Source organism: Macaca nemestrina, chromosome 10 (assembly GCF_043159975.1).
Source record: "Macaca nemestrina isolate mMacNem1 chromosome 10, mMacNem.hap1, whole genome shotgun sequence".
In the NCBI taxonomy this organism is placed as follows: domain Eukaryota; kingdom Metazoa; phylum Chordata; class Mammalia; order Primates; family Cercopithecidae; genus Macaca; species Macaca nemestrina.
In genome coordinates, this window is record NC_092134.1 from 134,132,175 (window position 1) to 134,263,834 (window position 131,660).

The 131,660-nt window shown below is 38.0% G+C and overlaps 3 protein-coding genes and 1 long non-coding RNA gene across 9 annotated transcripts; all 4 read right to left on the bottom strand.

Annotated features, from left to right (window-relative positions):
• Positions 1 to 1,325: 1,325 nt before the first annotated feature.
• Positions 1,326 to 32,968, bottom strand: LOC139355282 (killer cell lectin-like receptor 2). 2 transcript variants are annotated; one of them, XM_071072262.1, is made up of 7 exons: positions 32,886 to 32,968; positions 31,402 to 31,568; positions 30,263 to 30,352; positions 29,067 to 29,306; positions 27,226 to 27,368; positions 25,672 to 25,778; positions 1,326 to 23,084 (listed from the first exon to the last, which is right to left on the bottom strand). In XM_071072262.1, the coding sequence occupies exons 2-7, from the start codon at positions 31,514 to 31,516 to the stop codon at positions 22,922 to 22,924; spliced, it is 858 nt and encodes a 285-aa protein (XP_070928363.1). In that variant the 5' UTR covers positions 31,517 to 31,568; positions 32,886 to 32,968; the 3' UTR covers positions 1,326 to 22,921. The 2 variants fall into 2 exon arrangements, with proteins under 2 accessions (XP_070928363.1, XP_070928364.1); XM_071072263.1 differs by lacking the exon at positions 30,263 to 30,352.
• A 6,433-nt stretch (positions 32,969 to 39,401) lies between these two features.
• On the bottom strand, positions 39,402 to 49,866 carry LOC139356892 (mago homolog B, exon junction complex subunit). Of its 2 annotated transcripts, none has more exons than XM_071072265.1 (5): positions 49,689 to 49,866; positions 43,977 to 44,035; positions 43,187 to 43,297; positions 41,217 to 41,299; positions 39,402 to 39,764 (listed from the first exon to the last, which is right to left on the bottom strand). In XM_071072265.1, exons 2-5 carry the CDS (start codon positions 43,989 to 43,991, stop codon positions 39,665 to 39,667), a joined length of 309 nt encoding a protein of 102 aa, XP_070928366.1. In that variant the 5' UTR covers positions 43,992 to 44,035; positions 49,689 to 49,866; the 3' UTR covers positions 39,402 to 39,664. The 2 variants fall into 2 exon arrangements, with proteins under 2 accessions (XP_070928366.1, XP_070928365.1); XM_071072264.1 differs by lacking the exon at positions 49,689 to 49,866 and adding an exon at positions 46,990 to 47,161.
• Positions 49,867 to 52,795: 2,929 nt separating this feature from the next.
• On the bottom strand, positions 52,796 to 109,583 carry LOC105499938 (serine/threonine/tyrosine kinase 1). Of its 4 annotated transcripts, XM_071072266.1 has the most exons (11): positions 109,313 to 109,583; positions 88,101 to 88,216; positions 68,220 to 68,339; positions 67,639 to 67,773; positions 64,782 to 65,045; positions 63,016 to 63,197; positions 61,212 to 61,295; positions 58,536 to 58,744; positions 56,515 to 56,555; positions 55,755 to 55,851; positions 52,796 to 54,243 (listed from the first exon to the last, which is right to left on the bottom strand). In XM_071072266.1, exons 3-11 carry the CDS (start codon positions 68,269 to 68,271, stop codon positions 54,039 to 54,041), a joined length of 1,269 nt encoding a protein of 422 aa, XP_070928367.1. In that variant the 5' UTR covers positions 68,272 to 68,339; positions 88,101 to 88,216; positions 109,313 to 109,583; the 3' UTR covers positions 52,796 to 54,038. The 4 variants fall into 4 exon arrangements, with proteins under 4 accessions (XP_070928367.1, XP_070928370.1, XP_070928369.1 ...); XM_071072269.1 differs by lacking the exon at positions 88,101 to 88,216 and having other exon boundaries at positions 68,220 to 68,293; XM_071072268.1 differs by lacking the exon at positions 88,101 to 88,216 and having other exon boundaries at positions 68,220 to 68,296.
• A 3,143-nt stretch (positions 109,584 to 112,726) lies between these two features.
• LOC105499939 (uncharacterized) lies at positions 112,727 to 115,735 on the bottom strand. Its single transcript, XR_011608600.1, has 3 exons — positions 115,565 to 115,735; positions 113,509 to 113,584; positions 112,727 to 112,932 (listed from the first exon to the last, which is right to left on the bottom strand). It is a non-coding gene; the product is annotated as an uncharacterized lncRNA (long non-coding RNA).
• Positions 115,736 to 131,660: the final 15,925 nt, after the last annotated feature.

Sequence of the window (131,660 nt, forward strand, 5' to 3'; positions counted from 1 at the left end):
TTGAGTTAATTTTTGTATAAGGTATAAGGGGGTGTCCAGTTTCAGTTTTCTGCCTTTGGCTAGCCAGTTTTCCCAACACCGTTTGTTAAATAGGGAATCCTTTCCCCATTGCTTGTTTTTGTCGGGTTTGTCAAAGATCAGATGGTTGCAGATGTGTGGCATTGTTTCTGAGGCCTCTGTTCTGTTCCATTGGTCTATGTACCTGTTTTGGTACCAGTACTGTGCTATTTTGGTTACTGCAGCCTTGTAGTATAGTTCGAAGTGAGGTAGCGTGATGCCTCTAGCTTTTTTCTTTTTGCTTAGGATTGTCTTGGCTATATAGGCTCTTTTTGGTTCCGTATGAAATTTAAACTTTTTTTTTTTTTCCCAATTCTGTAAAGAAAGAGAATGGTAGATTGATGGGGATAGCATTGAATCTATAAATTACTTTGGGCAGTATGGCCATTTTCACGATATTGATTCTTCCTATCCATGAACATGGAATGTTTTTCCATTTGTTTGTGTCCTCTCTTATTTCCTTGAGCAGTGGTTTGTTGTTCTCCTTGAAGAGGTCCTTCAAGTCCCTTGGAAGCTGTATTCCTAGGTATTTCATTTTCTTTGTAGCAACTGTGAATGGGGGTTCACTCAGGATTTCGCTGTTTGTCTATTGCTGGTGTTTAGGAATGTTTGTGATTTTTGCACATTGATTTTGTATCCTGAGACTTTGCTGAAGTTGCTTATCAGCTTAAGGAGATTTTGGGCTGAGATGATGGGGTTTTCTAAACATGCAATCATGTCATCTGCAAAGAGAGACAAGTTGACTTCCTCTCTTCCTATTTGAATACCCTTTATTTCTTTCTCTTGCCTGATTGCTCTGGCCAGAACTTCCAATACTATGTTGAATAGGAATGGTGAGAGAGGCATCCTTGTCTCGTGCCAGTTTTCAAAGGGGATGCTTCCAGCTTTTGTCCATTCAGTATGATATTGGCTGTGGGTTTGTCATAAACAGCTCTTACTACTTTGAGATACGTTCCATCGATGCAGAAAAGGCCTTTGATAAAATTCGACACCCCTCCATGCTAAAAACTCTCAATAAAGTAAGCTCCCTTTTTAAGACATTTGGCTAAGTCATCAATTTATAACAAAATATTCAACTCCCCTTTCTCTCTCCTTTCTTATTGTACATGATCATCCTGTGTCTAGTTCTGCTTTTTCTAGACTGCTTGACTCACAATTCCCAATATTTTTTATCCTTTACTTATACAGTTTTAAAAAATGCTCCTGTATAAACACATATATTTAAAAGAGGAAATAGAATGATTTAGATATATTAACATACAACTTACTAAAATTTTTATTACTTTATTGAAATACAGTTTTAAAATATAATCTATTATATTCCTTCTCTTAGATTACAACTACCAATAGTAAAACACAATATCTTTTTAGTATCACTGGCAGCTAGCACAGCACTTGGACAGGTGACCTGCAAGTAAACAATTCATGATTATATTGCAGCAAGAACATATTGGCATGATAAATCAGATGAAAGAAATTAACATATAAATTAAAAGTATTATTGCAACAGTGTTTGAAACAAAATAAATATTAATTATCCAGATCAAAACAAAATTACAGAAGCATAAAATTATTGAGGAGGTAACAGCATAATGTGGAACACTGCCCAGTGAAAGACATCAAAAAAGATGAATGTAAGAAAATCTTTTCGGCCAGGCGCGGTGGCTCATGCCTGTAATCCCAGCACTTTGGGAGGCCGAGAAGGGCGAGGTCAGGAGATGGAGACCATCCTGGCTAACACGGTGAAACCCCGTCTCTACTAAAAATACAAAAAATTAGCTGGGCGTGGTAGTGGGCGCCTGTAGTCCCAGCTACTCAGGAGCCTGAGGCAGGAGAATGGTGTGAACCCTGGAGGCGGAGCTTGCAGGGAGTCGAGATTGTGTCACTGCACTCCAGCCTCAGCGACAGAGCAAGACTCTGTCTCAATAAATAAATAAATAAATAAATAAATAAATAAAACATTTTCATCAAAACATGCTATGCACATGCTGCAGTCTCTGCCTCAAGTTGATTAATGGGTGTGTCTATGTGTATGCAAACACACATTTACACATACAAATAATGACTTTCTACATTGAGAATAAAAGGTTAATGTGTAGAATTTTAACATTTAATAAATTACTAGAGTGGATTGATAGGACTCACATTTGTCCTAAACCCACCTTCCTAAGGTCACTCACAACAAATTATAGCATGTGCTTTTATTTTCTTTGATTTTTTTTTTACAACTGCTATAACTACAAGAGCAAGGATAATTGCAAATCAGACTTTTATATGCCAGGCATGTTCTGAAGTTTTCTAAAGCCATTAAAGACGAGATAGTTTCCTTCAGTTCTTCCGCTGGCATGACTATCTGTTGATGGAGAAAACAAGGCCCAGCATTAAATATTCACTTGGACTACTGAGAAGGATAGTCAAAAAAGAACTAATAGAGAATTAGAAGAATGGTGATAAGGGCCTAAACTTTACTGTATAATGCATCGTACACATTTGCCTGACATTCATGTTATTTCCTTAAATAACAAGAGAGTCTTACATTGCAAACATACATTGACTCTATTAGAAATAAAACAAAACAATGTCTCCTGCATTTTCTGCACTGTAATTAATTCATAGATCCAGGAAGAGATGATGAAGTATTGCTCTGAGCTCTTGGGCTCAGCCTCAGAAGCCATTAGGGATGTTATTTCAAAGAGATTACTTTTTCTTTGCTATTAAAAGGCTTATAAACAGGTCTTTTATTATTTATATACAAGTTTATAAATAAAAGGCTTATAAACTTGTGTATATCAAATGCAGAAAGAAATATTTTGATTTAGAATAAAGAAAAATAGTCTAGGAGCAGGTAAAATCTAGGAGCAGGTAAAGTCCATGACTGCTACCTTGGGAAGAAATGAGTTACATTTCCCTGGAGGTGTTCAACCAGAAAGACAAGTACTTGGCAGAGAAATTGTAAAAAGAAATTCACAAACTCATTGAATCGTTGGATATAAGATCCTACTCAAAATGTAAGATTATGTGAGAATAGGTGTTTACCATAACTATATTGACTGCCAGTAGTTCTGGATAGTACTTTTTCTTTTGTCATGAGATTTCACCTCTGTGTAAATATTCTCCTCAGTCATTTCTGAAGAGTAGAGAAACATAACGAGATAAAATATGGGGAAAGAAGAACTTTCTCCATAATCATTCAAGATGTAAACCAAAAACAAAATTCTAAGCCCCCCAACCATCTGAATGGACTCTGCCTCTCAGTCAAGAGCATTTAAAAGTCAACCTGAAAAACGAGTTGAGGCCATGATGGGAAGGAGGAGTCAGACATGCCTCATTATACCCTCCTCCCTTTTGGAATTACTGATGGAACAGACGCTTTCAGTTCCCTAAGAGACATTTACAGCCTATTCTCTCTGAGGCCTGCTACCTGGAGACTTCATCTGCATGATAAAACCTTGGTCTCCACAACCCCTTATCATAACCCAAACATTTCTTTTTATTGACTCCAGGTCTTTAGACAATAACTCTTTCAACCAATTGCCAATCAGAAAATCTCTGAATCAGCCTATAACCTGGAAGCCCCTGCTTCCATTTGTCCCACCTTTCTGGACCAAACTAATGTACATCTTTCATGTATTGATTGATGTCTTATGTCTCCCTGAAATGTATAAAACCAAATTGTAACCCAACCACCTTGGGCACATGTTCTCAGGTTCTCTTGAGGGCTGTGTCATGGGCCATCAGTCATTCAAATTTGGCTCAGAATAAATATCTTCAAATATTTTACAGAGTTTGACTCTTCAGCAACAAAGAAAACAATCATTATAATTCATACATCTCATGCAACATATTGGAAGTAGTTGCTAATAAAAATTATAATTGAGTAGGTTTTCTTCATTTACAAGAATTTCTTTACAGGCCTTCTTGAGTAAAGTGTATATTGGAGTTCTCCACCATTTGTGGTCTTCCGTAGGGTTGAGGATGCTGTTGCATCAGTGATAGGCGGAAAAAGAGTTGATTGGAAAGAGACAAAACTGTAAGATGTTATCATTTCAAAGAGGCTCTCCTCCTACTCTAATCAGAAGAAAAAATAACAAGTCAGAATACATAAACACAGAGCTGTCAGGAAAAGGGCAAGCTGAGAAGCTGCAGCTTTGGCTTCCTGAGAGATTTAAGACCCTGTTAATTTTTAAACCACAAACCATAAGGGTTTCCTGTTTTGTTTGGTCTTGTTTTGTTTGTGTTTCATCTGAAACCAACTTGTTTTGTAGTATGGCACCAATTGTACACGGTAATGCCAAATTGTAAGAACATAATTTATAGCTACAGCAATAATAAATCCAGAATTCTGATTTATTCATTCTGCTTATCCTACAAGTCCATTTCTACTTGTCAGATAATCTGCCTCTGCATGGACTTCTAATTCAGTGTGAGACCTCTTTTTTGTGTGACAAGGAGCCCGTTGAAATCTATAACAGTCGCAGGTAGGTAGATCTTATAAATTTGGACATGTCTAATAAAAAGTCTAGAGGTCAAGAGACAGAGGGCTGTTAGCAGCTCAACAGCATCATCAATGCCATTTGCTTTCTAAATCCTTCTAATCTTCTGCGCTTGGACATGTGGACAACTTTGTGGCCACACATAGCTGCCATAGCCCCAGATTAGTATTCATGGCAAGAAGAGAATAGAGGCAAAGCAGGACTCTCCAGAAGTCCTCTAGCCAGCTTTGTCTTTAGTTTGATGGCCAGAGGTGGGTCATAAATGGACACTCTATAGCTGCAAGTGTGCTGGGAAAGGGAGTCACTTGTGAGAATGGCAGGAGATTTGGAATGATTCATGGCTTGGCCAACAGTCTCTGCTACTTGATTCTAGCGGTTACACAAGACTTAACCTTTAACCAGATATCAACAAATTTTTTAGGGCCTATTATTCATACTCCAAAATAAATACAAAAGTTAGGGATCCGAGAAGGCTCTTTCAGTTCCCAGAAAGGGGATAACATATATGCTATATTCCATAGTACATAGTGGATCAAGAAAACAATATACTATGTTTTTGGTGGTATTTTGATCCTCTGATCGGTTACCTGCAGCAATTATCAGTAAAAAAAAAAAATAAATATAAAAATACTTTTAAGAAAAGGAACTTGAGCAAATGCCTTTGAGGAAATAAAAACAGTAGAGTCAGAAAAAGTTCACCTGAGGTGTGTGTCAGGGTTAATGGTGATTCCAAAGATGCCGTAGGCAGTAATGACTTTAAATGGAAAAGGAAAGAGGGGTGAATTTCTGGAATCTACACCAAAGAAGAAAGGAAGAATAGTTCGGCCCTGAACAGAAATATTTGGATGTTTTTAATTCCTATACAGTATTCATTCTTACATCTATTATGGAAACCTTTTTTTTTTTTTTTTTTTGCCTACCCCAGCTAAACACTGTGCTGGTTATCTCCATCCATAACTCCTCCCAAAGGGCCCAATAGCCTACCTTCCAGCAGAACTAATAGTCCATGGTTTAAGTTATGCATTCGGACTATAATAAATCTGAATAAAATGTCATTCTCCCTTTTATCCAACTGGCAAAATACATACTCTTCCTCTAAACTCAATTGAATGGAGTTCTTTGAGAAGACTTCCCTGATAACGTGCTGTGAGTTCTTTGAACACCTTAATTAGGGCCCAATGACTTATGTCTTGACATTGCATTTCAATTACCTGTATTTCTGTTCTCTGAAGTCTGAGCTTCCTGAGGGAAAGATCTAATTTATTTACCTTTACAATTTCAGTACTAAGTATAATATCTTGCACATAGAGTTGAATAAACAACTGTTGGACAAATGAGTAAAGGAACAAATAAATGTTCTGTTAAGGGAAATAATTATAAGCAGAGGAGTCTTAAAAAAGGAGCAATTAATTCTGTATCAAGGCATCTAAAAAGATCAATTTGATTTACTTGAATGCTTTGTTTCTAAACTAAAATACAAAGTTTATGTTTTGAAAGTTTTCAACTTATAAAGAAAAAAGTCATATAATATTCTGTATAACTCCAGATAATAAAAAATCCCTGTCTAGATGATTATAGTTTATAAGCTAAGAATAAAGGCTAACTAAAAAGGCTGATACAAAATGTTCAACGAAAAATATTATCATTTCTAAAGAAAGGGAAAGATAAACTTACCTCTTCTCTACTTTCTTAGTCTGTTTAATTCACATTATTCAGTTCCAAAAGAAAGAAGTTTTGGAAGACCCAGAATTATTCCATTATCAGAACAGAAATTCTTTCACTCAATTACCTGCTTTTTTTTTTTTTTTTTTTTTTTTTTGAGACAGAGTGTTGCTCTGTCACCCAGGCTGGAGTGCAGTGGCATAATCTTGGCTCACTGCAACCTCTGCCTTCCAGGTTCAAGCAATTCTCCTGCCTCAGCTTCCTGAGTAGCTAGGACTACAGGCTCATGCCACCACGCCTGGCTAATTTTTGTATTTTTAGTAGAGACAGGGTTCACCACATGTTGTCCAGGCTGGTCTTGAACTTCTAACTTCAGGTTATCCATCTGCCTGGGCCTCCCAAAGTGCTGGGATGACAGGTGTGAGCCATCAATTAACTGCTTTTAACTCACTTCAACTTGGCAATATGCTAATCCAGGGAATTCACTCCCCTTTCCTAATGTTTTAATGTTCTGAATTCACTCTCTCTGAATTTCAAATATCAATCACCATCAGATAGAATTAAAGGTATTAACAAAATCTTTAGAAACAATAGCTGATGACACTTTTGTCCTTTACCTGAAAACTCCACAAACAATTTGGTCAGAAATAGAGTTGAGAGTCTCTCACTTTCCCTGATAAATGCTGAACAGGAAGAAAATATGACATGTGCAGAACAACTGCAAATATTGTCAGCAGCACAATAGGAGATGCTGACATTTCAGCGGCATTCTGACAGTTTCTGTTCTGGTCAGAATTCTCATAGATGCTTACATTGACACTTTTCACTTAGGGAATAGAGCTAAAAACAAGTGCCTATGAAATAAATATCTTTAACTGGTAAATGGAGAGAAAAAAATACCACAGATAACTAGACAAGGAAGGATGGAAAAAACAAAGGAGAGAAGAAAAAAGGGAAACGAGGAAAGAGAAAGGGAGTGAAATGAGAAATAATCTAGTCAAAACTGTAAATGAATTAGATAATCTCTGTAATCACTTTACATGTGGTTTCCATATTGAGATCTTGTCTTTCCTTGATTTTTGTATGATGGCAGAGGAAATTCAAGCCAAAAACTCCAAAAAGCTCCTTTTGGAGACGAGAATGTTCTGACAGCACCTCCTACGATATGACAGAGTCAAAGAAGAAAATAAACAAGAGAACTCTGGTATAGAAAATTACAAATTCAAACCATGGGAAAATGGGGTATAGAAAAATTATCTCTTAATTTAGACAGAGAAAGGATTATAAATACTGAAAATTGTCATTTCTATAAATGTCACTGCTCTTATGTTTTACATTGTGTAAATATTTGGAAGAAAATGGCACAATTTTCTTTCAAAAAAAGGAAAACATTCAAAATATTTAAATTATATATATTATATATGCAACATGATCCGCAAGTCTGGAAACATAACGAAGTTTTATAGTAGTGATTTATTCCTATCACTCTGAGATATGGTGACATTACATGATATGTTCAACGTGTTGTTCCTCATTAGCAATGTGTTATGCATAATGGGGACCAACATGGGACATTAATGCAACATTTTTATCAAGGCCTGCACATGTTTCTGTGATATGTTGCCTCCAATGATTTTTGTCTCTAATTTTCAGAATATAAACCTGCTCCATTAGCATTTTCTGGAAGAAGCGATCAAATGGGTTAATCTGTGAAAGTAAATGTTACCTACATCTCCCAACATTATGGCCATCCTGTATTAATGTATATTATGTATATTCTGAACTGCTCCATAATTGGAATAGTCATTCCTTATCAATAATTTACTTGCTATCATGGATATGTGTCTTTTAGTTAATGATCCCTTTGCCAACTAGCCTGGGTTATAGGCAGTGAGTATATCATACTCATTTTGAATTCCCAGTACTTACCACAGCTTCCTATACATGGTAGTTGTTTAGTAAATAATTCTTGAATAAAAATAAACTTTAAATATTTCCTTTTTATTTAGCTTTGGAGTACATCTTGGATATATGACACTTAAGCACATACCACCCAGATCCTTATTTCCTCTGACGGTTTTATCATAATAATTGCTCTGAGAGACTTTTCCAATGAAGTCTTAGAGTTACCACATCTCCGCTTATACTTTTCACCACTGAAAGATAGCTTTCTCCATATTCAATTTAAAAAACTCTTCTTTTTTTTAAATGCTCACTTCGCTTCTAAGAGATCTGGACCTAATGGCTTTCATTTTGTATTGCTTTAATGACAAAAGCCAAACTTCTAAGTGAGGAAATAACCTGTTTAAAGTTTATACAAATTGTGAACAAGTGTATGAAAAAAAAATCTTTCAGTGGAATTCGAATGACAGACATTTACTAAATGCAATCCAAAGTGACATGATAAAAGACAAAGAGTTTCATAGAGCAGGAAAATGGGCAGTTAATTCTGGCTGGGATGAAACGTGAGAAATTAACATGCCGCTTCAGCTGATTCTTGATAGAAAAATTTTAGCTGTAGAAATGGGAGGGATACAGCACTTCAGGTCAAATGAAACACAACTAGAACACATAACAGGTGAAACAAGCAGCGTCTAGCATAGAGACTTCAAAGCACATAACAATCACTTCTAAAATAGAATTATGGAATTTTGTGTAAAAAAACTGGATTCTACTTTGAGACTTTGACAAAGATAGGCAGATAAAAGCAAAGAAAAAAACTGAAAACCCTATTCCACATTATTGATTCCCAATATTCTTCTCTTTGCATCATGAGTCAGAATCTACCATTAAGGATAAACTCATTTTCAGGCTCAACCTTTTTTCTTTTATTTAGTTTAATTTGTATCACCATTTGGTCTTCTTACTGCTGTAACAGACCAAAAGACCTCTTTTACATAACTGCCATAATAACTTGCATGAAAATATGGCACCTGCCATTTTCAAATGCCTATGATAACATATATATCTGCCTTCATACCTGGGAAAATGTCCATTATTCTCAGCCTAGTAAGATAATGGAAGATATCATAAAAAAGCCTCAGATGGATTTGAATATTCCCAACATCATGGCAGAAAAACACTATGTGAAATTTAATATGATTTTAATGTCCAAATAAGGAAAATCCCACTTTGTATACATTAGGTAAATTATAAGAAATTTTATTTGCCAAGTAGATTATGGCAAAAATTCTAAATAAATTAACAGAATGTAAAAGACAAGCCACTGACTGGGAGAAAATATTTGCAAAACCATATTTTTAATCAGCAAAAGATTACCTATTGAGGAATACTTTGGTTGTTTCTGGATTTTTTTTCTCTTATAAAGCTAGTATAAACAGGTATAGAGAGACACCTCACAGATAGCAAATAAGCATATGAAAAGATATTAAGCATCATATACCATTAGGATATTGCAAATTGAAAGAATGAGATACCACTACACACCCATTAGCATAGTAAACACTTAAAATACTGACAACCCAAATTCTGACAAAGACGTAGAGCAACAGCTCCATTCTCATTCATGACTGGTGGGAATGCAAAATAGTACAACATCTGAAAGATAGTATGGCAGATGCTAAAAAAAAAAAAAAACTAAACATACACTATGAGCCAGCAATCATACTCTTTGGTATTTATTTAAATGAGCTGATAGCTTAAATCCACAAAACAACCTGCACATGAATGTTTATAGAAGCTTCATTCGTAATTGCCAAAACTTGGAAGCAACCAAGAGTCCTTGTCCAGGTGCAATCACCTGTGGTGGTACTTCCTGACAATGAAATATTATTCAGTAAAAAAACGAATGAGGTATCAAGTTATAGAGTCATGGAAGAAACTTAAGTGCATGCTGCTAAGTAAAAGAAGCCAATCTGAAAATTCTGTATAAGGTATGATTCCAACTATATGACATTCTGGAAAAGGTAAAACGATGGAGATGGTTAAAAAAAAAAAATCAGTGTTTGCCAGGGCCTGAGAGAGAGGAAGGAGGAGAGGAATAGATGAAGCATAGGATTTTTAGAGCAATGAACCTATTCTTTATAACACTGTAATGGTAGATATATGTCATGCATTTGTCAAAACCCATAGAATGTAAAATACAAAGAGTGAAACTAATATAAACCATGAACTTTACTTAGTAATATATCAATATTAGCTCATCAATTATAACAAATATACCACACTAATGCTAGATATTAATAGGAGAAACTGGGAGGAGGGTGAGTATATGGAAACTCTCTGTACTTTCCACTCAATTTTTCTGTAAAACTAAAACTCAAAATTGTAGTCTATTATTTAAAAAAATTCTAATGACATCACTACATACATATCAGGAGGGATAAAATTTAAAAATAAAGACATCACCAAATGATTGCCAGTATGCAAAGAAAATGAATCACTCATGGGTATATGAAATGTTACAGCCTCTTTGGAAAACAGTTTGGCAGTGTTTTATAAATCTAAACATGAACTACCATAGGACTCAGTAACTGCATTCTTGGGCATTTATCTCAGAGAAATTAAACATGTTATGTTCACACAAAAATGTCTATCCCTGTTCATAGCAGCTTTATTTGCAATAGCAAAAAACAAAAACAAAAAACCTTATTTCCTCAAATATTCCTCAACAGGTAAATGGTTAATCAAATTGTGATACATCCATACCTACTTGGCAATAAAAGGAACAAACTATTGATACCTACAAAAACTTGTATAAATTTTCAGGAAATTACGTTTAGGTCACAGACTATATGATTTCATTTACTTAACAGTCTTGAAATGATAAAATTACAGAAACAGAAGGAGTCAGGAACAAGGAATGGAGAAAAGGAAGCAGGTGTGGCTATAAAAGGGCAATAATAGGGAGCCTTGTAATAGAATCACTCTGTATCTGTATCAATGTCAATAACTAAGTTGTGATATTATACTATGATTTTACAAGATGTTACCGTTAGAGGTGCTTTGGTTTGAATGTTCCTTCCAAAACTCAGTGTTGAAATTTAATAGTCACTGTGACAGTATTGGGAGGTAAGACCTTGAAGAGTTGATTAAAGTCATAAGGACCCCACTCTTAAGAATAGATTAATCTCCTCATGAGAGTAAGATCATTATCCCAGGAGTGGCTCTGTTGTAAAAACAGGCTCTCTCTCTCTCTCTCTCTCTGTCTCTCTCTCTCTCTCTCTCTCTGTCTCTCTCTCTCTCTTGCTGTCTCTCCATGTAATGCCTTCACCATGGGATGACCCTTGCCAGATGCCAGCGCCATGCTCTTGTACTGTCTTGGTTTATAGATGCATACCTAGCCTTTCCTCTGTCTTCACATGGCATTCCCCTCTGTGTCTCTGTGTCTTTTCTTATCTCTTAAAAGAACATCCATCATTAGATTTAAGGCCACCTTAAGGCCCACCATAATCTAGCATGATCTCAAGATCTTTACCTTAATTACATATGCAAATATGCTTTTCCCAAATAAGGTCATAAATAAGGTCATGTTCACATTCTTCAAGGGGAGGACTGGAGCCTACCTTTTGGGGGACACAATTTAACATGCTGTACTACTGAATTAGAAACTCTGGAAGTGAGACTCATCAGGCTGTGTTTTCCAGGTGAATCAAATATCAGATTTTGATTTTGAGAAACTAGAAACTAGTAGTAAGATCCACTGACACTGACCAGTACATACCCTTCAACTCTTCACTGGCTTGCCTGATTACACACCAGAACCAGCTTTGGCCACAGGCCAGCATCCCAACAGCATTTCACACTACTGTATAAGTTTTTTCAGTTTTATTTTATTTTTTTATGGACACATAATAATTGTACATATTTATGGGATACAGTGTGATGTTTCAATACATGTATACATTGTGTAATTATCAAATCAGGAATCAGGGTAATCAGCTGATTGATATCCTCAAACATTTATCATTGCTTTGTGGCGAGGACATTCAAAATTCTCTCTTCTACTTATTTTAAAATAGACTCTACAATATCATCAATGATAGTCATCCTACTTTGCAATAGAACACCAGAACTTATTCCTTCTATCTGTGATTTTGTACCTGTTGACAAATCTCTCTCCATTCCTTCCTCCCTCTACCCTCCCCAGACTCTGATAACCACTATTATACTCTCTACTCCCATGATACCAGCTTTTAAAAATTCCACAAAACAGTGAAACCATGTAGTATTTGTTTCTGTGCCTGGTTCATTTCACTTAACATAATATTCTCCAGGTTCATCTAAATTAATGCAAATGAAAGGATTTTTTTTTTTTAATGAATGAATGCTATTTCATTGTCTATATAGACTAAGTTTTCTTTTTCTTTTTTTTAAAGGCGGAGTTTCACTCTGTCACCCAGGCTAGAGTGCAGTGATGCAATCTCAGCTCACTGCAACCTCTGCCTCCCAGGTTCAAGTGATTCTCCAGCCTCAGTCTCCTAAGTAGCTGGGATGACAGGCATGCACCACCGTGTCCAGCTAATTTTTGTATTTTTAGTAGAGATGGGGTTTTGCTATATTGGTCAGGTTGGTCTTGAACTCCTGACCTCAAATTATCTGCCTACCTCGGCATCCCAAAGTGCTGGGATTCCAGGCGTGAGCCACCGCACCAGGCCTATATACCACATTTTTTAATCCATTAATTCATTGATGAGCACTTAGGTTAATCCCATATTTTGGCTATTGTTAATAGTGCTGCAGATATCTCTTCGACATACTGATTTTATTTCCTTTGGATAAATACCCAGTAGTGGGATTGTTGGATCATTTTTAATTTTTTGAGGCACCTCCATATTGTTTTTCATAGTGACTGAACTAATTTACATCTCCACCAACAGTGTTTAAGTGTTTCCACTTTCCTACATCCATGCCAAGGCAGCATTTTTTTTCTCTTTTTCATAATAATCATTCTAATAGGCATGAAGTGATAACTCATTGTGGTTTTGATTTGCACTTCCCTGATGATTAGTGATGTTGAGCATTTATGCATATATCTATTCCCATTTGTATGTCTTCTTTTGAGAGATGCCTATTCAGATCTTTTGTCCATTTTTTAATTGAGTTGAGTTTCTTATGTATTTTGGATATTAACCCCTTCTCAGTTGCATAGTTTGTAAGTATTTTCTCCCATTCTGCATGTTGTCTCTTCACTCTTGATTATTTGATTTGCTGTGCAAAAGCTTTTCTGATGTATTCCCATTTGTCTACTTTTGCTTTCGTTGCCTGTGCTTTCAAAGTCTTAACCAAAAAATCATTGCCCAGACCAATATTATGATGCATTTCCACTATGTTTTCTTCTAATAGTTTTGGTCTTCCTTTTAGACTTTAATCCTTTTAGAGATGATTTAAGTATATGGTGAAAGATGAGGATCTAGTTTCATTGTGCATGTGGATATCAAATTTTCCCAGCACCATTTATTGAGGAGACAGTCCCTTTTCCAATGTGTGTTCTCAGTGCCTTTGTTGAATATCAGTTGGCTGTAAGTTTGTGGATTTATTTCTGTGTTCTTCATTCTGTTCCATTGGTCTGTGTGTCTATTTTTATGCTACCATGCTGTTTTGGTTACTATAACTTTGTGGTATACTTTGAAGTTAGGTAATGTCTTTTTGCTTAAGATGTCTACTATGAGCAGGTGGCCAATGGGCACATAGAGGGAGGCTCAGCATCACTGATAATTAGGGAGACGGGAATCAGAGTCACCACAGAAAACTGTCTAATCACAAGGTGAACAAGAGACAAAGAAAGGACCAAATAATCTATAAAACAACCAGAAAGGAATAACAGAATGCCAATGCATGGTGGGCTTAATATCTAGGTCATGAGTAGATAGGTGCAGCAAACCACCATGGCACACGTTTACCTATGTAACAAAGCTGCACATCCTGCACATGTACCCCAGAACTTAGAAAATAAAATAAAATAAAAAGAATAATAGAATGTCAGGACTAAATCCTCATCTATCAATAATAACCCTGAATGTAAATATATTAAGTTCTCCAATTAAAAGATGTAGAGTGCTAAATTGATTTTTTAAAGAATGATCTAACTTTATGCTTCCTGCAAGAGAAGTACTTCACCTGTAAGAGAAGCACTTCACCTGTAGGGACATAATAGGCTGAAAGTAAAAGGATGAAAATGATATCCCAAATGGAGACCAAATGAAGACAGGAGCAGCTATATTTATATCCGTTAACTAGGCTATAATTGAAAAACTATAAAAAGAGACAAAAATGGTCGTTATGTAATTATAAAGAGGTCAATTCAGCAAGAAGATATAACAATTATATAAATACAGCTGGCCCTCTGTATTCACGAGTTCTACATCCATAGACTCAACCAACTACAGAACGAAAATATTTTTTTAAAAAATCCAATCTGTACTATATATAGTTTTTATTTTTGTCATTATTCCCTAAACAATAAAGTAAACCAAATATTTTACATTGTATTATGTTTATAAGTAATCTAGAGATGATTTAATGCATACAGAAGGATGTACAAAAGTTTATACAAATTCTATGCCATTTTATATCAGGTACTTGAGCATCAATGAATTTTGGTAGATGCAAGTGAGAAGTGAAGCCAGCTGGACTTCCTGGGTCTAGTGGGGACTTGGAGAACTTTTCTGTGTAGCTAAAGGTTTGTAAACACACAAATCAGTCCTCTGTGTCTAGCTAAAGGTTTGTAAACGCACCAATCAGCACTCTGTAAAAACGCACCAATCAGCACTCTGTAGAATGGGCCAATCGGCACTCTGTAAAATAGACCAGTCAGCAGGAGGTGGGCAGGGCCAAATAAGGGAATAAAAGCTGGCCACCTGAGCCAGCAGCAGCAACCCTTTAGGGTCCTCTACCATGCTGTGGGAACTTTGTTCTATCGCTCTTCACAATAAATCTTGCTGCTGCTCCCTCTTTGGGTCTGCACTACCTTTATGAGCTGTTAACACTCACTGTGAAGGTCTGCAGCTTCACTGCTGAAGTCAGTGAGACCACAAACCCACAGGGAGGAACAAACAACTCCAGATGGGCCACCTTTAAAGGCTGCAACACTCACTGCGAAGGTCTGAGGCTTTACTCCTGAAGTCAAGTGAGACTGGAAGGAAGAAACTCCAGACACATCTGAACATCTGAAGGAATAAACTCCAGACACACTATCTTTAAGAACTGTTACACGCATCGTGAGGGTATGTGGCTTCATTCTTGAAGTCAGCCAGACCAAGAACCCACTGGAAAGAACCAATTCTGGACACACAAGGATTTCTGGAAACAATTCCCCAGGGATACTGAGAAACTACTATGCATATGCACTCAACAATGGAACACCTAAATATACAAAGCAAATATTATGAGATCTAAAAGGACAGACTGCAATACAATAATAGTACCAGACTTCAACATCCCAGTTCCTAAAACAGACAGATTATCCATGTGGAAAATCAACCAAAAAAACCCCATCAGGTTTAAACTGTACTCTAGATCAAATGGACCTAACTGATATTTACAAAACAGTCCAACCAACAGCTGCAGAATACACATGCTTCTCATTAGCACTTGGAACTTTCTCCAGGATGTATTATATGTTAGAACACAAAACAGGTCTCAACAATTTCTTTTAAATATCAAAATCATATCAAATGTCTTTTCTGACCACAATGGAATAAAAGTAGAAATTAATAACAGGAGGAACTTGAAGAATAAATGGGTCAATAAATATATTTAAAAGGAATTAAAAATATCTTGGGACAAACAAAAATGGAAACACAATATATCAAAACCTATGGGATACAACAAAAGGAGTTCTAAGAAGGAAATTTGTAGCCTACATCAAAAAATTAGATCTCAAATAAACAACCAAACATTGCACTTCAAGGAATCAGAAAAAACAAGAACTAAATCCGAAATTAAAAGGAAAGACATATAAAGATTTTTAAAAAGTGGCAAATACACACCATGGAATACTATACAGTTGTAAAATAGAATGAGTTCATGTCCTTCACGGGCTCATGATGAAGCTGGAAACCATCATTCTCAGCAAACTAACATAGAAACAGAAAACCAAACATTCCATGTTCTCACTTATAAGTGGGAGTTGAACAATGAGAATACATGGACACAGGGAGGGGAACATCACACACTGGGGCCTGTCAGGGGGTGGAGGGTAAGGGGAGGGAGAGCATTAGGACAAATACCTAATGCACACAGGGCTTAAAACCTAGATGATGGGTTGATGGGTGCAGCAAACCACCATGGCACATGTATACCTACATAACAAACCTGCACGTTCTGTACATGTATCCCAGAACTTAATAATTTTTTTTAAAAAAAAGAAATAAAAACATTAAAGCAGAAATGAAAAAACAGAGACTAAAACAATACAAAAGATCAACAAAACAAAGTGTTAGTTTTCTGAAAAGATAAAATGAACAAACCTTTTGCTAGACTAAGAAAAAAGAGAAGATTGAAATGAATAAAATCAGAAAGATGAAAATGAAACATTACCACTGTGTATTTTTTAATCATTTTTGATGCTTCAACCTTTCCTGTTTCATGCTGAGATGAGATCATCACCACATCCTACTCACTCTATTCAAATAAGAAAATCTAATCTTGAGTTATAAATTTATTAAAATTCTTTAATGATAGAATTTCATTTCTATGGACACTGAAAAACTCTTCTCTACTGCTATATACCGAATATTTATGCCCCCCAAAAATTCATTTGTTGAAACTTTATCCACAGTGTGATGCTATTTGGAGATAGAGACTTTGGGAGGTGATTAGGTCATGAGGGTCGTGCCCTCATGAATGGGATTAATGTCCTTATAAAAGATATCCTAGAGAGCTTCCTTGCCTCTTCCTCCACTAGAAAACACAGCAAAGATGGCCATATGTGAAGCACGAAGCAGGCCTTCACCAAGTACTGAATTTGTTAGCACTTTGGTCTTGGAATTCCCAGTCTCCAGAACTGTAAGAAATAAATTTCTGTTGTTCATAAGCTATCCAGTTTATGGTATTTTGTTATAGCATCCCAAACAGACTAAAACAACGAGGTACCAAGAAATTGATATTTTAGTTCCCAGGACCATGCCATGGGTATAATTCATTAATTCATCAAATATTTATTTAGTAACTACTGAAGAGAAGAACCTTTAATGCACTGTGGATACAACTATAAAAAACAAAGATTAATTTTAAGGTAGAACATATAGACTAGTGGATGAGACAGAACAAAACTTTAAAATATGTGAAGCAAAACATAACAGATAAGTAGACAAGTAAAAATCATATTTAAACATTTAAAAACCATTCTTTCAATAATTGATAATTAGACCAAAAAATCATTAGGACAATAGAAGATCTGAACAAAGCTACCAATCACCTTCACCCAATTGATATTTATAGAACACTCCATTTCAATAGAGCAAAATGCACATTGTTTTCAAGTATACATGGAACATTTATCATGATGGACCATATACTAGGACATATAACAAGTATTGACATATTTTAAAGTATTAAAATCATATAGTATATTTTCTGGACACACAGAAATTAAATTAGAAATCGGTAACAAAATTGTATCTGGAAAATCCTGAAATATTTGGAAATTAAACAACTTTTTTTCTTTTTTTTTGAGACAGAGTCTCACTCTGTTGTCCAGCTATGTTTTTGTATTTTAGTAGAGATGGGGTTTCACCATGTTTGTCAGGCTGGTCTCCAACTCCTGGCCTCAAGTGATCCACCCACCTCAGCCTCTCAAAGTGCTGGGATTACAAGTGTAAGCCACTGCACCCCGCCTAAACAACATACTTTTAAGACATGAGCTAAAAACAACGACCTAACAAAATTTGTGGTATGCAGGAAAATAGCACTTGAAGGGAAATTTATAGCTTCACGTAGTTATATGTGAAAAGAGACTTTCACTTATGAAGTCAAGATTATAAAAGCAGTTAAACTCAAAATAAGTAGAAGAAAGGAAATAATAAAAGACATATAAGAAACTGAACCAAAAACAAGAAATAAAAAGAATGTTCATTGAAAAGATTAATAAAGTGGATATAAATCTCTAGACTGATCAAGGAAGACAAATAAATACAATATCAGAAAAGAAAGAATATAACTACAGGTCTTACAGACAGTAAATACATAGATTATAAAGGAGTATTATTGTTATGGGTTGAACTATGTCCTCCAAAAGTATATGTTTAAATCATAACCCCCATACTTGTGAACATGACCTTACTTTTGCAGATGTAATCATGTTAACATGAGATCATTAGGGTGGGCCCTAATCCAGTATGACTAGTGTCCTTAGAAAAAGAGAAAACCACATGTGAAGGCAGAGATACACCGGGAGAAATTCATGTGATGACAGAGTCAGAAATTGAGGAATAAGCTGAAAGTGCAGTAACACCAGGTACTGACAGCCACCACCGGATGCTAGGAAGAGGCAAGGAAAATTCCATCCAGAGTCTCAGAGAGAGTGTGGTCCCGTTAACACTTTAATTTTGGACTCCTGGCCTCCAGAACAGTGAGAGAATAAATCTTTGTTGTTTTAAGCCACCAAATATCTGGTACTTTGTTACAGTAGCCCTAGGAAACTAACAGGACTATGAAAAGCAATATGCCAATAAATTTGACAATTTAGACAAATGAAACAATTTTCTTAAAAGACAAAGATTAACAAAATTGACAGAAGAGACAGAATGTCTAAATGGCCCTGTCTATTAAAGAAATGGTATTCCTAATTAAATACATTCTCCCAGAGAAAATCTCAGGCCTAGATTATTTCACTGGTAAATTAGATCAAACATGAAAGAAAAATACAAATTCTGAAAGAAAACTTTCAAAAATAGAAGCATATTTAAAAATATCCCAAATGAATATATAAGACCAGTGTCTTCCCTATACTGTAAACATTAAAAATTTTTTAAATAGATCAATATCTCTTATGAATATAAACACAAAAGTCCTTTAAAAATTACCCAGTTAAGTCCAGCAACATATAAGGAATATAATATATTGCAACCACATGAGATTTATTCGAGAAGTACAAGTTTTGTTTAACATGCAGAAATCAATCAATGCAATTCACCATATTAAGTGATGAAATGAGAAAGGCTATGTAATTATCTCAATAGACACAGAAAAATGTATAAAAAATCAACTCCCATTAATGACAAAACTCTTAACACACTAAGAATAGAAGAAAACTGCCTCAAAATGATCTAGAGAATCTATGAAAAGCCAACAGCTGACTTCATATATCATAGTGAGAAACTAAATACTTTTCTCTGTAAGATTGGGAACGAGGAACAAATGCCTATTAGAATCACTTCTCTTTAACATGGTCCTGGAGGTCCTAGCCAGTACAATAAGACAAGAGAAAGAAAAGGAAAGGAAAAGTAAAACGTTCCATATTCTCATAGGACATGATTGTGAACATAGAAAACTCTTAAGGAATCTACAAAAAAAATTGCTAGAAACAAGAAGTACACTTAGCAAAGTGATAGGATATGAGGCTAATTTACAAACTCAATTTTATTTCTATAAACTAACAACAAATACTTTGAAAACTATTTTAAATTCCATTTAAAATACGATCAAAAAATAAATTTCACAAAATATGTGTAATGTATTCTAGCCAGGTATGGTAGCTAACGCCTGTAATCCCAGCCTTTGAGAGGCCAAGGCAGGTGGATCACAGGAGGTCAGGAGTTCAAGGCCAGCCTGGCCAACATGGTGAAACCCTGACTCTACTGAAAATCTACTGTCTCTACACAAAATTAGCTGGGCATGGTGGTGCATGCCTGTAATCTCAACTACTCAGGAGGCTGAGGCAGGAGAATTGCTTGAACCTGAGAGGTGGAGGTTGCAGTGAGATGAGATGGTGCCACTCTACTCCAGCCTGGGTGACAGAGTAAGACTCCGTCTCAAAAAGAAAAAAAAAAATGTGTAATATATTCCAAAAGGTATCACATTGCTCGGAGAAATTTAAAAGACCTAACTAAATGAGAGATAAATCATGTTCATTAATTCTAAGAATATTATTAAGACGTCAATTCTCTCAGATTAATCTAAAGAGTCAAAGCAATCCTGACCAAAATCCCATTAGGCATTTTTGAAGATATTTTGAGAAAATGCAAGAACCTGGAATAGCCAGTATACTTTTGAAAGAGAATGGATTTGGAGAATTGGCACATTTGATTTCAAGGGCTACTATAAAGCTACAGTAATTGAGACATTATGGTACCATTACAAGAATAGGCATATAAAATGCTGTCAGAATAGAGAATCCAGAAATTGACTGACACAGGTAGGTCAATTAATTTTGTACAAAGGCACCAAAGTAGCTCAATGAAGAAAAGGAAAGTCTTTTTAACAGCTAGTGCAAAAACACCTGGATATCCATATGGAATAATAGTGAACCTCAACTTTTTTCTCACTTATATAGGAAAATTAACTTGAAATGGATATAAGCTAAACATAAAACTATCAAGCTTCTAGAAGCAATTATGTGAGAAAATCTCTGTGCTCTTAACATAGGCAAAGATTTCTTAGCTAGAACATCAAAAAGTATGAATAAGGAAAAAATGATGTTAGGCTTCAGTAAATTTTTATTTATTTATTTATTTTTCCATAGGTTATTGGTGAACAGGTGGTGTTTGGTTACATGAGTAAGTTCTTTAGTGATGATTTGTGAGGTTCTGGTGCACCCATCTCCTGGCTAAAATTTTAACACTTCTGCTTCTTGAAAGACACCATTAAGAAAATGAAAAGGCAAGACATAGCCTGGGAGAAAATATTCATATTATCTATATCTAACAAAGGATTTGTATCCAAATTATATAAGGAACTCTTACAACTCCATTATCAGAAAACAGATGAACTCAATTTTTTAAGTGGGCATATGAATGTTTTACAAATATACACATGGCCAATAAACCCATCAAAAGATGTTCAGTATCATTAGTCCTCAAGGAAACGCAAATTAAAAATGACAATGAGATACCACTATACAGCTCCTATAATGGCTACAATTAAGAAGACACAATATCAAGTGTTGAAAATGATGAGGAGTAAATGTAATTTTCATATGTTGCAACTGGGAAAGTAAAATTATGCCACTACATTGGAAAATAGTTTAGAAGTTTTTATAAAAGTAGGTCAGGTACGGTGGCTCATGCCTGTAATGACAACACTTTGGGAGGCCAAGGCTAGAGTATTGCTTGAGGCCAGGAGTTTGAGACCAGCCTGGGCAACATAGAGAGACCCCATTTATTAAAAAGTAGATAAATAAAAGTAAACATACACTTACCAGATGGCCCAGCAATCGGACTCCCAGGTATTTACTAAAAAGAAATTAAAATATGTCCACACAGATACTTGCACACAAATGTTCATGGCACCTTTATTCACAATAGCCAATAAATGGAAACACATCACATGTCCACAGGTGGATGAAGAAACAAATTGTGGTATATCTGTACAATAGAATACTACCTAGTAAGAAAACGAATGAAATGCTGATACACAAAAGCATAGATAAAACTCAAAAACATGCTGAGTAAAAATAAGCCAGATACAGAAGAGTACATGATGCATTAAATTCTAGACTAAGGTAAACTAATTTGTAGTGATAGAAAGCATATCACTAGTTGCCTGGGGCAAAGTGGGTGGAGAAGTACAGAAAGGAACTTTTAGAGATGATGAAAATATTATATATCTTGATTTCATACTGTGTAAGATATATAGATAGATAGATAGATATATGTTAAAAGTCATATTCTTCATGACTTAAAGTGAGTGCATTTTATTGCATGAAAAGTAAAACTCAATAAAGTTAATTTTTAAAATGTCAAGGTCAAGAAAAAGAAAGCCTAAAGAACTGTTTCAGATTAAAGGAGACTAAAGAGACATTACAATCAAATGCACTGCATTATCCTGAACATGGAGTTTTTAAAAATACATATAAATGACATTATTGGGACAATTGACAAAATTTGAACATGGATTACAGATTAGATCATCGTACTGTAATAATGCTAAATTTTCTGAGTTTGATAATTGCACTGTGATTATATAAAACGAAGGCCTTGATCTTGGAAACTATTTAGACAAAGGGGCATGAAGGCCTCAACTTATTATTAAGTGGAGGATAGAAAGAGAGACAAATATAAAGCAGAGCAAAATATAAACAACTAGTAAGTATGAGTAAAGATTATATAGAAGTTCCTTGTACTATTCTTGCAACTTTCAGTAAGTTTCAAGTTATATTTTATAGCAAAACAAACGTTTTAAAAGATGAGGTAACTTCTAGATGGGAAGAAAAAAATAACTATATTGTAGCTCACAACTGCTTATCAAAACCAGAAGATGCTGAAATAATTTATCCTATTGATAAGAAAAAGACCCAGGATATAATATCAGAGTTCTCTAACTGGTTCTATAGGTAGTTCCAAGAATTTAGAAAGAATGAATAATTCCTCAGGGACATTAAAGGAAGGAATAACCACTCTCAAAAGAGAAAATCTCCTCTTTTCCAGGAAGAAAGACGGCATCTGATCGTTAAAGTCATAGTCCAAAAGAATTTTCTATTTCTTCCTGTTCATCTTTATTTTTTCAAGAATTAACTAAGTCCTGTAGTTAAAAGCATGATTTATAATCACAAATTATTATAGGAAACAAAAAAAGGAAACATTCCATTTTCACCTTTTCTTCTTAGCGCACACTGAATCAGAGAAAATAGAGTCAGTTCTCTTCTCACAGATACAATTGTACTTTTGAATGCAATCAATAGTTGCCATTCTTGTTGAGGTCAAAAATGCACATTCTCCTCTCCCAGAAGAAGAACGCATTATTGTAGAATTACTGTAGAACAGAAAACATATGTAGCCAGCTGTTTAATTCCAAAGCTTACAGTTACATAAATCATGATTTTTTTAAATTCTGTTGCCTAAATGTCTAGAATATGGAAATGTTTATCATAACTTCATCACTAAAATATTTTCTTTTGTTCTTAGTCCATTAAATAGAATCATGACCTCTTAATCACACCCACAATCTCCTATTTTATTCCACACTGACAATTTTTGGTCAGAAGGCAAAAGTACCTTGCAGTATTGCAATGAAATTATAATATATTGCTTTCCTGTGCTAATTTTTTTTCAATAAAAGTGAGAGATTAAAAAGAAGGTGGCCAGGTACAGTGGCTCACACCTGTAGCCCCAGCACTTTGGAAGGGCGAAGTGGGCTCATCACTGGAGCCCAGGAGTTCAAGACCAGCCTGGGCAACATAGTGAGATCCCATCTCTACAAAAAATACAGAAATTACCAGATTATCAGGGTGTGGTGGCACATGCCTGCAGTCCTAGCTACTCAGGAGACTGAGCCGGGAGGTCGGGGCTACAGTGAGCTGAGATCATGCCACTGCACTCCAGCCTGGTGACAAAGTGAAATCCTGCCTCTAAAAACAGTAAAAAAGAGAGAGAGAGAGAGGAATTGAATATGTGTAACATAGATAACCAGGGCTCATGTATATATATTGTAAGAAGAAAAGGGAAGAATTGGAATATAGTCAGAGATGAGATTGATTGTTTGTGTTCTGTCTCCTTTCCTCCCCCACCCTATAGCTAGGAGTTATTAGCTAATGAAAATTCTTTGAAAAATATCTAAAGCATGACTTCTATTTTAGTAAAATGGTTGATTAAGTGAGTTCTTTAAAAACAATTTAAAATACTGAATAAAAAATGTTAAGCCTTCTTGAGTAACATCATAAACTGATAAGAAGCAGATTCATACTCAGGCTGAATATGAAGTAAAGTAAACCCACTGCAGAGAACAAGTGAAGCACTGAAGATAGTTTTTCCCTTAATGGATGTAGTAGGCTGAAATGAATTCCACTCAAGATGGAGATTCTAAGTAGAAGATAAGCTACCTAGGACTGAGAACCCAAAGGGATATACGTTCAGTATAAACCACCTAGAATTGTCTTGAACCTTGGATCTAAGCAGAAAAGAAAACTGATAATCCAACTTAAGAATTCAAAATCAAAAAGCATCCCTCATATGTTTGCATTTGCTGTATTACTTAAGAAAGTTCAAATCTGCTACAGGAAAATAAAGAAACAGGTAAGGAAGATAAATGAAACCAAGTAGCTTGTAAGGCACAGGTAGAACTCACAAGATGTGTTAGGTGTGAACAGGTAAAATTAGTAACATATGAGGTGTTAGATATAGATACCGTGAATAAAGTATGTGTGCATTAAACATAGACAAAAAGAAGGGATCAAATAGACACTAAACATACACAAAATATACATGAGGCTCATACACACTCAACATTCATGAGGTCTTAAATTCACCACCCATTGGTGATTCCCATTCTGGTCTCTGCCCAAGAAACACAAATTAAATCCACAGCTGCTCATCAGGTTAACTGGAAACGTACAGCTGTGGCCATGCTTACACATTCCTGTAAGACAGAATCTTCCCTGTAGAAAAACACGTGTGCTGGCCACAAAAACTTTGTCTGTTGGGTCCCCTTACTCACACCACAAGATGGCCCCATATCATCATCAGGGGAGGATTATGTCATATGAAGACTGCATAACCCAAGATTCAGGTGATCCTTTCACCCTGCACCTTATCCCGAGTGCAACAACTTATCCTCTCTTTCCCTTTGCACTGTGCTATGGGTTTTACACTGGTTTAACCAACTGTGATTTGATGATCTTAATTGGGCCTGTAAGCCCTTCTGTTCTGTGACCTCTGGAATAGTCTGCCTGGGAGTGTGCTTGAAGAACATGATTACATCAAGGTAATTCCCTCTGCATGACATCTTTTGCAGGTTTGCAGTCCAGAATTACAATACTTGCAGAACCCACACTTAAAATTATAATAATTAAGATTTTTTAAAAGTCAGTGAATAGTTTAACCAGATTAGAACTAAATGTAAACCCAAGAGTTTACTAATAATGTACTTCAAAATAGAAGGTCTATAGTGAAGGTGTATATACATATATATTACATGTTTTATATGCTATGTGTGTATAAACTAATCATATAAAGTAACTCGAAATAAATTTTTTGGATACTCAGGATACTCATTTGTGGTTGTGGGAGGGATCATTATGGCTGACTTACAGGATGGTCCAATCAGTTCGTACCACCCACCTTCCTTTATGATTTTGTTTCATTTTATGTACCTCATAATACATATTTCTGGGCATGTGTTTAGCATGATACTTTTAAAATTATTATTAATAACGCTTTATGGCCTTCTCTTCCTTTTCTACCTATACTTCCTAAAACACTCTTACTCATTGTTCTAATTGTTACTAAAGACTCCTGCTTAAAAATGAGTTAAACTGTGTGAAATGAGAAGAGACTCTCTTTAGACACAATCTTTTCACCCCCCCACACCAGTGTTATTGTTTGACTGCATTCCAGACACTTACATTCCAGGAGATGTGCCATTATCAATCCATTTCCACTTACTTTCCCTTTTATCATATGATAATCCAATCCAGTAATTATTTTCATAAATCTGAGATTGAATGAAGGCCTATAATAGAAACAAAACATATTAAGTGACTAAATTCCCATCTGTGTGATGAGTGAGAACAAGCACAGGTCAAGGGGCCGGCTGTTTCTATGGTCAGTACTCTGCTACTCTCCACATCATCCTTCATCCGTTCGCACTAGAAAAACCTCTCTTCCCTAGATCCCTGCCTTTCCATTTCCCAAAGTCATTTCCCCCTCGTATTAATATATTATTCATTTATGTTAAAAAAATGGCTGTCAGTATCACAGATTATTTAAAACATGGAAAGTTTCAAATCCAAATATCTACCAACAGGAAAGTTGTTAAATATTTTTATAATGCTTTATGAAACTATCCAAAATCACACGCCAGGAGAATACTTAGGATGTAGAAAATTGATCATCACTTAATCTTAAGTGAAGAAAGGAGTCCTCAGAACAAATCTATTAAAATAAAAAGGTGTGTGTATGATAGGGGTGCAGTAAAATCTTAAGCCCCATAAGAGGAAGCCTTGCTATAGTTCCACAGCTGGAATGGGTGAAGTATTTGAAAGTATTTACTATGTCTAAAATGTAATATATCCAAGTGACATATTACATAATGTCTGACTAAATGACTAAATATATTTTAAAATATAAGTTTAAATGTGACTGTTTTACACTTGATATGAAATTATCATATGAAATTATTTCATAACTTGATATCATGAATTCTTTTATGCTATGATTTTAAACATTCATTAGATTTGCATATATATTTTCTGTTGTTTTCCTAAACAATGAATAAAGGTTTCAGGCTAATCTTTGCAAACATATCTCTATAAAAACATGTTTTGAGTATTTGGATAACTTTTATTAGTAACACTTTTTAAAAATTTTAAACACAATTTTTTAAAAATTCAATATTGTTATATTCAATATTGTTATCACTATCATTCAATATTGTTACAATATGTCACTATATTTTCTCTTTTTACAATTCTGTTTTAAAGATACACATCTTGAGATAATATATAACAATGTTAAGTGTTACCTACAAATGCAATGAAAATCACTATTGAGGCAAATTGGTAAAGCTGTTATCACTTTTATGTTCCTCATTATTATCTCCATTTTGAAGATAGGCTCAGAGAGGTTAAATAAATACTAGAGGTCATCCATCTCCCTTTCTAAGGAGTCTGCGGTATAACCACTCATAGGGAGATGATTTGCAAAGACGCAAACAGCATCCTTAATAATAATGGTCATCACGATAGATAACATGTATTGAATATTTAGTAAGTAGCAGAATTATATGACCACTAGCAGGGAGTGTTTCCTGGGAGCCTCTTAACTATACCATTTTGCTCACACAACAGACACACAAAGACTAGCTAAGGTCTCTCATTCTGGACTCCAGTCTGTCTTCAATATCTTAGGTCCAACATTGAGAGACAGAGTCCAAGAGAATAAAAGTGAATGTAAAATACCAGTTCATCTTTGTCATCTATCTTCAAAAGAGATGATCTACAATGTTGACAAGTTTGTTTACATCCCTTCCAGTCTTTCTTCTGCATGGTAAAATAATAACAGTTTACTCCACAACAGGACCAGTGGTCTTCAGAGAATTTGCCTACAATATATTAGGTGAATCATCAAACTTCTTGTCATCTGGTATTCTGCTAACCAGAGCAATATGTTTCTCAGCCCTCCATAACTAAATAAAATCCCAATAGCAATCAATAATGATAATACGAGGTTCATCAAGATTCTAGAATACAAGAGATACCTTCACTCCCATGTCCAATGCAGCATTATTCACAATAGCCAAGCTATGGAAACAACCTAAATGTCCATTGATGGACGAATGGCTAAGGAAAATGTGTTATATACAAAAAACAGAATATTATTCAGCTTTTAAAAGAAGTAAGTCCTTCTGTATATGACAACATGGATGAACCTTGCGGACATAATGCTAAGTGAAATAAGCCAGTCACAGAAGAACTAATACTTTATTATTCCAATTATATGAGGGATCTAAAATAGTTAAACTCACAGAAGCATATAATGGTGGTTGCCCAGGGTTGGAGGGAAGTGGAAATGAAGAGTTGTTCAATGGCATAAAGTTTCAGTCATACAAGATGCCTAGGTTCTAGAGATCTGCTGTACAGCGTAGTGCCAATAGTTAATGATACTGTATCGTACACTTAAAAACTTATTAAGAGGGTAGATCTCATGTTGTGACCGCAAATACATAAATAAATAAAAAGACATGAGGAAACTTTTGGAGATGATGGATATATCTATTACTCTGATTGTGGTGATGGTTTCAGTTCTGTCCAAATTCATCAAATTGAAAACATTAAAAATATGCATTTTTGTATATCAATAATAATAAAATTGTCTAAAAATAATAAAACTGAATTAAGTTTTTAAAAAAGATTTTAGAATGTTTTCTAAATAAAAGAAAAATTTTTTTTAACTTTTTCTTTTCCTCATATATTTTATACCATACTAAATTTTTAAAATATTACTCAACCTTTAAAAATGGAGATGGTAAATTTCTACTAATTACCATGCCTAAATGAGATTAAATATACAAAAGTTCTTTGTAAACTCTAAATCCTAAACAAATATTTAGTAATTGTTGATTAACCAGGTCAATTAATTCCATCATTATGCAAGATAATAGAGTTTACTGTATGAGATTTAATATTTTTATACCTTAGGTGCTTGTAATGGTATCATCACACAGAGTTGCACAAACATTAACACTATGGCAAATCTTGTAGATGTGCAGGAGGGAGTACATATTGATCACAAATAGACCAAATATGTGAAATCAAGGCAGAATGGAAACACACATACGTGCATGACACACACAATTATCTTTATAACAGCATCCAAATAAAAGTCCTTGTGCCCATTTTAGTGCAAATATATTTTAACTGAAAACCTCCATATTCTATGTCAGCAAAAAGTGGAAGTCTTTAATTTGCTCACAGGACCGAAATGATCAGAATTTTCAGGGGAGTTTACATACTAGTTCACCTTTTGGGAGCAGTAATAATGTAAGACGTGCCAATGAGTTTTGGGAACTATAGGCTTTTACTAATCCAAACATGGATCCTGGAGTCCCAATTCCGTATTTGAAACAAGCAAACCTCCAAGATACCCACACTACATCTATAAGGCACAGAATAAAAGTTGCCCAGTAGACCTCAGAGATCACTAATACATATCATAAGCCTGTTTATTAGGCTTCAAGGATTATGGAGGGGAAGAAATAATGTAAAATCATGCAATCTTTCTTTCAAGATTTCCTTCGTACCTGTATTTTGCAAAAATTTTAAAACGATCTCATTTTCTCTATGACATCTGCTCTTTAGCATGAGGAGTGAATCCAGTTCCTTTTTCTGCAGAAAGCTGTCTTTTTTGAGACTGTCATATTTTAAAGTCTTATTTGTCAAAAGCTGTTCTTTTAAGTAGTTATCATTTTGCATGATGTACTTTTCACTACAGTTTCTTAGAATTTCCTGCTGTTCATGTTTTTCTTGAACACACTGAAAGACTAAAATAGCATACATATAATACAAATAAGTACTCATAATAGTTAAATATTGAAATTTAAGACAAAGGAAAAAATTTTACTCTGACAACCATTAATCATTACTTTAATTAGTTATTACTTTAATTACTCATTTGACATTTAGAAAGTAATACCTCAACAAACTGACCATAAAAAGGGAAACATAAATTTCTCACCATTAGCAACTTAAGTGTAGGATAAATAAAATAAAATATCTGAATAAAATTATGAAGGTGACACCTTATTTCTCAGTTTAGTTCATTTTTAACAACACATCATTTATAAATAAGCACGAAAGTAAAAGTCAATTTGCCAACATTTAACCACATATCTTCTGCATATGAAAATCTGAACTAAGAAACATGAAGGGATAGCACAATTATTATTGGAGCAGATAGAATATCCGCAGCAGAAGAGAGAGTAAGATCCAGATATGTAATTTTATCTGAATATAAAATATCAGTGATTTTTCTCTAAAGATATGAGGAATTCAAACAAAAGATAAAGCTTAAATTTAATATTATGTAACAGCATGTGTAGATTGTTTTACTAAACCATTTCGTCATTACATACTTTGAGAAATGTCAAGAGAAAGCCATAATTTCTTTTGAACAGTTGTCCCTCAAAGAATGTTTATCTCAGATTCACAATAATCAAACCCAAATGGCAGAATACATGTATTACTAAATCCTCTATGAGAAGGAATATTACCATGTATTATACACAGTGAGACAGCTCATCACAGATTCATGGTCAAGGTTAAGTACATTAAAAATGACACTGTGATATGCCCAGAAAAAAATCACCAACAAAGGCCAAAGCCACCTGGGACACTCTCTGATTACAGACGGGGAACAATGGATGGAGCATGGTTAATATCTGCACAATTAGGGGTTACTGCTGCTACTCAGACAAGACAGCTGTATTTTACTACTCACTCTTTGTCACCAACACTGTGACTATCATCAGAAGAAATAAACAGAGGATCCCAAGAGTCACTGCAATGAGACGCCAGGGCACTGAAAACTCTTTAAATACAAAAATAAGGAAAATAATCACCAGGGGAAGAGCTCGGCTCACTACTAACCTTGACCTGAGAAACCATTTGAAACAAAGAGACAATCTTCTCTAAAACTTTGACAAAAATATATCACATAAGTATATTTAAATGTGTAATCTGGAAGGTACATGCATGCATTGTAGAAATCCCCCACACAGGAATAGCTCTATAGGATTTAAAAAGTCCATCCCGCATAAAAGCACCAATAGCAGTAGACACAAAACATGTAGTAAAATCTAAGCTAGCATGTGTGCTCCTTCCTGTGATCACAACTAATCATGAAGAGAAAGGAAAAAGCAGTCAATAATGCTAAGAAATTAGTAGTCAAATAGTGGATATTCTGAAGCTGCAAATATGGATGGCTCCATCTTTGAGGGAGTTTCTAGAAATTAACTTTTCTTCCTTTTTCATCAATTCTATTTTTCTCTAAACAATACTATAGCCTTTCGCTTTTGAGATCCTCAGTGTCTGAAAGTTCTATCTCTGATTATATTAAAGCAGTAAAAGTTATTCTCATTGTAGAGGTTAACAATGATCATATTTGAAGGGAGAGAGAGAGCAATAGAAAAATTAGAATGCCCTTTTGATTCAAACATTGTTTCTGCATCATTGCCATTAAGATTTGGTAAATACTTAAGGCATATAAAATATCTTCTATCTGCATAAAAATGTTGTTTTAACATTGATTTTTCATTTCTTACACACTCTCTTATACTTTTAAGTCTCTAAGAAAACGTAAGGTTTTCTTCAGACTCTAGTCTGTCCTTTATTATCAAGGCCTCACAAATTCTTCTTGACTAGATTTAAATAAAAACATTCTAATAGCTTCTCAAATTTAAAAGAATTCACTCATTTCTCCATCCTCATAACTTAAAAAAAATACTTCCACTACTCTATCCCATTATAGTTTCTTATTACCAGCCAAAAACCAGAAGTACAGATAGGAATCTTTTTTCAAATGTCAAAAGTTTGACAATCCATAAGAAACAGGTGAATGTAGATGCTTAAAATGCATACCTTTGTCATCAGTTTTCCCAGGCCTTTGAGTATCATCAGGCCTTAATCTATTCTGTGACTCTGAAGGAGACTGCAAAAATCTCAGGGTTGAATAAACCTCTCCCTGATCATTCATCTTTAGAGTAAGAAGATAAGTTTTGCATTCAAATCCTGCAACAGGATGGCTTCTGTTGAAAGAAAAATTAAAATGTCAGCCAATAGGAACACACCAGGATTTGATGCTGAGAGATGTGTGTGTGTCTGTCTGTGTCTGTTGGTGTGTGTTTATTAACTAAGTGCCTAAAGCATGTAGAGTGAGCCTCATTTATAGAAGAAATGAAAAATCTTTCAACATTTTTGTTAAAGTCATTTATACTTCTAGTGATCACAGTCATAATAATTAGAAAATAGAGAAATGATGAGAAAAAAAAATCTACCAATAGATTATTGTTCTATTCATCCAGCCAATTTTGCTCAAAATATTCAAAATACATATACAAATGTTGGGCAAAATTGATACCACCGTAAATCACTGAAACACTTTAAAACTATCAGTTCAACAAAAAATCTAAATTCTGAAAAAATAAAAATAGCTTGGCTTTTAAAAACTTACATGTATTCTAACATATATATAAATATAACAAAGTTCTTGCATTCTTTTCAACCATACTTGACTCTACCAGAGTGTTTCCCAAAATGTATCACACATACCCTCTACAAAAGAATTATTTGAGGGTTAATATTGCAAATTGGTTAACATTCCAGATTCAGTGCCTTTTGCAAGATGTACTAAATAAAAATCACTTCAGTTGGAGCCCAGACAGATGTATTTTTAATCTCAAATTATTCCATGTACATTAAAATTTTAGAAATAATCTTCCAGTATATTATATTGCCAGAGAAGCCTAAATGAAAATAAAAGTTGTCAACAGGCAGTCATTAATGTCCATAAAAGATTCAACTTATTAATAAATGTCAATATAGAAAAGAATAATTAAATAGCAAATACCTAAAATTTACTTCTTATGTTAGTCAATATAAAAAGATGATACCCAAGAAACGAGAAATATGAAAAAACAAATTGCACATGTAACCATATTCTTTTCTAAATTTTTTTAATTTACAAAATTTTCTAACCCAGTCACATTTTCGCTAATTTCCTAAGAAAAATAAGTATTTTCCACTATAGAGTCATTCAAGATGGATAAAATACATAAATCGTTAGACTTAAGTAAAAAGTAATTAACCCCTCAAATCTCTATTCTTTATTTTGATAACACAAAGCAAAAGTCATAGCATATTGAGAAAGAGAAAATAACTTTTTGTTAATACTGAACTACAATTTCCTTCAGAGTAATGCAGCTCTAATAGAATCAGTAGCGAATGCTTTCCTGTCATTCCTGTTATAATGCTAAGTCATTTGTAATTAAATGCCATATTTCTAGAACTAGTAAGACTAAGGATAATCTGGTAGAAAGATCTGAGAAAATAAAAGCGGATATTACCTGTATCTGTGCTATGCAGTGGTGCAGGTGGAGAAAGCTGATGTCAAAATGAGGGAGAAGCTGGCCTTTCCGGTCCTGGATCCCTAAGGGTTTATAACATGAAAGGCAGAAATAAATTGTCTTCGAATGTTATTCTAACTCAAAATTTTCTGCCCCACCTCTTGACCAAAGTGGTAAGAGGAAATTGTATGATGAAAGCTGATACTGATGGGAAAGGAAAGATGGTCAAGAGCTGTAGATTCTCTATCTCAACTAATAACCACTTAGTACTCTTTGCAAAATAATGCTCAAAATCAATATTTGAGGGCTGAAAAGATAAAATTTTGTATACATCTTTGGAGAAAATAAAACATCATTAACAAAAAACTAACATAGAGAAACTGCTGGTAAAAGAGATGACTAAAATTCTACGTATAAAGATATAGACATATATAAAAGAAGTGTAATGATTAAAATATTTATCTCTTAGTTTAAATAATAGTCTCTCTGTTAGAAATGTTCTCCTATATGTCACTATTTTTTTACAAGTTCCTTTTTCTATCTATGTTTATTTCAGGTAAGTGTATTTTTTAAAATTACTTTAAAACATCCATAATTCCACTATAAAATTGTGGCATATATTCTTCCAGTTTTTTCTCTGTATGTTACATTTACTATCAAGGTTGGTATCATTCCTTACACAGTATTTTTTATTTATTATTTTCTAATAAATAATATGTATTCCATTATTTTAAAGAAATTCATCTGAAATGTTATTTTTAAAATATTACTCACAGGGGCAAACCACCATTTGTTTAGGCAATCCACTACTGTTGGATACTTAAATTGTTTTCAATTTTTTGCCATTGTAAAATCTATTTGGTCTGTACTTTTGAATATTTCATTAGGAAACTTTTTAAGCATAAAATTAGATGTCAAAGGGTATATGTATTTAAAGAACTTTAATATGTCACCAAATGCCCTCCAGAAAAGATGTTCCCATTGATATTCCATCAGTTGTGTGTGAAAATGTTTGCATTTGATTTTTTAAGAAAAAGATACTGGCAAATTATTTCTCTACTTGAAGTCTACGAAATCTCACTTCATAAATCTGTCCCTAAAACCTTCCCGCAAGGCCTCACATTTTCACCTATACTGAAGACTTTAAAGAATTCATTTTATCACTCTACCGTGAGGTGGATCCTGTCAGAATGTACTGAGATCTCTCACTGACTTTCACTTTTACTGGATTCATTTTTTTTCAATCTTCTGATTACAGTTCTAGGAAACCAACTGAAATTGTTCTTCAAATCAGGTGTTAGTGGTTAATAAGGAGCGTGGGATGGAGAGGCACAGAGCAGCAGGGGAAATTGCTGATACAGGGACATGTAGCCCCTGAAGTCGGCCACATCATCATGTGCAGGCCGTCAGATGAAACATCTCCCAGAGGCTAATTTTACTCGATAATGAAGGTAAAGTTTCATGTGTGGAGTTTGGGCGCTTCAGGAATACTTGCTGCTGGGCATTTTCTTCTTTCCCTCCATCCTGGATTGGTTTTGTCAATCCCAAATCAGAGTAAAGATAGTCCGTATTCCTTTATCTCAATGCCAAAATAAGAAATAAAGAAGTTAGTTCTGTGAGAAAAGATAGGAAGTGGGTGACGGGGGCGGGGGCTGGGGTGTAGTAATAGCGGATGTTGAAAAGGTGACAGAGATACTGTCATGTATTGGAGTACCTCTTGTAAATATAACCATATTAAAACCTCCCAACATTTACAAGTATTTATTATTGTCCCCATTTCACAAATGAAGAAACTAAAGTGAAGAAGTTCATTGACTTGCATAAGGAAACGTTATTGCTAATTCTTCATTCCTGTTTAAAATCAGGCCTGACTGAAGACAGAGCACAATGGACCATGAATTCAGAAGGACCTAGGCTTCCAACAAGGTCTTGCCACAAAGTATGAATCCTGGAACCAGGAAAATCTGGCTTGAAATGCTGGCCCCTAGCTCCCACATGTGACTTCAGGGAGGGTACTTCATTTCTCTAAGTCCTGTATTCACCATAGTAAAACAGTGAATTTTTTGGCCATCCAAGGTTGCTGTGAGGGTTAAATGAGATAAGATCCATCTCAAAGTGTCTAACTACAACCTGGCATGTATACGGTAGGCTCTCATAAATGTTAAAAATTGTTACTTGAAGTCCAAGATTCAAGTCGTTCTTATCTATAAAATTTGAATAAGTCAACCAAATCCTCAAGCCTCACTTTTCTCATAGGTTCAATAAAAGTATCACACGCTTCATAGGCTAGGACTAATAAACGTTAGCACTACAGACAGGATTTCTTACACTTCAAAATAAGTAACTGTTTTCTTGTTTTTCTTCCCCTAAGGTTGTAATAGGGGAAACACCAGGACTGCAGTCGAGAAATCCTGACATATCATACTGAGCCAGGTTCTCCATCCTGCCATGAGTCTTGGAGTACCAGTGCCACCATTGCTCTAGAGAAACCATTCTGTGGCTGCATATCTTACTGCCCCATGCAGATAGATACTGGTGATGTTGAGGCATTTTTCTGTTTTGATTTACATCCATATAGCTGGAGAAAAGATGAATAGTTCTCAGGATGGAGACAAGTGCAGAGCACCCTTTTTTATACTTTTTACGTATTGTCTCTCTAACATAATATAAAGTCCATAAGTCTGTCTTTTTCATTATTGAAACTGCAGCACATGTAAGAGGTATGATGCCTACAAGTGCACTTGATGAACAAAGTGGATCAAGTTAAAAGGAATTGACTATAAAATCTAGATTTGTTCATAGTTTTGAAAAGAGGCAGAATGAAACTGATGATGGGAAAGTCAAATTTGCTAGCTGCTCCTTCTGTATTCTCTTCATTACCAAGCTCTGAATTGCTGGAAAAGGCAAATTTCTCCTTTAAAGGAAAACACAATCAGCACCAGAAGATAACAGTAACTTCAAATGGGATTGAAACTCCCTACTTGGCCTTTTGATTAAAGAGGCACACAGTTGGAAGTATTAAACCTTATCACAACCAGTTAAGAAAACAGAAAGAAGAGAAATGTGAGAGTTTTGAATGTTCTGGTACTTTGTGTTCCAAATTCACTTTTGTGCAAAACATGCACGTAACACACAAATATGAATATGTGAAGTATTAATTTGCTTATTTTCTGGCTCCTTTCCTGCAAAAGCCTTTTTTATTTGGGAAACCACACATTTTACTCACTCCTTTCTGGCCATACTGTTAGCTAGAAGCTTAGCACACAGCTTCTAGTCACACCTTCAAACCTTCAGGTCACACTGTCAAACCTCAATGGTTTATCACTTCAAAGCAGCACCCTGTTCTTCCTGCCCCAGACTAAAATGAAGGATGTCTGGAAAAACCCCTAGCATGCAGGGAAGATGGTCTGAATCACTTCATTGCGAGGACTAACCTCACCCAGACAAGTTCTCATCTCCTTTTTTTATTTGTTCTAATGCCTAACTTTTATCCCATTGCATGACACTGAATTTCCTGGCTCTTACAGTAAAGAAAAAAAAAAAGGCCGAAGCAGGTGGATCATGAGGTCAGGAGATCGAGACCATCCTGGCTAACACGGTGAAACCCCGTCTCTACTAAAAAAAAATACAAAAAATTAGCCAAGCGTGGTGGCGGGCGCCTGTAGTCCCAGCTACTCAGGAGGCTGAGGCAGGAGAATGGCGTGAACCCAGGAGGCAGAGCTTGCAGTGAGCTGAGATCACGCCACTGCACTCCAGCCTGGGCGACAGAGCGAGACTCCATCTCAAAAAAAAAAAAAAAAAAAAAAAAATCTCTGCCTTGAGATTTTGTTTCCCTAATCACCCTTTTTGTCCTTCTTGTCTTTACAGTAAAATATATTCAAATGCTCTAAGTTTAAAATACATTGTCCCAACAGGACCTCTAGTAACCAATCAAACAGTAACCATCCTTCCTCTTATTTCTGAGAAACCAAACAAGAGGGCCACCTCAGGAACTAAGTTAACCATGATGACATAAGGGCAAAAAAAGGATTCCCAATGGCAATTTAAGGGAAAATAGTTAAGCTGATCTGTAATTAAGACTTCTGATTCTTAAATCAGTATTCTCTCCACCACATCACACAGTTCAAATTAGGACAATGTAGTCCAGAGATTTTGAGTGGTAGTTATCCAACTTTACTGTTCATCATATGGAAGTCAGCCAAGGCAGATTCTGAACTCACCCTCAAATCTTTCATTTATCTTTGTTATCTTTATTAAATTTTTAACATTTTCTATTCTACTTCATTATCCATTCATGCTAAGAATCCAGTTATTAATGAAAGGGGTCAGTGGTTAAACTTACAGCACAGTTCATGCTCACAGGTTCACACACTTCGAATCAAAACAAAGTAGTCTAACAATAGAATATATAAATCATCTCAGTTACATTTATGTTTACATTAAAAATATCCATACAAATAGACTCAGCCTGATACCAATTCCTGATACCAATACCTATACCCAAGATAAATAATCTAAAGGCAAATAATCTAAAGACAGAGCAAGACAGCAACCAATTCAACAAACTTAAAAACATCTACTATATGGAAAAGACTGTGCTGGGGTTCTGCACCATCTCATAAATAGGGAAGAGGTGGGATGAGGTGCAGAAACAGTACTTGCATTATTTCAAGTGGTCTCTTTATTAAGGAAGGAGGTAAAAGGAACATAACCTGAGTGCAATAAAAATCTAGTTTCATATAAAACTAGTACTATACAAAATTCAGTTTATAATGATCACTGTCCATCAGCAGCTTACGATCAAATAAAAGACAGATCAAAGTATAAGAAAATTGTAGATGATAATATTTTCCTAATGACCTAGTCTCCCATCTTGGTTTAAATATGAGAAATTCTAGTAGATAGTAGGGATAGAGCTAAATAGCCAAAACATAAGGAAGTTAGAGAATGGGGACAAAGACTTAAAGATTTTTTAATATAAGCACGATTTCTCCTCAACCTTGTTCAGTTTTGAATGGATCAGCTTATTCAACGGAGCCAGAGAATGAAGGTTATTTTGAGGAACAACCAAACACTGTGGGCCCACTGGAAGTTCAAAAGGCGATTGTTCCTCTTTCTTCTTGAGGTTGACATCTAAATGCAAGAAAATTATAAGACGATTTCATACTGCACAGTCATCATGGTCTACAACTGGAACAGAAATATTTCACTTACAAAAGACCTGAAGATGATGGTGTACTTGCATAATGAAGTGGAAATCATTTGACTTTCCACGGCAAATCTGAAGACAATGGGCATGCATTTTGAGGAGTGAAAAGGACCATCTAGTGCTCCATGGCAAACAGGTTACCAAGCCATGCTCTAGAGTTATACTGTCCAAAGGGTAGCCACTAGACACATGTGGCTATCTAAATTTAATCAAAATTAAGTAGCACTACAAAAAAAAAAAAAAAAAATAGCTTACTGGCACCAATTACACCAGTTAAGTGAAAAACTAAGATTTATTATAAGAGATATTACAGTAAAAAAGATGTTAAGTATAGAATCTAGGTTGGCATATAGGTGTTCACTTTACAATTGTCAAGAGTTTTGTTTTATCCTTTTCACGTTAGAAAAAAAAAATTGTTTAAATAACACGGTAAGTTCAGTTATACGAGGCACACCTCAAGTAATCAGTAGCCTCGTTTGGCCAGTGGCTACCCTACTGGACTGCACATAGAACATTTCCATTATTGCAAAAAAGTTATTAGACAGCCCAACTCTAGAGCCTAGCTGCTCAGGAGTCCTGGCAAGCCTTCAGAAACTAATTATTCCACCCAAAAGTCAGTGCTAACTTGTTCCTAGGGCAAGTGGATTATAACTACTGAAACAGTATAACTTTTAAAGAGTGGAGGTTCAGATGGAAGAATAAAAGGAAACAAAGGACATGGTTACTAAAAGTAACGAAAGAGGAAATCTATTAGAAAGAGGTTGAAAGGAACTGGGAAACTTAAGTGAGACCCGTGGTCAATAGGAGTTAAAATATTTCTGTCCATTCATACGCACATGTACGTTTATCTAAATGTTTAACAATTTATAAAGCTGAAAACTCATTTAGTTCCTCTCCTCCCCTACACACCAAATACATTGTGAAATAAGGAACAAGGACATAATCGAAGATATGCCTAACATGGGGTAGACTTTACTTTTGTAACACTTTAGGACATCACTGCTTATAATTGAAAATATTTAAATGTGAATAATTCCTGAGGGGTTTGTGATAACTGTAAAACAAAACAAAACAAAACAAAACAAAACAAAACAGACCTTCTGTAAGCCCCCAAAAATTAAAACCAATCATGTATGAAGGAAATAAGGGAAGATCTACAATTGCCTTTCATGGATGGGAATATGGCTACATATTTCCACCTAAAGTATCTTCTGTCACAGGATATACCTACCAGAACAATTTCTTATTATCTCTAAAGTGAATTAAAGACATAGCCTCCTAGAGAAAACAAAAAACTACTCTGCAACCAGGATTTGGTATGTTTTATTAGAGCAAATTTTTAACAAAAGGTGGCTTTTATTTACAGAATTTAATATGTGTGGGGACTGTCCAACCCATGTGGACTCAAGTAAAGATAACCATTAAGCTGGCTAATGTATTTTCTTATTTTCAGTTTACATACAAATTTTTTTTTGTTTGCTTCACATTCATAAAAACCCCAATATTGTAAATGACAAATAACCCCTCCCATCCCTTAATTAAATATACAAACAGCTTGAAAACATACAATTTAAATTGGTTTAATCTTGAAGTGTAATCCAATAAGACTGAAAACTAAACATTTCAAGTCTTGTACCAAATAGTAAAATACTCGAAGACCTTCAGGATCCCTAAAATTTAAAAAGGTAAAAGTTACTTTTTCTTCCTAGGATAAAACAATTCTTTAAATTCCTAAAACAAAACAAAATTAAAATCTTTTAACAATTAAGTTAACAATATTTAGGAGAAGGGAAGGATTTTGCCAACAACTACAGCATAAAATGAATATCTTTTCTATAAGAAAAAAATAGTTTCTTCATCAGTATTCATTTTAGTATTTAAAGATTCATCTCCTTATGAATGTCATAACCGCATCATAAAAATGTCTAATAAAGCAGAAAAAATAATACCGTAATGCCACCATTTCATAGAATAACTGTGAACATTTTGATGTTTCTCTATTTTATAATAACTAAAATCATTCCCTGTGCCCCTTTTTACATTGCTTTCCCCACAGCATTAAAAAAAAAATTCCCCAGTAATTTTTAATTAATTTAATAATTCTCTCCCTGTTAGACAACGGGGTTAATTTCCTATTATTAATAATACTTCAATGAGCATCTTCATGCATAATAAAGATTTTCCAATATTTAGGAGTAGCTCCATAGAAGAGATGCTCAGAAATGAAATTACTAGGCCAAAGGTGAATGAAAAATGTCAACGGTTTTTGATGCATATTACCAAACTGCTTTCCAAAAACCACTACCAACTTATAATCCCAGTAGGGTATCAATGCCACATCCTCACCAAATGTAGGAAAAGAAATTTCATAGTTTACAAGCATCCAGTTGGTCTCTGTGAACACAGACTTTTGTGTCCAATAGTCATTATGCATTCATTCCTTTCTCCTTTCCTCTCATAAATATTGAAAGCATCTATTATGTGCAGGGCACTATGCTAACTTTGTGGATACAGCAAGGTTCTCATGGAGCTTACTTAAAGCAGACAAATAGGTTATTACAATTTAGAGTGACAGAAAAAGGGAAGAGCACTATGGGACACTTTGAGGGGAATGGGCACAAATAAGTGGCTTGGATCAGACCAAGAAAATGGGATGTACTACAAAACCCTGGGGCGGAGGAGAGATCGATCTTGGGAAGACATTGGTAGTAAAGGATACTTAGGCTAGACTGGATTTTTTCCATCTTTTTCCCAAGTATTGAGCCCAAGGAGGAAAGTGAGATGACATGGACCTAATGAGGCTGATATAATCCAATAAGGACTTCTTCGGATTTTCTGATACTATATCCACATTTTTATACAAAATAGCTAATACAATTTGGGCATTATTATATACAGCTGTTGGATTAAAATTTTTTGGACAATCGATGAAATACTCTGCTAACTTCTACTGAGAGACAAGATAGTAAGCCTTTAATGACATACAAATCAGAATTACATCTGCATAATAAACTGATAGGAGGCCACTGAAATTATCTTGGCTAACAAACTGACTATACTATAGTTCTAAAATGAGCCTCTCTAATAATGACAACTTGGCCAAAATGCTTTAACATACTTACTTTGACTGATTTACGTCAATAAGAGAACCTATTTTTGATGTGGTAAATGATATGTGCTCATCTCCAATTACAATTTCAAGCTCCTAAAAAAAAAATAGCAGAAAAATGTAGTTAATATAAAAATCTATCCCAGAGATATCTGTATTCTTGCTACAAACGGATCCCAATTTTAGTTGCAAGTTTTCTAGCAGTCAACGGGGGGTGGCGTGGTGGGGGGAAAGAAACTTGGTGTATTAGATATAAACTATATCCTTAAAATAAAAACTGCTCACGAGTACTACCCCCAAGTTTAGGACCAACAAAGAATTGCTTTCCAGAGACATAAAGAAGACACTATGAAACAAAATGACAAAGAAATATTTCTTACAATGTCAGTAAAAACTGAAGACGTCACTTTGAAGCACATGTTAGAAAAATGATAGGAGTATAAGACCATTTTTAATATGACAAATACATATTTTTTCTTTCTGGAAGATTCTACAAATAAAATGTATAATATTAATAACCACCACCACCAGTTTAGCACCTACTGTATGTCAGGCTCTAGTGCTAGGGACTTTATACTCTGTAATCTTGAAAATACCCTTATTAACCTATTTTACAAATGTGTAATTCAAAACTCACAAAGCAGAGGAAAACACTTGTTGATATTTATAACCACTAATGAGGATGGTACTTATATTTGATCCCAAGACTGTAAGACTTCAAAACTAATACTCCACAAAATAACTAAAATTAAGAACTAGTTTAAAAAAAAAAAAAACCATACTGTAGATGTTCCTAGTGTGCTGTCATTACTGTATAGATTTTTCCCTATATTGTTTATCTGCAGGCCTAAAACCAATAATTAGGAAGCTGTATCTGTAATGAATTTTCAAGTTAACAGACACTGTTGAAGACAATTCTAGCTATTTAACCAGAGGCCTAATTATGCAGTTTATGACACACACCAAATGGAGAATTAGCTAAGATGCTCTAACAGCCATAAAACCTTTGACCTGATACAAAAGGCAATTTCTGAAGCATGCCTACTCCTCCCCACTAACCAAAACCCATGAACACATCCTTAAGCAAGTAGATAAAATACTAGGCTCTCCCTGAGTCTAAATGATATAAAAGGTTAGCTGCTGTGGTTTGCTTTTTAGTACATCTGTATATCTGCATAAAACAAACTGAGGCCTAAATTTGCTTTTTAAAAGTGATACCATGATTAAAGGAAATACTGTTAACTATTACCTTTGCTCTTCTAAACAATGTTTCTTTAAACAGAAGAGTTAAGTTACTCCTACAGAGTGTCAGCATGTGTTAGATCTCTCCACATTTTCTTCTACTCAAAGAAGGTGATATAAAGTACAATCCTCAGGGATATACAAAAGTGAAATTAAATGTTTCTTCCTTCCAGGGGTTGTATCTCATTTCTCCAAGAGCTGAAAAGACCCAATTCAGAAACCAAAATTTCTTTTTACAGAGTGAAATTAGGCCTTCAGAGTTCTTCAGAAGCCTTTTGAGAAACATCAAGTATTCTGAAGGAATATGAGAGGCAAATGCAATCATAAGTTTTAACAAAGAAACCACCAATCAAGTCTCTCTCTGGGGTATAGGGATGCAAATAAGAATTTTAAAAGTTATGATTTGGCAAAAGTAAATTTTACATAGTCATATTCTTAATAAAAGTGATTAACACACAACAGAAATTATTCATAACACTGCACTGTGAAAGCATCCTAATGTTGGCTAGGGTGACTACAGAGAAAGATATCTAAATTTAGAGCTATGCACTGACTCCTTCACTACTAGGAGGTAGCACAGAAAAACGGAACTAAAAGACAAAATTAAAGAGAATTTACCAGGTGTCTATTAAATGGAAAGCCAAAGAATCAACTTAGACTCATTCAAAATAAATAAGGGGAATCATAATAGTATTATCAATTTTTAATATTTATGCACTTAAAGAATCACTAAATACAAACCTGTCGGCCAACCCTATCAGGGGGAGGCCACAAAGCATCATCTTCTTTTGTAATTTCACTGTCATCAATAATTCTCTTCAGTTCTTCCATTACACTCTTGTGCACATAAGCCTAAAAATTAATCATAATAAAATTGGATAATGTCCACCTATGTCACCCCTCAACTCAGAAAGAAATAAGAGTTACAAACTCTGAATATTCAAATAGAGGAATATAGAAAAATTTAATTGATTCCAAAAGTAGAGAATGAGAGAGAATCATTTATCCTTGTTATATTACTTTTCTTCATCTCTTGCCCTTTCCTCTCACATTTATTTTTCCCTCTTCTCATCATTACCCGTCTTTGAAACACTGTATTCTGCCTTTGTAACATTAAGATCCAAATACCCCCAAGTGGTTAGATCACAAGATCTATAAGGTGAACAGTAATAAATGCAAGTACACTGAAGCAGGAGAATCGCTTGAGCCTGGGAGGCAGAGGATGCAGTGAGCTGAGATCACGCCACTGCACTGCAGCTTGGGCAACAGAGCGAGACTCTGTCTCAAAAAATAAAAATAAAAATAAAAATAAATAAATAAATGCAAGTGAAGTTCACAAGGTTAGTTCTCTGAACCTTCTCATTCCTATAGATGCAACCATTGTATCTAATTTAAATGGCAACTCTTTCAATCTGTAAATTGCCTTCTTCTTTACAATATAGCCTTAGATGTACTTTTGTAAATTCAACATAGACTTGAAGAAAATGGGCTAAATGCAAAAAAAAAAAAAAGACATTCGAATAGAACTTACCTCTTTTCTGATCATGACATCATTTTTGTAATTGCTGTTGTTGGCATATCTAAGCTTTCCTGTGGGAAATGGAAAAAAATCAATTTACAATAGCAAAAACTGCTAAAAAAAAATTAATGACATCATATACAATTTTAAAGGTAAAGACCATTTTATACTACTTTTATTATTTCCTCCCTCCTTGTGTAAAATCATTGTTAGACATGTAGACAATAAATATTTGCTGGTTAAGTTTGCTGAAGTTGAAGATAGCCAAATATTTAAATAGTCTATGCCTACAACATATAGATATAGGGTCATTTTTACGGCCTATTTTCTTAAGCTACATCATGAACTAGAAAGAGAATCTGCAAAAGGCACTAACATTCAAGTTTGTTATATGTATGTATTGGTGTTAAGTGCGTTACACAGAGAATTTAATCTAATCTGTAAAACAATCCTAAAAACCAGGTTTTATTCTCTCACCTATTCATAAGAGAGAAAACAAAGTTAAGTAACTTAAACATGGGAGATTCAGACCTAGATCTACTTTCTTTTAATACTCAGGCTTTCTCCACTACAAAAAAATGTTCCTTTTTTTCCTTCAAATGTATGCATACAATTATATTGTAGACATTTTAGAATTATGACTAAGAAGGATACAAACGATGCTTCTGGATCGAAGTTGATGAGTTTGTTAGCTAGTTTATATTTAATTTTAATCCATCATGATTTGTGTATTATCTGATGTATGCTTCCCCTTATGGCTAGTCAGTTGCCCAGACACAGCTATAATGTGCAGCAGTTACTCTAAAATGATAGAAATGCCAGTCTTTGATGGCTTGGCGCCAGGCGTAGTGGCTCACGCCTGTAATCCCAGCACTTCGGGAGGCCGAGACAGGTGGACTACCTGAGGTTAGCAGTTCGAGACCAGTCTGGCCAACATGGAGAAACCCCATCTCTACTAAAAATACGAAAAAGTAGCCGGGCATGGTGGCACATGCCTCCAATCCCAGCTACTCGGGAGGCTGAGGCAGGAGAACCGCTTCAATCCAGGAGGCAGAGGTTGCAGTGAGCTGAGATCGCACCACTGCACTGCAGCCTGGGTGACAGAGCAACACTCTGTCTCAAAAAAAAGAAAGAAAGAAAAGAAAGAAAAAAAGAAAAGAAAAAGAAAGAGAAAGAGAAAGAAAGAAAGAAAGAAAGAAAGAAAGAAAGAAAGAAAGAAAGAAAGAAAGAAAGAAAGAAAGAAAGAAAGAAAGAAAGAAGAAGGAAGGAAGGAAGGAAGGAAGGAAGGAAGGAAGGAAGGAAGGAAGGAAGGAAGGAAGGAAGGAAGGAAGGAAGGAAGGAAGGAAGGAAGGAAGGAAGGAAGGAAGGAAGGAAGGAAGGAAGGAAGGAAGGAAAGCAGGCAGGCAGGCAGGCAGGCAGGTCTTCGGGAGACTCAATATTACCAATAGAAGAAGTATGTGTAACAGTGCAGTGGCAGATACATTGATTAGAACCACTGTTCTAGCATAAAACTTCCCTGATAATATTCAGGTGCTTAATTTATGTGACCTGCTAAAAGTAATAGAGACAAGCTTGACGGTGTTCACAGGCAGAGGAACTGAAAATAATACTACATAAAGAATAGATGAATTCAGGTAAATTTAGCTGAATTTATGGGGAGAGTAAGGTCGAATACAGTGATTAAGGTTTCTAAATAATTGCAGGGCTGGCACGGTGGCTCATGCGTGTAATCCCAGGACTTCGGGCGGCTGAGGCTGGTGAATCTCTTGACCTTAGGGGTTTGAGGACAGCCTGGGCAACATGCGGAAACCCATCTCTACAACAACAACAACAAAGGAGATGGGCGAGGTGGCACTGGCCTGTATTTCCAGCACCTCGGGAGGCTGAGGTGAGGGATCACTTGAGCTTGGGAGGCGGAGGTTGCAGTGAGCTGAGATCGTGCCACTGCACTCAGATCTGAGTGACAGAGTGAGACTCTGTTTCAAAGTAATAATTGCAGGACTGTAGTTCACGTGAGTTCTGCCTGAAATGCTTGATACTCTTCTCCTTTCCTAATATACGTTTCTCCTCTAATTTTTTATTCTTGCTCTCACAGAACATTGTCCAAAGCCTGCTTATTAATATACCTACTGCTTTATAGTTAAATGTCTGTGTCCCCACCAAGACAAATCTCTTTGAGTTAAATCTGTCTTACTCATTAGCGTACCTTCAAATTTTGTATTTGCTTGTTGCCCAGCAAAAAACGTGCATTTAAAAAAAACCAAAACATATATATCCAAATGAACTTTCTTGTTGCAGGTAGGCAGGACCAATGTAACATTCTCTAATAGCGCTGTCAGAAAACAAATTGTTGCACGCTACTGGGGTAGCAGTTTCACCTCGTCCCCTGCTCTCACTGCTCTGGAAGTCTGTTTTTTTCTCTCAAAGGCCAAGTCTCTCATTTCGAGACTCATCTCAAGAGTGTCTTCCTCTAGGAAGATTTTCCTGACTCCCTCCTGTGGAACTTTACATCTCCCCTCTTTTTTGGTACTCTTCATGCGTCCTGTGGTGAACAATTATACGTAGACACCTAAAACATATTATTATTCTCATTTGTTAACACGTCGGGCTCCTCCCCTTCAAAGAACACACACAGCCTGAATGAAGAAAAGGTACTGGTCACCACAAGATTTTATTCATCCATTGGACCACCCGCTGATGGGGGTGTTTTCAAAAAAGTGCTAGCATTTTTAATCCAGGTCAACAATCTACAGAGTCCCTTCTGGTGCAGTTACAGAATTCTGATTACTGTAAGTTCGACTTTTCAGTTTGCGACAGGATTAGCTTTAATTTATTGCAATTAGTTCTCTTTCATTTATAAAACCAACTTAGGCCTCCTCTATTCTTAAGCTCCTATTTCCTTCGAAGGAAGCAGTGGCCTCCGCCCCCTGTACCCTCCACACCACCCGGCCTCCCCTCGCCTCCTCCACGGCCTCTCGGTCTCGCTCCCCTTTCCCAGCACCGCGTGCCGTGGGCCTCTTCTCACCGTCCGGCCGAAATTCGAACTCCAGAAACTCGTGCCCAAACTTGCCCTTGTGCCCTACGTAGTAGCGCAGGTAGAAATCGCTAGCCATAGCCATTTTTGTCCCCGGGAAGCCCGCCGAAAACCCAGCCAACGTGTCCCCCGGCGCCTTGTAGTCACGTCATCGCGCGGAATAAGTGCGTCACCACAGGCGCTTCTCTTTCGCTTGCCGTGCAGCCCTGCACTAAAGCGTGAAAACCGAGTCTCGCGTGAGAGGCCAGTTGGTGCTGAAGGGAGAGTCGCATGCCGTGACTTTCTCTTTACTAGGATTGGAGGCACATTATTTGCAAAATAAAGATTACATTATATTAGCAAATATTAGAAATGTGAGCATATGATAGTATTTTTTATCGACTTAGAGCTAAATTAGGTTTGCAAGTGGCTTTTACTTTTCTGGTCTCCCAGTCCTCGGGGCGTTTGTGAGGTGGGTGTGGCTCTATTCCCCCTTTAACTGGGAGCTAAATAAAGATAAAGCTTAGAATAGAGATGGCAGACCGGGAATATAAACCATTTTTCTTACTTGATTTCGAACAGGGTGCTTTCCCCTTTGAATAACGATTGGTAGTTGCCCCGGACCTATAAGCCTATAATAATAGAGACAAAGTCAAAGGAATCCATCACAGCAAAGAACTTAAGAGATCTCATTTGATCTCTCAAGAATTCTGTGAGCTTGGCAATGTAGATTGCTGTATATGCCTTAGGCTGAAGAACAAACAGGCTTAGAGATAGTCACTTGCCCGAGGTTAGGTAGCTGTAAGTGTTGGGATTGAATCCCAGGTCTTCTCACCACCACTTTCTACTAAAAATCACTGACGGTGATTTCAGTGGGACAAAACTGGCTTAAAGTCTTAAAACACACACCCCCTACGCCTGAAAAACCCCTGACTGTCACCGTGCTGTTTTTTAACAGCAGAACTTCTATGGTTCTTAATTCATTCAGTAAGGGTTAACTTTTAGTAGCCTGTGGAGTTTTGGCAATTTGACTTAAGATACAACAATGGTTTAGCCCATTACTGTTTCTCGCCAGATATAATTAAATTGGAGGAATGAAAGAATGCTCCATTGTGGCATAGTTTTTAAGGTAAGGGAAAGACTTTTACACAAAGTCTGCTTTTTAAATATTATTGATCACCCTTTTGTTATCAACACACAGAGTAATCCTCTCTGCTGGTTGACAACCTTCAGTGATTTTTGTAGAAAGTGGTGGTGAGAAGACCTGGGATTCAATCCCAACACTTACAGCTACCTAACCTCGGGCAAGTGACTCTCTCTAAGCCTGTTTATTCATCAGCCTAAGGCATATACAGCAATCTACATTGCCAAGCTCACAGAATTCTTGAGAGATCAAATGAGATATGTAAAATAAGCTTTAAATTTTATAAAACGTTAGTTTTAACAAACATTTCCTATGTGACAGTTTGAAACTAGAAATAAAAAGGCATTTGCACTGGTAGTCTAGAAAAGAAAGCAAACTTGTAAGGCAAATATCGGCACAGTGGAGCAATTGCTATAATTAAGAATATATGTGCCATTCTGGCCAACATGGTGAAACCCCGTCTCTACTATAAATACCAAAAATTAGCTGGGCGTGGTGGCGTGTGCCTGTAGTCCCAGTTGCACGGGAGGCTGAGGCAGGAGAATCGCTTGAACCCGGGAGGCAGAGGTTGCAGTGAGCTGAGATGATCCCACCGCACTCCAGCCTGGGCAACAAGAGCGAAACTTCGTCTCAAAAAAAAAAAAAAAAAAAAAGGAAAGGAAAAGGAAAAGAAAAAGGAGGAGGAGGGAGGGGGAAGGGGAGGAGGAAGAGGAGGAAGAAGATGATACGTGGCCGGGCACAGTGGCTCATGCCTGTAATCCCAGCACTTTGGGAGGCCAAAGGGGGCAAATCACCCGAGGTCAGGAGTTCAAGACCAGCCTAGCCAACATAGCAAAACCCTGTCTTTACTAAAAATACAAAAATTAGCCAGGTCTGGTGGCACGCGTCTGTATTCCCAGCTACTCATGAGGCTGAGGCAGGAGAATCGCTTGAACCCGGGAGGCGGAGATCGCGCCATTGCACTCCAGCCTGGGTGAGGAAAGCGAAACTTCGTCTATATATATATATATATATATATATATATATATATACATACACACACACACACACACACACACACATTTATATATATTTTATATATAAATGTGTGTGTGTGTGTGTGTAAAACATGCTGGTAGTACAGCAGAGGAAGCAAGAGCATTCTATTGCAGAGTAGGTAAATTTGTAAAAAGAGTATTGGAGGACTATCAACGGAAGTATTTGAATTGGACCTTGAGAAGTAAGTTCTGTGTATGTTCAGTGGGATGAAAAAGCATTCCAGGCAGAAAATGACCTGAGCAAAGACAGTGGGTGAAATGCATATTTTGGGAACACCACGAAATTCGGTATAGCTAGAGCATAAGGTTTAAGTAGAATGACTAAAAAGGCAAATTGAGCCACTTTTCCTTGAATCCATGTTAGTACTTATATAACTATTAGTATAGAAAAATGAATCAATCCCTACAATAGGCCACCGTTTTGGAAAGTACGTAAGAAACAGCAAGCACCATGTTTTATCACTAGGGTGACTAGCCATTCCAGTTTGACCAGGACTGTGGAGTTTACTGGGACATGGGACTTTCCATACCTGGAAACACCTAGGAAAACTGAGATGGGTTGGTCACCACACTTATCACGAGAATAATTCACAGAAATTTGAGCACTGTATTCCATAGTATCTCTGGAAATATCAGCTGTAATCCATTTTGTTGAATTATATGGAAAGCCTCATTCAATATTAGATTCCCTAATGTCTCTCCTTCAGGTTTTTGGCACATGTGCCAGTGTTCATCTTCATGTTTACCTAAATGGAACTATGGTTACCAGAATGTGTAACTATGTAAGTAGAGGTTATGGAATGCACAAAGTATTAACGTCTTTGTTAAGTGGGCCAGTTACTGTCTTGATCTCCAAAAATGACATAGGGGTTCAAGACTATAACCCTGTTTACTTAACTCTTCATATTTTAAACCAAAATTTGAACCTTTTGTATGGAAGCAAGAATTACAAGGTGATAAAGCATTTGCGTTTTGTGGTGTTCTCGGATGGTACACAACAGTGATGTGGTAAAGTTCTTTTGTATGGCTGCTGAGCACTTGAAATGTGACTAGTGTGACTTCGAACTGAATTCTTCATTTTGATTAATTTAGATGAAAATTTATATAAACATATGTGGCTAGAAGCTACTGTATTGGTCAGCACAGTTAGAATCTTTTCATATACTTTTAGTTGGGCTAGAAATAGCAAAAAAAAAAAAATTGTGAACATTTTTCAAATCGGTTGTTGTAGGCTCCAAATTAGGACATACTTACTGATATCAACACAGTTCACTTATGAAAATAAATGTTTGAGCTGCTTAATTGAAGCCAAAATACTGTTTTCACCTTTGCTAATACAGTGGTAAATTTCAAAGCACAAAGTGAAGAAGGTAAGAAATAAACATTTTATTTCCAACTGAAATTAAGGCTTAATGATTAAATCATTCTGACTTCCAATTTTCAGAAATATGTTCCATCTTTATCGTGATAAGCACTAGATATTATAGTCTCATGTTTTAAATTTATGAATAATTTTTGATTCATTTGATTTTGTATTTACAGAACAAAAGATGTCAGGGCTATTTCATCCAGTTATTAATAAATGGATCAGAGTAGTAAGTCAAGAATAAGTGCATAATGTGGTTTAAATTTTTTAAAATACTCAGAATGAGGTAGTCTATTTTTAATTCATCCATCCACCTTGCTCTTCTCTTTTCCATAACAGACTTCCCTGTGGACTTTAGCCTTATCTGTCTTTTTACCACTCAGTGGTATTAACTTTTTAAATAAGAGAATCACTATCATGCAGAAACACCTAACTTTCCACACCATTCTTTACCACATATGTTCATATATGGAGAGCGCTTGGAGCTACTTCTAGATTATCATGACATGATATATTTAATTCGATTATTCAACCTAAAATTTTTTTCCAGCATTTAACAATATTATATGCTTCAAACGCATAGCATAATCTCTAACTCTTTTGCCCAAAATGGATAAACATAGTCTGCTAAATTAAGGATAATAGGATATCTTCCAGTCTTCCACTGTATTTGCTACTTGTTTATTTCAATGAGCGTGTCAAAGCAAAATTTTAAAAAAATTATTGCAACAAAATTAAGATTAAGAAAACTCCATTAACTTACTTTTTTGTTTTAAAATGGTAAAAAACCCACTGCTATTATTTAATTTTAATAACAGAATACCTAAATCTGGCATGAAAAACATAGTGTTCTCCATGAGCATAATTTGAGAACTACTAGTTCAGACTATTCTATTTTAAATGACGTCGCCAAGTGTCCCTTAGAGACCGTATCTAGGTGGGTGTTTGCTTTATTCCTAAGTGTTGGAACTTTTTTTAACAATAAAGCATAGATTAGAAAAACAAGACTGGAAGAGAAGGCAATCAAACCAATACAAAAAAATCTATCTAGAGTCAACCTGATTAAACGATAAATATTTTGATTCTTTTTTTCATTCATTAGCTTGGAAACACCCAGGTTGGCTGAAAGGTCAAAGATGCCAGAAATATCATCCTCCTTCTGGAAGAAGTCTGGCCAAATGAGAGAAAGAACCAGTTTTCTTAGAGTAAAAATTACTGTATCCAGTTTTCCAGGCCAGAAAAACAAATACAATTGGGGGTAAAAAATTTAAGTATCAATTGTCTGCTTCCTTCCCTCCTACTGAAACAAATAAGACAGTACAACAAAGCAACCTTCCATTTCACTGTTTTCCACTTTCCCTTAGCTCACTGTGCTGCAACCCATATGCTTTCTTGCAGTTCCTTGCCTCAGAATTTTCACACACACGTGTCCTCCTCCTCGGACACTCTTCTCATTTGCCCTGGGTTACTTACCCATCCCTAAGGTCTCAGTTTATAGCCCATTTCTGCTCAGGGAAGTGTTCCTTTTAAACTCCCTTCTACTACCCTATGCTTTTTCTTGATAGCACTTAACACTTTGCACTTAACAGATACCCACATAAGTAAATGTATAATGTGTCTCACTTTCTAGACTGTAATCAAAAGCTTCCTATTTCTTTTATCCTACACCTAGCCAAGTGTCTGGCACGGCAAGCCTTAACACTCAATATTTTTAAGTGATCAGATAAATAAGTAAATATTTGTCATTTTGACTTAAATGGACAGCCGAGAGGCAACAATGGGATTCCAAAGGACTTTGTAATTTTGTGTGAAGCCACTCTTCCACCCTTCTCCCTACTGCAATTTGCTACCCATTTAAATCCTGACTAGTCATTGTGGAATTCTCAGAGCGGCAAGAATCATTATTCCTTTAGCTAACTCATTAGGATTCCATCAGGATTCCCTCTTCTACAACATTTTTAGCTGCCAGTCATCTTTCTTACGGCAGTCTTAGATGTCCCTTCCAGGGTACCCGAGTGTTTTTTAAAATTGCAGACCATCATGTTCAACAGAATTGCCCTCATGATGATGTTTTCAATATTTTGAAATAGTATGAGTCCACTATCATCATCCAAAAGCATGCAAAAATGATGACTTCATCATTGCACATGTATAATATCACTATTTGTGCCGTATCATCTTTAGGCACATCCTGCCTCGCAGTGTTACCGACTGAGTTTCTCTTCTTGGCCATAGTAGATTTTAAATGAAAAATATATGAAAGGTTCTGGGTTAGGAAAGGCAAAAGAAAAGGAGAAACACATTTATTGAGCACATATGTGCCAGATAGTGTACAAATACATACTCAGTACATACCAGTCCTCAGAACAACCTTGTGAGACAGGTATTATCCACATTTACACATAAAGAGTCCCTTTTCTGACATTGTACGTTATCTCTTGAATTTTTCTATTGACATTAACTTTCATTTATTTACGTTTATCCTCCGTATGATATTTTTAGCGGTTATAAACCAGAAAAACATATTTCCATTTAATAAATATTAATTTAATAAAATAAGTTTCACAGTATATCAATGGATGATTGAAAATTAGAAGCTGCTATCCTTCCATATCAGATTACATTCTTTTCTAGCCCTTGTTAAAGACTGAGCTACAAGGCCTTCTTGCTTAGTTTCTACATTTCCTATTTATTGTGCACACACACACAGACACACACATACACACACACAGCATTCTTATCACTGTTCCAACATTGACTCTCTAGGCTTAGTCTCCTTAGTCTAATTGGAACTAGGAAGCTAGCTTGATGAACAATACATGTTGAATGTTCTTAATCATGAAATGACTCCTCCATCTTCTAATTAAACGTAGTAACAGAGTTTACCTGTTTCAGAATCAGATAAAAGGGGACCATCTTTCTTTTTTCTATACCTAAGGTGAAACTCAGAGGTTTCTCCATTATAGTTCTCTTCCAACCCTACATGGAGGGCTCAGGACTGAAGAACTTTGTGTCCTACCACCTTTTCTTGAAGGAGGTGTTGGTCCACATCTGTAATCCTGAGCAAGAAGAACCTTAAATTTTCTTTCCCTTCAACTCTTTTATTGGATTTCTAACTCCTTCATTTCATTCCAAATTTTCTGGATGTTGTAATCATCTGGAGAAAAATGTGGTTCCAGAGGAAACTAGCCTAGGATGGGAGGGATGAGCTTATTTGTGTCATGCCCCAACAAATACTGTAGAGTTCTAAAACTTCCTTTGCACACGTCTACCACTTCTACCCAGGATTTCTAGGACTGGAACAGCAGAAGTGAGACTGACAGTATGTCTTAGCTCAGGGTGTGCAGAGTCTCATCCAGCATCATTTAGATTTCCCGAGAAATGTGCAAAGGAAGATCAAGAATCCATGTCCCATTTCTTCCTTTGTGTCCCCTGGAAAGACCATTCTCTGTTCTTAGAGGAATTGATTCCAAGAACATATAATCATGCATGAATGTTTGTTGCCCGGGACTCTTCAAAGCATGCTATAGTTGTAGAAAAGGCTCTCCACTCTGATGCCGGCCACAGCTGCATACAGTTCAGGTACCACCAACTCTGGTACTTGTAACACAGCCTTGTCATCTGCAGTTTTAATGGCAACTTCTAGGCGCAAGCGCAGCTCTCTAGGTGAGGGGCGGCCAGCCTCACGCCAGCACCAGCAGGACTTCATAATCCCGTACCTGAGAGGGAAACAAGAGAAGCTGACTTCCTTGACAAGGCAAATGTATGGGGAGCATGTCTCCTCTCCTCACAAACCTTAACAAACAACTCTGCAATTCTTTAATTGTCTTCTGTTTGCCCTGCTACTCATATTCTTCCCAGAGAGTGATATTCCTTCTCAACCTTTTTATATCTAGTCTCTTAATAGCACTTTCTCAACACGTGCTCTTGTATGATAGGAATAACTTAACATTTTCCAAACTAGGGTATGACAGGACAGTTTTATCACTAGACGTTGTTTGCTGTACATTGTAAGCAACGTGCAGTAAAGTAACAGGGCTGGGTAGAACTGAACACATATCGTTTTTACTCTGATATGAGATAGAGTTTTTAATCATTATATACTGCTGCATGCTTTAGGTTGATTTTCATGTTTCATATATCTCCTCATCAAGATGTTACATTCTTTAATGTTTGTGCCTCGAAGCTGCTGCTAGAACTGCAGATGACAAGGCTGTGTTACAAGTACCAGAGGTTGTGGTACCAGGTCAGGTATTTTGTCGGTTAGGCGTCTCTCCCAGTATCAAGACCAGCCTTTTACACATAGAAATGTTTGTCATCAATTTCTTTCTATTGTCCCTAGCTCCATCACTATACTGTGTGCCTGTGTGTGTGTGTATACTCATATATAGTTAAGATATTTAAATTTAATCTGCTTGATGCAGTAATTGTTTATCATAATGAAAACCAAGTGCTGTAGATTTACCCATTCAATGATGAAAAACTTATAAAATAGCAACAATTCTAATAAAAACATGAATATATTCTCTGCTGCCTTCTTATACACAATTTAACCTTTTCTTACATTCTGTAGCAGTTCCTTTTTGAACTTCATTGGTAATAACAGTCTGTGTAATTTTACGTTTCCATTTCCTGCCTCTACGTTGGTTCACTAACTGTCCCTATCTGCTGATAACACTGGATCCTCCTCCTGCCTTTCTAATTTCTGCTTATCCCCCCTTCCTCTGGTTGGCTTCTGCCACACTGAGAGCTGGAAAAACAGGGAGACAGTCATTTAAAAGTTAAATACTAAATAAGAACTGGTATACTCTGAATGGGTAACTCTAGTGCAATGGGTTTTATGACAGCTGTCTGAACTGTGGCTGGCAGAAGACTGACATGTAGACTAAACACAACTGTACTTGCATTGGGTTTAGTTTACTTGTTACCTATTTTAGAAGCTTCCCGTGGAACTAAACTATAATAAAATTAGATTCCTAGTGTAGTTCTCAGTGTGTGGTGGGGGTATGTGTGTGTATGTGGGTGAGTATGCATGACTGTGGATGTATATGTATATATAACATATATGCATATATAATATATGAGATAGGTGTATTTCGCTTCGTGGGTTTGGTTAAAAGCTGTACATTGGTACATACAGACAGGCGAGGATCATCTGAGCACTTTGAAAAGGGCGTGAGCAAAACAACATTTGGCATGAAAGAAGAGCAGATCTTTAAAACCCACTTACATGGTACGTGTGCAGCTACTGGGTCTCTTCATGATTTTCCTTTTTTGGAGATGCTGTAGGATGCTGGCAGGAGGGACTTCAGGATACGGTGGTGCCCCTGTCGTTATGAAAATAATGAGAACTGTAGGGTCCTCTAAAATACGAACTGTAACTAACACTATTCTTCATCCATTTGGATTGGTTGCTTGCAAAAGATATAGCCGTAGGAAAAATACTACATACGATTCAGTTGCTCCCTGGTGATCAAATCTGGATATAACGTAGTGAATTGGGGGGAAAGGTGTTTTGGAGGAAAAAACCTGATAAGTTAGGAGAAACCTGAATCTCTAAGAAAGTAATCAAATAAGACAAAGTAAGACATAAGACCTGCCCTCCACTCTCTGCACATGGGAAGGTGTGCAGTTTCTCAATCAAATGAATTAGTAAGCCTGAAGTAAACATTTTTATGTTTATCCAAGACCACTCTGGGAATTATCCTTGGAATTTGAAAACATCCCATGGATTTGGTAATATTTTGGGGAAAATAAAGATGAAGAGAGAAAAAGAAAGGTACAAAAGGACAGGGAAGAAGGGAGTGGGGCAAGCAGAAAATAATCAATTTATATGACCATCACGGGAATCAGGCTTAGATAACATGTCGTCCATTACAAGCTTCAGCACTGTACTGAACCCTTTCTGAAAGCATACATCACCTACTCCTTAAATAAACATGCTTGCATATTTGCATACAGGTACACACTATTTTGGGGCTCATCCTTACCTAGAGTCACCATCTCATAGAGCAGGATCCCAAAAGACCAGCTGTAAAAGAAACAAAGCCATCTACTTAATTGCTATTTCTGTTTTTCTAAAGAGAGCTCATTTAAGTGTCAGAGGCCTTCAGTAAGAGCCCCATAAAAAAGGCAGATGAAGGAGAATCAAAGATGAGTGTCTGAAAAGCAAAATAACTGCCATTAGAAAGCATTTCTGCTCAATTTCCGTAGATTCGAATCTCTTTTAGGATTGAAGCTATATCTCTATTTACTCTCCTGTATTTTAAATTAATAGATGATTATTATTTGCATATAACCACACAAACACATTTACCTCAATTACAAAAGCACATTTACCTAAAAATATTCCCTCTGTGTCTCTTTCTTCCTTTCCATCCCTCTCTGCTGAAATTCTAGCCTTTAATCTTAGAGCAAATCTAATCTTTATTCTTAGAGCAAATCCAACAAGTTTTATCATTTAGTCACTATTTTCTCAGTAGATTTAATTCCCCAAACCTAGGAAAAATATTAACAGAGCAAGCTTTATATATAGTTGAAATTGTTATTTGCCTAAGCAATATGACTTGAGAGGTGTATAGTTCACTATTCTATAATATCATTATTAAATGATTAATATTTTACAGTTAAGTTTATTACCTCCAGATGTCTACTGAAAAGCACATGTCAGTGAAGCAGCAATGGAAATCTCATAACTGACTCATCCTATTAACGGATATTCTAAATTTCCTCTGCTGCTCATGGCATTCATGGCTAGCAGGATATTCTACATTACATCTATTCACTTCTCCAAGCAATTGAGTTATATGGCTACCAAAAGTCAATTGTGATTCTTTATGATCCTGTTAATGTCAATTTTACATGTAATTGCAATTATATGTAGTTATATAATCAATTAGATATTTTATATACTGATTGCATGCAAAAAAGTGCTATCTTCCCTCAAACTAAGTTGAATGTTTTGAAAATTATTTATAAAAATAAACTGCTGAAAAAGAGAGTGTTGTCAAATTGTGTGAGGGAGACAACTGTAGAAAACTGGGAAAAGTAACATCAAAAGTCTGCAAACAATTTCATAATTATTTTCAAGTTTCTCATGCTACCTAAAATCATTCTGAACTGGAACTCAAAAATAAATCATTCTTATTTAGACTAAAAGATACTATTTACACTAAAAGAACAACATACAACTTCATTTGGGAGACTCATCCTCATAAAAAGAAGACTTGGCCCTCCTTGAAAAAAACAGATAATGTACATTTTAAGTTTTATGTTAAAATAAGTGATTGAAGGTATGTATGTTTCTTTTTATTTTAACAATGTATGGTTTAACTGGCATTTTGGTTATGTGGACCTACCTCCTTCAGATAAAAGAGACTTTACTAGATTAAGTCCTAGGATATTGATGTGAATAATCTTTTCACTTTTTTTTTTTTTCTAATTAAGGCTGCTAATCTAATACAGAAGAAGTACTTGAGGCTGGGCATGGTTGCTCATGCCTATAATCCCAGCACTTTGGGAGGCTGAGGTGAGAGGATCACTTGAGCCCGGAAGTTCTAGACCAGCCTGGGCAACATGGTGAACCTTGTCTCAAAAAAAAAAAAAAGAAAGAAAGAAAAAAAAAAAAGCCAAGCGGGGTGGTGCATGCCTATAGTCCTAGCTTCTAGGGAGGCTGAGGTGGGAGGATCACTTGAGCCTGGGAGGTGGAGGCTGCAGTGAGCTGTGATCATGCCACTGCACTTCAGCCTGGGCAACACAGTAAGATCCTGCCTTAGAAAAGAAAGAAAAGAAAAGAAAAGAAAGGAAAAGAAAAGGTTGAAAAAGTACCAAAAAGGACTGCAGACAGATGACAAACATGAACTCTGTCACAGAACATTTCTGCTTGAGAGTATGCCTGATTTCTAAGTAGAGATTATATTTGTAGAAATAATTGGCAACAGATCAAATCATATTGAGGGAGAACACCCAAGTCATGAAGAAAGTAAACTCAGAGTCCAGGAATAAACCGTACACATCTGCTCTGATGCCAGCAGGTTTCAGGAGAAGCCGTTCTGGGGCAAGCCACTTGAGAGGTATGGTTTGAGTAGAGGAGATGGCCCCTCGGGTGTAAACTTCATAAGCCAGGCCCAATCCACAGAGCTTAGCAGTGAGATCACTTTGGATCAGGATATTCCTGGCTGCCACATCCCCATGGAACAAATGCTTATCCTGCAGGAATTCCTGTCAAGATAAAATCAAATATGATCAGCTGTCTGAGATCACAGCTTGGGTCACAGACAAGGAGAGACAGTCCTAGGAATCTTCAAAAACACAAGGACATTTTCTACTCTGAACAAGTCTCACTAATAATGATACGTCACTTCCAAAGCATGCTAATGAATCGCACGTTTCTGCATTGTGTTTAGGAATACCAAATTGAGCAAATAATTCAAATGACATTAATACTGGATTTTGAAAATATAATCACCTCTGTGTCAAACACTGACCCCTGCTTGATTTTCCTTTCCCGTGAGAAAGGACCCAGCTAGACACTGGAGAAGGGAGTAGATTCCAAGTTTCTTCCTTTTTTCTTTTTTTTTTTCTTTTGAGACAGAGTCTAGTTCTGTTGCCCAGGCTGGAGTGCAGTGGCGGGATCTCAGCTCATGGCAAGCTTCGCCTCCTGGGTTCACGTCATTCTCCTGCCTCAGCCTCCTGAGTAGCTGGGATTTCAGGCGCCTGCTACAAGCCCAGCTATTTTTTTGCATTTTTAGTAGAGACGGGGTTTCACTGTGTTAGCCAGGATGGCCTTAATCTCTTGACCTCGTGATCCGCCCACCTTGGCCTCCCAAAGTGCTGAGATTACGGGTGTGAGCCACTGCACCCGGCCTGATTCCAAGTTTCTAGCAGTAGTCCCCAAAACAATGTAATACATACCAAAATTGAGTATCATAATGAAAAATTTACATACATATCTCACTTTTTACCCTAAAATAACTGCATGAGTTGAATTCAGAAATTCTCTTTTAGATAAATTGAAATTTTACAAATGGCCACAGAGTTATTAAGTGGTACTGACCAGAACCAGGTATTATAATTCATAGGATATACTACATAAACTCTACTAAAAATTCTCAAGCCAGTCTGCATATTGGAATTGCCTGAGAGCTTTTTAAACATAAGATTTTCACCCCAGATTTACTAGAAGAAAGAAGTAATGTAAGAAGAAAGACCTGGTAACCTACATTTTTAAGAAGTATCAAATTCTAGTACAGCCAACAGAGCATCGGAGAGCTATGGCACCCTATAATAATTGATTTTTGGAGTCATTTCTGATGGCATCAAACTATTCAAGACATAAGGAGAAGCTGCAAAACTATACATGACTGAAGACCTGGAGATTGAGGGCTGTAATTACTAAACAAGGATGGTATAGAAAATTAAAACGTAAAGGTGATAATTTCCAATCACTGATGATAAAGAAAACTAGCAGTTTTCTGTGTCTGGTGAAGCTTTAAAATAAGAAATTACACTGCCGTGATAAGAATTAAAGAATGTAACTGACTTTGAGGTTGTTAAAAGTAAGAAAACAATAGTATGATATTGCCTTGTAACAGGTAGCACAGGGTCCTGATGAATGCACCAGTTTGACCAATTCATCCCTGTATGGCACCTCTGCAATTGTGGTTCTGAATACAGGGTAGGCTCTATCCTGACACTCTTTATCAAGGGAACATACCAACGAGGCCTTCCAAGCACCATAGACAATATTCACGTATATGATGTGTACTCTCTCTTGTCCCATAGGAGCTTCACCCATAACTATTACTCTTTACCCACCTTAATCCTTTTTTTCTAACCTTTTCCTGATTCCACTTAGATCCCTATATTCCACACCTCAAGGTGACAAGATATATCAAATACTTAAAACAGCAGCTTCACAGAGCCCTGATTTTCCATAGCAAATGTTAATTTTAAACACAACTATTTAAATAATTTCATAGAAATAGACATAGAAAGTTCCTGGGTAATTCTGGTAAAGGTAAATTTTTTATCTTAAACCCTGAGTTCTTTGTCTTCTCTCTTTAAGCTGTTTTAAAATAAAGGAATTATCCAACTGTTGCTCTTTTCATTCATCCTTTTCCACTTGTTCCTTAATCATTTTGTAATTACATGTACTCCCTGTCACATTCAGTATCAAAGCAAGTCTCTAACCAAACATGTTTTGAACTAGTTTTTCTTGTTTTTCAGGTATAAAATTGCATACTTCCTTCTGGTTCTGTCGCCTTTCACCCATTCAGTTTCTCTTTCTGTATCTTCCCTACTTTCTTCCCTATCCATCTCTTTTAATTCTATTATTAGTACATACGGGGATGTAAAAGTATCAAGTAAATGGGCGTATACCTCTTGGCCCTGGCTGTTGAATTTTAGGACTGAAAAATCTTTAAAATCCTTCCTGTTCCTTGTATAAACCCTAAGTTGACTCCTTTCTTCCTGAAATTACCAATAGTGTAGTAAATTATCTAGATAAATCCCTAAAGAAGGGACTAAAAACAATTTATCCATGCTAGAGTTTCTGCCCCCTAACTTCTATCTAATTTTCTTTAAAACATATACACCACTTGAGAATATTAATATGAGAAATATGGCATAAAAAACAAGGTTAACAAGGAAATGTCACACCATCAGTTGTCATTTTGCATCGTCTTACCAGCGCCAAAAGGACCTGCTTTCCAATGTGATATACTTGTTTTTCTGTGAGATCATAGAGAAGACCATCCATGGTCATCACATCCTAGAGACAGGGGGAAAAAAGCCATTATATCAAAATGGCACTAACAGATTTGGAAAAGAAATAAAGTTGGGCAGAGATACTCTGAAATGCAGTTACCAAAGCTAAGAAAAATATAAGGACTAATGTTCAAAGTGAGGCTGATGTGGGAGATTTTCAGATAGGCAGAGAAATAAAATGATCAACTGGACTGGAAAAACAATGACAGACATAGATGAATAGCAGGTAAGTAAGGCAAGTATAAATAAGACTATCCACTGAATAAAACAGCAGTTTTTCTGGGGCTCTGTGTGAGTGTGCGTGTGTATGCACATGTGAGCATACATGTGTTCATGATTAATTTAGCACATTAACTGAATGCATCTTTATTGAATGCCTGAAATGTCCCTTATTCCATGTTAGGAACTTGGAATACAAGCATGAGTAAAATAGCATGGCTGCTGCCTTCTGGAGCTTGTTGTGTGACAGGCACATGTGAATCAGAATCAAATAATCACACATAAATCAATGGTTACATATCTGTAAGTGCCATAAAGGAAATGTACAAAGTGCTAAGACAGCATATGATCGTGGGCAGAAGAGAGTTGATTGAGTTGGAGGGACAGGGAAATTGTTTGATGAGATCTGAAGGATGAGTGGAAATTAACTATGAAAAGAAGAGAAGAGAGAAGTTTGGTGGAACAAGAAAAACATATAAAGATAATCTGAAATAGAGCTGCGCGGTATTTTTGAAAAATGGAAAGAAGCTAGTGCAGTTAGAGGACAAAACAAATTTTAGATGAGTGACCTCTTTGAAAAGTTTAAAATGCCTAAATACTTGCAATTGTCCTATTGACAACACTGGATGGAAGACAATAACAGGGTCCCTTTCTCATACACATTCAGTTGTACAATAATCAGCATATGAGGGAGGTTTAAAGAATGTTGAACTTGCTCACTAGCAAGTGAGAAACTAGGGAAACAGGTAACACTTCTCAAAGAGGAATACAGAACAAGAGAAATTGCAAGGAAAAGGACATCCATTTGAGGCTAAAAATGTCTGAACATTTTAATTTTAAAAAACATGAGTTTGAGATACAAAAGTTTTACAAGCTAAATTTCTCCCTGAGTTTGCCCCACCATACTATGGTAATGTTACAGAATGGAAAACACACTTAATAACCACAACAAAATTACAATCATTATCAAAAATACTCATGTTGTTACATAATTATCTTTAAAACAGCTACCATTTTGAGTGCTTACTCTGTACCAACCACTGCGGTTTTCACATACGTAATTTCTTGTATTTTTTATAATTATTATTACTCCCATTTTACAGATTCAGAAAACTCAGTATCAGAAAGGTGACTTGCTCAAAGTCACATAACTAGTAGGAGGTGAAGCCTAAAGTCCATGCTCTAAACTTGTACTGTCCACTCTGTGCTCATTAGCCACATGTGGCTATTTAAACTTCTATTACTTAAAGTTAAATAAAATTTAAAATTTAGTTTCTCCATCACATCAGCCACATTTCAAGTGTCTAGAAGGCATCTGTGATTAGCGGCTTATCACATTGGATGGAGCAGTTATAGAACATTTCTATAATTACAAAAAGTTCTATTATTCTGTCATGCTATTATAATGTCTCTGCATTTTGTCATTTGTCACACTAATTGACATGTGAAAAGCTAATCAACAAGGTCAAGCCTTAACCTCCTAATACCTCTGCCCTACTGCTCACCCGCCGACAGGTCCAGAGAAAGTTGAGCAGGTCCCCGTGGGCCACATCCTCCAACACCATATAGAGTGGCAGCTGTTCAGTGCAGCAGCCTTCCAGCTGCACTAGGTTCCTGTGTTTTCCCAGGTATTGATGGAATTGGATTCGCCCTAAGAAATCTTGTACCTCATGGAGCCCAGCTGGTTCTGTAGAGGATGAAAGAGCCAGGCAGTGAACAGTCAGCGCATCCTCGATGAGTGGGAGGCAGGGAGCAGGAGGCAACTTAAGACGGTAATTCTCAAGGCCCCACATGGGAGTGAATGTAGGCAAAAATAAATACAAAGGGGACCAATTAGAAGAAGATGATGCTTAATATCACTGATCTTTTATCAAAGGTAACACAGAATCATAATTATTAGAACTGGATAGGCTTTCATCTGCCTAAACAGAGAGATAGTCTGTTTGCATTAAACAGTTATCGCTGTTTAGTCCTTTGGATTCATACCCTTGCTTGTCTTATCTTTGTTCTATGTATCCACCATTACTGGCCCATATCATGAAGAAGAGAGAGAGAGAGAAAGAAATATAATATAAGCTGGGTTCAATGGCTCACGCCTGTAATCCCAGCACTTTGGGAGGCCGAGGCTGGTGGCCGAGGTCAGGAGTTCGAGACTGGCCTGGCCAATATGGTGAAACCCCATTTCTACTAACAATACAAAAATTAGTTGGCCATGGTAGCACATGCCTGTAATCCCAGCTACTTGGAAGGCTGAGGCAGGAGAATCACTTAAACCTGGGAGGCGGAGGTTGCAGTGAGCCCAGATTGCACCATTGCACTCCAGCCTGGGTGACAAGAGCAAAACTCCGTCTCAAAAAAAAAGAAATATAATATCAGGAAAGGGTATCAAAGAATAAAGTAAAATGAGGAAACAACCTCAGAATCCTAGTCCAAGTAACATCCATTGTGAAAAATATCAGTTTTAACAGCCTCCATAGCAAAGAAGAGCTAGGGAATCTAGGATGCAAGGATGTTTTAACATATGCAAATCAATTCTGTGACATACCGCATTAACAGAATAAAGTATAAACATCATATGATCATTTCAATCAATGCAGAAAAGGTATTTGATAAAATGCAATATCCTTTCATGATAAAAACACTACACAAACTAAGTACAGAAGGAATGTACCTCAACACAATAAAGACTGTGTAAAAACCCACAGCTAACATCTTACTCATCATAACATTGTACTTATTCGTGGTAGTCATTTTAGTTATTATTTGGAGATTGGGTGAGGATTCACAAATAAACAATTTGTGTAATTATAAAAAGGGCCGGGCGCCGTGGCTGAAGCCTGTAATCCCAGCACTTTGGGAGGCCGAGGCGGGTGGATCACGAGGTCAGATGATCGAGACCATCCCAACTAACACGGTGAAAACCCGTCTCTAGTAAAAAATACAAAAAACTAGCTGGCAAGGTGGTGGGCGACTGCAGTCCCAGCTACTCGGGTGGCTGAGGCAGGAGAATGGCGTAAACCCAGGAGGCGGAGCTTGCAGTGAGCTGAGATCTGGACACTGCACTCCAGCCTGGGTGACAGAGCAAGACTCTGTCTCAAAAAAAAAAAAAAAAAAAAGGACACCAAGAAAAACATTTCTGTCTCAGGTTTCCACTCTATTTCCTTCTTCTGTACACAGCTGTGATCACAACGGTTAGTTAACATCTCAATGTTCACAAAGCCTGTTAATATTTACTGTTAGGGGAAGGGGAGTCAAACACTTCTTGTTTTACCTTTTAAAGCCTTGAGAATAACACTCTTGGGCTTAGAAGCATCCCCAGTGTTCATATTGGCTCGCAAGATAGGCCCATAGCTACCGTTGCAAATCTGCTCCAGAACTTCAGAGAGTTGCTCCCGCGGCACCTGCAGCTTAGCCAGGGCAGGTGTAGCTCCCAGAAAGTTTTCCACTGATGTCTCCTTAAGTGGCAAAGCCACATTTCCTCCATGTCCAGCTGCTTCCCAGCTTAGGTCCCTAGACGGAGGGACAGGGGCAATGTCTAGAACAGAAAGATGGTGTCAACCAGTTTTTCTCTGCCCTGGGAATTCCCAGAAAGCAGACCCCGAAACAAACTGGCAAGCAAGTTCCTTCAGCAGTTTTCTCTCTGGCCAATGTGGAGTTGTCTTCTGATGCTTCTCTATAAACCAGCATCAATGCCAAGTTTGTAGAACCTTTACGATAATCCCCATTACTTCTTAGGACAACTTGAGAAGGACCCTAGGAAAGCGGTCATGACACTTCCTTTCTGCCTTCCTTCCTCTGGGTTACAATTGAATACTCCCCATGAGTGTGGTATGGAGACAATTAGGGAAGTTCCTGAATAGGAATCCAAACCACAGATGCCTAAAGGTGGAGGTAACTGCCAGTGAGAACTGTCATTTAAGTCAGACAAATGGCTTTCAAAGTTGAAGGAAAGGTATGGGTAATTAATCAACTTTAAGCTATGGTTATTCTTCCTCCCTCAAGTTACCCCAAAAGTCAAGTTATTTCATATATCCTTGAGTCTCGGTCAAAAAAGTCTTTGGGTACTTTCTCCCTCCCTTGGCCAGCAAAAAAGAGAGGTTCATCCTTCTTATTAAATCTACATTTATTCATTTATTCAATAAATACCACTTATTACATGCCAGGTACTGTTCTAAGTGATGGGAACAGGCAAAGTCCAGATTCACCTGAAGATTACTTTCTAGTGGTAGGGGAGAGGAAGCAGGTAATAATATATCAAGCAATTAATGTTGTGGAGGAAAATAAAAGATGGAGAAAAAGCTGAGTGTGGTGCCATGAGCCTGTAATCCCAGCTATTGGGAATTAGCATTCAGCCTGAGCAACATAGCGAGACTCCATCTCTTAAAAAAAAAAAAAAAAAAAAAAAAAAAAGGCAGTAAGGAGAAGCAACACCAGTGAATCAGTCACCTATGTTATATATGAAGGTCAAGAAAGGCCTTTCTGATGAGATAACATTTGAGAAAGGCCTGGAAGCAACTAGGGAGCAAACCATGCTGGTGTCAGGGAGAGTACTGTAGGCAAAGGGAGCAAAAATTGCAAAAGCATTAAGCTGGGAGCATACCTAGAATAGTTGAGAAACAGCAAGGAAGCCACTGTAGCTGGAGCCAAGTGGGATCATTGGAGAGTAGTAGGAGATAAGGCCAGGGAGGCCCAGATCATGTAAGGCCATGGAAATAATTTTGTCATTTTTCATTCTGAGCAAGACGGGAGGTTACTGCATGTGTGTGTGTGTGTGTGGCAGAGAGATTTCAATCTGACAACGAACAGGACTGACTATTAAAAGACTCATTCTGACCTTTCTATAAAGGAGTAGGGGCAGAAGCAGGGAACGTTAAGAGTGTGTTGCAGTCATCTGTGAGATGTGAGAGTAACTTGGGGTTATTTTGAAAACAGGGTAACAGTGTTTGCTTATGGATTAGATATGGACTATGAGAGAAAGAAGGGAGTTAAGGATATCTTCAAGGTTTGAGATTGAAAACGCAGAAGACAGGACTTGCCCTTTACTAAGACAGGCAAGACTATTTGGGGAGGACATTTGTGAGAGAATTTCAGGACCTTTGTTTTGGTCATATTACATATGAGATTTGTATTCTATTGAAACTGTGCAGTAGGTGGGTTAATACGAGAATCGAGTTCAAGGGATTATCATTGGAATAGAAAACATATTTGAATCCATAAGACTAAAAATTATAGCATTTAGGAAGTGGCTTTAGTTTTTTTAAGTATTTCAAGAAAAGAAGTTCAAAACTGTTTCAAATGCTTTTGACAGATCAGGTAAGAGGAAAACTGAGAATTGATCATTGGACTTGTCAACATAGCTGTCATTGATGACCTTGGAAAGACTTGTTTTGGTAAAGTGGTAGAGAGAAAAACCTTATTTTAGTGGGTTCAAAAGAGAATGTGATGAGTAGAAGTACTAGAAGTGAGTTTAAGACAACTTGTTTGAGAAGTTTTCTATAAAAGTGAAGTATAAGATAAGTGGGATAAAATTTAAAGAAAAACAAAGGATTAGCCACTATAGAGTTTCATATTATTACGAGTTTTCTTTTTCCTTCTTTTTACCCTGAGTTTCATGTATGAGCTGATTCCCTTTTATTATATGCTCAATGGAACTCCGGAATAGACTGTTATCATCTACTTAGCACTTCAAAGACTATTAAAATACGAAGGCCCCTCCTTTCCATCATATATCCTGGAAGCAAAGATTAGGAATGGAATGTATCATAGGGTGATATGTCATCCTCCTAGGATGTTAATAAAGCCCTGGACTTTACCCCCTTAGGTCTTTCTCCTAGGTCCTTAGGCACTCATATAGTCAAAGTTTTGATAGTCCAATAGGAATAGAAACAGGTTATATGAGGTTTTTTCTTGCACAATCTTTTTTCAGTCAGTAAGCACATGTTGAATTCCAACTCAGGACTTCCTAGAAAAGAGATCATCCCCCTCTCAACTCCATGGGAGGGAACCCATGCCTCTCTCATTGCAGGTATCTAGACTTCTACACATGGGCTCATTGAAACTTAGACCATACTTTTTCCTAATCTCCATCTTCTTTAAGCCCCTGCCCAGCCCCAAAGTTTGAGCTTTACCTCGAGGTCCAGGACGCTGCTGTTGAGTTCTTTGTTCTCTGATAAAAAGCCACAGGATGACCCCAAGAAGGATGAGGAAGATAGTAACCAAGAAGGTTGGGACGATAATCACTTCATACTGCTTCTCCTGGATGACTGGGTAGGCAATCACATAGGAAAAGAAGAGAATGAAGAAGAAGCCTAACCTGGCGTTCATGCAATTTCCCCTATGCACCAGCAATCAGCTCATCATACATGAAAAGGTCATCTCTTCTACCTTCCCCTCTACTTCCATTCAACAGAAACACTGCTGGGAGTAACTCTCTAATCCAAAACCCCAGTGGCCCTGTTTCTTAGCCCATCAAATGTACATGACGTTGCTTCTGGCAGTTTTCTTACCAAGATTGAAGATGCAGCATCTGGATCGCTGATTAGCACTTACCCTCTCCCCAAAAAGACAACGGCTTCTAGTCCCCATCCTTTTATCACCACTGTCTTCATTTCTACTGGAAATCAAATCATCCTCCTTCTAGAATCTATCCAGACCTTAGCCTTCATAATTCTACAATCAGAGGAGAGACATCTGTGGAATCTGTACTTACCACACAACTTGTCACTGAGACTGCATTCCAGGAGCGTCCGTGTCATGCCCATTGCCACAGGGCTGTCCTCTTCCCTGCTAGGCCCACAGAGAATGCACAGAGCACAGCTGTGAGTAATTCCTAAGGATTGAGTGATTTTTGAAAAAATAAAAATAAAATGAATGAAAAAAATAAATGAAACACACACAGAATTTTACACTGCCTCTACAGATCGCTAGTTAGGTAATTGGCTACCTCTCTGAGTCATCCGTTTATCTCTATCTACCTAGCTGACATTCAGGTTGGAAGAACCCTCCAGACCTTCTCCTTTCAACATTTCTCTTTTCTCTATTATACAGCAAAGACAGCTCTGATCTGCTCTTCTCCTTTCATTCAATTGTTACTGAAATTATTTTAAAGTCTCCCCTCCCAGCTGAGACTTCTGCTCCCATGATCAAGTACAGATTCACAACATCTATCTGAACCGTGATCCACGCGTTATGTAGGCATGATCTACCTCCCCTACAGTATTAAGCATGTCTAATATGTTTTTTTTAGCTGTGCATCACATTTTTTAAGCAAAACTGTTTTTTGAAGTTGGGATCTTGCTCTGTAGTCCAGGCTTGAGTGCAGTGGTGTGATCATGGCTCACTGAATTCTCAAATTCTTGGGTTCAAGTAATCCTTCTGCCTCAGTCCCCCGAGTCTCTGGAATTACAGGCATGAGCTACCATGTCTAGCTCTAAAGAAAACATTTAATTTCATTTTTACACACAGTTAATTCAGATAATGAATAAAAAATTGACAGATGTCAAAGGACATGAATTACACATTTGCTTTATTTCTCTGAAATATCCGCACCCTCACAAGCAATGAACAGACAGCATTTATCAATGAAAACTATTTAATTCTTCATCCCTCAGAGCTTCAAGGTGCTTCCTCTGCTCATATCAGATATAGACATGGACACTGATTGCTACCAGGATATAAAGGAAGTATCAGTACCAAGCCACCTTCTCTTTCTCTCTTAAATAAAAAGAAAATACATTCATATGATTCAAAAAATAAAAATGTAAAATAGGATAGCATAAAAATCTTTCTCCCACCCCATTCTTTTCCATTTATCCAGTTCTTAACTCTCCTCCAGTCTCCTCCAAGTAGACTCTAGTTATTAGTTTCTTGTTTGTCTGACAATGGATTCTTTATGTGTATCACTGTTAAGTCTATATAATATAATCAGTACATATTTCAAATAACACCCCCAGAAACTTGGTTCTTTCTTTCAGAAGAGAACTCATGTTTGCCACTCTCCCATCCCTCTCCTAAATTTATATTTTGCCTTTGCTTGACAAGACACGCCCATGTTTCTATAGTCAGCAAAGCCTACTTCTTTAATTCTGATTAACTTGAAAGAAAATATAGTGATTTTTCTCCTAAATAAGTCTAAATATGTGATCCAGTTTTGGAGTGACTCGATAAAAACATAAAACAAAAATCAGAAGCATAGCTTACATAATATGCTACCATATTGTACAGCTGTTACATTGGCCATATTGTGCGGTCCTCTACTATTACATTATGCATTGTTTTTATTATAGATACTAACAACCACAGTGTTACTTACTGAGGTAGAATCTCTCAGTGCCTGAAAGACCTATGTAAAGAAGCCTCCCAGATTCTGCCTTACCTGTTTTCCACTCTTCCTGGAGCACCATGAACTTGTATGTGTGTTCAATAGTTAAGCAATTCCCTTATAACTCAAGAGAGACAAAACTGTGTAGTTGGTTGACAAAAGCCCAGGTAGACAGCAAAGTAGCCAGCGAGTGGAAAATTTGCACAGAAGACGGAAATTCTTATCCTTATCCTTATTCTTAGAACGGGATCTAAGAAGTCGACGAATAGTTAGATAGCAAAGTCCACCATATCTAGTGTGTAAACCAAAAAGGCAAGGAGAAATGTGGCTGAGAAAGTTTTCACAATTCACGAGGCCACATGGAAGGACTGGCACTTGTGATGAAACTTTCAAGAAACAGACCCTTAAGAGAGTGGCACAAAGGAGAAGGTCTGAAAAATAAAACACTGGATCAGTAGGGTGAATTCAGGAAGGCTATTAGAAAATTCGTCACTGCTATTCTCATTCTTATTTTCCTTTCCTTCGCTTCCTTTTCAGTGGATTATCAGAAGTAATTATTTTCATTCAAGGAGCAGCCAGTTTAACCAGTTTGGCTTTCTGGGGAGGAGGTTCTCAGCCTACTCCCTCTTACCACAGCACAAGTGGAAAAAAAGGGTCAGTCAGCAGCTAGCTCAGATTCGTGAGCTCTGCCCAGAAAACAAACTACGCACCCACTGATACATACTGCAGGGAGTCGTTTAAAGTCATATGTGTACGTGTACCCCGACATGGGTACAGTGAACTGCTCATGGAGGGCATCCATACTCAACCATATGCACCTGGCCAAACACACCTATCCCTGATAATTCAAACTCATGCTTACACCCTTACACTGACTATCACACCTATTACAGAGCACTCACCTTTGGATGCACTATGGCCTGCTACTGCATTTCCTGAACCAGGTTCTCACCATCCCATTTATTTGTACATAAGTCGTTTAAAGAGGCAAGGCTTATTGATATCTCGCAGCCCAGTGAAATTGGATGCCAGAGCAAGAAGATAAATGTATAGAATGATGAGGCCCACTCAATGAAATTGCTTTCCATATGTGTATACAATAAGCCCTTTCTGATGGTTACGGTTTAGGTAGAGGCATATGGAGCATACCAGATGAGTCTAGGATTTTTAGGGCATACACACCGGGCACACCCACATATCCATGAACGCCAGTGTGGGAAACCTCACCACAAAGAGGCCACCAAAGCTCATACATCAGAGAATGCTTATATTTACTTGTAACAGCAATATTCCTCTCTAGATCACTGTTTTCCTTGAAATTCACACACAGAAACCACATGGCTTGGCCTGCCCACTCTGACAAGCTGAGAAAAGTCATGCCTTGATGCCAAAACCCTTGAGGATGACTTTTCCCATGGGTACAATTCTGGCCCACCTGACCACTAGAAGGATACTTCTGACCAAGGTGCCTGTTCAGTCTGACCAATACTCCACTCCCTTTCATTGTATCTAAATACTTTTCCCAATATGTCATATCTTATATCGTATAAGAAATAGCATATCTTAAACTAAATATTCTCCTGCTGTAGGCTACTGCTTCTTCTCTTAGCTGAACTGTAAGTTCTTAACACTATAAAGCATTATCCACAGTTATCCACAGTTCTCTATTTAATGTTATGAATAATGAAATCCATGGCACTGGAATCAAGGGTCTAGTGAAATTGTAATATATTTTATTCTGACAACTACGTTTGATAGTTGTAAAATACGATTGTATATACTTTGCCTTTAGTTTACATAATCCTATATCTACAGAGCCAAATCTCTTCAGGCAGGGTTCTAATTAGAACAATAATATCGTCTCTCTGGTAGTTATCATTACTAAATGTTCTCTCATCAGTTGCTTCAGACTTTCTCTTAGCATGTTAAAGTTTTAACTCCCCTCTTTTTTTTTTTTATTATTATTATACTTTGAGTTCTAGGGTACATGTGCATAATGTGCAGGTTTGTTACATATGTATACTTGTGCCATGTTGGTGTGCTGCAGCCATCAACTCATCAGCACCCATCAACTCGTCATTTACATCAAGTATAACTCCCAATGCAATCCCTTCCCCCTCCCCACTCCCCATGATAGGCCCCGGTGTGTGATGTTCCCCTTCCCGAGTCCAAGTGATCTCATTGTTCAGTTCCCACCTATGAGTAAGAACATGCGGTGTTTGGTTTTCTGTTCTTGTGATACTTTGCTAAGAATGATGGTTTCCAGCTGCATCCATGTCCCTACAAAGGACACAAACTCATCCTTTTTTACGGCTGCATAGTATTCCATGGTGTATATGTGCCACATTTTCTTAATCCAGTCTGTCACTGATGGACATTTGGGTTGATTCCAAGTCTTTGCTATTGTGAATAGTGCCGCAATAAACATACGTGTGCATGTGTCTTTATAGCAGCATGATTTATAATCCTTTGGGTATATACCCAGTAATGGGATGGCTGGGTCATATGGTACATCTAGTTCTAGATCCTTGAGGAATCGCCATACTGTTTTCCATAATGGTTGAACTAGTTTACAATCCCACCAACAGTGTAAAAGTGTTCCTGTTTCTCCACATCCTCTCCAGCACCTGTTGTTTCCTGACTTTTTAATGATTGCCATTCTAACTGGTGTGAGATGGTATCTCATTGTGGTTTTGATTTGCATTTCTCTGATGGCCAGTGATGATGAGCATTTTTTCATGTGTCTGTTGGCTGTATGAATGTCTTCTTTTGAGAAATGTCTGTTCATATCCTTTGCCCACTTTTTGATGGGGTTGTTTGTTTTTTTCTTGTAAATTTGTTTGAGTTCTTTGTAGGTTCTGGATATTAGCCCTTTGTCAGATGTTAACTCCCCTCTTTAATTGGGAATCCTGAGGAGAAACAGTGCGATGAAGGAGACACAAAGGGGAAGAGAATGAAAGTAAAATGAGGAGTAAAGTCCATGCTAAATCTTTACGAGACTATAGTCTGAAGACCATAAAAGCTCATGAATATAACTATAACGAAATTGAACTAAATAGTAGTATTAATTCTCTAAACTTTTACACATACAATACAAGCATAATGTCACACTGCATTTAGGCATCTATTTTAATTCACACTATATTCTATTTGCAACCATAACACAACTCTTATTAAGTGGCATTTCTGTTCAGTTAGCACAATACAGTCTCCCAGACACAATCTGCAATTTACCCATGACTTTCCAGAGTAAACTATTCTTACCAAAATATACCTAGACGTAAGACTTCTAAAATCAGATTTCCTGTACTCTGCCTGCTTACGTGTGGTGAAAAATTCCGTGATTGAACTCACTAGAACATCTGGCTCTATTCCAGTAAGGTACAATTAAATCCGTTGTGCCAGCCTCACCTTCAAGCTTACTGCTTGCTTATCAACACATGCGGATCTTCTAGCCATGTTCTTTTTAGATAGACAAGTGATCCACCCTCCCAGGTGGATGCCACATGGGTCAAGGAAGTTATTAATGGCTTTGGGCTATGGGGCAGAAGACTCAAAGACTAAAAGTGAGGAGGGTAAACTATATGGAGGTAGCAGCCCCTAGCCTGAAACAGTCTGCCTTCTTGTACAGTCAGTCTTTCATCCTTACCCTTGAGCTATCTGGAAAACAAAACAAAACAAAAACAAAAAACCAAACCAAACCAAAACCCAAACCAACAAACAAAAAAACATGTTTAATGGGCTGAACATATTAATTTGGAGGTGAGACAGAGAACAATGCTCAGATCTAGAGGATTTGAGAATTACTTGTTACCAACATCCTATAAAACAAGCTTCCTGTTTGCAGATCTAATAAACCTGTGTTTAGTAACTACGGTGTGCCAGGTATTGTGCTAGGCACTTTCATACAAAGAAGGCAAGGCAGAAACTGAAGGGTTAAGTTATGAATTAGTGATTAAGTTATAAATTGGCCACTTTTTCTTTTTTGAGGTGGAGTCTTGCTGTTGTTGGCCCATGCTGGAGTGCAATGGCATGATCTCGGCTCACTGCAACCTCTGCCTCCCAGGTTCCAGCAATTCTCCTGCCTCAGCCTCCCAAATAGCTGGGATTACACGTGCATGCCACCATACCCAGCTAATTTTTGTATTTTAAGTAGAGACAGGGTTTCACCATGTTGGCCAGGCTGTTCTTGAACTCCTGACCTCAGGTTATCTGCCCGCCTTGGCCTCCCAAAGTGCTGGGATTACAGGCATGAACCACCATACCCCACCAAATTAGCCACTTTTTAAAAAAAATGGCAGAGCAAAGTTGCACACCCAGGTCTTTTACTTACAAACCCAATGTTCTTTATACTATTTCCTTATACATATATACTTGTCTTTCAAGTAAGCAAGACCAATGAGGTCAAGAAGGATTACATTAGAATCCAAAAGAATCATGGAGACCACAAGGCTGAAACCAAATTTTACTAACAAATGCACTCTAATTTGGAAAGAATGCATGAATTGAATCTGCCTGTAAGGGTGTCATATAGGAACCTCATAGGGACATAGATGACATCTGCCTGTCTGTCTTTAAAGTATATTCTGAAAATAGAGGTAGAATCAGAATTTTTTTTCCCAGTATTCACCAGATTATGCCATCTTGGATTGTTTCCTTTGTTCATTTTCCTGGGTCTGATCCCCAATCCTATTTCTATCTTCTGCTTTTTGAGTAAAACAGTCCGGTTCTTAGGACTAGCCATCTTCCACCGTGAGCATGAGGGTCAGGAAGAGACCACAAATTGCAGGGCACAGGGCACTGGCCTAGGAATTAGGGTCTTCATGCGGCTCTCTCAGGGCCCCAGGCTCTCCCTTTCTAGGGAAACAAACCAGTGAGAGGACACCGAGTGCATGGAAGGGCACACTGGAGACATGATTCTTTGTAAATCCAGAGAAGCATATTTGTGTAGATAACTTGCCTTATGCCCGGTGATAGCTCCTAGTGTGGGTGAGGCAGGGAGGAGGTTACCTAAGAGAGGTTATCTTGTCCTCTCACTCTTCTCAGATATTGAGAAATTGTGCTTATTCTGATCTTTGCCCTCCCTCATCTTCCTAGAGACCCAGGGATCAAACCGAACTTTGAAACTCTAGGGAAAGTGTTTCAGAGGGCTTCTCATAGGGAAACCCCTTTCCACCATGGTGCCTAGGAGTCCCTGAGCCTGTTTCAACAGATCTTTTGACTCATTGGTGCTCACCAGATGATGACATCTGAGGGCTATCAGCTTTTCTTGCTTCCTATTTTTACCTATCTCCAGAGATTCCTGAAACATACGTGATATACAGTTGAGATGAGGAAGCTTAATCTGTATCCTGGTACCTCACAAAAATTTACTTTGCAGAGGAGCGAAGTGATTGGAAACCAGGCCCCATAACATCTAGGTAAGAAGCGCAGTGCTCACAGACACTTACAAACAGCATCAGATTTTAAATATGGTTTCACAGATAAACACATTTTATTTCCTTTGAGGTATTATACACATTCAAAACAGCTTATTTTTATCATAATTATCTTGCTATTTTTTATGTGCCCAATTCCATAATCCTTCATCTACCAGTTTCAAACAAAAGCCCAAAAATAGCGTATCTTAAACTAAATATTCTCCTGCTGATTACTTTCTCTTTCTGAGATTCCTAATGAATAACAATTTTCCCAGCTCCTCAGTTTCCCCAGCTCAGCATAAGGGCTATCATCAGTAAGAGGGAAAAGCCGAGAACACACAACGCCACTCCCACTCAGTACAGGATTATCTCTGATCCATCCGCGTCTCCTTTTCCTATCTGATTAATGCACCAGAAGACGGCTTGGGGCTGCTTTCAAATACCTTGTTCCTACTGTTGTCAGTGACCTTTCATTTCCAGGGATCAGTCCTCTTCTTTGGTATTCGGCCTGCTGGGTTTTTCCTTCTATGGAAGATTTTGGGTTCTCTAAAACTCTCTTGGAAGTCTCCCCTCATAAGTGAGGAGATCTGTTTTGTTTTCTGGCCACTTTTCCAGGCTATCTAACACACTGCCCCCTGGCAGAGAGGAGGGCCCAAGCTGAGGAGGACTGAAGGACGACAGGCTACACAGGCTGTAGGGGCACATATACATGTACACGCACTTTCTCATTCTCTGATAAATGAGACCCGGGCCCAGGCAGACAGAGAGATGTGGTCATGAGGTTTCACCATCAGAAAGCTAACTCAGCTGCTGCTTACCTCAGTGCTGTGCCGTACAGGGTGTGTCACTATAAAAGTTCTATATGTAGAATGTAATTCCAGGTAAACAATAACAAACCCCTGGCAAGCGGAAAAAGACACCCCTGGGAACACATAACCTCCTGCCTCATTCTGCACAGCCGGTATCCAAGGGCAGGTTCCCCTCCCTAGGGAGTGGGTCAGCGTGGTTCAGAGCTGAGCAGTCCGGGAATTAGGGGAAGTGGAGTCAGCCGTGACTTAGTGCCGTAATAACAGAGTGAGAGGGTTGAAGTTCTAGTTCTGGTTTGGTGGGTGATTCATTCAGCATCCGGAAGCATGTCACCTGACCTTGCCATTCCTCGCCTTCCTAGTTTAGGGAGCAGGAAACGTGCGTGTCTCCTAAGGGTTGTGCGTCTCTCTCCTGCTGCAGAGAGCAGCAGGAAGTTTATCAACTGGAAAACGGGCATGCCAATCAATAAGTACCCTCAGCCAGTTATGCTACTTCTCCTTGTCCCTGCAAGAGCTCCCAGATTTTGGAGGCTTCCTTTAATCCACATCTTCCCACCCATATCATGGCAGCCCTGGAATCTGATAGGTATCTCTTCCTACCCTTACCCTGCATACAATTTCCTATGCTATAATGGTAAGGAAAGGGGCTTTGGAGTTTGGCTTCTGTTTGAATCTCATTTCTGTCATTCATTATGACTTTGTATGGGTATTTTAACTTTGTGAACCCCCGTTTTCCCATATGTGAAGTGCTGCTGATGATATCTACCTACCAGGGTTGTTGAGAGCTGTATAGCATAATTTCTGTAAAATATCTAGAACATTACCAGAGCCATTGTGGATCATCAATACGTGTTGCTCTCCCTCTTCCTTCCTTACTTTTTCACCTGCCTTTCCAGTTGGGAAATAGTCACACAGCTGTATCAATCAGGTAAACATGCATAACCAAAAATAACAAAATGAAACAAAAAACCTTTCATCTGAATATTTATAATATTTGTGGATGTAAGTATACTCATCTCCATGTACGGAGAGGGAGTTAAAGTAATCAAAAAGTTAATGCAGGATTTAAAACTTCTTATACTTGAATTAGGTGTCATTTGACAGCAGAAATAGTACAGCTGCCAGTAGATATCTGAATTGAACAATCATGCTGAGGAAGAGAGATTTAAACCAGATAAATCAAATAGCATAATGCTGTAAACTAAGGTATAGAAATGGAAAGAATGCTAGATAGTGGTATGGTATTTACCAGGGAAAATGTATCAGCACCTGCCTGATTTCTTCTGCCTCTAAATTTTTCAGCTCCTCGTACTGATTCCACTGATAGCACTTATATGCTGGCTAATTTCCACCCAGTTCCTGAACCAATTCTGATGAGGGCATTATGGCGATCAGCAGTCTCAGTCCTCTTCATCCTATTTATCTTACATACTTCCCAATTTGGGGAAGATGTAGCCTTTATCCACTTCCCAAAATCTGCCCCCTTACTCATGCCTGTTAACAGAACTCTCTCAAATCTGGACCCCTCACCTGAATGCCATACAAGTCGATGAGGCCTTGTTGTCCTCTCTTTGCCTAAATCAATCCTAAGTAAGATTGAAATGTTGCTTTATACTCTGATTACCGTGCTCTTGCTACTAATATAAAAGCCTCCCAGATAAATGCAACCACAATGGTCGAATGCCTCTTCACTGACCATCATCCTGCTCCACTCTACCTCATTCCTACTTCATTCACACCCCTGAACCCCACTGCCTTTTGTTCGGCCGACCACACTGAAAACCTGAGTTGCTAAATCTTGCCTGAATTTTACTCTATAAATGGACCATCCATTTGAGACAACTCTACTTCTTCTGCTTCTACAATCTAGTGAGTTTATCTCACATCATTCCTTGGGAGGCCAGCCTTATTCCAAGTCATTCACTCAGATGTTAAATAACTAATCATAAAAGTTATTAAATATGTTTTGCTATGAAGGAGAAGTTTAAGGTGCTATAAAAAAGGTGCAATAGAAAGAAAGTCAAAAAAAGTTTCTCTAAGTAAACAATATTTAAACGAATGATGAGTAGGAGCTGACTAGATAAAGGTGGGCACAGGCACAAGGCAAGAGAGGAGGAGTATCCAGGCCTTGGATGAGAAGAGAGCTTGACACATTCTCAGAACTGGAAGGTCAGTGGGCCTGGACAGTAACAAGAGAGGAGAAAACACGAAGAGATGGCACTGTGCAGGTAGTCCAGAGGCAGATCATAATGAGCCTTTAGGCCATGCTAAACATTGCTTGTTTTATTCTAAGTATCACCGAAGTGTTTAAGTAGAGTGACATGATCCATTTTGTATTTTTAAAAAAAACATTATTTGGAATACTACTCAGCAATAAGAAGGAACAAATTATTGCTACATACAACACTTGAATGGAACTTAAGGACTTCATGCTGAGTGGAAAAAGCCTGTCTCAAAAGGTTACATGCTTTATGGTTCCATCTGTATAATATTTCCAAAATGGCAAAATTAGAGAGACAGAAAATAAATCAGTGTTTACCAGTAGGAACAGGGAGAAGGTGTGACTTTGAAGGTGTAGCATGAGGGAGTTCCTTTATGGTGACAGACAATTTTGTATCTTGACTGTGGTGATAATTACATGAATATATATGATAAAATATCAAAGAAATATGTACAGAGAGGAACAAGATAATGCATGAATGCAAAAACTGAAATCCCAGGAAGCTCTATAATCTAGTTAATTATACTATGCCATTGTCAGTTTCATAATTTGGATTATTTGCTACAGTTATTTAGATGTTCCCACTGGGAAAATGGGTAATTGTTACATTGGATTCTATACTATTTTTGCAACTACTTGTGAACTTCTAATCATTTCAAATTGAAAAGTAAAAAGTACTATTTTTGCAGCCATTGAATAACAAATTGCAGGTGATAATAAATACATACGAGAATATCAATTGTGAAACTAACAATTTCATAATCATTTTTGGGTTACAGTAGTGACAGTAAAAAAAGAAAAATAATGGACTGGAAACCATGAGGAGATTGAACCAACAGGACACAGTGGTTGTAGAAGGTAAGAAGAAGAAGGAGAAATCAAATAAGAGGAGAAGATGATGAGTCGTTCTGGACATTTTGATTTGAGATGCCAGTGTGACTTTTAAGTAGAATATTAGAAATAAGCATTTGGTTGTACAGTTCTTAGGATTCATAAGAGAAGCCTGGACCAGAGATAAATATCTGGGAGTCATTAGATAATACTGAAAGCTTGAAAGTGAATAAGAGAGAAAGAGGAAAAAATAAACAAAAAGGAAAAAGAGAAGAGAGGAAAAGAGGGCCTAGGAAAGAATGCATGGAGTTCCTACGGATAAGGCTACATGAAGGAAGAGGAGTTGGGGTCCAGGAGGAAACTCAAAAAGGGCCTAAGAGGGAAAAACTAGAGAAGTAAAGGGGAACCAAGAATTTGTGCTGTTGTGGAAGCAAAGGAGAGGATCATGGACAGCAGCTGGACTAAAATCTGATGAGAGGTCAGGAAAATAATAAGTAGTGGATACAGGCAACATGGAGGTCACTCGTCATAGAAAGAATGGCTATAGTGTAGTGGCCAGAGAGCAGGGTGGTTCTGGGAATGAATAAGTGGTGAGGATGTGGAGAAAATGTGTTTAGGGAGCTCTTCTGTGATCTTTGAGACCTGTATGAATGAGAGGACTGAAAAGAGGAGTTCAGAGAGAGATTTTATAGTTGATTTCTTTGGAAACAGGGCTCCAGCAAGATGAGAAAGGGAACTAGTAATACCCAAACATGCAGTAATCTCTCATTCTAAAAAAACAAAGCAAAGTTTGGTATGGAGAGGCCTGTATCAGGCATAAATAGTTTACAAAGCCTAAATACACACACACACACGCACACACACAATGAAAAACATTAAGATAGATTACTAGAACACATAAATATCCCAGAAAAAAAGACACATATTTAGGACTTTAATATAAAGAAGTCAGCATGAATCAAAATGAGCAGATCAGTGGTTCTCAAACCAGAGAGCACATTAGAATCTCCTAGGAGGCGTTTTTTAAAAATATCAATCCTGATATTCATTTCCCACTTGATATGGTTTGGCTGTGTCCCCACCCAAATCTCATCTTGAATTCCCATGTGTTGTGAGAGGGACCCAGTGGGAGGTAATTGAATCAAGGGCCAGGTCTTTCCCATGCTGTTCTCATGATAATGAATAAGTCTCATGGGATCTGATGGCTTTATAAGGGGGAGTTTCCCTAAACAAGTTCTCTCTCTTTGCCTGCCACCACCCATGTAAGATGTGACTTGTTCCTCCTTGCCTTCCACCATGATTGGGAGGCCTCCCCAGTCACTGGGAACTGTAAGTCCATTAAACCTCTTTCTTCTGTAAATTGCCCAGTTTCACGTATGTCTTTATCAGCAGCATGAAAATGGATTAATACAGTAAACTGGTACCAGGAGTGGGGAGCTACTGAAAAGATACCCAAAAATGTGGAAGTGATTTTGGAACTGGGTAATAAGCAGAAGTTGGAACAGTTTGGAGGACTCAGAAGAAGACAGGAAACTGTGGGAAAGTTTGAAACTCCCTAGAGACTTGTTGAATGACTTTGACCAAAAAGCCAGGCCGGGAGTGGTGGTTCATGCCTGTAATCCCAGCACTTTGGGAGGCTGAGGTGGGCGGATCATGAGGCTGAATCACGAGGTCAGGAGATCGAGACCATCTGGCTAACATGGTGAAACCCAGTCTCTACTAAAAATACAAAAAATTAGCCAGGTGCAGTGGCAGGCACCTGTAGTCCCAGCTACTCGGGAAGCTGAGGCAGGAGACTTGCTTGAACTGGGAGGTGGAGGTTGCAGTGAGCCGAGATCACACCACCACACTCCAGCCTGGGAGACAGAGTGAGACTCCTGTCTCAAAAAAAAAAAAAAAAAAAAAAAATGCTGCTAATGATATGAACAATGAAATCCAGGATGAAGTCATCTCAGATGGAGATGAGAAACTTCTTGGGAACTGGAGCAAAGGTGACTCTTGTTATGTTTTAGCAAAGAGACTGGTGGCATTTGCCCCTGCCCTAGATATCTATGGAACTTTGAACTTGAAGGAGATGATTTAGGGTATCTGGCAAAGAAAGTTCTAAGTAACAAAGCATTCAAGAGGTGACTTGGGTGCTGTTAAAGGCATTCAGTTTTAAAAGGGAAACAGAGCATAAAAGTTTGGAAAATTTGCAGCCTGACAACGTGATAGAATAGAAAATCCCATTTTCTGAGGAGAAATTCAAGCCAGCTGCAGAAATTTGCATAAGTAGCAAGGAGCCAAATGTTAATCACCAAGACAATGAGGAAAATGTCTCCAGGGCATGTCAGAGATCTTTGAGGTAGCCCCTCCCATCACAGACGCAGAGGTTTAGGAGGAAAAAATGGTTTCATGGGTTGAGCCCAGGGTCCCTCTGCTATGTGCAATCTAGGGACTTGTTGCCCTATGTCCCAGCTGCTCCAGCTGTGACTAAAAGGGCCAAGGTAGAGCTTGGGCTGTTGCTTCAGAGGGTGAAAGTCTCAAGCCTTGGCAGCTTCCATGTGGTGTTGAGCCTGTGGGTGCACAGAAGTCAAGAATTAAGGCTTGAGAACCTCTGCCTAGATTTCAGAGAATGTTTGCTGCAGGGGCGGGGTCCTCCTGGAGAATATCTGCTAGGGCAGTGCAGAAGGGAAATGTGGGGTTGGAGCCCCCACACAATGTCCCTACTGAGGCACCACCTAGCGGAGCTATGAGAAGAGGGCTACCATCCTCCAAACCCCAGAATGGTAGATCCACCAACAGCTTGCACCATGTGCTTGGGCAAGCTGCAGACACTCAACACCAGCCCACGAAAGCAGCCAGGAGTGGGGCTATACCCTGCCAAGCCACAGCATCAGAGATGCCCAAGACCATGGGAATCCACCACTTGAATCACCATGACCTGGATGTGAGACGTGGAGTCAAGGAAGATCATGTTGGAGCTTTAAGATTTGACTGCTCTGCTGGATTTTGGACTTGCATGGAGCCTGTAGCCCTTTGTTTTAGCCAATTTCTCCCTGTGGAACAGCTGTATTTACCTAATGTCTATATCCCCATTGTATCTAAGAAATAACTAACTTGCTTTTGATTTTACAAGCTTATAGGTGGAAGCGACTTGCTTTGTCTCAGATAAGATGTTGAACTGTGGACTTCTGAGTTAATGCTGAAATGAGTTAAGATTTTGGGGGACTGTTGGGAAGGCAAGATTGGTTTTGAAATGTGAAAACATGAGATTTGGGACGGGCCAGGTGTAAAACGATATGGTTTGGATGTCTCCCCACCCGAATCTTTTCTTGAATTCCCATATGCTGTGGGAGGGACAAAGTGGGAGGTAATTGAAACATGGGGGTAGGTCTGTCCTGTGCTTGTGATAGTGAATAAGTGTCACAAGATCTGATGGTTTTATAAAGGGGAGTTTCCCAGCACAAAAGAGTTCTCTCTCTCTGCCTGCCATCATTCGCACAAGATGTGACTTACTCCTCCTTGTCTTCTGCCATGATTGTAAGGCCTCCCAGTCACTCAGAACTGTAAGTCCACTAAACCTCTTTCTTTCATAAATTTCCCAGTCTCAGGTATGTCTTTATCAGCAGCATAAAAATGGACTAATACACCACTCCTCTTAGAGATTATGATGATTATAAACCCCATAGATTATGACTTCACATATCAGCTTCAATCAAGGGAATGCTTCCCAGGAGATACTAATGTACAGCTGGGGTTGAGAACTACTAAGATATATTCATCAAATGGAATTTAGGTGATAGAATACTTGTTTGATAACAAAAATTATAGTTTTGATTCACCTGTACACAAAATAAATTTTGGGAAAAAAGCTAGATGCTTTGAGAGACATAAAAAATTAACATTATAAATTATATTGGGTTTGCGATAACTTCCTAAGCTTAAACAAAAAACTTTCTTCCAACAGGAAAAAAAAAAATCACAATGAAAACATCAACCAATAAACAAATAAAAACATAGTACTTTTATAGTAATAAGAAAACCACTAATATGCCAATAAATAAATAGTCAAGGAACATGAAAAACAAAAGAAAACCAGTTCACCAAAACAAAATGTTTAACAAATGTGGAAGCATGGTGAACTAAAATGAAAGTTTTTTTATCTTAAATAGTAATTTTAAAACTACTTTAAAATAAAACAAGATACATTTTTTTGCCAATCCATTTAAGAAAAAAAGATATTTATTTACTTATTATTTATTTATTTTATTTTTTAATTTTTTGAGCTGGGGCCTTGCTCTGTTGTCCAGGCTAGAGTGCAGAGGCATGATCTTGGCTCACTGCAGGCTTGATCTCCCAGACTCAAGTGATCCTTCCACCTGAGCTTCTTGAGTAGCTGGGATCACAGGCAGGTGCCACCACACATGGCTAATTTTAAATTTTTTTTTGTAGAGATGGGGCCTTGCCATGTTGCCCAGGCTGATCTAAAATTCCTGGCTTTGAGTGATCCTCCCACCTCAGCCTCCCAAAGTGCTGAGGTTATAAGTATGAGCTACCACACCCAGCAGAAAACAAGATTTGGAAACTAATATTTACGCTCTAAAGAGTTTTATTTAAAAAGACCACTCTTATAAGATTGACAAGGAATCTAAATGTCTACATTTTGAAAAATAACTTGGCACTATGAAAATTGAGAGTCTGAATGGCCTTAACGATTTTGACTCTGTAATTTCTCTCCCAAGTGTCAATTATGTATATGTTTTTTTTAAAAATGGAAGATGTTTCTGAACACACAAAAAAATCTGTGACACTTATTTAACTGTTTTGAAAATATAAATAGGGATTTGCTTCAAAATAATTCATGAACTTGAAGGAGGAGAAATAGGTGGAGAAATAGGTGGAGGAGAAATAAAAAAAAATTAACCATGTGTTCAAAATTGCTGAATTCAGGGGATATACATGGGAAGCCATTCTACTATTTTTGCTGCTTTTGTATATATTTGAAATTTTCTGAAATAAAAAATTAAAAATAGAAGAAAAACTTAAATTTTCATCAAGAGGAGGGATGTTTCAAATTATTTTTATATAGTTGGACAATGGAATACTACATATTTATTAAATTTATGTTCACAAAAAGTTTTAATAAATGGCAATTTTTAATGTTAGTGGGTTAAGTAAAAAGGCACATTTTAACAATATATGTACCACAAGAGTACAATGAAATTGAGTGGGAAAAACACCTGTGTAGGGGAATCCCAAAGAGAACTATATTAGAATGTTATAGCAACAGTGATGATGGTTAGTATGAATAATTTTTTCCTCTATTTTCTATTTTCCAAATGGAATGAATTAAGCCTTAGTTATTTTATAATAAGAACATGCAAAAGAAGAAAGGCTACAAGGCAGAAAAGTTTGATAGCCGAAATACAAAAGAGAAAATTGGCTGAGGGTAATAAAAAAAGTCAAAGAGGGAAAACAATCTTCCTAAAGAACTAGTGTTTAGAATTAAAGACAAAGTACAATCGTTAAATCAAGATTAATGGCTTCAAAGAGGGCTCTCCTGGCCTACAGTCAAGGTGAAGATCTGGAGTTTAACAAGCTTCACTGTTGCTTGCTAAAGGCATTATCTTGCCGACCTGGGAGAAAGCCAAGTTGGAACTCCCACGAACAAAGTTAATGTATCATCTCCATTCAACTGTAGTAAAGGAGAAAGAATAAAAGAACCCGTGTCAGAGTTAGGGGTGGGTTTATCTTAATGTATTGAAGCCTTGCTTTACTAACCTATACAGCTGAGATAATTCTGCCTGCTTACATCAGAGGATTCTAGTGAGAATTAATAAGAACGTAAAATTGTTCTTCAGTGATAGTAGGTAAAAGTGCCTCTTCTAGCAAGAATGTATTTGTATAACATAATTACTTTTCAGACAAATGGTTCCAACTTTGTGCTCCTGATCAAGATTCCCTTTTTGATGGCTTTCCTTCAATGCATTAGCATAAATGTAGCTAAAATTCCTTTCTTCCCAGCACAGGCACAATAAAATGAAAGTGCCCGAAGACTTGCTAAATGTTAAGTAAATTTAGGAAACCAATTCAGTGAATAAAAAGTGAAGGAGCAGGTCCGGGCGTGGTGGCTCATGCCTGTTACCCCAGGACTTTGGGAGGCCGAGACAGGTGGATCACCTGAGGTCAGGAGTTCGAGACCAGCCTGGTCAACATAGAGAAACCCCGTCTCTACCAAAAAAAAAAAAAAAAAATTAGCTGGGTGTGGTGGCAGGCACCTGTAGTCTCAGCTACTCAGGAGGCTGAGGCAGGAGAATTACTTGAACCTGGGAGGCGGAGGTTGCAGTGAGCTGAGACTGCGCCATTGCACTCCAGCCTGGGTGACAGAGCGAGACTCCATCTCAAAAAAAAAAAAAAAGTGCAGGAGCAGTGTGTGTGCAAGTGTGGTTGTGGGTGTGTGAGGTGTGTGCGCAGGAGTGTGTATTTTCCTAAGTTGAAGTTTGCAACTCTACTGCAGCTAGCTTGTTGTCTTAAGAGGGCCATGCTGGAGCCCAACAGCCTCCTGCCTTGGTCCTGCACTTTTCCTGCTCTGAACTTGTATGTGTGAGGGAAATGCTGGGCTCACTCACTCCTTTCCTTATGGTCTTTTATATCTGCCATGAGAAAGGTGTATTTACTATTCAGACTCCTAGGTTTCAGCTCACTTTCCAGTTTTTTTTAATTATAAGTCTCAGAAACATAGCCCAGCCCATTTCTGAAATTCAGTATACCCATCTCTCCTACTATTATAATTAGCTTTGTACTTTTGAGTGAATTACTTAATCTCTCCTCATCCTCAGTTTCTCATCTGCAAATTGGGTTTGCAATAGTATCTAACACAAAGAGCCATTGTAATAATTAACCAATTTTACATGATAATGCACCTAGAACAATACCTAGTACATAGTAAGCAGTAGCTGTTACTAATTATTCCTATGATAGCTATAAAAATAAGAATATTCCTATAATAATTACTGTTATTATTCCTCAAATTATGACATTTTTGAATGACCTCTCCTTGTGGATAAGACCTTCATTCTATGTAACATCAATATGATAACATAATACCACTCACATTTCTGTATATTCCACAGGAATAAGATAATTATTTCCTGACACCTGAGCTTACAGAAAATCTTACTTACACTTTGGTACAATTTTCTGACCAGCCTTCTGCAATGTATCTGCTTTTTAAATCTTAAATTGTCAGTTGTTCTATTCTTTTTTTGTAAATTGCTTCATAGTTTTCAAATTTAAAAGGTCATATGAGTATTAAAGTGGACGCAGCAGATTTTATACTATTCTTTTCCTAGGCTCTAACAACCAAAATGTAAGTCAGAGGTTCTCCTTGAGGAGCTTTTTAAAAATCCCATTGCCTGGGATGCATCTCAAACAATGAAATCAGAATCAGATTCTGGGAACAGGAACCAGGTATTGAGATGTATGTAAAGCTCCTAAGGTAATTCCAATATGCGACCAAGTTTGGGAATCCTGCCTTAAACCCTTGTTATCTCCTTTTCTTAATTCATCCAGAGAAAATTCACCAGACTCTAATTTATTAGATAAGATTCTACATTGGCATCCACTATTCTAGTTCCCTCTCTCTCTTTCTCTCTCTCATTCTTTCTCTCCCCCTCCTCCCTTCATTCATCTCTCCCTCATTTGTATGTAATCTTCAGCAAGTGAGATCATTTCCCCGGGGTTTAATCCCTAATCTGTAAAATAATGGGTCATAGTCTTGCACAATGTAATCAGAGATGTTTTGACAGCACAAATGAGAGAAAACATATGAAAGTACTTTAAAGTTTTAGAATACAAATACAAGTATTTCAGAAATCCAAGGTAGAATTATCATATTCCCCACATCCTTCCCTCTCCTCTCATGTAGACACGCGCAAGGCCATCTCTTCTGAAGTGCCCTTGCTTCCTGAAGTAAAGCTTTTCTATGGTAAATAACTTGGGGATCTGTTAAACTCTTAAGGTTTTGGTATTTCTTTCACAGACTTTCAAGCAAACTTTACTTAAGGCTGTATCATTTGTCGACCACACTTTTTATCTTGTCTTATATCACTACTTACAGTTTTTAGAGAGAAAAAGGGTTAACGAGTCTACAGAGGGATAATATGAGATGCACTCTGGAAAAAATCTAAGATAAATGAACTTTAAAATAATGCTATTTTTGCACACCAATATGGTCTCCAGTATGATGAGGTCCTGACAGTAATCTTCACTTTGGCTTCAACTTCCTTCTGCTCTGAAATTCATCTTGTTTTCCTCACCTAAATATTTCTCAATAGAAAGTTCTAGGAGAAATGCTTGGTTGAAAGGAAGAAACTTCTCCTGAAACAGGGAAAGGAGTCAGGAGATCTCAGTTATAACACTGGGTCAATGACTTCCCGTGTGACCTTTGGCAAATCAATTAACATATCTTTTCTTTTTTTTTTTTTTTCTTTGAGAGAGAGTCTCGCTCTGTTGCCCAGGCTGCAGTGCAGTGGCACGATCTTGGCTCACTGCAAGCTCCACCTTCCGGGTTCACACCATTCTCCTGCCTCACCCTCCCGAGTAGCCGGGACTACAGGCCCCCGACACCAAGCCCGGCTAATTTTTTTTTTTTTTTCAATAGAGATGGGGTTTCACTGTGTTGGCCAGGATGGTCTTGATCTCCTGACCTTGTGATCCACCTGCCTCGGCCTCCCAAAGTGCTGAGATTACAGGCGTGAGCCACCGTGCCCAGCCCAATTAACGTATCTTTTCTAGAGAGTTGCATGTAAAGTATTTGAGATGTATAACAGTACAAATATGAGGTATTATCATTATTTATTGATATCTCATGAGGAGTACTCAAGAAAGTAGAACTATAATGAAACTAAGATATATAAAATATATTTACATATGAGAATTCAGAAGTGTAAAACCTGAGAAAAGGTGGATAAGAGTTTTTCTCTATCATCTTAAGCAAGAAATTTAATACCTTATATCATTTCCTCAAAATCCAGTCCTTGCAGTCCTTTTAGTAGGATCTGTGCATCCTGTATGTTGACAGAAAGAATCAGAGCTCCTGGAAAATCAAGAATGGTAGATGTGCCCCTACAATGATACAGAAAGCAGTTTAAAGCAAAGGTATATGAATAATGATAGCAATACCTGCTACCCTCGTGGATTCTTGACTTGTCCTGGGAACAAAAACGTGGCACTGCATTAATGTTTAAAGATTGGTCTTGTTGGAGGCATTTGAACCAGAGCAGCTCCATTTTGAATAGGGGCTGGGTAAAACAAGGCTGAGACCTACTGGGTTGCATTCCCAGGAGGTTAGGCATTCTTAGTTATAGGATGAAACAGGAGGTCAACAAGATGCAAGTCACAATGGCCTTGCTGATAAAACAGAATGCAGTAAAGAAGCCAGCCAAAACCCACCTCCACCAAGATGGCCACAAAAGTGACCGCTGGTCATCCTCACTGCTCATTATACACTAATTATAATGCATTAGCATGCTAAGAGACATGCCCATCAGTGGCATGACAGTTTACAAATGCCACAGCAACATCTGTAAGTTACCCTATGTGGTCTAAAAAGGGGTGGAAACTTCACTTCCCAACCCTTTCCCAGAAAACTCATGAATAATCCACCTCTTGTTTAGCATATAATCAAGAAATAACTGTAAGTCTACTCAGTCAAGTAGCCCACACTGCTCCTCTGCCTATGGAGTAGCCATTCCTTTATTCCTTTACTTTCTTAGTAAACGTGCTTTCACTTTATGGACTCACTCTGAATTATTCCTTGAGCAATGTCCAAGAACCCTCTCTTGGGGTCTGGGTTGGGACCCCTTTCCAGTAACATCTTCCTAGAAACCATGAAGGGACTATACTGAGGAAAATTCTATGGACCCAAAGGAAGTAGACTACAGCACTGCCAATTGGCCAACTTTAGGTAAGGGGCGGGATATGTTTTGCCCAGGCAAGACTACAGCACTGCCAATTGGCCAACTTTAGGTAAGGTGCGGGATATGTTTTGCCCAGCCAAAGGATCAGATTAGGTTAGAGGTCGAACTTAGGAGAGTATCTCCTAAGACAGAGAGGGTTAAGGTCCCTCCTAATAAAAGGCAAGGATGCTTAACGCAACTTGAGTTTGAGGCCCAATTTAGAAAGGTTAGAGTCCGTCCGAAGATTTAGGGGTTAGAGGCCCCTCTCAGCAAAGTCCTTCTTAGTTAAAAGTGGATTTGACACTATGGGATGTTAACTGCTATTCTCTTTGGATTAATCTGCCTTGCACTCTTTGCTGACAGCTTTGGGTGACAGGATTAGGCATGTACAGGATCACCAGACATGGGGAGCTTTTTTCTCCCCAAAGGGGGAAACTTGACAGCTGATGGGACTGCTAGGAAACATCCTTCACTACTGACAAGTGGCCACCTGGGTCTTTCTCTAGTCTCCCTGAGCTCCTTGTCTTCCCCACCCCACCGTAGGCAACACTTTTATCCCTTCCTGTTCCTCTGTCTGTACAAACCAGTTGCAGGAATGGTAGAAATCACCATCTCTTGCAACGTTTTGATTAATGAGTAAAAGGATTCACGAGGCTAGTCTTAACGCTGTAGCGAATCTGGTGTATTTTGTGCTTTGAATTTGTCTTTCTGTGTTATTCTGTCATAAAGGGGAGGTACCTTGGGATAGAACACAGGCTTAGGACTCCATAAGCTGGATAGGGTTTCTCCCTCATCTTGTTTTACTTCCTTGGGAGCTTGACCTTGTAACCACGTGGCAGTACTTTCTCTTAGTCTCCGCCATCCAGAGGACAGCAATTTTGGAGTTTATGACATAGTTAGCTCTAAAAATTGTTTTCAGCAGTTAAAAGCCTTCATTAGCTCAAAACTGTCTGCTCTAGGCCGTTTCTGGGAAGGCAATGGAAACCTGCCAATGCTGTAGCTTAGTAGTTAAGGCTTTGTCTTTTCACAATGGCATCCCTGGTTCAGGGTTCAATTTCTGGTTAGGGAATTAGTACTTTCTGGTTGATATTTGTGTGATCTTTGCCATTTGTTGATTTTATTCCCCTCCATGAACAACTTCTATCTTCCCTTCTTGAATCTCCAAGCTACCTTGTAGACTCTAAATCTTGTAAAAACTGCTAATCATCTCTTTTAAAATACTGGTACACTTGTGATTAAGTCATAACCTTAGTGAAGGCTTACCGGTTTCATCTGGGAGGTTACTTTTGGTAGAGTTTAAAAGCCAGAAAAATGGATTGTTTGGCCTGGCTAAAGTCAGGTAATAAGAGATTTAAGAGGATTTTTAAAGTGTTATGGTTAAAAGTCAGCTTTAATTAAAAGCAGATATATGATCTATATGTATATTTAAAAGGTCTTTATAATTTTTCTCTTCTTGGATCTTATTTCTCTGAGGAAAAAAAAAATTTTCTTCTCAGTTGACTAAATTGTTGATAGGGTTTGGCTATGTCCCCACCCAAATCTCCTCTTGTAGCTCCCATAATTCCCATGTGTTGTGGGAGGGACACAGTAGGAGATAACTGAATTATGGGGGCGGTTCTTTGCTATGCTGTTCTTGTGATACTGAATAAGTCTTGTGAGACCTGAGAGTTTTAAAAGTAGGAGTTTCCCTGCACAGGTTCTCTGTCTGCCTGCCGCCCATGTGAGACATGGCTTGCTCCTCCTCCTTGCCTTCCACCAGGATTGTGAGGCCTCCCCAGCCATGTGGAATTATAAGTCCATTAAAGCTCTTCTTTTGTAAATCGTCTAGTCTCAGGTTTGTCTTTATCAGCAGGGTGAAAATGGATGAATACAGGGCTGGGCGCAGTGGCTCACGTCTGTAATCCCAGCACTTTGGGAGGCCAAGGAGGGCAGATCATGAGGTCAGGAGATACAGACCATCTGGCTAACATGGTGAAACCCCGTCTCCACTAAGAATACAAAAAATTAGCTGGGCGAGGTGGTGGGCACCTATAGTCCCAGCTACTCGGGAGGCTGGGGCAGGAGAATGGTGTGAACCTGGGAGGCGGAACTTGCAGTGAGCCAAGATCATGTCACTGCACTCCAGCCTGGGCAACTCTGTCTCAAAAAAAAAAAAAGAAAAAAGAAAAAAAAATGTATGAATACAATTGTTTTTCTCCATTTTGTCTTCTTGCCACTCTTGATACACATGAGGTGATCTAAAATAATTTCTAACAGCCTGGGAGTCCTTGGGAAAAGCAGAGGAGTTGCCACAGGTCCTGTTTTGAAAAAAGGCTTCTGTTTTCCTTATGAAACCACTGGAATTGAAAGGGGATAAATAAATCCTTCTCAAAATCTAATGCTGTGTTTCACTTTGTATTGTGTTATCTGATGGTTTTGACTTTTGTGGGTATCAGAAATTACTTCTCATTATGAGAGAGCTTTGGTTGGTAATAACTAGGAAACATACTTTTAGGGATGGCTAATGGAAGTTATGGAGGGAGGATACTCGGCTCTTTGCATGTTTGGATCAGAGAAGCATACTCTTGGCCACCTGGAAGATATGGAAGTGTCCCCATTGCCACACTGAGAGATAAGAGTCCCAAAGGATGTGGACTGATTTCCTCTTTTTGGGGATTCAACATCTGGTATAAAAATGGGACCCTTAATTTTTTTAAATCTGTTTTGCCTTCCAGCTATGCCTGCCTATTAGGCTCTTGAAATTACATGCTTTCCTGGTCCTGTTCCTCAAAGGGCTCCTCCCTGAAGCCAGTAATTCAATTAAGAAACTTAAAAATTGGCAAATGAAAAATCTTACAACTATTGGATCTTCTGTCTGTTGTGTATTCATATGTGTTGTATGTGTAATGTTTATATATGAAAGAGCTCTGATTAATTGGTTTAAAAATAATAAGCACTTAAATCAAATATTTTGTCAGAAAAATAAAAACTGTAAGGCTTTTTAGTTCATGCAACTTTAGTAAGCTTTGGGAAATAAAGACAGTTTTAAAGATTATTGGTAAAATAAAAATGTCTTCCAAATTTCGACATTTGGTCTAAATTAGGCAGATAAGATATTAGATTTACTAAATGCTTTAAGGTCATAAACTGCTTATTTGACTTCTGAAAATTGTTTGGTATACCTGCTTTAGAGACATTAGATTCTAGATAAGTCCTGGGGATATGTAGAATTCGCCATGCCCCCTGGCTATGCTGGAAAGATCTTATCTTGTACTTCTGTCTGGTGTCCTAAGCTTCACACCTAGTACCTAATTAAAATCACTTACTTACCAGGTTTTTCACCAAAAATAAAAGTTGCTAAGAGTTAACATTGTAGGCCGGGCGCGGTGGCTCAAGCCTGTAATCCCAGCACTTTGGGAGGCCGAGACGGGCGGATCACGAGGTCAGGAGATCGAGACCATCCTGGCTAACACGGTGAAACTCCGTCTCTACTAAGAAATACAAAAAATAGCCGGGCGAGGTGGCAGCACCTGTAGTCCCAGCTACTCCGGAGGCTGAGGCCGGAGAATGGCGTGAACCCGGGAGGCGGAGCTTGCAGTGAGCTGAGATCCGGCCACTGCACTCCAGCCTGGGCTACAGAGCGAGACTCTGTCTCAAAAAGAAAAAAAAAAGAGTTAACATTGTAACATATAATTGAGACTACTGGAAAAACAGTTTTAACATGCAAGGTGTGTAAGGAAAGTGAAATGTGTTTTTGGTAAAAGATTGTAAGAAGGCATGGGAATGTGAATTTTTTTTAGCCTAGTTTAGAAGGCTAAGGGGTTGTAAGTATTCTTTATCCTGAAAGTCTGAGCAAATTGTGGAAGATCTGTGAAAAATTAATCTTGTGAAGGAAATTCTGTGTGAACATACTGGCTAAAGTTAAAGGGGTCTTATTCAGTTTTTCTGTAAATTGAACATTGGAATAAAAGCACAACAGGATGTTCTTAGAGCACTGATCTGCTCCTTAACAAAAATTTGTAGAGTTTAAAAAGGCTTATGGGAATCTTACCTTTTGGTCTAACTGCTTAAGATTGAATAGATTTGTCTATAAGCTTTTATTAAGAATTAGGATTGACATTAACAGTACACTAATGCAAAGGGTAAAATCTGGCTTTCTCTCTTGAATAACATTTTTGTGTAATATTTTTAAAAATGAAATTCTGTTTGCCTTTTGACTAAACTATAAGAAAAAGACAGGAAGGAAAGGAGACACTGTGTGGAAAGCTGTCTTCCCTGTATTAATGAGTAAAGTTTTTTGTCTTTTTAAAATTTTTGAGTTATCATTTTGGCTAAATGAATGACTTATGGTGACCTGAGATTCTATGTTTGTAATATCAAGTGCTTAAACCTTCGCTACTTGACAAACTTTCTAAAATCAAATGATAAATTATGTCTTTTTCTGACCTAATTAATCTTTTTATATTAGGTCCCCTAAAGTCCAGAAGAGCCATATTTGACTTAATGTGGTATAGAAATCTATAGAAATCATACAGGAAGCATTATAAAATATAAAATTATGTTTGCCTTTCTTTGGGCTATATTTGAGTAAATACCTTCTTGGTTATGTGTTCCAAAATTATGGGAAGCTCCTATAATTCTAATACGACTTAGTGTATTGTTAGTAATTATAATTGTTACATAATATTATTGTATGCCACAGAGGTAACCACATTTCCTTGTCAATCATGTCTGACTGTGACTGCCCTAAGACTTTTTGTCATTCACAGACAACTGTTGTCTTGTTTTGATCCTCTTTTAAAGGTGCCTTATAATCAGCAATAGGACTTTGACAGGTGCTCTTGAATGCAGGTTTCTGATAACTTTGGAGATTGTGACATTAGGATAGAGGAGAAAACTTTCATGATTCTCATGGAGAGCTGAAATGTTCATGAATATCAAACAGAACAGGAGTTAACTGCATGGATTGAACTAACAAGGAATGACTGAAATAATCATTTTGTGACTTTTTGCTTAAAATATTGCTAATTCTTTGCTTTGTTTTTCAGAGTGAAGAAAATTTTTGGGTTTTCTATAGCTTGTGGCAATACTCCTGTAAAGAAAATTTTAGAGCATATTTCTCTCTGATTTCTCCAGAATTTGGAAACTACTTGTGAGTATGCTTAACTTACGGCAATATAGTTATTTGCATAAGTGAAAAAGAATGCTTTCTTTTGCAACACGACACAATTGGATAAACTTTTTATTACCAAGTCTTTGACTAGAATAGCGTGCTTTCCTTTAAGGAATTAAACTGGACTTACACAGCCAATAAAAGCTCCTTGGGAAAACTGGCCTCATACCTTGTCTATGCAGTCCCTGTACAGGGTCCTGACCTCTGGTAAGTGAAGAATGTCATTTTCTGATGGGCCCAGGAGCCCCAAGTTATCTTGGGACCTCAAGAGGAGGGGAATTTATCCAACTCATAGGTATTTTATGGTACAAAACCATGGCTGAGCTCAAGGAGTTTTTAAAAACTCTTAACTGAAATTCCTGATGGAATAAAGTTTCATCAGAGATAATTTAAAAAGAACCTATGTGAAAAATAATTATTCTTGCTGAACTTCATATAAATAATCAGGCCAAGTATAATACTAAAGCTTACTTTTGCAAACAAATCAGTTCTATTATGATTTGTCTTTAGTCAAAATGAGGAGATAGAAAAATTATGTTTCAAGAACTATGGTACACCTGTTGTTAGATTCTAGTCCCATCCGGTTTTAGTTTTTTTCTGCAATTTAGACTGACCCTGCCTATTCCTGTGAATCAACCAGTGATCTCTGACTGCAGCTCAGAAGAAACAAGATGGATGGGTAATATAAAAATCTGGATTAGTATTCTAATTCTGGGCAAGTACTGGAATCAGTTAGTGACCCCATATCATCTTGGTTCCAACAGTTGCCCACTTCACAAAAAGCCTTGTTAGTTTACTTAGGATAATTTTGTTTATTTTGCTCTACTCTTGTGGAATATATTGCTTTTGCACCCTTTGTGTAGGAATGCAGTATAAGCTTACTGAATGTTTTCTTAAATTGAACACTTATTAATATTCCAGATATTCTCTTTTGTGGGAAATCAAGAGTTATGAATGGCCATCTGCATATTGATGCTTTCTGACCAAGCTTCTCTCTACCCTGAATACAAAAGACACTGATAGTTAGGCAGCAATATCATTGCCACTATTCAGCCTGAAGAAGTTACAGAAGATGGATCTTCATCCCTCTACAACCCTTAGGATTAAGGGTCCCCTTGTAAAGGAGAGGAGAGAAATATGTTAGAGGCATTTGAACCAGAGCAGCTCCATCTTGAATAGGGATGGGGTAAAATGAGGCTGAGACCTACTGGGCTGCATTCCCAGGAGTTCAGGCATTCTTAGTTATAGAGTGAAATGGGAGGTCAGCCCAAGATACAGGTCACAATGACCTTCCTGATAAAACAGAATGTGGTAAAGAAGCCAGCCAAAACCCACCTAAACCAAGATGGCCACAAAAGTGACCTCTGGTGGTCCTCATTGCTTATTATACACTAATTATAATGTATTAGCATGCTAAGAGACACTCCCACCAGTGTCAAGACAGTTTACAAATGCCATGGCAACATCAGGAAGTTACCCCATATGGTCTAAAAATGGGGGAACCCTCAGTTCTGGGATTTGCCCATCCCTTTCCCAGAAAACTCATGAACAGTCCACCGCTTGTTTAGCATATAATCAAGAAATAACTATAAGTATACTCAGTCAAGTAGCCCACACCACTGCTCTGCCTATGGAGAGTATTTCTTTATTCTTTTACTTTCTTAGTAAACTTACTTTCACTTTACTCTATGGACTCGCCCCGAATTTTTTCTTGAGCAAAGTCCAAGAACCCTCTGTTGGGATCTGGATTGGAACCCCTTTCCGGTAACAGTCTGACCTTTACTTTTTGAAATGAAATACTAAAACTGTCTCAAGAAAAAAGTAATCTTCAAATCAGAACAGGAGGAGAAACATCATGAGTTTATGACCAAAATTCCAGAGGAAAATCTTGGAAAATTTTTGCCTAATTTTTACTTACATTAAACAACAAGTATATATTAAGTATCGTTAACCATTCCTTGCTAGTCCCCATCTGTCTCCTCTAACATATTTTTGGACCTTTTCCCAGGACCCAAGTAAGAAGGCAAAATTTAGATGTTATATTCTCGATCCATATCATCGCCTCCTCCTCTTGGACAAAACCCAGACTCTTTTCACAGATCGGCATGGAGCAGAGTCCAGCCAATAAACGGAGTGAAACAATCTGCTTTGGAATCCACCCTGCTCTGCTCTTCCTTAACTGACATTTGTGTTTTACACAAACTTCCTCGATACTGGTTTTGATTCCCAGTATTACCTAGTACAGTTTATTGCACACGGTTATAACAGCAAACATTTATACTGTGGTAGTCGTGTGTTAGGCACTCTTCCAAGCACTTCACAAATATTTAGTCATTTAATTCTACCAGATGAAGAAACTGGGGCACAGAGAGGTTAAGTAAGTTACTCCAGACCACACAGCTAGTAAGCAGTGAAGATGGATTCCAACCCAGATCATTTGGCTTTAGAGTCCATGTTCTTAAAATCTGTCCTATACTGTTTGTCCAGTAAATTCTCAAAAACTAGTATTTTTTGTAAAATTAGAATTGCCTTTAATATTACTTGTTTTTTAAATTGAGATATAATTCATATACCATAAAATTTACCTTTTTAACGTGTGCAATTTAGTGGTTTTATTAGAGTCACAAAAGTATGCAACCATCACCAATATCTTATTTTAGAATATTTCCATTACCCTAGAAAGAAACTCCTACCCAATAGCAGTCATACCCTACTGCTCCCTTCCCCAGCCCCAGGGATTCATGAATTATTTTCTGTCTTTATGGATTTGCCTATTCAGGACATTTCATATAAATCGACTCATACAGTATGTGGACTTTTGTAACTGGCTGGCTTCTTTTACTTGCAAATGTTTTCAAGGATGATCCATGTTGTAGCATGAAAGAGTACTTCATTCCTTTTTGAGGTTAAGTAATACTGCATTGTATGGATATACACAGAGATTTTGTTTAGCCATTTATCAGTGGGTGGGCATTTGGATAGTTTTCACTTTTCCACATTTATATAAAACGCCGCTGTGGACATTCACATACAAGTTTCTGTGCGGACATGTTTACATTTTTCTTTGGTATATATGTAGGAGTGAAATTGCTGACATGGTAACTCTATGTTTAAATTTTGAGCAACTGACAACTGTCTTTTAAAGTGACTGCATCACTTTATACTCCCACCAGTAATTTATAAGGAGTCCAGTGTCTCCACATCCTTAACAAACACTTCTTGCTTTCTGTCTTTTTTACTGTAGCCCAACTAGTTGGTGTGAAATGATATCTCATTGTGGTTTTGATTTGCATTTTGATGCTGAGCATCTTCTCATATGCTCATTGGCCATTTGTATATCTTCTTTGAAGAAATGTACATTCAACTCCTTTACCATTTTTTTTGGTTGGGCAATTTGTCTTTTTATTGTATAAGTACCCAGTATATATTCCAGAAACTAAACCCTTATTAGATATATCATATGCAATATTTTCTTCCATGCTGTTATGTTGTCTTTTCACTTTTGATAATGTCCTTTGAAGCATAATAGCTTCTAATTTTGACAATTTTGTGTTTGATTGCTAGTGCTTTTGATGTGTGTTTAAGAAATCATTGCCCATGGCCGGGCGCGGTGGCTCAAGCCTGTAATCCCAGCACTTTGGGAGGCCGAGACGGGCGGATCACGAGGTCAGGAGATCGAGACCATCCTGGGCTAACACGGTGAAACCCCGTCTCTATTAAGAAATACAAAAAACTAGCCGGGCGAGGTGGCGGGCGCCTGTAGTCCCAGCTACTCGGGAGGCTGAGGCCGGAGAATGGCGTGAACCCGGGAGGCGGAGCTTGCAGTGAGCTGAGATCCGGCCACTGCACTCCAGCCTGGGCGAGAGAGCGAGACTCCGTCTCAAAAAAAAAAAAAAAAAAAAAAAAAAAAGAAATCATTGCCCAACCAATATCACAAAGATTTACACTTACGTTTTTCCTAATAATTTCAGAGTTTTAGTTCTTACCTTCAGGCCTTTGGTTCATTTTGAATTATAGGTCAAGGTCCAACTTCATTCTTTTGCATGTGAATATCCAGTTGTCCCAGCACAATTTGTTAAAAACACCCGTTTTCTGCTCTTTGTTATTATTAAAGATAGTCTTTTTCAGCCTTATTATTATTAGAGAAAATGTCTCCCTTTGTCCCCCAGGCTGGAGTGCAATGGTGTGATCAGAGCTCATTGCAGCCTCAAGCTCTGGACTCAAGGGATTCCCTCTGCCTCAGCCTCACAAGTAGGTGGGATTACTGGCGCGTGCCACAGCACACAGCCCACGCAGTCTTGATTACGGTAGATTTGTCATAAGTTTTAATATCATTAAGTGTGGCTGGGCGCCGTGGCTCACCCCTGTAATCCCAGCATTTTGGGAGGCCGAGGCGGGCGGATCACGAGGTTAGGAAATCCAGACCACAGTGAAACCCCATCTCTACTAAAAATACAGAATGAGCCGGGCACAGTGGTGGGCGCCTGTAGTCCCAGCTACTCGCGAGGCTGAAGCAGGAGAATGGCGTGAACCCGGGAGGCGGAGCTTGCAGTGAGCTGAGATCGGGCCACTGCACTCCAGCCTGGGCGACAGAGCGAGACTCCCTCTCAAAAAAAAAAAAAAAAAAAATTCATTGTGTGATTCCTCCAACTTTGTTCTTTTTCAAGACTGTTTTGGCTATTCTGAGTCCCTTGTGTTCTCATAAACTTTAGAATCACTTTGACCATTTCGGAAAAAAAACAAAAACAAAAACGGCTGGAATTTTGATAGCGATTATGTTGAGTATGTAGATCAGTTTGGGGAGTATCACTATCTTAACAGTATTAAGTCATCCCATTGAAGAAAACAATATGTCTTTCCATCCATTTAGGTCTTCTTTAGCTTCTTTCAAGGATATTTGGGATATTTTGTAGTTTTTGGTGTTAATGTAACATTTGTTGATAATAAACTTTATAGTTCCATGGCCTCTAAAGGTTAAACCAGAATTTGTGTGTGATTTGGTGAGACCACAGAATGTTCTGTGTCTGGAAGAATCTGTTCTAGGACAGGTTGGGCGACAAATGCCTCCCAGAGACTGGCCAGAAACACATTCTATGTGAAGTAGCATGGTGTAATACAATGCCACTATTGAACCTTCTCATACCTGGGATAAGTAGACAGACTATAGGGCACTACATTCTACAGTTGTCTTGATGTCACAACCCAGCTTATTTTCCCCTGACAGCCCACAGGGGATGATCTAAATTTCTCAGGTTGTCATAAATTGCAGGGACGAGAGAGTGTGTCCAAAGAATCTGCATCCCTAACTTCCTATTAACATAAATACTTCTATTTATCCATCCTCCTACAGAGACCACCGCTCCCTAGGCACCAAAAATATGTCTGATTGAGATTTAAGTAAAAGCCCAGAAAGATGCAGCCCCCAATATCTCCGCTAAACCCTAAACTCAGGTGTAAAAATGCTAGTACATCTAGCACAGGACAGAGAGTTCTATGTCAAGGATCAATGAACTTCTTTTTGTGAGCAATCTATCTCACACACTATCTGAATATTTATAAACCCACAACCTGTCACTAGTTATGTCTTGTTGATACTGTCAAATTTTTGTTGTCCGTCTGTTTGTAGATATCCTAAGGTCACACTTTTATGACCTTAGTTCAAGTGAGCCTGATTCTATTTCCTAGTAAATGTTAACTTAATGAATTAAGAATAGTTCATTTTAATGTCAGCCCCCCAAAAAAGGAGACTTAGAAAAAATGATTTTGGTGTGGGAGGGGAGATTATAATTGTAGTTTTAAATCACATTTCGTTTACCTACATTTCTTTTTTTCTAATACTGCAAAACTGGAATATTTTTCAAAATTATCCCCATTTTTGTAAAAGAAAACCATTTCACAATAATTTGTGGATATTTTGCCAACTTCATATTGCATGTGGAAACTAAGTTTAAATGAAAAGGTGACTTGTATAAGTCAGAAAATGAATCAGAGATCTAATCAGATGTGGGACCTTCCAATCATGAATCCATAATTAGACTGTCTCTAAGTATGAAACATGGGCGAGGAAAAGAGACAGAGAGTGAACTCAAGGTCACTTGGGGTTATGGGAACCGCCTGGGCTCCAAGAAAGAATGCAAACACAGCAGGTTCAACTCTCAGTGTCAGAAAGCCATGCCGTTCACACACTGTAAATGAGGTGACCATCCCATACCTTCTGTACCACTATAATCACACCTCCCTGTTACAGAAACAAAAAACATAAGAACAGCAACCCTGTTGTCTATTTCTTGATCTCTTTGACAAATACACTATGAAATACAGCACATGCTTCACAAATGCCACAGAATGCCCTGTGTGTACAATAAGAAGGGTGCTTTGAAAGCAACAACAAAAACCTAACTTCCAAATATACTGGTGGGGGAACTAAGGCACAGAGTTCAGATACCTCCCAATAGTTAATTAGCACCTAAGCATTGTGTGTTGGCATCTCCATCTGGTGCTCTTCCCACTACAATTTCGCACCCTTCATACGACTGACTGGATATTCCATCTATTTTTTTTCAGTTGAGTTTTGTAGGGATGAGAATGAGGAAGAAGACCCTGGCCCTTGCAATTCACAATGTGCATACACTTTCACCGTTTCTTCTGGGTCTTTGGGATGCACGTGTATCCGGACTAGCCTCTGCCAATCTCTACCAGATACATGAAGGCTACAATATTTATATCTCAGTTGTGTTTTCATTGATGGGGCTTTAAGAATATTCTAATTAATACTCTGCTTCTTTTTTCTTCCTTAGCCAGAACTCGCTCTGACTTATACTAAGATATCAGCGCCAAGGAAAGTTAAAGGAGTCAGGCCTTGAGCCCTGTGAGGAAAGACCACAGAAGCAGGAGTCAGGGAAGCCATGTGATTTCACATCAGATGGGCTGGATTTGTGGAACTGGAGAATAAGTCTTAGAGAATAAATCTGACCACAAGGAGGTCAGGATCAATTTTCAGCATTCCAGTTTCCTCTCTCCTCCTTCCTTGAACCATAAGCCAAACCTGTTAATTCTACTACTAAAACAAGTCCTTTCTTGCTGTTATAGCGTCTAACTGGCCGGAAGTGTTACTAAATTTGGGCCCAGGATGAAGAGGTGTCAAAGAGCTGCAACCTTCACCTCTCAGGCTCAAGTGATCCTCCCATCTTAACCTCCTCAGTAGCTGGGACTACAGGCGTCCACCACCATGTCCAGCTAATTTTTGTAGGTGAGGGTCAACCAGGAGCTTTTCCTGTCTAGGCGAAGCCAGCCTGATCTGGCTTAACAGAGACTTTGGAGAAGTTGATTCTAAGCCTTTTTTCACTGACACAAACTAGGGGTGACTTGACATACAATTGGTCCTGATAGCTGACTATTGTCAGAAAAAGAAAGTACTTGAGATCAACTTCTCTAAACATCAAATTAGCACCTTTGGCAAGTATTTTTCACCACTTATTTGGTAGCATAATATGAATATAAAATAATCCTGTCTCCTAAAGTTGTCCAACACAAACCCTGCATTCATCTCCCACAACACGGTACATCTGGTTAAATCATTCAATGTCTGAGTGTGCAACTAAAACCAATCATTTCAAGGCTTTTTCCAGAAAGGCATCTGACTTCATATGTGGATATTACATGTTGATATGGTTTGGCTCTATGTCTTCACCCAGATCTTACCTCAAATTGTAATCCCCATAATTCCCCCATGTCCAGGGAGGGACCCGGTGCGGGGTGATTTGATCATGGGAGTGGTTTCCTCCATGCTGTTCTCGTGACAGCGCATAAGTTCTCACGAGATCTGATGATTTTATAAGGGGCTCTTCCCCCTTTGCTGCCTTCACACGCTTTCTCTCGCCTGCCACCATGTAAGACGTGCCTGCTTCCTCTTCTGCCATGGTTATAAGTTTCCGGAGGCCTCCCCAGCCATGAGGAACTATGAGTCAATTAAACCTCTTTTCTTTATAAATTACCCAGTCTTGGATAATTTATAGCAGTGTGAGAAAGGACTAATACACATGTGTATTACTGAGATTTTTCTATAACCACAATGTATAGTTTGAAATACATTCTTTTCCCTTAAACCTTTGGCATCCACTACTCTGTCCTTACTAGAATTCTAACTTAGCCTAGAATTATATACATATAATACTTTTAATTTAGATCAATATTCTAAAACTATCATATTTCTATATATTGTTATCTAACAATTTTTGAAAATACACTTAAATGTATAAAGATGCGGCTAGTTATTGAGGTTATAAAAGGTTAACAGCTACAGAGGAAAAAAACTAAAGCAGGTTTCCTTTTCATTTTTTATTTTGGCCAGTAATTTAAAGCATAAAAGTATAAATTTTGGGTCATAAAAGTTAAAACACTACCTTCAATTTGCTCTGACCATGGCAACTGTTAAGAATTAGCGGTCAGCTGGCCTCCACGGCTCACTTCTGTAATCCCAGCATTTTGGAAGATTAAGGCATGAGGATCACTTGAGGCCAGGAGTTCCAGGCCAGCCTAGTTAGCCAGGGTCTTCAGCAAGACCCTGTCCCTTAAAAAAAAAAAAAAAAAAAAAAATTAGCTGGACGTGGTGGCACACGCCTATAGTCCCAGACACTGGGGAGGTTGAGATGGGAGGATCACTTGAGCCTGAGAGGTCAAGGCTGCAACAAGCTGTGATCATCCCCCTGCACTCCAGCCTGGGCAACAGAGTGAGACTCCGTCTCAAAAAACAAAACAAAACAAATTAACTGTCGATACTCCTTGTTGTCACTATGCCAAGAAGGGTTATTGTGAAAGAGAAATATGAGAAAACTGATTGAAATGGCTTTCAGGGACGTGCATAATACTCAGAAGCTTGGATACGACCTAGACTGCTGGGGGCTAAGGAAAGAGTGAGCATCAGGAAATGTTGGTGCTTCCTGAAGACTCACCCTTAGGAGGTAGTATTCACAGTATGATAGGGCTGAACTCTAACTGCCCAATTCAGCAGAAGGTATAGGGAGGAAAAGCTAGTGAAGAAGGCCACCTGGGCTGAGGAGGGTTCTGCAGGAAATGAGGTCATAAGCCAACGGATGGATAGAAACCCCTTACTCCATCCCCATTATCCTTTCCCTATCCAGAGGTTACTATATCCTCTGAACTCTAAACTCGCTTATTATTATTCTGGTTAGAAATCTCAAAGAAATTGTGCAAAGTTCAAAAATAAAAGACTTCTTTTTTTTTTTTTTAAACCTGGAAGAATCTCCAGCAATTTCCCAGTCAACCTCTACCCTTCATTTTTAAAAGGAATAAAAATAATAATCAAACAACTAAGGACCCCTGAGGTAGGTGCCTTGTTGTTTGCTCACAAAGACAGAGCTTAAAACAGATTTCAGGTCCCCTGGACCGAGAGAGGACTCTGTCCACTCTACACTGATGTCTGTGTCATTAGTTGCCGCCGCCGCTGCTGCTGCTGCTGCTTTTTTTTTTTTTTTTCTTTTTTTAACAGAGTTTCACTCTTGTTGCCTAGGCTGGGGTGCAGTGGCACGATCTCGGCTTACTGCAACCTCCACCTCCCAGGTTCAAGCTAATCTCCTGCCTCAGCCTCCCGCGTAGCTGGGATTACAGGCAGCTGCCACCATGCCTGGCTAATTTTTTTTTTTTTTTTTTTTTTTGTATATTTAGTAGAGATGGGGTTTCACTATGTTGGCAAAGCTGCTCTCAAACTCCTGACCTCAGGTGATCCGTCCTCCTCAGCCTCCCAAAGTGCTGGGATTACAGGTGTGAGCCACTGCGCCTGGCCGGCCATAATTAGCTTCTTTACCTTTGTGCATATTCATTCCCTTCTACTTTCACTTTCTCCAGTTAGAAACTATGCCAAGACATGATATGCTAATACCCAACCTACTTATTCAGTACTTAATCAGTTTGCCTATTATTATCTGTTTCTTCCCAACAAGACTGTAATTTCCTGGAGAGCACAGTCAGCTTCTTTAGGTCCCTCATTAGCACAGGCCAGAAGTAGGCACAGAACAGTAGCTACATCTAAATTCAGAAAGCATGTCGGAGAACTGGAGACTGGCTGAGCCTGGGCTGGTAGGGAGGACAAAAATGAAGTGGCAAAGTAAGAAGAAAAAGCATGAAACCTTCATGAGAATAAAAATTTAGGGGCCAGCTATTTTGTTCACTGCTGTATCCCTAGCACCAAGAGCAGTGTCTGGCATATATCGGAATTCATATGATTGTTGAATAAATAAGTAGCTAATTCATCTATGAAAATAGCATTGGCTCTGCAAGAAATTTTTATAGAAAAATAACCTATAGAAACTAATGAGGCATAAAGAATTAAACTACAATACTAAAAGTACAAGGGGGAATGGGGAGTAGTTTTTAGCAGTATATATAGCAAGTCCGTGGTACCCAGGTTTCTGCTCAATAGGGACACATTTTTTGTTCCATCATTAAGCAGGTTGTTTTTCTTCAGATAAAATATTTAAAGTTCTTTGCTATCTATAAACAGCAGGCAAAACATCGAGCCTTCAGAATAAAAATAAGATAATATACTCAATAAAGAACACCATATACAAAAATCAACTCAAAACGGATTAAAGACTTAAATGTAAGATCTGACACTAAAAGTACTAGAAGAGAACATAGAGAAAAGCTCCACATCATATTAGGATAGGCGAGGTTTTTTTGGACATAAACCCAAAAGCACAGGCAACAAAAGCAAAAATAGACAAAGGGGGTTACATCAAACTAAAAAATGTCTGCACAACCAAGGAAAAAATCAACAGAGTGAAGAGATAACCCATGGAATGGGAGAAATATCTGAGAAGTGATTCATGTCTGGTAAGTGATTAGTATCCAAAATACATAGGGAACTAAAACAATAGGGGGAAAACAAATAACTGTATTAAAAATGAACAAAGGACCTGAATAGACATTTCTCAAAAGAAGACACACAAATGACCAACACATATGTGAAAAAATGTTCAACATCACTGATCATCAGGGAAAATGCAAGTTAAAACTACAATGAGCTATTACCTCATACCTGTTAGAATGGCTATTATCAAAAAAATGAAAAATAAGTGTTGGAGAGGATATAGGGAAAGGAGAACGCTTGCACACTGTTGATGGGAATGTAAATTAGTACAACCATTAGGGAAAACAGTAGGAAAGTTCCTCAAAAAATTAAAAGTAAACTACTGTATGATCCAGCAATCCCACTATTGGGTATACATCCAATAGTGGTTTGACTTTTGTATATGGCGTTCTTTATTGAGTATATTATCTTACTTTTATTCTGAAGGCTCAGTGTTTTGCCTTCTGTGTACAGATAGCAAGAAAATGAAATCAGCGTGTCTGATTTCAGACATACTGCTGTCTGCCTGCCATGTTTATTGCAGCATTGTTCACAATAGCCAAGAGATGGAATCAATGTAAATGTCCATCAATGGATAAATGAATAAAGTATAAATACATATAGTACAAACACAATTAAATATTATTCAGCCTTTTGAAAAATGGAAATTGACAACATGGATGAACCCAGGAGACATTATGTTAAGTGAAATAAACTAGGCACAGAAAGAAAAATATCCCATGATCTCACTTATATGTAGAATCTAAAAAAGTTGAACTCATAAAAGTAGAGAATAGAAAGGTGGTTACCAGAGGTTGGGGGACTTAGAGGGGTTGGAAAGATGTCAGAGGATATGAAAGGATTCTTCCTAACAAGGAGGAATAAGGTCAAGAGATCTACTGTACAACATGGTGGCTATAGTTAATAACTATGTATTGTATTCTTGAAAATTGCTAAGAGAGTAGATATTAAGTGTTCTTACCACAAAAATATGTGAAATAATACTATGTTAATTAACTTAATTTAACCATTCCACAATATACACATATTTCAAAACAACATGTATATGATAAATTATATATATAATTTTTAATTTTTTAAAATTAAACATAAATTTTAAATATACATATAATAAAAATAAAGAATACCCAGTTGGGAAAGCTCAGGTATGGTAGGCAGAATAATGGCTTCCCAAAGATGTCCATGTCCTAATCTCCAGAACCTATGAATATGCTGATTTTTAGTAGTGTTGAAATAGCGAAGGGGAATTAAGGTTACAGATGGAATGAATCAACTGACCTTAAAATAAAAAGATTACCCTGGAATACTCAGTGAGTTCAGTGCAGTTACAAGAATCCTTAAGTGTGAGAAAGGCAAAAGTGTGAGCGTCAGCATGAAAAGACATGAGAAACACTCGACCGGCCATTCCTGGTTTTGAAGATGGAGGAAGGGGCCATGAGCCAAGGATTGTAAGCAGCCTCTAGAGACTGGAGGAGGCAAGGAAATTGATTCTCCCTTAGAACCTCCAAAAGGAACCATCCATCTGGAGACCTACCCATCCATTTTTACTTCTGACCTCCAGAACTGTAAAATAAAACTTTATGTTGGGTTAGGCCACCACCCTTGTGGTAATCTGTTACAGTGGCAACAGGAAATGTATAAACTCAGGTTAAAAGAAAACAGAGCTGCAGAATCACATAACTCCTGGCAGAACTTCGGAGCACATGTTGGTTGGGACTGGTTGTGAGGGTTTGGGAAAGGTGGGAATTAGTTTCTGCCAGAGACAACCGAAATAGATGCAATGCTCAACTAACTTGTGCATGATTAAAGACTTTAGTTGTTAATGGGTTGAACTATACACCCTCCCAAAATTAATATGCTGACATTCTAACCTTCAGAACTCATAATGTAACTTTATTGGGAGATGATAGTGCAGAGATAATCAATTAAAATGAGGTAATTAGGATGTACCCTAATCCAATAAGACTAGTGTCCTTATAAAAAGGGGAAATTCAGGGGCAGGGCACGGTGGCTCACACCTGTAATCCCAGCACTTTGGGAGGCCGAGGCGGGCGGATCACGAGGTCAGGAGATCAAGACCATCCTGGCTAACACAGTGAAACCCCATCTCTACCAAAAATACAAAAAAAAAAAATTAGCCGGGCGTGGTGGCGAGCGCCTATAGTCCCAGCTACTCAGGAGGCTGACGCAGGAGAATGGTGTGAACCCAGGAGGTGGAGCTTACAGTGAGCTGAGATCGCGCCACTGCACTCCAGTCTGGGCGACAGAGCGAGACTCCGTCTCAAAAAAAAGGGGGCGGGGGGGGAAATTCAGAGACCGATATATACAGGGAGAATACCACATAAACATGAAGACAGCCATCTACAAGCAAAAGAAAGAGGCCTGGAATAGATGCAGCCCTCATAATACCTTAGCTTTGGACAGCTAGCCTCCTGAACTGTGAGACAATCATTTCGTTGTTTAAGCCAGAGGTCACCAACACCCGGGGTGCAGACCGGTCAGGGGTGCACAGCAGGAAGTGAGAGGCAGGTGAGCCAGCAAAGCTTCATCTGTATTTACAGCCACTCCCCACTGCTGTCATTACCTCCTGAGCTCCTCCTCCTGTCAGATAAGCCAGGACACTAGATTTTCTTTCTTTCTCTTCCTCTTGTATTTTTGGTGGAGACGGGTTTCACCAAGTTGCCCAGGCTGGTCTCAAACTCCTGAGCTCAGGGCGATCCACCCACCACCTCCTCCCAAAGTGGTGGGGTTACAGATGTGAGCTACCATCCCCGCAAGCATTAGATTCTCATAGGAGCGTGAACCCTATTGTGAACAGCTCATGTGAGGGATATAGGTTGTGAACTCTTTATGAGAATCTAATGCCTGATGACGTGAGATGGAACAGTTTCATTCTGAAACCATCTCCCACCAACCTCATCCGCATCTATGAAAAAATTGTCTTCCACAAAATCAGTCCCTGGTACCTGGTGCCAAAAGCCATGCAGTTTGTAGTACCTTGTTACAGCAGCCCTAGCAAACTCATACAGTAATGCAGGCACTGAAAGAAAACGCGTATGATTTTCATTGAAGCAAATACTTCATGATGTCTCATTGAAAGACCTAGCTGCCGCCTAGCTAGCTGTCAATGGAGACTGCGGTATACTGAGGGGGAAAAAACGGGTAGACAGCACAGAGTTCCGTTTCCAGGTGTATTTCAGTTGAGCTGTGCTGCACATTATAGTAACTCGACTCCTTTATTGCCACAACTACTTCCCACCCAGTGGGAAGGAAGTGGTCTCATAGGTATAAGAAACTCCAATGTGGAGAGGACTCATTACAGAAGGAAGCAACAATCGCATAAATGAAAGAAAGAAAGAAGGGAGACAAAGCGGGGATGAGGGGTTGATAGAGAAAAATGAAAGAGGATAAAAGACGTTAAAAAGAAAACAGAGGTGAAACCTCGTCTCCACTAAAAATACAAAAATATTAGCTGGGCGTGGTGGTGGGCGCCTGTAATCCCAGCTACTTGGGAGGCTGAGGCAGGATAACCGCTTGGACCTGGGAGGCGGAGGTTGCAGTGAGCCGAGATCGTGCCACTGCACTCCAGCGTGGGTGAGAGAGCAAGACTCCCTCCCCCATTCTCCCCACCCCCCAAAAAAGAAAGAAAGAAAACAGAGAGTCAGTCAGCAAGGGATAGCACATCACGCTGTACCCTTTTTAATCATGGTGATTGATATCTCATTTAAATATCGCAACAACCCTGGAAAGTAATTCCCGTATTTATGCTTTGCAGTCGAAGAAGCTGAAGCTGAAAGCAATGAGCCCATGGTCTGAAAGGCTATGCAGTCCTCTGACAAGTAATTCCTGTAAGCTCATTCTTTCCCTCCCCCCTCTCCTGATGTCCCCCTCTCCAGGAATAAACAGAGGTCCCCCATTCCTGGGTTTTCTCATGTTTCTCTCTGCACCAAATCTGCTGAGGCAGGTTTAGTCCCTTACCATATAAAAACACAGAAGCCAAACCCCACAAGATGCTTGTTCCGAAGAAACACAGGTTAATTCACTTGGTGATTTCTGTTTGTTCACATAAACACAAACAGCAGATCACAACCGTTCCGCTCCCAGCCTCTTCCCTTCTTCTCCCTCCCCAGCTGCAAAGTCCACCCCCAGCTGCCTCGCCGCCATTCCCCTCCCACCTTCTTTACCCTCCCCCCCGCGCCCGCCCCCCATGCCCCGTTCACTACCGTGTCCCTCCTGTGGTCACTCCGGTTTCAGGTGGGACCGGCCCAGTCAGAGGGGAAATAATGACTGGCTCGGGTAGGGCAAGGTGTACCAGCCTCAAGGAAATGCTTTTCAGTCCCTCCTTCCCACTGCGGGGCGTGGCTGCCGGCAAAGGATGGAGTTCGGGCGGGCTCCCGCGAAGGGAAGTCTGCGGGCTCCGGGGTTTCCGGGACTCGCCACACGCGAGCCACAGGAAACCTCTGCTGAAACTGTAAAAGCTGGACTTGTTGCTGATCTACAGTGATCGCTAGATGCCAGGTATCGCGGAGACTCCAGTCCAGGTGAAAACGGAGTCACGATACAGGGCAACAGCGCCACCTCACGGCCGGCCCCAAAGCAGCGGCCTCCACTGGCGCCTAAAAATGGTCAGGATTCACATTCAGGTGGATTATTCCGCGCCAGGAACGTTCTCCACCTGAAGGCTTTGCCCGGGTGTTCCAAGGTAATATTGACGGGCCGGGAGTGGTGGCTCACGCCTGTAATCCCAGAATTTTGAGAGGCCAAGGCGGGTGGATCACCTGTGGTCAGGAGATCGAGACCAGCCTGGCCAACATGGTGAAACCCCGTCTCTACTAAAAATCCAAAAATTATCCGGGCGTGATGGTGGACGCCTATAATCCCAGCTACTCAGGAGGCGGAAGCAGGAGACTAGTTTGAACCCAGGAGGCAGAGATTGCATAGAACCGAGATTCTGCCACTGCATTGCAGCCTGGGCGACAGAGCAAGGCTTCGTCTGAAAAAAAAAAAAAAAAGATAGTACTGATCACTGCGGAGATGTGGGGGAACCTAGAAGGAATTAATGGGAATTAAAATCCCAAGATTAAGTAATTGATCATTCATTTAGAGAGCACGCACACACACACATATATATGTATATGTATATGTATGTGTGTGTGTGTGTGTATGTGTATCCCATTAAGTCCTGGGTTCTCCTCTGGGGAAACAGTGAACAAATTAGTTATGTTACCTGCCCACATGGAAACTAAAATAATAGAAAATACTTAATAGATAGCTGAAGGAATTCTGTTAGATATGAACACCTAATACAAATTCTATTAAAGAAATATGGGTCATAGGAAACTTGAATATGTCACCAGTTTGTTCAGCATTGAACGCATACGAAACACAAACTGACATTCATTAGAGCAAAAAGAACTTGGGTGCAATGTAATGTGGAATATTTAGAGATTGACATATGGCAATTCTCTAGAGCTTTCTCTATTGGCATTTTCATTTCCTTTAGGGCTTTATAAAAACAGGATGAATTGTACTTAATGCCACTGAACTGTTCATTTTTAAATGGCTAATGGTTGATTTTATGTGATGTGAATTTTACCTCAAAAGGAGAAAGGAAGACATCTCATCAGTTAGTTGTTCTTTCCATCCTTTATGTCATAAGTGATAAATCAAAGCCAAATGAACTCTTTGGAACTTCATATTATGTAATTTTCTACTCTACCTCCCCAAGCATGCCCCTTGATGACAGATAAAGTGGTTTACTCATTTTTTAAATTTCTGCAGTGTGTTGCTAGATACTCATTCTGATGCACAGAATTTTGTTTAAAATCTCGTTACTGTTATGGTAATAGAGGTTATAACCTCTAGGATTAAAAATATATATATATGGTACAGAAAGGGGAGGCAAAATTTTACTTTCCAATTTTGTTGAGCAAATCAAATAAATTATACATTAAAAACATTTCGAGATAGAGAAAACACTGGAAATGGTAATGCCGAGACACGGCAACAAATAAGTACCACATAGTCTGAGTTAAACAGCAGAAATACACAATGAGGTACATATGTATAGCTAGTCCCACACATTATACTCATTAATAAGATGGTTAGAATATCCATTATTTCTCTTTTCTCTTCAAGTTTTCATTCCCTTGTAATTTCAATTATTACCTCCATCTCAAATTTATGAGCCTCCAACTCATTGTCAACAATGCTTCGGCTCCAGTGTTTCTACCAGATCATTATTTCTGCCTCATTATTAATTCCGTAGGAATTTGTCGAATGCCCATTATCTCTCTGTCCAGATTAAGTACTGAACAGTAGTGGGAAGTCACACTGAAATATCCATTGGAGATCTCTTCCTTCTCCAGTTTAGTCTACATGAATCCTAACTGCCAGATCCTGCTCTCCTCTAAGCTGTTAAAGCCATCCATCCATGTGTTACTTAGTATATTCCCTCTTGTATGATTCTGCAATTGTGAGGAAGGAATCTATTGGTTTAGTGGGGTGGAATCTATTTACAGAAGGCATGGAGGAATTCCTGGAAAGTCATTCATTATAAGAAAAAAGAAAATCAAAGCACAAAGGTATTTTCCACTAACAAGAATAGCTTGGGGTTCAGCATTGTGTCTGCATCTCAATGTCCTTTGGCCAAGCCCTTATGAAATAACAGAGTCCTAGTGAGAGGGGACTCTAAGTACAACTGGTAGAGTTATTTCACAGAAAAATACAACAGCAACAATAAAACTGTATGAGACCTTGTGTACGCAAGGTAGCTTTGCGTTGGAACTGTTTTCAAGGGAATATAACACAAAAGCGAGGCAGGTGAATTCTTCCAACCTTATCTGGAAATGCAGCTCAACTTTCACAAAAGGGCAAGCAGTGGCTACTAGTGGGAGGTAGCTCTACATGGGCCTGAGGCTTACCTGAAAGGCTTGCACTGGCACAGAGGATCAGAATCCCTTTGACGAAAGCTATAAACAGAGTCAGTGGTAGAGTCACCGCAGCAATGCCTGGCATCTAAATGGAGCTTCCCAGGCATTTAGAGAACAGTAGACATCACCAGAGGAAATCTAAGACAAGGAAAATAGTGGATTCTATGTAGCAGCTAGGGTTTGGGATTGTGAAAATGTATGAGGTCCTCTACTATCTTGAAGATCTTCAGGGACAGTTGGGGAAAGGATCTTTTAAGAAAAACCAGAGGTTCTGCAACCAACTAAAGGCAGTGACAGAGTATGGGAAATTACTACTGATATGACCTCATGTTTAACCCTGGTTGGTATACCCTATAGAATATTGATCATTGGTAAGCTTCCATGTATATGTTGTTTCTTTTTACATTATATATTAGTTTTCTATTGCTAACATAACACATTACCACAAACTTAGTGGCCTAAACAATATAAATTTTTTATTTTACAGTTCTGTAAGTCAGAAGTTAATATAATTCTACGTGGGTTAAAATCAAGGTATTAGCAGGGCTGTATTCTTTTCTAGAGGTTCCTGGGAAGAATTTGTTTTCTTGCCTTTCCCAGCTTATAAAAGTCTCCCATATTCTTTGGTTGCTAGCCTTTTTGTTTCCCCCATCTTCAAAGCCAACAGTGGCTGGTTGAGTCCTCTCACATCAGGTGTGTGTTTCTGTGACCATTCTGCCATTGCTGTGTGTCCTGTTCTCTCTCTGAGCACAGATTAGAAAGTTTCTCCACCTTTAAGGACTCACATGATGAGTAGATTGGGCCCACAGGATAATCTTCTTCTCTGAAGCTCCATAACCTCGGTCACATCTACATTGTCACTTTTGCCATTAAAGGTAGCATAATTGTTACCGGTGGAGGGTGTCCAGGTTCTTGGCGTTTTGAACAAAGAAATGGACAAAAGGCACAAACAAAGCAATGAAAGTAAATCACAGATTTATTAAAATAAATTATACTCCACAGACTGAGCAAATTCGAGCAAGTGACTCAAGAGCCTGGTTACAGAATTTTCTGGGGTTTAAATACTCTCTAGAGGTTTCCTGTTGGTTACTTGGTTTAAACCCTATGTAAATGAAGTAGCGGCCAGCAACCAGTCTGATTGGTGATGCAAAATGACCAATCGGAAGCTGAAGTGAAGTTACAAAGTTACACACGAAGACTTGGCCTGTAACCAGTCTGATTGGTTGCAGGAGGGGACCAATCGGAGGTCCTTTCATTTTTCATCTGCAACGCAGAAAAGGGTGGAGCGGGAAGTTGCAAAGGAAGTAGCCTCTGATCGTTTTGTTACTTGGGTGTGGATAGGTGGGGTTTTCCTTTTGATTCAGTTCTAGGAGTCAGAGCCAATCGGCCTTAGGTTTCCTGCCTTCAAACCCTATTCTCCTGCCTCATAATCACAGGTTCTGAGGATTAGGGTGTGGACATCTTTGGGGGCCCATTGTTCTGCCTACCACACATTGCTTGGAAGAGCGTGCAGTATAAGGTCCATGTCTTACACCTCTTCGTAGTCTCTGTTTCCTGTAAATACTAAAAAAATAAATGTTATTGTCCATAAAAAACGTATACCACTTGCCAACTACTTTTATTCTCAAGAACATTCGTTCTCCCTATGGATTAAAAAAACGTGATAATTAAGGATATGATGTCAACTATTTGGGTCCACTCATTTTTTTCTTCTCGTTTTCCTTCTTTCGCCAGGATTCTCATACAGTTGTTCGGTTGAGAATGACTGTTTAGAGATCACTGACCTACAGCTAGATTCCAGAGCTCGCATCAGCTTGAGCAGGTTGACCTTTCTGGGCCTCAGTTTTCTCACTTGTAAAATTGAAACGTTAGACTACATTAGCCTCAGGTTCTTGTCAGGGTTCATATTCTATGATCCTCTAAACATTGCATGCACAATCTCATCTCCCCCTAACTCCTGCCTGCTAGAGCTGTTGCATGCTATGGAACATCTCTGGCAGGTGGACATCCAGCTTTGTCTACACTTCTTCAGTGCTGAGGACTGGCCACCAAGTAGCTTATTCCATTCATAACACCTGATTATCAGAATATTTTTCTTATACCTAACCTCTCTAACCCCCAATTTGTTTACATGTAAAATGAAACAAAAAAGCCTAACTCACAGAGTTGTTGAAAGTTCAAATAAAAAAAAAAATACTGAAAGTACTTCTTGAAAATCAAAAGCACTACAAAAGGGTTAATTGCCATATTATTATTACCTAATATTGCTAATAATAACTTACGTTTCTATTAATCTATACTTGTGCAACCTATGGTGGATTGTACATCTCTCTTTTAAACACTTTATTTGTTCATCTCAGTCCCCTTCAGGTAAAACATCAAAAATAATTCTGAATCAAAATTCTGACATTATCCCTCTCTAGCTATATTACTGAGATATTTTCAACTACATACTTGATTTTTTTTAAAAAGCACCCGTTTTATATTATTTCCACCTACTTCACTGATAAAGGTAAAAAGAACAGAGTTTTTACGATACCACTAAATAATTATCTAAATGTTGGTACTTAATTCAATAAGCAGTCTTTAAATATGATTTTCCAAATAGCTACTGCCCTCCCTAATGGACTATAAGCTTCAAGGTAAGAATACTGTATCCACTGAGCTGCTCAAATCAGGAAGCTGGGAAATGCCACATAGATGCTGTTCAATCTTTTTGCCTCCATTTCACGTAATCAAATATGAGTAACAGTTGTACCTTCTGAATCTCTTTATCTTGTCTCTTTTCTCTCTTACATTATCTGAATTCACCCCTCTTCTTTTCCTGCCTGAATTTCTGTAAGAGTCTTCCAACTGGCCTTCACTCCTCAATCTCACCTTCTAATTTTTCATTTTATTGCCAGCATATTTTTCCAATGAGTATGTCTTACTATGCAATACCTACCCCCATTTACAATCTTTGCAAAATAAAATTTCTTTTTTTTTTTTTTTTGAGACAGAGTCTTGCTCTGTCACCCAGGCTGGAGTGCAGTGGCCGGATCTCAGCTCACTGCAAGCTCCGCCTCCCGGGTTCACGCCATTCTCCTGCCTCAGCCTCCCGCGTAGCTAGGACCACAGGCACCGCCACCTCGCCCGGCTAGTTTTTTGTATTTTTTAGTAGAGACGGAGTTTCACCAGATTAGCCAGGATGGTCTCGATCTCCTGGCCTTGTGATCCGCCCGCCTCGGCCTCCCAAAGTGCTGAGATTACAGGCTTGAGCCACCGCGCCCGGCCTGCAAAATAAAATTTCTTAAAGATGATTTCTTACATTATTACAAAATAAAATGTCTTGATGGTGAATCTCCCTTAACCCTCACCTTATCTATACTTCCTAATATCCACCAATCATACTACATATTCATTTTTTCTACAAAAACCAAAGAAACAAGTACTAAATCCTCTCACCTGACAAGCATTTGCACACTCTTTTCCCTATGCTTGTAATGCCCTTCCCCTCCTAACTTACTTAATAATTCCCACCTAGCTGTTTAGGATGCAGCTCACCTCTGAGAAGTAAATGGTCCCTGAGCTTTACTCTGAGTCGTCTCCTATGCAGACTGTCCTTCTTTCTTCTTGGCACCAGAGTGTTTCTCATTTGTAGTTTCCTTGTCTGTTTCTTCTAATAGACTATATTCTCCCTAAGGACAGAGAACCCAATTTATCACTATTTATGGACCCTTGCAAAGTGCCGTGGTGTGTTTGTCAAATATGGGAAGAGTATAAGAAAAAGTGATGGTCTTACATTGAAGTCTCAAAATACTTTCAGATTTATCATTTTGTTAGATCTCTATAAAACCTTAGTGAGGACAGATACTGTAAAAAACATGTAATTTTTATTGAGATTCAGTGATTGTGTCTTGTCCATAGTCACACAGAAAGTAAGCTGCAAAGTCAATATTTGCCAAATTAAATGCTTTATTAAATACATGTTTGTACCCAAATACATAAAAATTGCTAGTAAAATAAACTTTAAAAATGTAACTGTGTGCTAAAGCCTCTAAGAGGTAATTAAGAAGTGCATTGAGATCAGGAAGCCCAAATCTCACCAAGGATTCATTTATATCATAATAATGCTGTGGTCTGAATAGAGTCCAGGAAAAAAAAACCCCAGAGTGAAATTTTTTATGTATTCAACATTACCAAGGGGAAATATGCTTTTATCACATGATGTGAACACTTTGTGTAGCATAAGGTTGCTATTACTACATAACACAAGATCCCCAGTACTTCCTTCCCCAGGTCTTCCCAATATCTTTCAAAAACTCTAAACATATTCCCGGAGCAATGCACTTGTGATTTATTGTTCCTAGAACACTCTGGATTTCTCCTCAGCTACCCGCCACCATCACTTCCTTCAGGTCTCTGATCAAATGTAATCTTATCAGTGAGGCCTTTCCTGACCACCCAACCCCACTCCATCTTGGCACATATAGTCATCCTTGCCATTATTTTCCCTTTAGAGCTTATCATACCCAAACATACTATACAATTACTTCTTTATTTATCATCTTTCTTCCTTAACTTTGTAAAGACAGAGTCCTTTTTGGTTCACAGAAGTATTTCCAAAACCTAAAACAGTATCTGGTACATGATAGCCCCTTAATAAATATTTATGAAATGGATGAGTGAATGAGTCAATGATCCGTGGGATATATTTCCTTCTGGGTTAAGCATGAGGTGTAGTTGTATATTTTGGAAGCAAATTATTTGACTCTTTTTATAGATGCAGTTCACTTATAGCTACTTGTATTTCTTAGAAGTAAATTTGTTACAAAATATCAGAACCAAATTTATGGCCCACTTTATTATGTATAGGATTCATGGCTAACATATTGTGCTCTGCCTCAGTTTTAACTTCAACCTATTTGCCCTTTACTTTATTATCTTTCCAATTTACTTATTTTTATCTTTTGGTGTCATATATATACATATATATTTTTTATATATCTAAAATAATATCTTAAGATGCTTTACTATATATAGTATATAGTAAATATAGTATATATTAAATACAAATATAGCATACAGTAAATATATAGTATATACTATATAGTATAGTAAATATGGTCTATAGTATATACTACATATAGTGTACTATATATATACTATAGTATATTTAAGTATATATACTATATAATATATATTGTAATATCTTTCAGTATACGATGTATAAAGTATATATAGTATATCATATACTATAGAGCGAGTAAAGCATCTTAAATTGTTCTAGAATAGGAAGGAGAAAAATTCAATAAACGAAGGAAGTTTTTTAAAGTTATTAAAATGTCACTTCTTATAAATGATTTTTGCAAACATAGTATTAAACAATGCTTGGGGAACTAAAAATTAGCAGTTTATGAATGGGCAAAGCTAAAGACAGATCTCATTTTCACCATGCTGTGCCCCTACAAGTGCAGCATGAAGAGGCAGTTAATCTTTTCATGGGTTCTTCCTTTTGCCTAGCACTGACAATGTAGCATGAAGAGAAAAGCATGGATATTGTAATCAGAAAGACCGTGGTTGAAACCTAAATCCACCTCCAAACAGTTCATGCTTTGGACCTGTGGCAGAGATTGTGGTAGGTTCTGCCCACCTCACCTGTTTCTTCCCTCTAGGTGCACTTTCCCAGCACCCTCTCATCTGGGTAGGACCATGTAACTAGCTCTTGTCCAGAGACCATAAGCATTAGTGCGTTGTCACTTCCAGTCCGAAGCCCAGGGGCTCCCTCATTTCCCTGCCTACTGGCTGGATGAGCACAGAACAGGCTGAAACCACGTTAAAGGTGATAGAACCACAGTGTGAAGGAGACTTTATTCTTAAGTAGTGACCGGAAGGAGAAATGCCCAGAGAGAGCCACCAAACCAAACACACAAGAAAAAAATAGATTAAGCCACTGGAATTTAAGATTGTTGATTACAGCAGCTAGCATTATCTTGAGGAATGCAAACATATTAGGATGCAAGAGCCGCTGTTTTCCACATCAGTAAAAGGGAAATAGAATGTGTTTCAGTAAAGGTAAAATATAGTATATTTACAATGCTTGATATTTTGGTTACTTTTGTAGGTAATATGTAAACCAGGAGGAAAAAATATATGTGTCTTGAAATATACATGTCTTGAACTATATGAAAATAAGGTTTTGCTAAAATTTACTAATATTTTATATCATGAAATGACAGTGGCACCCTCACTGGGTCTGTATGTCACAGGGTTGTGTGTTCTGTATGGAAGACAAGATATTCATCTAGTATCCTGGTGAGTAGGACAGCAATACATGGAATGAAGGGGTTGCTCATGTGCAAGATGCATTTGTTCATACCTGTTTAACATAATGCAGCCTATGATGATATCAGTGTGGTTTAGTTTATAAAACAAAAACCAATAAATAGTGTGATCTTAGCAAAACCATAAAATGACAGGAGTAATAAGTACAATTATTTGTTTTTACTGCTTTCATCTGTCAAAATACTCAAGAGTTATCACATTCAAAATACTATTCATTTTTCCCTTTACACAAAGTCAAGTTTCCCACTTTGTGCTCTATTCTTTGATAAGTACTGGCAGGAATATGCTACCTAGCAAACGATATCCCATGACTTAAATACTATGATATAAAATAAACATCAATCCTCTATATATGTGAGTTTCAAATCCACAGATTGAACCAATTGCAGATTGAAAATATTCATTAAAAAATGGATGATTGCACCTTTACTGAACATATGCAGACTTTTTTCCTTGTTATTATCCCTAAACAATATGGGATACCGATTGTTTATATAGCATTTACATAGTATTAGGTGTTATAAGTAAGCTAGAGATGATTTAAAGTAGATGGGATGATGTACATAGGTCATATGCAAATACTATACCACTTTATATAAGGAACTTGAACATCTGTGAGTTTTGGTATCAGCAGGAGGTCCTGGAAGCAATCCTCCATGGATACTGAGGAACAACTGTACTTAAACACTATGTCTATACAATGAATATATCTTATGTTACATGATAAGGGAATAAGAGAGGAAAGAAAACAAAGATGCACATAAACACAAATGTATTCATGGCAAAAAAAGGAGAAAGTACTCATGACAATTACAGTCCTTATTTCTGTAAGCAGTCAAGTGGTTGTAGCTGGTATTTGTAATACCGTCTTTCACTACCTTTTCTGTGTTCCCTTTGCTTTTAGCAACACCTCAGCTGGTCATGATTCTTTACCAGGTGGTGTGACCAAAACCTTCATTTCTGAAGGATCTGTCCCCTTAGTACTCCTCCCTAGACTAGGTTGCTATAGTTTCACTGACCTTAATCACAGAGCATGTAATCTAAGAGATGCCCTAAAGGATCTACTGTATTCCAGACATGTTTTCTTCCTTATTTCCATTGCAAAGCAGTTGTCCCATTTTGCCTTAGGAGTCAGGATCTTTCTCTGCTAAGGTCAGCATTCACATGGGACACAGGAGAAGTCTATCCATATAGCTCTTCTGCAAATATTTTTTGCCACCAATATTCTAATCATGTTCCTTCCAAATCCCTGAGCATCCAGTGAAACCATTGGCCACAGCCCATAAATCAGTATATAACCACATGTTTAGCCATTTTCTGTTACAAGCAAAGTAAACAATCAGGTGCACTTCTCAATGTTCAGCCCACTGGGGGGTTTCCCTTTACCAGTGTCCTTCAATGATGTTCCATAGCGGGGCTTTAGGGCTGCAGCTGTGTAATTTCAGGTAGTGCCTGCATATAGTGCAGAACCATCTGTAAATCAGACCTAAGTCTTCTCTTCCTCTGACCACTGATCACAGGAAGCTCCCAGTGAGGCTGTAAGTGTAGGCTGGGAGAGAGAAGGCAGTATAGTCAGAGTGGGCATTTGGACCACTTTTCATGTAACCTACTTGTGCCTTTAGGCCTGCTCAGGCCTGATCATGTATATACCACTTCCATTTGATGATGGAGTATTACTGGCATATCCAATTTTATGGGTTGAGGAGCCAGATAACTCCCAGTTCATGGTGGGGGGCTCAGGTCCAGTTAAATTAGTGGCCCATAATTAAGTAGTCAGTCTCTACTAGGCCCAGTAGCACACCAAGAGTTGTTTATCATAAGAATAGTAGTTATTTGTGGATGATGGGGCAGGGCCTTGCTCCAAAATCCTAAAGACTTGTCCTATGATTCACCTAAGGGAGCCTGCCAAAGGCTCCAAACAGCATCCTTATCTGCCACTGATACTTCAAGCTCCATATGGCCCAAGTAGCAAAGCAGCTTGCACAGCAGCCTGGACCCGTTGCAGAACCTTGTCTCGTTCTGGGCCATACTCAAAACCAGCAACTTTTCAGCTCACTTGTAAATGGGCCAGAGTAACACACTCAAATGAGTAACACGTTCCTTCAAAATCCAAAGAGACCCACTAGGCATTGTGCCTCTTTCTTGCTTGTAGAAGGGGCCAGATGCAACAACATATCCTTCACCTTAGAAGAGATATCTCAACATGACCCACATCACTGCGTCCTAGAAGTTTCACCAAGGGAGAAGATCCCTGAATTTCCATCAGATTTATTTCCCACCCTCTGACATACACATTTCTTACCAACAAGTCTAGAATAGTTCCCACTTCATGCTCATGAGGTTCAATCAACATAAGCCATCAATGTAATGAACCACTGTGATATCTTGAAGAAGAGAAAGTCAGTCAAGATCACTGAGAACTAAATTAAAACACAGGTCTGGCAAGTTGACCTACTGATATGGTTTGGCTCTGTGTCCCCATCCAAATCTCATCTCAAATTGTAATCCCCACATGTCAAGGGAGGGACCTGATGGGAGGTGATTGGATGATAGGGGCAGTTTCCCCCATGCTATTCTCATTATAGTAAGGTAATTCTCACGAGATCTCATGGTTTAAAAGTGGTGCACATTTCCCTGCCCCCTACTCCCATGTAAGATGTGCCTTGCTTCCCCTTTGCCTTCCACCATGATTGTAAGTTTCCTGAGGTCTCCTCAATCATGCAGAACTGATAAAATTTGGTTGTGTCCCCTCTCAAATCTCATCTTGAATTGTAGTTCCCATAATCCCCACATGTCATGGGAGGGACCCAGTGGGATGTAATTGAATCATGGGGTTGGTTACCCCCATGTTACTGTTCTTGTGAATTTTCATGAGATCTGATGGTTTTATAAGGGGCTTTCCCCCCTTTTGCTTGGCACTTCTCTTTCCTGCCACCATGTGAAGAAGGGCATCTTTGCTTCCCCTTCCTCCATGATTGTAAGTTTCCTGAGGCCTCCTCAGCCATGCTGAACTGTGAGTCAATTAAACCTCTTTCCTTTATAAATTACTCAGTCTCACGTATGTCTTTATTGGCAGCATGAGAAAAGACTAATACAGGAAGTGAGTTAAGTAAACCTCTTTTCTTTATAAATTACACACTCTCAGTAGTTCTTTATTGCAGTGTGAAAATTGACTACTACAGAAAATTGATACTGGCAATTTGGGGCACTGCTATAAAGATACCTGAAAATGTGGAAGTGACTTTGGAACTCAGTCACAGGCAGAACTTGGAACAGTTTGGAGGGCTCAGAAAAAGATAGAAAGACAGGGGGAATTTTAGAACTTCCTAGTAACTTGTTGAATGGTTTTGACCAAAATGCAGACCAAAAACCTCTTTCCTTTCTAAGTTACCCAGCCTCAGGTAATTCTTTATAGCAGTTGAAAATGGATTAATACACCTACCCTTTAGTTAAGACAGTGAAAGTGCATTAATAGCATCGCCAGGAGAAAGCAAACTGCTTCTGGTGAATCTTATGAACAGGTATGGAGAAAAAGGGATTTGATAGATCAATAGATGTATACCAAGTACCAGAGGATAAGTTAATTCGCTTAAGCTATGAAACCATATCTGATACTGCAGCTGCAACTATAAGCATCACCTGGTTAAGCTTGTGATAATCCTCCGTCATTCTCCAAGATCTATCTGTCTTCTGGACAGACCAAATACGAGAGTTGAATGAGGATGTGGGGGAATCACTATCCCTGCATCCTTCAAGTTCTTGATGGTGGCGTGAATCTTGGCAATCCCTCAGGGAATGCAGTATTGATTTTATTTACTATTTTCCTAGGTAGAGGCAGTTCTAATGGCTTCATCTTGGCCTTTCACACCATAGTAACCCTCACTCCACAGGTCAGGGAACCAATGTGGGATTCTTTCAGCTACTAATGGCATATGTCTATTCCAGCTATGCATCTGGAACTGGGAAGACCACCGGATGGATCTGGGGACCCACTGGACCCACTGTGAGATGACTCTGAGCTAAAACTCCATTGATCACCTGATTTCCATAAGCCCCTACTCAGACAGGTAGGTCAAAGTGATATTTTGGGACTCCCAGAATCAGTGTAATTTCAAAACCAGTGTCCAGTAATCCCCCAAATATCTGATTATTTTCCCCAGTGATTTTTACCCCAGCAAAAGGCAGTAGGTTTCTTTGTGGAGGGCTTGGAGAAGATTAACAGTATACATTTTTGATAGGGTACCAGGCTCCTCCCTCAAAAGGACCTGGACTCCCTTTCATGACTCTCTGTTTTTATGATTCAGCTTAGATTTTTGTTCACTTGACCTAGAACTTTTCTGCTTAAACAGGTAAAAAATGTAGTAGACTTTCTATTTGTTTCCCTTCTAAGAGCACAATAAGCAATTAGCTAATATCACAGGTCTACACAAGTCAGACTATTCTGATTACTGCTTTGACTCTGATGCCCTCTAATGTAACTACGCCCAACTTGCCTTCGCCCCGCTACCCCAAAATCCAATTACTCCTACTGCATTTAGGTTTCCCAATTCAGTGACTGCAGTTCCCGCTATGAGGTCTGGCCTATAGAGAGTAGAGCAATCAGAGAACTCTTCAAGGATGCCAGAACTTCCTTCACAAATTTATTTCTTCCAGTATTGCTGAAAGATATGTCTTCTGGACTTCTCAGTGTGAGTATGTCTTAAATGACTAATTCACTCTAATTCTAATATCCCTATGCCTTTGGATTTCTTCCTCTACATTAAACCAAGGCATTTTTGGTATTTCCAATTCACTCATGGTGAACCACCTTTTGGTTAATGTTTTAGCCAAACAATCAAATTAATTTTTAGAGCTCATTCTAACTCCTTGAGTTGATCTGCAACATTAAATGCAGAATCTCTGCATAGTGAGCCCATGTCAATAAATTCAGCTTGATCCAATTTTATGTTCCTTCCATTATCACCGTATACTCTTAGTATCCATTCCCACACGTATCCCCTGGATTTCTGTGTGTATGAATTAGAAAACTCAAGTAGCTCATTGGGAGTGTAGTGCACTCCTCAAGGGTCATACTTTCTACCTCACCCTTAGGGGCCTGCTGGGACTTCAGTCTAGTTGTAGGTCTAGAAGAAAATAAGGGTGTTGGGAGTGGGTCCTGAGAATCAACATTGTTTCACTGGGCCACTGTCTCAGAGAAGGCAATTACTGTTTTCAAGGCAATTCAGGGTTAATACCACTGGGGGTGAGGATGCCACTGTATTGGGCATGGGGGTACTGCTTCTTCTGGAGTTGAGGGGACCACTTCTGCTGGGGCTAGGAAGACCTCTTCTACTTGTAAAGAATGCTATGAGAATTGAGGGACTCAATGTCCCCAACTTCATCAGGGTCTTCCCACACAGCCACATCCTAATGTATATAATCCCATGCTTTTCCATTTAATGCCCTCACTTCAATAAAACATACCATGCAAAGCTGGGAATTCAACTTGCCGTGTACTCAGCCAGTCACAGGATGAGGTTCTGCCTTCGATTTTCAGCAATTTCAGTCCTACAGCTACAGGAGATAAGAGTCTCCTTCAGCTCAAACATAAAAACTCTTGAGACAGTTATGTAGTGCTTAAGCTGGGATTTGATATCCCTAAGCTCATCCTTTTCTTTCACTACTTTGTCTAGCAACATAGGAATAACCAACTAACATCATTATTTTCCTTAGTTTTCCAAAAGTGATTGAAAGTATCATATACATAGTCACTTAGCTCCTTGCTTCCTTGTAAGTGGTGAACTAGGAGTACCCAGTAGAGAGATTTTGCATATCTACATAAACTATCAATACACTATCATTCATGCCATACACTATCAATGCTTTACTTACTACTGGAAGTAGTCATTAGCATCTTTAAATCTAATCAGATTAGAGTCAATTCTGGGAACTCCAGAAGCAATTCTGAAAACTCATACTTAAAATTCTATTCCTCTAGAAGCACTCTCAATACCAAAATCTCTATTAGTCAGGGTTCTCCAGAGAATCAGAACTAGTAGCATATATTTATATGTGTATATATAATATATACATATAAAATGTATATATAATATACACATATAAAATGTATATATAATATACACATATAATATATATAATACATACACATATAAAATATATAATACATACACATAAAATGTATATATGATGTATATATGTATATATATGATGTATATATGATGTATATATGATCTATATATAATGTATATAAAAGATTTATAATAAGGAATTGGCTCATTATAGAGGCTGAGAACTGCTTGCTGTCTGTAAGATGGAGTTCCAGAGATGCCAATGGTTTAATTCAGTCAGAGTCCAAAGGCCTGAGAGTCAGAGGAGCCAGTGGTGTAAATACCAGTCTCAGGCAAGAGAAGATGAGATGAGATGTTCCAGTTCAAGTGGTGAGGCAGGGAAAAAGTGGTAAATTCCTCCTTCATCTGCCTTTTGCTCTATTCATGGCTTCAATGGATTAGGTGATGCCCACACACACTGAGAAGGACAATCACTTTACTGAATCCACAGGTGCGAATGCTAATATCTTCTGGAAACACTCTCACAGGCATACCTCAAAATAATGTTTAATCTGGGTACCCTGTGGCCAGTCAAGTTGACACACAAAATTAATCATCAAAACCTTCCCAACTACAATGAACTTCATAAAGAAAGGTCTCAATACCCACCAAATGCTGCTTGTTGGGGATGATGGAAATGATTAACAATTGCACATGCCATTAGCAGTCATATAACCTTAAAATTTAACCTTAAAAAGAAAAAGGAGAAGAACTAAGCAGAAAAAGTAGGAGGAAAGGGTCTGAAAGTTCTGAGTCTGTCAAGAAAATGACTTCAGGAATAAAAATAATAAGGAAAAAGTCATTATCAGCACACTTTACTTTCACAACATCATCAGGGTTATCTCAAACTGTACTTGTCAAAAAGGATCTAATATCACAGTTTAAATACACTTTTTCTAAATAGAAACTAAATGACCAGAACGAGCAAGGTATTTGATCCTTGTTTAGCTTCTCTCTTACCTATTTTCGTCGGCTATACTTACGATACAATGTCATTGGCACACACTTGGATTACTCTACATTGGCTGTGGCCTCCACTATCCTTTGCCCTACAATTATGTAGAGGTATAGATTACATGTCTCAGGCAGTGAAACATAATCCCTAGATGAGACCAGGACAGAGCCATCCACAAAAAGACAATGGCATATTCTAGTTGAGGGAGAGCTGGGATAGTCTGAAATGTCTTCCCCTTTACCTTTAGTTGAAAACCACATTGTTCCTTTCAAACATGTTGAAACCACATTCTTGAGTGAGCAGCCTGAGGTTATAGATGATGAGTTTTAGACCTGAACCTAGATCTTGTAGCTCCTGAGCTTGTTCTCCATCTAGCCTACTTTCTGTGAATTTCAGTCTTATAATACATTTGTGTAACCAGCATTCACAACATTCTCATTTCCTAAATGGCAACAAAAGAGACTAGCGAGGATTGTTGTGGAGGCCTAAAGCAATGTTGAGAACATTGGTATTTAATGTGTTGTTCATTTATGCAAGAGAATTTAAAGATAACTTCATACCATGCCTCTCAACATTTTTCACAAAATTTTTATAATCTTTCACTTTGCCTCACCGAATTTTTCTGACTTCTGCAGTAGTCAAGACAGGTTTTGGTTAGATTTACTTGAGTCCACAAGGCAAGTTTCAAAATGGGAGAGGTGCTTTAATTGGCTGGTTCAAACCAGGTCTTTTGGCCACCCCAGTCAGCATATGGCCCCAGATTCCCTTGTCTCCCCCAAAACTCAGCAGTTATCATGTTCATAGAGCAGAAACTACTGGACCTACATGATTAGATGGTCTTTCTATTCGTCCAAGGATAAATAACTTAATAATATCACTAAAACCACTAAACAATAGCAGAGTTATTTTTAAGAGCCCATGGAACATTCACTAATCCTGGATCATAAACCAAACAAAACTCAACAAATTAAAATAATCAAAATGATACACTGTGTGTTCCCCGATTATGATGAAATAAAAGTAGAAATTAATACCAGAATAACAGAAAAACCAACAAGCACTGGAAATTAAACACCATACTTCTTAATGGGTCAATGAAGACGTTTCAAGAGAAATTTTAAAATACATTAAACTGTATGAAAATATGAATACAACATTTGAAATCTGTGGGCACAATTAATGCCATATTGAGAAGGAAATTTATAGCATAAGTGTTTATATTAGAATAGGAAAAAAGTCAAAAATTAATAATCTGAGCTCCAGTCTTAAGAATCAGAAAAAGAACAAAATAAACCTAAAGCAAGCAGGAAAAAAGAAATAATAAAGCACAGATGTCAATAAAGTGTGAAACAGAAAACCAGAGAGAAATCAATAAAACAAAAAGCTGGTTCTTTGAAAATTTTTGATGAAATTGAAAACCTCTTATGAGACTGACAGAAAAAAAAAAGGATGCAAATTACAAATATCAGTACTGAAACAGAGATTTTACTACCGTCCCCAAAGACATAAAAGGAAAATCTAAAAAATCATTATAACTCTTCATACATAAATGTGGTAATAATTTAGAGGTAATGAATTCCTTAAAAAGCACAAACTACCAAAACTCCCCCAATATAAAATAGATAATTTGAATAGACCTATAATTGTTATATTTGTAGTTTAAAAATTCTCAAAAAAATCCTCTATGCTCAGATGGTTTCACTGAAGAATGCTACCAAACATTTAAAGAAAATTTAACATCAACTATACATAATCTCTTCCAAAAAATAGAAGAGGGAGGAACACTTTCCATCTCATTTTAGAAGGCTAATGTTAACTGTGATACCAAAACCAGACAAAGACAGTACAGAAAAAAAGCTACACACCAGTATCCCTCATGCACAGAGGAGTACAAAACTTCAATAAAATATTAGCAAGTTAAATCCAATAATATATTTAACATTATACAACATGACCAAGTGCATTTATTCAGGGAATGCTAGGCTGGTTCAATATTTGAAAATCAGTATAACCCACTATATTAACAAGCTAAAGAGGAAAAATCATGTGATCATATCAACTGAAGCAGGAAAAGCATTTCCCAAAATCCAATAATCATCCATGATAAATACTCTCAGCAAACTAGAAAACAGAGAGGATCTTCCTGAACCTGATAAAGAAGATCTACAAAAACACCTACAGCTAACGTGATACTTAATGATGAAAGGCTGAATGCTTTCTCCCTAATATTGGGAAAAAGGCAAGATTATCCACTCTACTATTCTTAGTTAATATAACACTGAATGTCCTCACCAGTCAGCACAATAAGAACAAAAAATAGGCCGGGTGCGGTGGCTCACGTCTGCAATGCCAGCACTTTGGAAGGCTGAGGCGGGCGGATCACGAGGTCAGAAGATCTAGACCATCCTGGCTAACACGGTGAAACCCCGTCTCTACTAAAAATACAAAAAAAAAAAAAAAAAAATCGGCTGGGCGTGGTTGCGGGCGCCTGTGGTCCCAGCTACTCCAGAGGCTGGGGCAGGAGAATGGCGTGAATCTGGGAGGCCCAGCTTGCCGTGAGCCGAGATCACGCCACTGCACTCCAGCCTGGGAGACAGAGCCAGACTCCGTCTCAAAAAACAACTAAAAATAAAAATAAAGAACAGAAAATAAATGAATAAATAGCACACAGATTAGAAAGGAAAAAATAAAACTGTGCCTACTTGCAGATAACATAATCTACCAAAAAATTTCCTAAAACTGTTAAGTTCAGTGAATTTGCAGCATAAAAGGTCAACATATACAAATCTATTTCTATACACTAGCTATGAACAGTAAAAGCTTATAGTACCATTTGCAATCACTAAAAATGAAATACTTGGGTATAAGTCTAATTAAATATGTGCAGAACATATATGCTGAAAAGTAAAATGCTGACGAAAGAAATCAAAGATTTGAATAAATAGATGTATGTGTTCATGGATTGGAAGACTCAACATCAATTCTCTCCAGACTAATCAAGGGCTTAACACATTCCCTATCAAAATCCGAGCAAGATTTTTTTTTTTAGAAACAGATAAGCTTATTCTAGAATGTACACAGGAAGGCAACATAACTAGAATAGCTAAAACAATTGTGAAAAAGAATAAAGTGGGAAGAATCACTCTACCTGATATTAAGATTTACAGTAATTATGGCAATAGGTTATTGGCAGAGATATAACAAACAAGACTAGTAGAACAGAATAGAGACCCTAGAAAAAGACCCACACAAGCAGAACCAACTGGATTTTGGCAATGCTATAGAAAAGCTATGCAACTAAGACAGTCTTTCCAACAAATGGTGCTGGGACAACTGGACAGACACAGGTGAAAAACTGACCCTCAACTTAAACTTCATATCTTATACACAAAGATGAAGAAAAACATGGAAGAAAATCTTTAAGACCGAGGCTAGGTAAAGAGTTCTTAGACATAACACCAAAAGCACAATCAATAAAGGAAAAAAAATAATAATAAACTGGAGTTCACTAAAATAAAAAATTTTTGTTCTGCACAAGATACTGTTAAAAGGGTAAAGATAGCTAGGTGTGGTGGCTCACACCTGTAATGCCAACACTTTGGGAGGCCGAGGTGGATGGATCACGAGGTCAAGAGAGCGAGACCAGCCTGGCCAATATGGTGAAACCCAGTCTCTACTAAAAATACAAAAATTAGCCAGGCATGGTGGCGCATGCCTGTAGTCCCAGCTATGGGAGGATGGGGCAGGAGAATCACTTGAACCTGGGAGGCAGAGGTTGCAGTGAGTCGAGATTGTGCTACTGCATTCCAGCCTGGGCAACAGAGTGAGACTCCGTCTCAAATAAATAAATAAATAAATAAAAATTTAAAAAGAACTCATCTAGATTACATAAAGAACTCCCAAAATTCCAACAGTAACAAAAACCAAACAGCCCAACAGAGTGAGACTCCGTCTCAAATAAATAAATACAAATAAAAAAAGTAAAGAACGCATCTAGATTACATAAAGAACTCCTAAAATTCCAACAGTAACAAAAACCAAACAGCCCAATCAGAAAATTGGTAAAAGACATGGAAAGACATTTCACCATAGAAGATAGAGAGATGGCAAATAAGCACGTGAAAATATATTCAACGTCATTAGCTATTAGGGAAATGCAAATTAAAGCCACAATAAATATCACCTCACCTATAAACGTTAAGCAAATAACGGTGACAATACCAAATGCTGATGAATATGTTAAGAAACCAGGTCTCATACGCTGCTGCCATGAATGTAAAGTGACATAGCCTCTGTAGTAGTTTGCTAGGGCTGCCGTAACAAAATACCACAGATTAGTGGCTTACACAACAGAAATTCCTTTTCTCAGGTCTGGAGGTTGGAAGTCCAAGATCAAGGTGCTGGCAGGTTTGGTTCACCCTGAGGCCTCTCTCCATGGCTTGCAAATGGCCTTCTCTTGCAGCTGCTTTACATGGTCATCCCCCTGTGCATGCATGCTCCTGGTGTTGCTTCTCACAAGTACACCAGTCGTATTGGATTAGACCTCACCCTAAAATGGACTTATTTTAAACTCATTATATCACCCCTTAAAACAACTTATCTCCCAATATGGTTATTGGATTAGACCTCACCCTAAAATGGACTTATTTTAAACTCATCTCTCACCCCTTAAAACAACTTATCTCCCAATATGGTTACATTCTGAGGTACTGGAGGTTAGGACTTCAACATTTGAGTTTTAGGGGGACACAGTTAGGCCCTTAACAGCCATGCTGGAAAACATCTTAGGAATTTTTAAAAATACACACAGAAGGCCGGGCGCGGTGGCTCAAGCCTGTAATCCCAGCACTTTGGGAGGCCGAGACGGGCGGATCACGAGGTTGGGAGATCGAGACCATCCTGGCTAACACGGTGAAACCCCGTCTCTACTAAAAAAGTACAAAAAACTAGCCGGGCGAGGTGGCGGGCGCCTGTAGTCCCAGCTACTCGGGAGGCTGAGGCAGGAGAATGGCGTGAACCCGGGAGGCGGAGCTTGCAGTGAGCTGAGATCCGGCCACTGCACTCCAGCCTGGGCGACAGAGCGAGACTCTGTCTCAAAAAAAAAAAAAAAAAAAAATACACACAGACACACACACACACACACACACACACACAAAAGCTTCTTCCCACAATTTTTATTACTCGGGAAATTCTGTTCTCAACTGATAAGAGGGAGTTTTCACCAGTGGTGCCAAGTCCATGTGGCAGGCACAGGCGTTGCCTGGAACTCCTTATGTGCAAGTCTTCATGAATTTAACAATGAGATCAATGCATAAAAGAACAATACTATGGCAATAGCAAAGTGGTGATTTCTAGTCTCTTTTATCACATGCCTCTATTCTATACCCCTTTTACTAGAATACTGTCCAAACTAGAAACATAGGGAGGGATCTGCAAACTAAGCTCCCTGTGTTATTTGACCAGTGTGGATCATTCATTAGAGCTTACCATCCCCATTCTGAAAGCCTGGGTGATTCTGGAGTTAGGTCATCAGTTAAAATGAAATGCTTTCACAAAGCATTATGGGAAAATCACAAAGCTGATGAATTCTTATCTCTGCTGCTGTACAAGGTCACATTTCCAGAGATTTGTATCAGCACCTGTATCCTTTCTAGACTTTTTCTTATTAAACAAGATGCTTATGCCATAATATACAAAATCATTCTTAAGAGATTCTTTTCCATTTTTTACCCAAAACTAGCTTCAATCTAATTTAGCTCTAAAATGTTTCTTTAAAATCTCAAAACATTGGTCTTTATAAACACATTTATCCACTCCAAGAGCAAAAATCTTTCAAAACTTGCATCTTTGCAATAAACACAAGAGCCCTTATAACACTGTTACAGCTGATTTACTTGTGATCTGAAAGTACCCAGCATCACTCTTACACATAGTAGGCACTCAAATACTGATCCGCATAGTGCTGCTTTCTAATAGGTGCAGTGCCATCAAATATGAACAACCACACAGTTAAGCTGTGATTGCAGTATGACAGATAGCCTTCCAGTTAATTTCTGGCTGTGGTCTCACCCCAGTAGCATGTATTTCTTGATAAAGCAATCCAAGGTCCCTGGTCTGCTGCTGTGAAATAACGTGCTTTTGGCCCATCCTCACATCACATCCAATTTGTGTTCTTTCTGTACCTACAACCAGTGTGTTTTCCCCAACTCTGCATTCATTCCATTTTTTTTCTCCAGAAATAGAATAGCTACAA

What these genes read in the sequence shown, in the direction of transcription:
- LOC139355282 (XM_071072262.1), bottom strand. Translation starts at nt 31,516, where the DNA reads ATGAATGATCAGGGAGAGGTTTATTCAACCCTGAGATTTTTGCAGTCT. An exon ending in TGGGAAAACTGATGACAAAG is followed by an intron (nt 30,353 to 31,401) that starts GTATGCATTTTA and finishes TTGTATTTAAAG; the next exon opens with AGTTTTCAGTGCCCTGGCGT. An exon ending in AATGGCACATCTCCTGGAAT is followed by an intron (nt 23,085 to 25,671) that starts GTAAGTGTCTGG and finishes TCTGTTCTACAG; the next exon opens with TAATTCTACAATAATGCGTT.
- LOC139356892 (XM_071072264.1), bottom strand. Translation starts at nt 47,083, where the DNA reads ATGGCTATGGCTAGCGATTTCTACCTGCGCTACTACGTAGGGCACAAG. An exon ending in GTTCGAATTTCGGCCGGACG is followed by an intron (nt 44,036 to 46,989) that starts GTGAGAAGAGGC and finishes CATTTCCCACAG; the next exon opens with GAAAGCTTAGATATGCCAAC. An exon ending in ATTGACGTAAATCAGTCAAA is followed by an intron (nt 39,765 to 41,216) that starts GTAAGTATGTTA and finishes TTTAAATTTTAG; the next exon opens with GGATCCTGAAGGTCTTCGAG.
- LOC105499938 (XM_071072269.1), bottom strand. Translation starts at nt 68,271, where the DNA reads ATGGGCATGACACGGACGCTCCTGGAATGCAGTCTCAGTGACAAGTTG. An exon ending in AGCAGGTCCTTTTGGCGCTG is followed by an intron (nt 58,745 to 61,211) that starts GTAAGACGATGC and finishes TTATCTTGACAG; the next exon opens with GAATTCCTGCAGGATAAGCA. An exon ending in GCTGGCATCAGAGCAGATGT is followed by an intron (nt 56,556 to 58,535) that starts GTACGGTTTATT and finishes TTTCTTTTACAG; the next exon opens with CTGGTCTTTTGGGATCCTGC.